Source organism: Electrophorus electricus, chromosome 3, assembly GCF_041902795.1.
Source record: "Electrophorus electricus isolate QZ-2024a chromosome 3, ASM4190279v1, whole genome shotgun sequence".
Taxonomy (NCBI): Eukaryota; Metazoa; Chordata; class Actinopteri; order Gymnotiformes; family Gymnotidae; genus Electrophorus; species Electrophorus electricus.
Genome location: NC_137499.1, coordinates 34264608 through 34396990, shown reverse-complemented (window position 1 = coordinate 34396990; position 132383 = coordinate 34264608). Strand labels below are relative to the sequence as shown.

At 45.8% G+C, this 132383-nt stretch overlaps 1 protein-coding gene and 2 long non-coding RNA genes across 5 annotated transcripts; all 3 read left to right on the top strand.

The window, feature by feature from the left end:
* The first annotated feature begins 11011 nt into the window (after positions 1-11011).
* spop (speckle type BTB/POZ protein) lies at positions 11012-73414 on the top strand. 3 transcript variants are annotated; one of them, XM_081711254.1, is made up of 11 exons: positions 11012-11108; positions 31265-31320; positions 43296-43617; positions 44156-44277; positions 44455-44606; positions 55011-55138; positions 61196-61373; positions 63038-63093; positions 69543-69665; positions 70435-70577; positions 72215-73414. In XM_081711254.1, exons 3-11 carry the CDS (start codon positions 43540-43542, stop codon positions 72357-72359), a joined length of 1125 nt encoding a protein of 374 aa, XP_081567380.1. In that variant the 5' UTR covers positions 11012-11108; positions 31265-31320; positions 43296-43539; the 3' UTR covers positions 72360-73414. The 3 variants fall into 3 exon arrangements, with proteins under 3 accessions (XP_081567380.1, XP_026853745.1, XP_035382911.1); XM_026997944.3 differs by having other exon boundaries at positions 31265-31460; XM_035527018.2 differs by lacking the exon at positions 31265-31320 and having other exon boundaries at positions 11020-11108.
* Positions 73415-81600: 8186 nt separating this feature from the next.
* On the top strand, positions 81601-83441 carry LOC145653814 (uncharacterized). The gene is made up of 2 exons (XR_014120000.1): positions 81601-81995; positions 82183-83441. It is a non-coding gene; the product is annotated as an uncharacterized LOC145653814 (long non-coding RNA).
* A 43371-nt stretch (positions 83442-126812) lies between these two features.
* Positions 126813-128351, top strand: LOC118241554 (uncharacterized). Its single transcript, XR_004776172.2, has 2 exons — positions 126813-127684; positions 127785-128351. It is a non-coding gene; the product is annotated as an uncharacterized LOC118241554 (long non-coding RNA).
* Positions 128352-132383: the final 4032 nt, after the last annotated feature.

The window sequence follows — 132383 nt, the reverse complement described above, 5'->3', positions numbered from 1 at the left end:
ATCTTAATGCAGCACCATCCCTAATTAAGGCTGTAATAGTGTGTTCCATGTTTTTCCATGACACCAATGTATGAATGCAGGCCATACAAGCAAGTAAACAAGCAGTAGTTATAGTGTGGCTAGGATGTGCTTCAAACTTATTTTCTGAGAGCAGAGAGAAAAAAAGAAAAAAGGGAAGTTATCCGAGCAGAGAAAAGAAACGCATAAAGAGGGAGGAAAAGGTGTCACAGTTTGAGTCTGAACCTAAAGTCAGATTTGAATATGAAATTTAACTTCCTGGCCTGTCTGCACTTCAAGGGCTGGAGTTATCAGACATGACCATGTCATTTAAACAATGACACACGCTCCACTCTTTAATTCGCTCTTGATAAGGACTCTGTAGATAAAAGCCTTTTATAAGCTGATGCTTTCTCATGTAGACAACCTTCTGTCTTTCGGAATACAACATTTACAATAACTTTGGACACGGTTCTCGTGGAGGGCAGGTGTGTGTTTCGGTCTGTAGGTAGTGTTTAGTTACATGGGCCACATGCTTTTTCAGTGCACAAAAATCAGAATAAGCTGCAAGAGATTCAGGCTTTGGGTTTATGCCTCCAGGTCATCATGACCTGGCCCAGCGTGCTCCTGTGTGTGTGTGTGTGTGTGTGTGTGTGTGTGTGTGTGTGTGTGTGTGTGTGTGTGTGTGTGTGTGTGTGTGTGTGTTCTACAGAGGACTTCTCTACAGAGGGAATGAGAGGATTGAAACTCTATTTTTTTTTAAGACATGAACGAATATGATCTAAGACCATCAAATCCATGCCTGCACTCCCTCTCTTTCTGTCTCTCTCTTTCTCTGTCTCTCTCTCGCTCTCTGTCTCTCTTTCTCCCCCTCTTCATCCCTCCCTCCCTCACATTTGTCTATTCAGTGCCTTTTTAATGACATATCCAGTATATATAGCTTTGCTCAGTATATTTGCATTCACATTGTGAGGAAACCTGTACCTGAACTGGGCTGTGGTGTTTTTGATGATGAGTTACAGATGAAGAGCCCTGGGTCTTTTATCTTGGGTCTGTGTTGTGCTGGAGCTGATGAAGGATTGCGACTGGGCTTTGGCTCAAATGTTAAGTGTCTTGTTCTGTTCTGCTGGCTAATGAAGAGAACTCCGACAGAACTGTCTCTTGGAAAGACAGACAGCGAGAGACGGAGAGCAAGAGAGAAAGACTGATTTAGGATGCACAAGTGTAAGCTGAAGTCCAATAGCTGTGTCTGGTTCTCTATCACAGAGGACTGGAATTTAATAACTAGAGTCTAACACTATAACACATAAGATTATGAGATATAACCAGCATATAAATATGTGGCTGGAAACGTCCAAAGGAAACATAGGAGTGAGTATAGAAACAAGGGACTGAAACAGGAAATTGAGAGAATGTAGAAAATAGAGAGGATAACACCAAGGCTGTCCCCGTGGTGATGGGGGCACTTGGGGCTCTGACTCCTAAGCTGAAGGAGGAGCTCCAACAGATCGCAGTCATGACAACATTGACCTCAGTCCTAAAAGCACAATCTTGGGAAATACTGCAATGCACCTTCAAACCAGGCCTGTGTGTGTGTGTGTGTGTGGGTGTGTGTGTGTATATATGTCTGTCTGGGTGTTTAGCTGTCTCTGTGTCTTTCACTGTAACACACACAAATGTGCATTAGAGAGCTTTTGTAGTCAGTGGTGATGCGTCGCACACACTGATTGGACCTTAATGAGGTTTAATTAAAAAGTCAATGACATCTTTAATGAGTGCAGTGTTGCGCTGCTTGTGTGATGGGGTATACTCTGAGATAATGGTTGCTGCACTGGCTAATGTGTGTGTGTGTGTGTGTGTGTGTGTGTGTGTGTGTGTGTGTTGGGAGAGGTCAAATCACTTGTCTAAGCCAGCTATGTGTTAGCAGACATGGCATCATATTTTTCAATCAGGTAATACAATTCTCAAAATAGTACACGATCTTATCAAAATCAAAACATTTTCCATATCAGTTCCTTTGTTATTTACATGGTTTTCAAAAGCAAATTATGAAATTATCTACTAATCTTTTATTTCTTTAAATAAAAACCCAGTTTTCCAGTTTATATGAGATATAGAAACAATCATATAAATTGCATAGATGACCTGCAACTACATATTCATTTATTTATTTGCATATAGCATTTCATACCCAAAGATATTTTAAAGGGCTTTGCATTAAAAAGGCAAAGAAAAGAGTGAGCAGTCAAATGATTTCAAAAGAAATTCAAAGTGATTAAAGGAGATTGAGGATAGAAATGAATGCAGCACCCTTTACCTTCTTGGTCAGCTTCAGCAGATTCAGTTTGGACTGCAGACCAAACTCAACACAGCATTAACACAGTCTCATAAGACCATAATCAACACAGCATTAACACAGTCTCATAAGACCATAATCAACACAGCATTAACACAGTCTCATAAGACCATAATCAACACAGCATTAACACAGTCTCATAAGACCATAATCAACACAGCATTAACACAGTCTCATAAGACCATAATCAACACAGCATTAACACAGTCTCATAAGACCATAATCAACACAGCATTAACACAGTCTCATAAGACCATAATCAACACAGCATTAACACAGTCTCATAAGACCATAATCAACACAGCATTAACACAGTCTCATAAGACCATAATCAACACAGCATTAACACAGTCTCATAAGACCATAATCAACACAGCATTAACACAGTCTCATAAGACCATAATCAACACAGCATTAACACAGTCTCATAAGACCATAATCAACACAGCATTAACACAGTCTCATAAGACCATAATCAACACAGCATTAACACAGTCTCAGAAGACCATACTCAACACAGCATTAACAAAGTCTCAGAAGACCATACTCAACACAGCATTAATACTGTCTCAGAAGACCATACTCAACACAGCATTAATACTGTCTCAGAAGACCATACTCAACACAGCATTTACAGTCTCAGAAGGCCATACTCAACACAGTATTAACAGTCACAGAAGACCATACTCAACACAGCATTTACAGTCTCAGAAGACCAAACTCAACACAGTATTAACAGTCACAGAAGACCATACTCAACACAGCGTTAACACAGTCGCAGAAGACCATACTCAACACAGCGTTAACACAGTCTCAGAAGGCCATACTCAACACAGCGTTAACACAGTCTCAGAAGGCCATACTCAACACAGCATTAACACAGTCTCAGAAGGCCATACTCAACACAGCATTAACACAGTTTTAGAAGGCCATGCTCAACACAGCGTTAACACAGTCTCAGAAGGCCATACTCAACACAGCGTTAACACAGTTTTAGAAGGTCATACTCAACACAGCGTTAACACAGTCTCAGAAGGCCATACTCAACACAGCGTTAACACAGTCTCAGAAGGCCATCCTCAACACAGCATTAACACAGTCTCAGAGGTACTTGGACACAGCAATGTTTCTGTTGTTGTTGTTGTTGTTGTTGTTGTTGTTGGCAGCAGTGGGCTACACACTTTCCCTGTACATCTAAACGTATATTTGCAAAGTAGTTGTTTCTACTAAAGCCACAGATGAGTAATAATTCCACACACACTGCATAAACTGTTTAAATGGTGCCGTTCTAGCAGTGTTAGGTAAAGCTACTGTTCTCCAAAGGCTCAGAATATCTCATTTATCTGCATCTTTCATCTTGGTTTTATGGCATGCACTTACTCACTGTTTCTCAGTGCTTCACACACTCACCTTAAATAATTATGTGGACGGTTCAGTATGGTTCTTCACTCATTATGTAAAGGAGAGTCGGTATTCTGTGTGGCACTGTAGACACCATTACCGTGCTGCAGTGTCCCATGTCGTCATTGCACGGACACGCATAGGAAGGCATGTGTGCGTAGCATGTGCAGGCCATCCCCTTGGCCCTTTTTCTGCAGCTCACCCACTCATCAAACAGTTGGAAGCAGCTCATACAACTCTCTTCATCCATTTCATGGATGCTCTTTGGCTCCTGTATGACTCGCCTTGCTGACACAGGATGCGCTTGTTACCTGTGCCTCCTAGTTAGCATGCCTTTACCCTGCATGTGTGTGTGCCTGCCTAAGAATCCTTTCTCCATATTGAGCAGACGCTGTCTTCTGGACTAAAATCAGTATTCCATCCAGTTATAAAGCAATTAGAATTCCGCCAGCAAACTGCTGGCAACAGGCTGCCTTCATCCAGATCCTTTCACTTCAAATATTTCACCCTTGCTTTTCATGTTTTGCTGGCTAATTAAAATATTAATAGCTGGCTCTTTTGACAGCATTTGCAGGCAGGAAACTCTGAAATAGCAAATAGGACACTCATACCCCGAGCACCAGAGTTATTGGCTTGGTTGTAGCAACACATTTTTCAATAAAGTGATGCTATGCTGCTAAGCATGACAGTGGTGAATGTCTGGGGCTGCTGGAGCTGGAGCTGTTGGGCCAGAGACTGGCACTCCTGGACCTGGAGCTGCTGGAGCTGTTGGGCCAGAGACTGGCACTGCTGGACCTGGACTGGCACTCCTGGACCTGGAGCTGCTGGAGCTGTTGGGCCAGAGACTGGCACTGCTGGACCTGGACTGGCACTCCTGGACCTGGAGCTGCTGGAGCTGTTGGGCCAGAGACTGGCACTCCTGGACCTGGAGCTGCTGGAGCTGTTGGGCCAGAGACTGGCACTCCTGGACCCGGAGCTGCTGGAGCTGTTGGGCCAGGGAATGGCACTCCTGGACCTGGAGCTGCTGGAGCTGTTGGGCCAGAGACTGGCACTGCTGGACCTGGACTGGCACTCCTGGACCTGGAGCTGCTGGAGCTGTTGGGCCAGGGAATGGCACTCCTGGACCTGGAGCTGCTGGAGCTGTTGGGCCAGGGAATGGCACTCCTGGACCTGGAGCTGCTGGAGCTGTTGGGCCAGGGAATGGCACTCCTGGACCTGGAACTGCTGGAGTTGTTGGGCCAGGGACTGGCACTCCTGGACCTGGAGCTGCTGGAGCTGAAGCTGTCAGGGCAGGGACTGGCACTTCTGGACTAGAAAAGTCTAGAATTGTTATTGTGAACAATTATGAATGATCTCTCACTTTGTATGTAAACCTTTTCAACTTACTGAAGTTCAGTTTTAGTAAGAGACTGTCCACAGGCTCTGAATAGTTTTTTGTTTCTGTGTTCTGGCCAGAAACAAGCGAGTGAGTACAACAAGAGCAAGCATAAATTCATAGGGAAAATGTGGGGCAATCTTCCAGAGGCTACCTCTAATTGGAGGGGAAGGGGTTTTGACAATGTGTGTGTGTAAGTAATAGTGAAGGTCAGCCCATTTGCTTGTGTGAAGACTCATTAAACAGCTATTTACTCTAATATTGTCCATTGTTTGGATCTATGTTGGCTTGAAATGCCTTTTCTTTGCTTCCCCCTTGCTGGAGAGCTCACACACACACACACACACACACACACACTCACACACACACACACACACACACACACACACACACACACACTCACACACACACACACACACACACGCAGGCGGAGAGTTGCTGCTCCTGCTCCTTTGCTCCGTTCTTGTTCCCTTGCTTTTCTTCTTTCTCTTTTTCCTTCTGTGTGTTCTGTGGGAAGTCTTGGACTTTAGGATGGGAATGGGGTGAGAGCAAGAGAGAGAACTCTTGGAATAGGTACACACCTTTCAAGCCATGGTTCTCCTCAAAAACACGGATAAAGAGAGGAAAATGGTTAGATAAAGGAAGAGAGAGGGAAAGACAGAACGGAGGTTGCAGTAGAAGAAGGGAGACACATATGCTAAGAGAAGCTTCCTAAGGGTCTCTTTCACAGGCTAGCAACTCCTCTGGCACACACGTTCGCACAAAACTCACAGTCGGCTAACGTACAGTGGGTGGGAGCTGGAGAACTGAACTTGTCAATGGTCTCTGTGTTTCTGGAGGTTTACAGGCCTATGCTTCAGACTCTTGTTGAGAGCGAAGGCATGTGTATATTTGTGTACTGGGATTGTGTACTGTGTGTTCTTGGCTGAACAGGTGTGTGTGTGTGTGTGTGTTTTTTTGTCTTCTAGTTCCTCTCTCTCATATCTGATGAGGGGCTCCCTTCTATCCCCTGACTAATTATTATGCAGATTTTCTCTGAACATTCATATCTCTGAGGAGCACTGGAAATCTTTCACATTACAGTGGTGTACACACACACACACACACACACACACACACACACACACACACACACACAGCATTACAAAATATCTGGCAACCTTCTGCCTTCTTCTGTCAGTGTCCTTTGAAAAGAACAGATCTGGATTTCGGATGTCATGCTAACATCTTGAGCCAAGGCTGATAAACTGCCTTGGCTATGGTGAATTTATCAATCACAAAAATATTAATCGTTTCGATATCTTCCGATCCTCTGCTGACGACTCCACGCAGTTGGGATTTACTGATATCTCTTTCCTGCCTCCATATCTCCTTCTCTTTTCGTAGTTGCTGCCCATGTTTTCTCCTTGAAATATTTTAGTTTCAGCGGCACTTGTGCAAACAGCGCGATCAGTAATGACCCCACCAGCATCTATTCACAAGGACCTATTTCAATTAATGATTCACATCACCTTGGCCTGTCTTATAGCACAGCAAGGAAATCATGTTTTCTTCACTCCTTGCGTATGTGCTTTTCCACCATACTGCTCTCGCGTTTAACACCACGTCCGTAAGCGCCAGAGGCTAAACTGAAGAAAAGTGAGCCGGCGATTATCGTGCGCTCGCGTGCAAATCTGTCCCATAGACCTGGCAATACCATACATGCTTGTAACACCTATACTCCACTGGGGGAATTTGCCCTCAGACTGCACATGCATTGGTGGTGGTAACCTTTCCTCTGCTCTTTAGAAATTTTGTCACTTCCTTTCCCCCCTACATTCCTTGAAGGGAAATGTGTTCCTAAATTGCAAGCTCAGAGGACAGAAAGAGAGAGACGTTGGTAGGATCAAAAACATCTGAGTAGATTATGGACTACATACTCTACATCAAAGGAATGGACTTGCAGTTCATGGGAAGGACTAACCCAAGAAGGGGGTGAGGTGCCTTTTCTTGGTTGTAATTAAGCCAATTCAAAAAACACAAATTAAGGACTGGCATTAACAAGCACTGTGCTTGTGTTAACTGTAATGGTGTAGGACCATGTGTAGTCTATAGGGTGGGTGTTTTTCCCAAAGTATAAGTGGAATTTCTTCTAAATGACAACTGATAATGCATCCATACAACTGATGATAATGCATCCATACAGCTGATAATGCATCCATACAGCTGATAATGCATCCATACAGCTGATAATGCATCCATACAACTGATAATGCATCCATACCACTGATAATGCATCCATACAACTGATAATGCATCCATACATTTGATAATGCATCCATACAGCTGACAATGCATCCATACAGCTGATAATGCATCCATACAACTGATAATGCATCCATACAGCTGATAACGCATCCATACAACTGATAATGCATCCATACAACTGATAATGCATCCATACAACTGATAATGCATCCATACAGTATCTCCTCAGAGATATGAAGTCGGATTCATTTTTGTCTGTCTCTTCACAGATGATGAAGCACCTCTGATCAAGCGTCCTGTTTCTATGGAAACTTCTACACACACACACACACACACACACACACACACACACACACACACACACACACACACATATATATATATATATATATATATAGAGAGAGAGAGAGAGAGAGAGAGAGAGAGAGAGAGATATCTGTGAATAGTGTGTAGTGCACACTATTGCTGAAGTGCATATTTAATTCTACCCCTTTTCTTCCTTTATTATACTCTTGATTATACAAGGCATGACAATTCAGTCATAGTGAACAAGGCGAACAAGCAGTCCAGGTAAACGGTAAACATAACTGAACTTTCGCATGTTTGCTATCAGAAGGGATGATTAAAAACAGCAGAACAAAACACAGATGGGAGTTTAGCCCACCAGACCACCTCGTTCCCAAGAAGATTAATTTCTTCGTTCTGTCTTTCCTTCATTTCTTCATCCTTCGCTTGCCATACCTTGTGTTGTCCCTGGCGTGTGTTCCCGTTACAGACTCCCTCCTTAATATGCAGGTAACTCAATTCCTCTCTCAACATGTCTCATTATTTTTCCAAATAGTAGTGAAGTGGTAAGTGATACTCGGACACACGGGGTGAATGGGGGTAGGCGAATGGCAGGTATATTAAAATATTTCACACATTCAGATGGTGGAATATTGTGAAACACATATTGTGTGTGTGTGTGTGTGTGTGTGTGTGTGCGTTGTGGGGGGGGGGTGAAGATATCCTGCTTTAATTATAGTTCTATTTTTCTTTCCCATGATCCCTGCAGAGTTTGGTCCTCCTGTCCACCACATGCTTATTTGTGTCTAATTCATTTAGAACCGCCGTGCTTCTGGCTTAGAGGTGAGCTCCGTGCCAATGCCACACTGCCAGGCTGGCATCGGCCCGACGGGAGGACAGGACACATCCAAATCTGTTGTCTTCTTCCAGCGAATCGCATCGTAATAGCGTGGCCGTAACCCAGAGCCGGTCTAATGGATTTCAGAGTGACGTTGAGTTGATTCTAGGCACCAACATGGGCATCTCGGTGAGGTAAATTGAGACTAATGCAAGGTTAGTTTCGAGTTAACCACCCAGAGCATGGCGTGTTCTCAGTAGCTTCGGTGTTTCACCGCCATCAACGACCATCGTGCAGCTACAGTGGCCAAAGCGTAATACCTACGCCATACGACAGTTAAGCCATTGGCTGACAGTGAAACGGACCAGACAACAAGGTGGAACAAGAAGGCAATAACTGGCATAGCATGTGTTGATGCAAGCTTTCTTTTTCTGCTGATCTAAACTCTTCAGCAACGACCCTCGTATGGCACCCAAAGAATGCTCGCAATGCAAAAGCACAAATGGTGATATTTATAACAAAAAAAGCCTCTCTTTAGTGGAGAAGCATATGGAGCATAGGAGCGTTGCTTTTGACCTGACGCGTTATAAATGAGCAGTCTACGCTTTAACCAGAAGACACACCCGCCTCTGGGGCTATAGTAGCACTCTTTTCTTAGCTAGGGAGTTTTGCGACTGCCAGCGCTGACTGATGATCTCCGGCGTGTTAGTTCTCAGATTTCACAGAACAGCAGCGCTCAAGTCAACGGCAAAGCTGTTCGCTGCTGTTGCTATAGGAAACGTAATGGATTTGTCCTGCAGCGGAACATGGAAACGATGCCTGAGAAAAACACCTTTAAAGCTTCAAAGACGTTACACCCAGTCACAGTCGAGCACAGCATTAGAGGGACATAGGGGTAGAATCATACCACGGAGACTACCAGGGAGCTGGCGTTATATGAAACAGAATGGCGTCGTACAAGTCCCCCATTAGAAAAAGCAGCTGCTAGGCTTAAATCAGAAGCCACTGCTTTAACAAGCTCTGTGCTTAATTGAGTTATGGGGTTACATTTCTGTAGCCATGCATAGCTTCACACCCCCACGCCGGCCCCGTTATCTTATTCCCCTTTTTCTTCCTTTCAACTTTTCAAATTTTACTTTCCCCCCACTGAGTGTTTTTTTTTTTTCATGAACTTGCTTTGGCTCTGATTCAGATCTCTCTGCAGATGCAAGGCTGGAAGAGGAACACAGAAGTCAGTCAGCCACACACACACACACACACACACACACACACACACACACAGAGAGGCATAGTGCAAAATTCTGGGGCCCCACCCTGAGCAGCAGGGTGGGGGCCCTTTTTAAACATTGTTAGAATTATTTTTTGAATTACAATCCCTTCCTTGGCCTCCCTCAGCATGAGCCTCCTCTCTTACACTGGTGCACACACACACACACACACACACACACACACACACACACACAAAATACAAGTAAATAAGTCTTTAAAACACTTTAATGACTTTTTAATCTTTTTATAGAAATATTTAAAATGCTGACTGCTTAGTTTTTTTCTGTAGGCCTAAAATGGCTCATCATGCCAATCTACAGAACTAATAGCTTCAACAGAAATAGAGATCAGTCATTTTGATTTTCATCTCATAAGATGAGACACCTTGAATCATCACATTTTTACTCTTTTGCGTGTCAATGATTGAAACTGAATGCACTACTCAGCAAAGGTTTGGAGACATGTAGATTTTCAAATGATTAATAAACACATTAAAAACTATTTAGGCTTATTTTGAGCAAAACAAAATCACACACAAAAATATTACTAACAGTAGTTTAAAAACAATTAAATGTGTTCATAATAAGACCCTTTTTAGTTGCTATAAGTGTTACATGCAATATCTTCATTAAGTCGGGTTTTTCAGACATTCTATAAAGATGCTTAAAATATTTACGTATGACTTAAAATAAGTAATTAAAATAAGTATTAAAATATTAAAATATTTTAAATAAAATATTTACTTAAAATAAGTACGTATTTTTAACAATAGTTTGAAAGAATAAAACTGTCAAATCAATGTTTAAGCAAAACCTACCCCTTCATACAAGACATTGATGAAGCTGAATGCTGCCAAATATATCCAAAGTATCGGGCCGTTTTAAATGATTATAACAAAACCTTTAAAGGTGAGCTATTTTTCTTACTTAACTTAAAACAAACTTTTCGAAAATACTAAGAACGAAAACTGCCAGTAACGTCTTTATGAGCAATATACATATTCCTACTATTGCGACCCATATTTCAGATTGTAAATAGTTCGCGGCCTGGTCTACAATATTGCACGTCAAAGATCTAATGTGCAGAGTAACATTTTTGCCAGGATCAGGATGTAAAACGGGCAGTTATTCTGTGGATTACACAAAGGATAAAACACGAAAATGTGAACTTGATCGGGTTTGTAAGGAGAACCGGCTGCGTTTTCTCCGGTGCGGGGAAACCTTTTCTTGCTCATGCTCGTGAATGCGTGCGCGTGGCCGATTTTCGTCATTCGTTTAACCCGGACGTGAAGACGCGCGACAGAAAAATATCCGATACGGTCGAAGAAAAGCTTCAAAAAGGTAAGTTTGAAAACAAAAACCTGTAGTACTAGATGCGACATATTTAGCTGTTTATTGAATCTTTTATTTCTCATCAAGTGTATGGGTGGAAGACAACGGTACGCCCGCGTGAGGACGTACTTTATGACTGTTACAGGCCACGGGGAATTTGTTCGGGGGCTAGTTGAAGCTAATGAACTCAGTAGCTAGCTTCTTGTTCCATGCTAGCTGGCTAGCTATCTCTGACAACTGTGTTGTGGTTCTTACACAACGCAAATTTGATCTAACGAATAAGATGACCGTTGGCATCTAATTTGATTAGTGTCGCCTTGTCGTCTTAAGAAGTGAACATGTTTCTGTGGTATGTTAACTAGTTTGAGCTTTGCGCAATTTGCGTGATAATCTGTTGCCGTTACTTGGCTAGCTGGCGTTAGCTAACTCTTTGCCTCCTTTAAAACTCTCCGTATTTGTTTAGCCGTCTGACCAAACTCAGCTAGCCTAGCAACCTCCTGGGTATTAGCCAGCTAACTGTAGCTAACTTGCTAGCTAACGTTAGCATTTTGGCTATATTTAAGTGGAGCGTTAGCATGCAGCTGGCAAACATTTACTTTAGTTTTAGAGAGATCTTGAATGAACTTATTTTGTTTCTGATATGCTTAGCTTGTTATCAAGAAATTCGGAGTTCCTGTACTATGGTTGTATAATTATAATCAATCTTTGATATACTATCGAGGAAGCTATTTTTGTTAAAAGGGCCTGCACGTCCGTAATAAAGCCTTTGCCAAAAAAAAAAGCCCTTGTCTGTGTAGATAGAATTGTCACAGCGCCTGCGCACTGACCTGCCTTCATATCCTGCTAAATAATGAGTTTTTTTTTTTCCTGCCTGCGCAGTGCAGCGCTGCAGGGGTGCTTGTTGCCAGAAAGTGAGCACCATTGAGATTGCGAGAAGATGGATTGTGTGGTTGCTGCATTGCAGAAATTGGGTCTGGGTAAGAAGTGAGCCTGAATGGGCTAGATATTAAGGGGCATGAGAGCCCTTATCCATATGGAGAAAGTAATGAAGAATGCATTTTGCTCATTTGCTTGTACTACTGGCTTGTTTTACTTGGGCACTTTGGTGTTGTAGCTTCTTTTCCACCTGCTTGGTGATGATGCAGGGTCGCTGTAGGAGACCCAGTCATTTGGTACAAGAGCACGCTTGCACACATTCACCTACTCGTTACACCTGTTTGTACCACCCATCCCCCATTCTCCATGCTCATTCACCTGAGGAGTAAGACTGTATTTTTTTTGCACCTGCTTGGGTATGAATGTTATGCATGGATGGCCTTTAAACAAATTGTGCACTTTTGTGTTAACCCAGGTGTTGGTAGAGGTGTGTGTGATTCAGTGGCTAGTATTTCTTTCTTGTTTTTTCAATCATGGTTTAGTAGGATTTACGTATACAAAGTTTCTTCTTTATCATCTAGAAGGGCAATTTTCTATCCTATTGTAAAAAGTTGGCAAGGCAGTTTCTATAGTTCTTGAAGACTGTCAAGTGCCAGTGCTTGCAGGACAAATATTGTGTGGTTTTGTGGGAAATGCTGTATAAGTTTTCCATGCCACTTTATAAATTACAGAACAGATAAAATAAACGGAGTAGATGGATAAATAGAAACTCCTGCAATTGCAGTTTGGAGTCAACTCCGGCAAGAATAGGGCCTGCGTATTAGGCCTGGATGGATTTTTCCTGATAGTGAATATTGCAAGATTGTTTGTTTATGAAGGCTAATATTGAAGCCATTATTGTGATATGCAAATAGCAGGATTAAGATGGAAACCTCCTGCTAGGCAGTATATTATCAGTTCATTGCCACTATGAATTCTTTTCATGAAAAGTAAGTAAATAAAATGGTGAAATCTTCCTTTTCAACATGCCACATTTTTGTCACTTGTAGAATTGTGATCCTAGCCATGCTTATGGCCTAAACATTACCCTAACCCAGGCTTCTACGGTAAGCTTTTTGTTATGGAGCACTGGACCGTACTGTGGACTCAAATTTCACACCCACCAGTTCCACCCAAATGTTACATTTTAAGCCGTTAGCAACATGCTGTGCCAAACTTGGCTGAAGTAGTTCATTGACATCTGAATCAGTCACACTATGATAAATACAAATGATGCACAGGAACTATTGAAGTATGACAGCAAGTGGTGGATGAGAATGGTATGTCGTTGTTGCGTGTCGGGAACTATACGACACAAGGTGGAACTAACTAACTCGCACTATTGTCCGTTCAGAATAAATGAAAAGAAATCTAGCCTTGTGCGTTTGTGGGCTTTTATTGCTTTTTTCCTGACATACTGAACTTGTACTGAGCAATGATGTCCAAGCTGTGGTGTGGACTGAACCATGACCTCTGTGCACTGTTGCACACTATTGTTTCCAATGGCAAGGCATTTTAATACTAATGGACACTGCATTAATGACGTATGTTTGCTTTGCTGTGGCAGCAGTGAAGTTGGTGGGGAATAAAGACGAAATGATGTATATAAAAAAACCCACAGCCACACCTGCAATCTAGTTTAGTGACTGAAATATTAAGTAAGCTAATATTAATCAACTAATGTTTGCGCATTCAAATAAGTTCATATTCATCTTAATTTAAACGATAGCTGTCTTTAGTTAGCCAAGCTAGACATTCAGTTAGCTGTCTAGTGAACTAAGTTGCAGGCCGGAGAGCTAACGTATTGCTGATCGCGTTGTTTAGCTAGTGTTCTTCATTTAGCGGGCGTGGATACTGCTGGGCATGCGCATTGGGCACGCAGGGCGCGCGCTAAGTCTCGCCGCGCCTTGTCGGAAGGGCAGTATCCGATTTTTCTAGAAGCGTGCACCGGCGCGCACGTCTGTGTTCACGGTTAATGAACGCTCGGTTAAACGGCGGAACGCTCGGGTCAAAAGCTCTCTCCGCGCGTGCTGCTCTATTAAAAATTCCACTCGCATTTAAAAAAAAACGAAGGCGCAAATGCGAGCGTTTCACTGGCGTTCTGCCACCCTGCCCAACGCTGTGTTCGCTGGGGGGTGGAATACGCGACTGCACAAACACCAGGCTTGTCCTTTCATTGTGCAATAGGTGTACCGTCATTAGCTCGGCCTTTGCTAGGTGCAGAAACTAAAAGAAAATCCAGCCAAGTTGTCCACGAGGTTTGTTATAAATAGGGAATTATGTAGATGTCATAGCCGTCATATGACCGGATCTGTTGATTTTATAGCTTCTTAATATTCATTACCCAGTTTTTGCGCTGCTCCGCAGGCAACTCAGCAGGCAAAAGAAATATATGATCCTTGATGAGAACTGTGGAACTTCTTTGTGGAAACACTTAAGATGTATTCTCACTCACAAGCTACTCTTGGACTTTCTACCAACCCACTTTAGGTGCATGCTGGTTCTTTGCATTGTTCTTTTGGAGTGCTTGGAAATGAGCTTTTTGGCTCCTTATAGCACCCTGCAGTTGAAGAATAACAATGACAGGATAACTTGTGTGTGTGTGTGTGTGTGTGTGTGTGTGTGTGTGAAGTTTGTATGCAATGATGGTGTCCTTTTTTAAATTTATGAGGTTATTGCAACAACAGACTTTTTTTGTAATCTTTATAACTGGTTAGCTCATTGGCAGATTTTGGTGTCGAGAATAACGTCATGGTTGTTCAAGTTAGCGGAAGAAACAAAGTGACTTGTTTGCACAGTAGAGTGAAACAGTCCATACATTAGCACAGTTCACACAGTTAGCACAACACACACAAACAGCATTTGTTTTTCTCTAGCTGCACTGATGCAGCTGGTCAGAAATAGTTATGCATATGAATGTAACAGGTCAGATGTTTCTGTTTAACTCTAGAATTGGTTACAATCTGCAGTCATGAGAGGAATGAGCAGTTTGGGAGGTGAGTCCTCTGCTCTCCCTCATGTTGAGAGCAGGAGGTAGTGCTGACGCAGGCCTAAGGTAGTGTAGTAGATAACAATATATAACGTATTAGTTTCTTATTATGAGTGCACAGGCACAAGGCGCCCTGCCTCCTGGCTCTCCATTAAATTAGCATGAGCAGGGCTTCATTTAGCTCCTTCACATTTACTTCAACTCGATGGCAGTTTAGATTTGTCTCATAATGCATAAGTGAATTATTCTTAAACCTAGCCTGGGCGAACTAGTGTTGGAGATTTGACCTTTATATATATATATATATATATATATATATATATATATATATATATATATATATATATATATATATATATAAAAATATAAAGGTCAAATCTCCAACACTAGTTCGCCCAGGCTAGGTTTAAGAATAATTCACTTATGCATTATGAGACAAATCTAAACTGACACACACACATATATATATATGTAAATAAAAAGCAGCGTAATTTAGTGTCGAGCACATTTAAATGTGTAAGCTGGGAAGTGTAGCTTTGTGAATTGTGACCAGGCAGTCTGTTTTTTGTACATCAGCACTGTCGTCGGCTGTTCTTAAGACCTGCACTTGTTGGAAATGTGGCATACTTTATTATGATCTGTAAACCAGTGGGGCTGGAGCACTGAACAGTGTGACTTTGAAGGCTACAAACCACGTGATGATTTTGATTGTGTGACAGTTGCTGAATATTTGCTGCAGTAATGGAACTGATGTACAACAGTGAGTATGTATTTAGACACCCATAGAAGATGAGGAATTACACTAATTATGGGTTTAATGTCAGAGAAACAAAATAATTTTTTGTGATTTTCAGAGCCAAAAACACAGCCACCGTCTGAAACACTAGGGTTAAAGTGGTGTTAAAAATAACGACTTTAACACGCTTGAGAAATTTTAAACATCTCAGATGAATATTAAACCTTGAGGCAACGCAGCATGGTAGAGTGTTGCTTCTACATTCCATAAACCTGCACAGCAATAAATGGTGGCATTCCAGCAAATGGCTCATTTTGGAGCACAAGCATGAATAGAGATTGCATATTAGTGCGCATCTACTGTATTTACAGTATGTGCATTGCTGTGCTTAGCTAAACATTTCTCAGTTCTTAAGAGTTGCTGGAACCTGTTCAGATAATGTAACTGGATAACTGCCTCAAATGCCTAAATCCCTCTCTCAGAAGAATCTATAGTTGATGAATGAAAGTACCTTTTATTTCCTTTTACATGTATGGCAATCTACACCTAGCGAGCTAACCAACATGGTATACCGATGTGCGGCGAAATAGCTAGCTTACTTTAATGACGGTACTGTTTTGAGTGAAATGTCCAGCTTTGGATGGGATGTCCTCTGGGTCAGGGCAGGTTTTGTAAAGACTGGAAGGGCATTGCTCTGATGACGCTGCTGTTCAGACTTTGTCAGTGTGGTGGTGGCGGCGGCATTTTAAAAAAAAGCTGTCTAGAAAGAGTTGAGCGAATGCTAAATGTCATGTTAACGTGGTACGTGTAACTGCTAATACTTGAGTGCCATGGGCTTAAAAATATTTTATCATATTTAGTTTCTAACGTAAAGTTTGATGATTATTTTTCCAGTTTTAGATTTGCAGTGTTACAAATGAGCTGCAAAGCTAATTAGCTTGTTTGAAACTGAATATTGGTGATTAATCAAACAACAGTAAATATTCACAGTTTAAATATCACTGATTCTGGAGATGAGAAGACGTATGGGGAAAGTGTGTGTGTGGAATGGCGCTTTTAAAATCTGTGGGTGAGAATAGGCTCATTTTTCATAGGCGATTGCTGGTGAGGAATACAGCCTGGATTGAATTAGTTTACACGGGGGGATGGAAATTGAAATATGGATTGGGGTCGCACAAATGCTTGTCTGTGCTTTCATATGTGAGATGAAATATCTTATTGCTCTCACATTTTGTATGTGCTTGTGTGCTTGTGAAACAGCATGTTTGAAGAACATTTAGCAGGTGACTGTGTATATTGGCATCTTTTTATGCATGCGTGTGATGGACTAAATTTTAGAATTCAGGTTTGTGAGTGGTGACTTTTATCACTTTATATGTGTGTCTGTTCTACATAGAATAGACAAGTGGTCTTGTCTATTGAACTTACTGATGTTATTGAATTTTTTAAGCTGTTTTTTGTTCTGACAGCGTTGTCCCAGTTACAAATTTCAATGTAACTTTTCTCTTAATGTACTTGATGCCATGGCACATTTTAAAGCTGCTTTTACAGTGATGAGCCACTCTGATCTGGGATCTCACTCGCTCTCACGCTCTCTCTCTCCTTATGTAACATGCTCACATGGACTTTTCTGTTTTCCTTTGCCCTGTGTTGTGATATCTTCATTAGTATTCAGGTAAATGTATATTGCTGACGATCATTGTCTTTATGGCTAGATGGCATTTAATTTGACTCTAACCGTGAGAGAGAGGACCAGAGTGTGGCTGTGCAAGAGAAGGGGGGAGAGATTTAGAGGACATGCTGATAAGTGGCATTTTAGTAGCTTTAACCATTTTGTGTGTGTGTCTGCATTTGCAACAGTAAAAGATTTTAGCAGATAACCAGAACAGATGGCATTTCAGTTTTAGATTTAACCTTTTTGGGTGGGGGGTGTGTGTGTGTGTGTAAAAGCCTTGGTGGCAGAGAGTTGAATGTCCAGTGACAGAGGTTCACTGTGCTCGGGTTTAGGCAATACTTAGCCATTAGATACTGACCTTTGGTGAGAGGAGTTCAGCTTGAAAGACACTGATGCGTTCTTTCCAGAGTCACGTTACCAGGTGAAAAAGTAATTGTACAAAAAGAGCAAGAGAGAGAGAGAGACGCACACTATTGTCTGATTGAAATCGATAGTTCATATGGTTGTGAAATTGGCTATCTTGTTTGAGGGAAGGAGCAGCTATGTGTTGGCTTGCGAATTCCCCACAATACTGAGTAAAAAAAGTAGCCCTGAATACCTTTACAGGCTTTGAGTGTTGTGTTTTCTCAACCATGTTCTGAATGCTTGTTCTCAGAAACCCTGGTTAAATAATTAATAATAGTAATAATAATAATAATAATAATAATAATAATAATAATAATAATGTTTCATAGTTAACCTTAACATGGGCGATTTGTGTTTTGTAGCAGCAGTATCACTGCAGAAGTGTTGCATCCCTGTGATGTGCAGGTGAACTGTCATATGTCATGCGGTGTCTGCACATACGTGGGCATGAAGGCTGCCTGCCTGCAATGACAGGACATCGGCAAGACTGGCCAGTAAAAACAAAAACCCTAAGCACTGCTTGGTGTGTGTGCGTGCGTGCGTTTTTATGCATTCCATGGTCTGCACAAGCTCCGTCTGTTTGGTATGGTTGCTCAGCGCTCGCTGCGTCACCGAGCACCCCCGCGGCGTCCTGAGTGCAGGACTGTTCACCTCTCTCCTCCATACTTCTGGTGGACTCCAGTGTGGAAAGTAAACTAATTGTGAGCAAACAAACTGTGATGGGCTGCACTTAACTGAAGGGGAGGGGTGTAGGAGCTCGTAGGAGTGACCAGTGTGGCTTCCGCACCACGCTGCAAGTGGGCTGCCTTCCAGGATCTCAGATGGGTTGTGACATTTTCAGAGGGTTTGCATTCCGAGATTCACCACTATAGCAGTGTACGGGTGGACAATTTGGCAAAAGTGTACTGTAATACTTTAGTAAGACTTTTTAATAAGACGTACCGTGATCTTTAGATTGATGCAGCAAAAAATTGGAACAACACACCAGTAAAACTGTAGTACCACATTTCAAGAAATAATATGAACACCTATGGAGAAGGACAGTTTTAATTTGTTTACAACAATGAAGTATTTAAGGAGAAAGGAGTGAAAATGGGCTGATAAATAAGCTACAGTCATAGGCTTAATTACCCCTCTGGTCTTCTGCTTGATAAAATGTGCTTGTAAATTGACGGTGTGACATGACTGATGTTTAAGGCTAATTGGTACATGTAGTAGCCAGTCTTCTATTGAGAAGTATATGCAGTATGCTTAGCGAAGTGCATTATAATGTGATTTTATTACGAGAACAATTGTCATGATATTGACCACTTCTGGAAGATTGTTTATGCGGGCAATCTGTATTCTGATTTTGTTGACTGCACAAATGATTTTCGCTGTTTGGATATAAATTAAGTGTTATTTATCTGAATGCCTGAGAGCAGGGATTTGTACTGAAGTGCGTTCTCACTTCTGTTTGTCTGTTGTAGTGTAACGTAAAGCTATGTTACCTCAGTGTGACGGTGCCTTTCTTCATCCGGCTGCGTTTGTTTTCCGTCAACGTGCAAACTAGAGCAAAAAACGTCGTATAATGGGGAGAGCATAATCCCCAAACCTCTGGAAAGGGTTTTAGGCGATGGGTGGGGTTACATTCAGCAAATGCACTTGAGCGAAGGATGGAAGAGAGAGGAAAACTAGATGTGTTGCAGGTGTTGGCGTTGAGTGTTGGGGATGTGGTGGGGCATATAGAGAGAGCTGAGTGACAGTCGCGGTCACGTGCTGCCACTCCGGGATGCCCCGCTGGCACACGGGTGAAATGCAAAGAGCGAAGGTGGCATTCCCATGCGAGAAACCCTCTGTGCCCACATTTCTGTTTCTTTTTAGGGTGGTTATTGAATTTCAGGATGCATTTTGAAAAATGAATTGCGAACTGTGTTTGAACGCCCTGTTAGATCCAGATTAGACTAGGATGCTCTCACTTCAGAAGGTGCACAGATGCAGCCGTTCTGCATGGGGCTTGATGGGTGCTTCATTCTTTCACTTGTGTAAATCAGCAGCAGAGGCTGGTTTCTGAACCCAGAGCCTAGAGAGAGCTTGACTGTTTGACTTGCAAAAACACGGTACACACAGAAAAGTCCTTTTGTGTTGGTGCATGTGGGTGCGTCCCTCTTCGTCTGTCTGTGTATGTTTAGTGGTCTGTGTCTGTCTGTCTGGTGGTCTGTGTCTGTGACTCCTCTTTCATACGCGCCTAGTGCTCCTTCACACTTGCTGTAAAATATCACTTGTTTCCCCACTTGTGTGGTAATGAGTTTGATGAATATTCATGAAGTGGGGCAGTTGCCAGCATATGGTTCTGTGTGAGAAAAGGAGAGTCTGATGTTTGGCGGATCCGTTTCATTTTGTGTGTGTATGCAATTGGAAAAAAAGAAGTCCTCTACTCCACTACAGGCCAAGTGATGGATCTGGAGATTGAGAGATTTGACGTCTTTATGCTGCTCTTGAGCCTAGGTGACAGCTATTGAGATTTAAAACTACTTGATAAATATAATGGTCCTCTCTGAGGGTCCCTTTAGAATTCACATTTTCTCACGTTTACGACCACATGAGAAGGAAAGTGTGTGGCTGTCAGCAGCTGGCAGGGTCAGGGGGCCACGGAGCATGCTCAGTGAGTCGATCAGAAACAGAAGTTTGCTGTTGACACGGTGTGATGGTGGGCGAGGTTGCTCATCTTCAGCGGGGCTGCGGAGGTGGCCTGTTTTGGAGCTGACTGGTCACTCATGGAGATTTGATATATATATTTTTATTTATTTATTTATTTTTTAAAACCCTGCACTGAGAAATGCCAGCTTATGACTCGACTCGTCTTTGTCGTTTAAAAGAAGAAACGCTCTCCCCCACTGTGTTTTACGCTGCACCCGCTGGAGCCCGTTACACATCATCCAGCGTGCCTTCCAGACGGCAGGAACTGTTTTCTGTAGCTGTGCATCTGGAGGGTCAACCTGGAGCAGCCGGAGACTGTGCACGGCTGCTGCGGCACTGATGCCAGCTACTCCACCTGCTCTACACAAACAGCAAATATGGGTCCGTAGTGCTTGTAGATCTGCACTCATGGAGAACCGGATGTCCTTGCACATGCATGCAAGCACCACTTTAAGCCTTTAAGATCATATCTAGAGTCTCCTTTCTCATGCTCGCATATCTTTTACACAACTGCACAAGACCAATGTACCAATATTGAATTCATCTGCACAGAGATGCTTGGCCTCTTCTATAAATTGTATCTTGTTTGCCCAGGTATGTTCTCTCTAATAGTGTTTATGTATATGTAAGTTGTGCTGCTGTGTTCTTGCCCTGTGTTGTGAGCGTTTATGCCGTAGTTGTCAGTATTTTGTTAGCTCAGTGTTGGCTCTGTACTCTATTGAGTGGTTTCCATCACACCAAAGCAAATTCTTGTAGCTGGCATGTACAGGCTAATAAAGTGACTGTGATTGAATCTTACATAGTAGAAAATAGTGAAGTTACAGAAAAATTCACAGCACTTACTAAATATGCCATAAGACTATTAACTAGAGAATAAGCCTTGGGTTTAAGAGAATAAACCATTGAAAAGAGGTCTGTTTTGCCAGTTCTCACTTAGGAATATGCACGTTAAAAGAAATCACACTTTATTGCTAAATATTTATTAATTTATAAAAAGTGTTGGTTTACTGGTGGGATTTTTCAATTATAGTTGTGTGTAAGCACAAATCTAAGCACAAAGGTTTGAGGCTTTGGCCTCAGTTCTTTGAATTATTAATCCATTTTTTTGGGGGGGGGGAATAACCAATAGCTGATGAGACGAGCCTTGGTGGTTGTGCGTCATCTCTGTGTGTGTCTGCGTACGCTGGCAGCATGGTCTGAGTTTGATGCCAGCCAGACTCCCACCCTCTAGTCCTGCCGTGCGTTTGTGGCGGGAGTGCAGCGGACTGCAGGCCATTAGCTGAGCCTCTGCGACGCGAGGTATTCTCTTTGCTAGCCGTAGGTCCACTCGAGCGACGTTCGCCTTGTTGTGTCTGAGGCGCGAGCGTAGCAATAAAACTCCTCCTGGATAGCCCTGCGTTTGAAACGCCACGCTGTGGAAGGCACTGGAGTCACCACCGCCATGTTCTACCAGCCCTAACTGAATGGGGTGGAGCTGCTCATCATGGCGCTCCCCGTCCTCCCTCTGTCTTATATTATGTTTAAAACATTTTTGCTAAGATATTTGCGCAGCCTTTTGTGGTTATGTAGAATAATGATTCAGATTACTTTCTGATATCCAAAAAGCTGGTGAATAAATGTATTTTTTAATAAACCCCTGAGGTATGTCATATTGCTGTGGATTCACAGAGCCAGTGTACTGCATGATACTCGAACGCAGTACTGTTATACTCGACCACTGTTATGATTCCAAATAGGCTAAATAATCCTCTTTTTATCTCAGTTTAATGCTAAATTCCTATAGTGTGCCCCTCTCTCTCTGTGTAGACCTCCTACTGTCATGATTTTAACAGCTTGTTAAGCCATCTGCACAACCTTTTGATCTCTTGCTGTCCACACATGGCATCCATGTGGAAGTGTATATGCATTGAGGTGTGTGTGTGTGTGTGTGTGTGTGTGCGGGCGACACCTTTTTCTGACAGCAGTTCACACATGGCTGAAGTAGAGTTATATGTTGTCAGTCAGTGGTGTTCAATTATTTTCGAACAAGACCACCTTTTGAATACACTGGCATATTAACGATGTCTTAAGCAGGCACCTTGTTGTTCACTTTACTATTTTATGGAGCAAACAGATCCACCTTCTTGAAGGCATATAATGCACTTTGCAGGTTGCAAGCAAGTTAAATCACTGCTACTGATGTGGCAGACATCATTGCTTGTTATGCAGTGATTCCTTTTGTTTTGGCTTTTCGAACAAATTTTTATAGTTTTCAGAAGCCATCATGCAATCAAGTATATGAACTTTGTAAAGCAGAGCTCAGGATTGACCTAAAATAGTTAAAAATAGGACAAGACAAATGGGTAATGGTTAGGATTCCTCAGCCCCACTAAAAGGCCTTTAAAATGGCCTTGGATGTGTGGAAGGTGTTCTGGTCTCATTAGCTCCAGTGCTTCATCAGCGATGTCTGTCTGACCAAGAGCAAAACCATCCTGCTACAGGTGGTGTTTACAGGTGCTGCTGTAGAAGGGGTTTATGAAGAATTCTAATTAATGTGACTTTAAAGGCACCAAAAGTCTGCTTTCTTTAAGCATGCCATAGGTGGTCCCGTCTCTCCAGCTGATTGCTTTGAATGTCCTCGCGTGACCCCGGCTATGTTTTCAAAAGCTCGATCCAAATTGCAAGTCTTTCATCATCCGCGTGCAGCTCGGCGCCTCGCCGGTGCACGCTTGTTCCACCACTTTACATCTCCACTGCCTTCAAAGTGCCTCCTGTTCTCTGGGGCGGGGGCTGCGTTCCCCTCCCCCTCTGCACGTCCGATCGCTTACTGATCGATCGGCGTGATCAAAGGTGGCCGAGAGGCGGCTGATGAATCGCTGGCTGGATAGCAGAGGTGCTTAAAAAGGGCCTGTTCTGTCTGGAGTGACTGAATGCCTTGTGATAGCCCCACGTGTGTGAATGTGTCCGTGCCCTTTCTGTATCTATAATGGCTCCCCTTTCCTTGGCAGTGGAATCAATGATCAGTGATAAAGTTAATGTCACCGTCTCCAGCCCTCATTCTGTTCTTCTCTTCCCCTCCTTCTCTCCCTCCTCTTCCCCCCCACTTGCCCATGTATCTTCTGTTTAAATGAGGTTTCCAGATAAAAATCTGTAATTTAGCCTCTGATTCCTTACTGTAGGGTTTGGGGGGAAGATTAGAGAGCTGAACTGAATTAGTTGCATGAGTTCTGCTCACGTGGCTCTAATAAGGCGTTGGATGTGACTAGTTGAAAGTACATGACTCATTTGCCACTAATGTTAATGCTTATGTTAATCTTTGCTCTACCAGTTTTGCCTGGTCAGTGCGTGCGTGTGTAAGTAGGACGAGAAGGCCACTGGTTCTCTGCTTGCGCTTGCTGTGACTTGCACATGTAGTTTGTTTATGTAGAGTGTGATGTCATCCGGTATGCAGAACTTTATGACTCAGCACATCCAAATTTTCCTTTGGAAGCTAATCTGGTGCCTGAGCTCTGTGCAGTGGGGATAGTTATGCACTCCATAGGAAATAATTTTGGCTTAATGTTTCCTTACTCTACTCTCTCTCTCTCTCTCTCTCTCGTGTGTGTGTGTGTGTGTGTGTGTGTGTGTGTGTGTACGTGTACGCGAGAGAGGAAAAATCTCCTATGGCAGACAGCAGAGCTGTTGATTGTGACAGTTATTCACTGCCGTTTAAACATGTTTGAGCTCTTGATGTGACGCCCTGGCATTTCTACTCCTAGGGACAGACCTTTTATTCACTCTCCCTCTTGCTCTCGCTCTTTTCATGTCCATCTTTGTCACTTACTGCCCTTTTAGTTAATTCATTCTTCTTTGTTCCTCCTGTTGTTGTCTTAATGTGTTTTTTCTCCAGTTCTTTTGCATGGGCAGGCACCTGCTTCTTTCTGCCATTGCTCCCTCCGTTTGGACGTTTGTCATTGTCTGTCTGAAACACATTGATGGTTATTAAGTTTAAGAAAAACTGTTTGCACATCCACAGGGCTGGTTTTAGTCAAAAATGTAGGCACATGAGAAAAATATGGAATCATCTTTTTTCAGCAGTTTTTCACAGCAAAAATCACTTTCAGAGCGCTAAAAAGGTGGGGCCAGGTTTTTGATCAGGGGTGAAGTGTCAGATTGAGTCCTAGACCATACATGGTATCTGTACATGTTATTAGGAGGCTGGAAGGGCGTTTAAATAAGACGGGCATGTTTAGTTCAATTCAAATAATGTGCTCAGAGGTTTAGATTCAGCCTTAAGTCAACTTCAGACACTACCAGAAACGTGTGATCCAAATAAAGTGTGTGTATTACAGGGGGTGGTGTGATTTTTAAAACATTTTTTTTATGTGCATCACAATAGTTCAATATTTGGTGGTTATTTAAATGTTGCTACACATTATAAACAATAATATACAATTCATATGTTCAGTACATCTAGCTAATAAACTTAGGGTGATGGTAAACATTCATTAAGCTCTGCTTCATGAACGATTTCTGATGAAACATTTTAAGAAACTCAGTGGTTTCATAGTATGAACTGATGTGTAGTATGAACATATGTTTGTAATGACTGTAATGGAAAACATTTCTGCTTATTTTAGCATGTCGCACAATGCCAAGATAATTAACGTGACGCAGCTGATATTTCATAAAACAAATGAGTGGATGATTTTTAAATTCAGAATAAACAGTTGTACTACAAATATATATTTTAAATCATAATGCTCAAAGCAGACTTCTTGTATTGTTCAGTGTCTATAGGCTTGACGGACGTGGCCATAAAACATTTCTTCAACCTCTTCCCTCCAGTACCAGCACTGGTTTCTGTGTGTACGTGTGCGTGCCCGAGGACTTTGCTCATTCATTATAGGGAATGTGACTGGCTTTCAGGAGCAGCTGAATGCACCACCCAGTAACTATTATTGTCCCCAACACTTTTCAAAGAAGTTCCACCCATGTCTGGATGTCTTTATTTACATGTAGAAACTCTATATTAGAATAAATTAATCACAAATAACCATTAATATAATAATAAGTGTTCTTGTATTTTATTTACAAAATCTGTCTAGTAAGATCTGACAACTTTTGTATCCCAAACTAGGGGTGTAATAAAATAAGAGTAATATTTAAGTGTATCATGTTTTGTGTAACAATTCTCAAACACAGTATCGATTTTGAATTAATAGTTTACACGCAGAAATGTGGCCTAGTTTGTGGTTCGCTTTGTTTTGTGTTTAAACCCCTGAGCAGTTAGCGAGCCAGATTGCAGTGTTGTAATCTTTCTGCAGGCTTTAGGCACCCCCACTTCAACATACATAATAAGAATGTAAGGGCACTGCTAAGCATTCATAAACCTAGCGAACTAGTAACATTACCCCCGAAGGCTGAATCCAAAAGCTGTAGACCAGCATCCGCGGCATGCAGAGTTGAAAGTGTGGGCTCGTTTTGGCTTCCACAATGAGGAAAACACTGAAACTTGACCATAGGCTGCTTGCAGCATAGGCCATGCCAGTGTCAAACATTTGGGGGAACACGGCAAATCTGAGAGCACACTCAGCAAGACCCTGTTTTGATGTACTGCTAATGGAAGAGCAAACGGCTAACGGTAACCAAGTGGATCCCTCTCAACTCGCTCTGGAACAAGTTCACACACCAAAGTTACCACTGACTTCAACGCCTGCAACCAAAATGGCGACCACTCAGACGTGCAGCCTTTTTCAGCACCATAGCCAGCCACCAGTTAAAACACAAACGAGACCTGTTCCAGCTACCAAAATGCAGGTTGAGCACAGGCCTTCCCGTGACAGGATTGGGGAAATTTTTAATCTTTTTTTTTTTTTTTTTAAACCACAACCAGCCATTTGTGAAGCGCTCCTTTCAGCAAAATGTCAGGAAGATAGGAAAGGATATCTTCACACTGAGCCAGGCTGACATCATGTGCCGAGGAAGTGTTCAAGGCTCTCAAGCCAATGAAGGATGCCACCTTGGTAATGTGAGAAGAGAACATGTCCACCCTGTCTGTCAGTACACCACTTAATGCCAGGCTTCTCGTGGACACAGGAAAGCCTACCTGGCACACAAGCAGTGAAGGACAAGGCTGAGAGAGAGAGAGAGAGAGAGAGACACACACAGAGAGAGACACAGACACACACACACACACAGAGAGAGAGAGAGAGAGAGAGACACACACGCACAGAGAGAGAGAGACACGCACAGAGAGAGAGAGACACGCACAGAGAGAGAGAGACACGCACAGAGAGAGAGACAGACACGCACAGAGAGAGAGACAGACACCAGCTTTTGATCCTGCCTTTAAGGACCTACCCTTTCTGTCTAAGGCTCAGACCAATGACTCCTCTGGTGGCTGCCATAAACAACAAAATGTAAGAAAATAAATTGGGCTATTTTCCTGCATTGCATACATTAAAGGTTATACGTGTATACATCTGATTAAATACAAAATATTTAGTTTTAATAGTTGGACTTGAATAATTATGTACAAAAATAAAAATATGCAGTAGGATGAATTTGGACTTGTAGTTTATTGTAAAACTAATATCAGTTCTGATCTGATGCTTGGATGTTTTTCACAAGTAAGATGAGGTAGACGGTCTGGTGGAGGAGGCTGATCACCTACTGATCTGTCAGGATGCCCCAGGTGCTGCATCCCCTGCCACCAACCACTACCAAAAACATTGCTGCATCAAAATCTGCCCCTGCTGCAGCTGAGAATATGAGCTTTGGAGAAGAAACCCCTTTACCACTCTCAGTCCTCTCTGTTGGGGGAAGGAACACGAGCGAGTGCCCTCAGCTGTCCACAGTAGCAGAGAGTTTTCTCCACCGCAGGAGACAGACACAGAAGTGTCCTGAAAGTTGGCCATGTTGACCAACTTGTCTTCATCCACAAAAACCTTAACACAAATAATAAGCACATACATACATACATACATACATACATACATCAGGAATCCTGCAAACACGTCTTTCATTGATGTAAGCAAATTGAATTCCTTTGTTCATATTGCAAAACTATTTTGATGTTGGATTTTGCAGGAACTGCATTTTCTTTTAGCTAATTACTTGACTGGGAAAGTAAAACCTGGCATACATTTACTGCAGCAAACTGTGAACCTTTAAAGCAGGATCTAAAATATATACTGTGTGTTTTAACACTGTGGTTTACAGGTTTTTTGAATTTCTTAATCGAAATTTTCTTAATTTTGTTTATAAAAAAAACAAGGTGCTATGATGTTGGATGTTACAAGGACTGTGTTAATTGCAAATGCAGATCCCACTATGTGGATCGCATACAAAGTATGCTATGACAGTTTTCTTAAACTGCGATTATTATTATTTTTTTAAAATCTAATTTTATCACCTTTGTTACGGTATTGGCAATATACTGGAATATATTGACCCTTAACCCTTATATCGTATCCCCAGGTCCTCAGGTCCTCAGGTCCTCGTATCCCACAGCCCTATCCCAAACCTTGCAAACATCTTTCAGTATGAGGAGTTCAGTCACACAGAATAGTTCACACCTACAGATGGAATATTTGCAGACTGGATAGAACCATACCTCACACCTAACATCACTTACCCTGGTTAGGGAAAAGATTCAAACACAGCATAGGAAGTCCAAAGTAGAAGCTTGAGAGAATTCACTATGGGTTCAGGTTTTTGATTTTGAATTTTGAACAATTATAAACCTGTACTGCCCTGATGTTGGTATCTTGTACAGTACTGTCCATTGGGCTGATCGACTCACGTTGTTGCCTTTTTAGATTTGTATTGTTACCTGGTTCAAATCAGTCATTGGAATTTTTGGAAGTTAAAGGAAATCACTGAATACAGAATGGCACATGAAGCTTGTTCAGTATGTGGATTTTAAAAAAAGAAGAAGAAAGTGGCCTGCAAGTCACTTTGCATGCTGTAATGAGGTGGCTTCCAGATCAGCAACATCTGGATGCTGTCAGGCTGCTGCAGTCGAGCAGCTGTGTTTGTTACAAACGCTCTTTAAAAGGAGGAAGGAAGGGCATTTTCTTCCTCCTGTTGCTGTTCTCCGTTCCGTTTGCAGAGTGCGCGGAGTCTTGCCAGCGAAAGCTCTCCCTCGAGGCCTAATCGCCGCAGAGTCCCATCAATCTGCTTCACGGTCAGTCATCAGGCGACACCGCCCAGCTCTGCCCGCGATGGCGCTAGTCAGTCACGTCTGGTTGTGACAAATGCCGCAGAGATGACCGGGCTCTCGGTGAAGTGCGCGAGCCGGTTCCTATGACCTGTTTAGCCTTTTCAGGCAGAGCAGCGTTTCTTAATGCAGTGCTCAGGCAGCCAGAGCCAGGTTCTGTGGAGCTCCATCAGTCCAGCCTGGCTCCGGTGACACCTGGGCGCAGTGTTCGGTGCTACTGATTGCTTGGCTCAGACGAGCATAAGCGCAAACCTTCTGGAGGTGGCCACGGACCGCACTGGGAAACAGTGAGGTGAAAGTAGAAAAGCAGCTTGCGCTACAGCTTGGTGGGTGTGGGGGTGGGTGGGGGTGGGTGTGACCTCCTCAAGAGTTACATGATTTTGACTTGTTTCGGGGTAATGACCCGAAGTACATTTGTTTAACATTTTCTGCCTTCATACCACTTCAGATTTCTTGAGCTGCATCCACATTTTGTGTACATTTTGCTGAGTCATCGCTGAGCCGTTGATGATTCAGCGCTAGTGTCAGTAATGTATACTTGCCCTGCATAACGCATCTCAGCTCTACTGGAGAAGACGCTTCCTTGACAGACAGCCAGAGATGACGAATTTGCTCTGTTCTTCACCCATGTGCATGTTCCTAGTTTCTGTGCATAAGAGCAATACCAAGAATATTATCAAACTTTCAGCACGTTGGGCTGAAAAACTACGGGTAAACTACGGGTTGGTTGTCCTATAATTATAATGGCTCACCACTGGAGATGCTCAGTTCTAGGAATAAGTAACTGATTTATTGTTTAATGGTAAAATTGCAGCGTTTACATGCATTGTCTCTAAACTGGTGGCTACCGCGCCTCTTACTCAAGGCCACATCTGTTAAACTCCCCCAACAGGGGGCCTGAGTCTTTCCCCACAGTTTACATAAACAACTATTCGGTGACAACTTGGCTGAGTTCACCCTGAGCGGTCTTGGCGGTTTTAATGGGTGACTCTTCAGTAAGTTGGCAGGGACTCGGTAAAATGAATTATTCGCTTGGTCCGATTGTGTCGGCTTCCCCCGTTAAGTCGACTAATTATCGGGCCAACCAATATTTCCGTTCAGCGTTTTCGGTGTTTGTGAGAAATGTGGGAATGAAGTAGTTCTGACTTGAGGAGAGGTAAGAACCTGCTGAGGTTGGACATCCCATCTAGCAAAAAGCACCACGCATCCGGTCATATAATTTCGTCACCCCCCCTTGCACCCACAACTTGAGATGAGGCTTGTTGTCCGTATAATTTTCCCACAGTAACCCCCCCCCCCCAATGCACCATTGTACTCTGGTCAAACGAACATAACTCGTGCATGCGGCTTGAACCCTTGCTGACGTCCCGTTTGCTTGGTCAGAGTGAGGTTTCTGTGCATGGGTGCAGGCACAGTGTTTGGGTCCCCGTGGCTGCATTAGTAGTTGGACTGTGTTGGGAGCGCGTGTGCGCTTAAAGGCCGTTTCCCCGTAGAAGCGCTGTGGCGATGACCACAGGTCGCATCTGTTCGCCGTCGCTTGCTTTTCCACTCCTGACGTGACTCTCCATGGCAACCACCTGTGTTGGGGACTCTCCGCGGTAATCTAGGTGGTAATCTGTGTGCATGTCCGCAGTGACGGTGGGAATGGAGGTAATCTTAACAGACGCCTTCTGCATGGAAGCAACAATATATGAACAATTCTAATGGTGACTGCATATTCACTGCTTGAGTTGATTTAGATGAGCTTTGTCGTAGTGTTCCTTCATAACGTTCATTACTGATGAATAGGAGAAACGTAAGAGCCTAGACCTTTCTTGAGGTTTGTTAATCCACCACTGATGCTTGCGTGCCCTTTCAACACTATTTAGTGACTCATACTAAACATTTTGTTTTATATAAAATAGCAAATATATTTTCTGTACTTTTTTTATTGAATGTTTTCAGGCTCTTTTTTTGAGCTCTTTCTTAAGTCATTGACTTCTTAGCTGTTATGTGTATGCAATTATGCAGCAGGTCATTTTTAGGTGAGCAATTAGTTGGATTTCCAGACATACTGCATGTAGGAGCAAAAACATGCAGAGATTGTGCTTTCCACAACATAACTCACCCTGATGGGACTACTGAGGAGAGACAGCAGACTGGAATTTCATTATTTAAAGATTTCACTAAATTTAAGCAAATTTATATGTATGGCAATTCTATAGAGTTGTGTTGTGATTTGTTGTTTTGAGAGAGCCATTTAAATTTAGTTTGATCTCTTTAAAGATTACTGTAGACCGTATAAAAGTTTGCAAAAATAATAAAATTATTTAAAGTTCAGCTTTTATTATTTTTTGATGTTCCAGTATTAAGCATGTTGTATATTATGTTCATTTAACAGTTGTGAGGAAGTTGCATTCTTGTTCATTTTCACACGGCCAATTTATAGCATATGAATATTGGCCCAAGTATCGGTGATGAGCGTCCCGGAGGTAAACGTGTCGGTGGACTCCTGCTGTTAACCCACTTGCACCGTGGAGAATGGCGCACACCGTGCCTCGACTCTTAGCGACACTCATCCCAACTCTGTCTGCTCTGCTTTCAGATTCCTGAGTGGACCAGAAGAGATGGGCAGATAGATCGTGACACTCTTCTGAGACAGTAAGGACAGGCAAGCACACCCGCCCACCCCCTCAGTGGGGAGAGAGACTGAGGAACGGTGAGAGGGGCGTAATACAGCTGGCTTGTGCCATGGCTACTCCTGTTTCACCAGATGCTTAATGGAGCTTGCGCTCATATAGGTAAGAACCATATGAGGGTGAATTAAACTAAAGGGGCATTGGGAGTGACCTTCTAGTGGGGCAGATTACAGGAGAAGAGACCCAGGCAGCTTGGAGCTTTCAGTTTAAAAAAAAAAAAAAAAAGCTTCAGAGGCTGTTCCGTCCCTTATTATCGTCAGAAATGCCACCCCTGTCTGTGAGCCTTCACGTCATTTACTGCCAGGAGTAAAATGATGAACTATAATGCACGCAGGGGCAACAGATCTGATGTGGCGTCACTTACTGAGGCAGGGCGAGGGAGGGAAGGACAACGCGTGGACAGATGGATAAAACGGGAGATGAGGGTCACAACTGGCTAATTGTCCTGTCATTAGCACTGTGTTCACACCTTTGATCAGCACTGCTATTGGTGGCCTCGCGCTCGGGCCTCCTGTATGCTCTTGTTCCGTTTCCCGCGATGTCTCTTTCTCCCGCACTCTCTCTCACTGTCTCTTTGCCGTCTCGCTGTTACGCTTTGCGTTAAACGGGGAATGGCAGCAATTTGAAGCTTCTAAGCATGTTGCAGTAACTTCAGAGGACATCCGCACAAACCCTTTGCTCCCTCCTACACCCAAAAATGGGAAAATTTTAGCATTTTTATAATCGCGCAGTTTGGTGGCACAGGCGCCGGAGGGAGACCCCACGTGAGGCCACCCGCTCTGAATGAAACGTTAACCAGCTGTCGTGCGGTCGGGCGTCACATCTGACGGTAACAGGACGGTAACGCAGGGGCCAGAGGACCTCACTATTGATCTGGAGCTCATGGGTTGGTGCCACCACCCCCTTGAACAAGGCTTTTAAACTCCACTCACGCCGCCCTTCTAACTGGGCAACGGCGGTCCCTCTGGACATGAGCGTTAGCCAAATGTGAACGTAGCGGCCTAATGCAGGGGAGTACAGCTTAAAGAGCACGTCCACCAGCACGAACGCACCCTGCGAAATGGGCCTCTGTGCCGACTGGTTCTGGACAGGTCTGAGAGTGAGCGATTAATGTTTTCAGCCCCTAGTGAAAACATTACAGATGACTTTATGCTTATGCTAAGTTGCCTCTCTGTCGCTTTATTCTTATTTGTATTGGCTAATTTGGGTCACAGTACGATGGCGTGTCATTGCGCCGTCGGTCTGTTCCACAGGTGAGCGGTAGGCTTTGTGTAGCTACAGCTTCATCAGCAAACCTTCATTAAGGAAGGTGTAGTTCGCTTAGTTCCATTACTGAGGTTCTGCAACCAAAATATCTAGGACACAACGAAAGCAGGGTGATAGTTGTGACACAGAGAAACCATGGTGTTGCCAGCCTTAGCTGAAACTTGGGCTCAGAGCGCTGGGGAGAAGTGACTGAGCTTAATTAAGTTGGGGAGCTGGAATCATAGAAGTGGAACACCTTTCTTCCACTTCGTCACCCATGTCCTTTCTCTGCTCTGCTTCCCATGTGATGAGTGATCGGGCAGCAGGTGGCTTAGAATGTGCCTGTCTTTAATGGCATCACCAGATTGTGTTAATCTGACTCAGTGCTGTGTTTTTTCTTCTTCTGGCTTTATTCATGTGTGAGGTGGTTTGCTTTCAAGTGTCAACTTTAAGCTCAGAGTTTGCTCAGAGCTGAGCTCCGAGTGACTCAGAGCTGGAGGCAGGAGCACTAGTGGAACTCAAACTTTTGGCTCCTTTTTGCAAGTTGGTTCGGAGCCCAAGGTCTTTGTGTCGGGGTGAGGTGCGCTTGTGTGGTTGCGTCCGTGTGTGTTTGTGTGCCAGTTGCATGTGGGTTTGTCTTTTGCTTTGAGAATTTAAGTTTTTTTGTGTGTTTGTGTGTGTATGCGTGTGTATACGTGTACGTGCATGTGTGTATCTGCTTGGCATTTAGAGTGATTTGGTTGGCGGGAGCAAAGATAGCAGTGTGTGTGCCCTGATACGCCCTGTAAAGAAGATCTGTAGCAGGGTGCTATGGAGCACTTAACCTCCTACCCGTCAAAGCTCACCCCGGGGAGGAGGGGGCCTGACCGCTAGCCCCCCCCCAACCGCCTACACAATACCCCTCCCGTACGAACAGTTGGCCGCCTCTACCAGGCAGTGTTTGTCAGTAATGTGTCATATTGCCTACGGTTCTAGTTCAGACGTTAGCTCTTCACTGTGCCATGGGACATTGCGCTGTTTTTTCCCTTGTTTCTCATTCCTTGTGTATTTTCTTGAAACTTAGCAATATTATATACTTGATTGGTAACGAATAAATGTTTATCCTGAAAACATTAGCCAACTGAATACTGTAATTCACAGGGGAGTTGGTTTTTAAACTTGAATGCTTCAACTAGCATTACTTTAATGACATTTCTCCAAGTAGTAGATGGAGTGCCTTTAGTAACGGCATAATGGCACCCAGTTGGAGTGGGTGTGCCCCTACCTGTTATCACCAGCCCTCGGTGTTTCTTCTCCCCTTCTAGAAAATGTTGCCGTTCTGTATTAACATCATGTTAAAACAATGTCCAGATGGCAGTGTGTGCGCAGGTGGAGAACCATCGGAGTGTTTTCTTAAATGCTGTAGGATATTGACTCACTGACCATTCCCGTAAATCCAAATCGGGTTTGTCTGTACGCACCCAAGTGAAGATATCAACACTCTGCCTCTCCTACCCTCCCCATGGGCCAGGTGCCAGGTCACCCTGCCTCTCCTACCCCAGCTCGGCCCACGGCCGCACACTAGGGGAAAGAGCAGGCGCCGCCGCCGCCAAATGGCAAACTTGAAGTTGCACGGCTTTGGGAGTAGTCTGGTGGGTGAGGGCCCCTTTCTGCTAAACAGTGAATAGATCGTTGGCCCAGACTTGTCTCCCCCGTCATAGCGTCTGTTTCCCCCGTCACCATGGTTTCGCGGCGGCTCGGTTTCCATGTTGCTTTAGCAGAGGGCTGTTTAGTCACAGTTATGATAACAAACAGTAGCTCACAGTACAACTGCCAGCAAGTTATGAATACACGTCCAAAACAGTGATGGAACGTGACCCTGCGGTTGGTTCTCAAAATGATGAATGAAGTCAGTGTTTTGAACGCAGAAGCCGTGGCCTGACCTCTGTGTTGTTAGAGATTCCTGCCAGTCTCCATTAACACTGCAGCGCTGCGCCGCTGATCTCGGACAAACCTGACTCCTGTTAGTAAACAAGTGCATTGCTGAGAGGTTAAACTGTATATAACGTACATTGTTTTATGAAGGCGAGCGGCAGACGTGCGTTTCGGAGGTGGCAGAAGTGCCGAGTTGGAGGAGCTGAGCTTATCGACAGGCTGCAGATGCTAATCTACCCACACATTCAGCCTGGCTGACGCTGCATAATCCACACTACACATCCACACCTCCCTCTCTTCTTCTCTTGTTTCCCTCCATCTCCCTGTCTGTCTCCTCCTCCTTCCTCCTTACCCCTCCCTACCACTCTCTCTCTCTCTCTCTCTCTCTCTCTCTCTCTCTCTCTCTCTCTCTCTCTCTCTCTCTCTCTCTCTCTCTCTCTCTCTCTCTCTCTCTCTCTCACTTTTTTGCTTTCTACTTTTCTCTCACGCGCGCTCCCTCTCGCTCTCGCTCAGATTGCACGGTCGAGCTTTGCCGTTGGCTTTTTAATGTTGACTTGTGTCCTCCAGGCTTTGTCAGCCATCAATGCACGGAGCACTGACGCAGCATATGTTTTCTAGGCGTCTCTGCATGTCTAATGTGTGCATACATCACCCAGGTCCAGGCTGCGTGTGCACTCTTTTTACCATTACTGTAATAAAAGAGGTTTTTAGGCCCGCCGAGCAGGCTTGATGTCCCCAGGCTCTGATTTCCTCCTCAGTACAGGGTGTGAGGGGCTTGAACAGGATGGGTGTCGAGTACATTGTGTCTGTGGGTGAGGCTGCATTCGTCTTCCCTTCTGCAGTGATTTATTAGTATGTTTTAAGCCAGTGTCCCTAACCGACTCCCACGCTCCCTGTTATCGAGTTTCCTGGGCTGTGGCACGATGTAGGTGCTGCCATTTTGGAGTTCAGAAATATCAAGGCATGTTGGCCTTGGCAGCAGCCCTCCCAAAGGACGGAGTGGCCCGGTGCGTCAGCCCTGGTCATGGCAGTAAATGGCACTATTGGCACGCTTGCCGTCTCAGGCCTGGAGTCTGGTGATGGGTCACCTCCAGAAATGCTGCCTTTGCTTTCTGACTCTTTTTAGCTAGTTGAGTTTTACAGATGACCTGCTTAGTGAAGCTCATGTTGCACTAATATTATTGTTATAGTTGTTGTTTAATTATGATTCGTAAAAATTGTAATTACTTTAAAAACAAGTTAAATGGTTTATTTGGCAACATTTAATGAAATAACTTCTTGCCAAGTTTTTGTTTTAAAGTACTGTTGTGTGCATGCGTTTGTGCAGATCTGTGTGTGTGTGTTCGGTCTATGTAGAGTCCAAATTAGATAATTGGAAGGAAGAAGAACTTTGGGGTTCAGTGGAATGTCGCAGCTGTCTGGAAGGAAATAGCAGACAGATACTATTGAACTTATTAACAGCACTACCTTTCCCCTGTTCACCGAAAAGAGCACATCATGTCTGCTATCTGACACACACTCTCTCTCTCTCTCTCTCTCTCTCATGCCCTCTCTCCCTTTCTCTTGTGCATTTCCTCACATCCCGACTCTTTCTCGCGTCTCACTCTCTTCTCATTATGCTCGCTCGCTCGCACGTTGTTTTGTTTCAGAGTGTAATATTCCTCGACACATCTCCCTCTTATCCCCTTCACAACACATTAAGAGTATGAAATCCCGCTCTGTCTGTTTTATTCATTCCTTCGTTCCTACATTATGAAGGGATGCTTAGTGTGCATTCACTGGCTTCCCTGGACCCGTGTTGTGGGAACTGGCTGGTGTCGGCAGCTCCCGCGAGAAAAGCGCTTGGTCCTAATTGGCCCTGCTGAAAGGGCTTCTGTGTTTTGGCCACTGGTTAGCTGATGTGACCTCGTCAGTGCGACTTTATAAGCGCGTATTCCTCTCCTTTCTTTTATTTCTGTCTTTGTTTCTTTGATTTGGTCTCTTCTTTTGTCTTTTTTTTCACCCCCCCCCCCTTTTATCTTTCTTTCTTTCTTCCTTTCATTCTTTCTCGCTTTGCTTCACTCTCCTCTCCTGGTGGTGTCGTCTAAACGTGAGACCGAGCGTTTCATCTGTGGGGGCGAGGACACGGGGCAAAAAGAAATGAATCGTAGTCATGCTTTGTTTTTCTGCCTTCTATGGGCTAGAGTTCCTGACGATTGTGATGCTCTTTGGTAATAACAGATCCCTTCGGAAGTCCACGGGGGATGAATAATTGATGTTACAAATGTGGTAACCTGGCAAAGGCAAACCGAAGGACATTTTAGAAGTGCCAAACATGCCCGTTTTTCGCCATCTCTCCCCTCACCCCCAACACCCCTTTCGCTGGTTGTGTTTGCCTTTTGGTTTGAACTGAAAGCACCCTAACGATCCGTCTGGGAGCAGGTCTTTTGCTGCTGCCGATGTGCCTCTGTTTTAACTCTGCGGCATTTATGCTGAAGCCGGCAATTGAAGTACACCAGCAAATTAGGGGAGGACCTGAGGGTGAGCCTTTGGGAAGCCCTAACTGGCTGTGTGTAGTGGATGAGCGGACACTAATTTCAGTCTGATGTAATGAAACCTTGCCTTTTTTAAATAAAAAGTTTAAACCTCTATCATATATTATGCAATCGGATAGAATTTTCAATATTGGCTTTCGTCAAATAATTATCCTGAATTCAGAATTCTTCTCGGTTACAAAAAGTATAGAGTTGGAAGCAATTTCTTTTCCAAATACACCTGTATTTGACAATGTTTTAATTTATAATAAACAAAAAAAGTGAAATTGAGGACAAAATACGGCGGCTTTACCCGTGAAATGTGAATTTGGTGATTGTACAGGAGCTGGACAGAAGTGAACAGAGCGCTGATGTCCGGTGTCAAAGCTCTGTCCCTGTTCCTCTCCACACTGCAGTCCAGGGAGAAGGGCGGATTAGCGGCATGTAAAAGATCTTTCATCCAATACTGCCGTAAAGCTATTATAGAATCCTTCCGCGAGAGAAGGGTGCCATACAGGAAGGTAGAGGGAGAAAATTGCTGCGAAATGTGATCCCGCGTGATAGACTGGAGGTATGGTGCATTTGCATTTTAATTAAAAACTGCATCATTATAGGCAGCGAGTTACGTGGCCCAACCCTCGCGCCCCACCCCTCACGCCCCCTCCGCTTGCTTCCGCCTCGGCCGATCCAACCCTCGTCGTCTTCTCCCCCTCCTGCTCTTTCTTCTCATTATAGCTCAGACCTGCGGGCCCTGCTGGTGCGAAAGCTGCAGATTATGGACATGGTGTTGTGACGGGCTGCGAGCCTGCACCGCTCCTGATACCCAACTACTGTCACCTTTCGCTACACCTGCTGGGTAGTAGGCTTCCTGTGGTGTGTGTGTGTGTGTGTGTGTGTGTGTGTGTGTGTGTGTGTGTGTGTGTGTGTCCTTTTGACATGACACGCAGTTTATCAGGAGCTGAGGAGGTGAGAACGTGGAAATCATTGTCTGCGAGCCCTTGTAAAAAGCCCGGGTGTGCGTTCGTGGACGAATGCCTGTACGTGCGTATTTCCATGTGTACACGTGCATGTAAGTGTGTTTTTGTGAACACGTGTGCGTGTTTGTACATGTGCTTGTATATTTTTGTGCTTTTGTTTACATGTTTGTACACGTGCCTGTGCATGTGCAATTGTGAACATGGGAGTGAAGAGTTTGAGGGGGTGTGCGTGTGTGTGTGTTTGTGGCTGCTGTTGGACATATGAAGGCCTGTGGTGTTGGTGTGTAGTTCATTTGTAATGAGGCTAGAGCAACGAGTGTGTGTGAGACAGTGAATGTGTGTTTAGGGGTGTTTGCACTGTTCAACTGTGCCTGCCCCCCCCCCCCCCATGTAACTCTGTGAGTGTGAGCAGTCTAATTGATCACACTGGAGCAGCATGCAAGGGCAAACTGTTGACAAAAACACCAAAGCTCCAGCACTGTGCCCTAATGAGAGGACTCTCAGGCAGAGAGGGTGAAGAGAAAGGCTCTCAGGAAACACCAGGCATGACTGACAGAATCAGGACAAAACGGAGCTTTTGGACATGTTGGCAGCTTTGTGTCTCTGACTGTGTTTGGTGGTGGGGGCTTGCAAAATTTAGGAGCCAGTCCTCTTTATACAACTCAAATATAGTTATCTCAAATGAATAATGGAATCGCCTGTTTTTAGCATTATTTGCACTTGGCTACAAAAAATGGCTCATTTAGAGCCAGACTGAATTAAGTAAAAGATTCCTTGGAGACAGTTTTTGAAGCCAGAGGCGTATAGAGTTATACCACAGTTTAATTCTGTTTGTGAAGTGTGGATGCCAGTGTTCTACAGCTGCTTAGGTGTCAGAACTGGAGTTTTCAGAAACTGACTTATCAATCCGTGTCAAACTGACCTTTCCTTCTTTGTGGAGTGTAGGCCTCATGCTGGTGCTGAGTGTAAAGTAGCAAACTGTCACGTTGGACTAGTGAACACTGACGGTGTCGTCTTCGTGTCTTGGTCACTGGTGAGTGAGAGGCTCGATTGTTTCCAGAAACACCATGATCACTTGAAACGAGCGTCAAGCCTGTGCTGAATTCTCTGCTGTCTTCATATCGGTTCACAGTGTTGTGGGCTGTGTACTGTGTTAAGTGCCATTGCCATAATCTCATTTCAAGATATGAAGCAGCAGTGCTGCTAATATTGCATATTACCAGTGGAAAAGATTCAATATGTTCAGCACATGCCCTGTGTGTGTGTGTGTGTGTGTGTGTGTGGGGGGGGGGGGGGGGGGGTGGTAACAGGCATCAATGCTCTCGAGTTTTCTCTTCCAATGTAGAGTTCTGAATTCTCTCAGCTGTGTCCCAGTGTTGGCTGGCAAAACCATAACGAGCAATTTAATCAAACTATAGTTGATAATTAACCAGATTTATTAATCCCTCAGAGACAGCTGGAGAAAGAGTGTGTGTGCATGCGGGCATGTAAATGGAGGACTTGAAGCAAGGGACTGGTTTGAAATCTTATTGCCTTTGTCACCATTGGACACAACTTGGCCAAAGTCGAGGTGCAGGTGTGTTGTCAGTTCAGTCAGTTAATGGTGCTGACATTTCCACAGCACTCGGCATGGGTGTACTGTGTTTGTGCTGTATTAGATTGTCCAGTTTCATGAGCTCCAGGTAGAATGTGCTGTTACTTGGTCATCTTAAGCCTCTCTTCCACTTTAGGGCCAAACAGTTTCTCCGGCCGCGTTAGACAGTTCTGGACTGCTCACGCTGGTTATGTCTGCTTTTTCCACAACAGTTGGGACCAGGAAGTCTTTGTGGTAGTGACAGATCCTCCTCGTAATTCTGTCCCTCAGCAACTCCAGTCACTGAATGCGTCTTGACCAGATAGCTGATTTGGAGTAGCTTGGACTGCTTTTAACTTTTTATTATTTATGCAAAACATTCAAAATATTAAAATGCCAAGCGTTGGCGACGGGAGAGAATGCAACAAGAAGTCTACCACCGTTCTGTGTAGAGGCAGTGGGTGAATCCCTGCATCAGTTACACAGCCCAGCCGAACGGCAGCGCTGAGCAAGGTTAGCATGACCGACGCTGCTGACAGTAAGTGTTTGCTACTACACCACGTTCACGTGGAAATTCTTTCAGGAGCGGATACCGACCGTACTCGGAGCAGTGTTCAACTGCACAGGGAAGGAGGTTTTTGTCATAGCTCACTGGCGTCCCGTACGTGCGCGATGTTTTCTCTAGCTTTCTTTCATCTCGTCCTTCACTGCCACACGGTCATCAGGAACACAACACAGGGCACTGTGACTGCTCAGTGGCCAGATGGGAACATTGATAAATGTGCTGATAAACCTGCTTGCTGGTGGAAGTCTTGTTTGTTCGGTCAGGCAATAAAGTTAGCAACCCCCCCCCCCCCCCAGCCACTTTGAATGCGCTACTGAATTATGGTGTTCAGAGGAATTTTTTTGGTGGGTTCCGTCCTGGCAGTTGCTGCTGCTTTGTGTCGTGTGCTGATAAAATGTTGTTTTGTTTTTACAGAGTGAGAGATGGAGAGCAGAACAAGCAGGCCGTTCATCGTGCCCTTTGATCCCGCTGTCCTTTATCCGTGCTCCTTCTCCGTCAGTCACAGAGGCTGAGGGAGCTGTGCAGGCTCGGGCCACGGCAGGGAAATCATTTATTTATTTGTTTGTTTGTTTGTTTGTTTGTTTGTTTGTTTTTTGAGAACCAAAAAGAAAAAAAAAACAGGCTAAGAAACACTTCCTGTCCTCCGCAGGAAGTAGCACAGTCTGGCGGGACAGTCTGCATTAGATTTTTAATTAATTAATTAATTTTTCTTTCACCCACTTTCAAGTCACAACTGCGAGACTTGAGGCCAGAGCTGGCATGTGTGGGAGTCTTCTCCTCCTCCTCCTCCTCCTCCTCTTCCTATCAATTAATGCATTATTTTGGTGGGCTAACGGCTGGCGTAATGAGTTCCTGAAGGGCTACATCTCCCCGCCTGGCAGCCGACTCCACCCCCGGTGCGCCGGACCCAGCTTGGCTCTCCTCGCCTGCCTGGAAGTGAAACGGCTCGTGTAACCTGCACGTGTGAAACCTGAGCGTGGAAGGACCCAAGAGGCCCCTGATTTCTCGTGGCAGCCTTGGACCTGGTTCAGGAGTAAAGTAGAGTTTGGTGGTTGTAGAGAGGAAGTGTGACGATGCCGGAGGGGTGTGGTTGGGTGGGAGAGATGAGCCTGCCTCCTGCCCCCTGTGTGTCTGTGTCATGCTGTATGTAGAAACGTGTCTAAGGATTGGAGGGAGTGTGTGTGTGTGCGCGCGCGCGAGTGTGTCAATATTTATCCTCGCCTTGTCTTGTGGATTATCACCCATTAATCACTCTCCTTCCCTGTGTGTGTGTGAGAGAGAGAGATGTATGAAGTGTCTGAATATGTCTGAAAAAGGCTTTTCGATTAGCACACTTTGCTTTCTCAGCTTAGACATGTTTTTGGCTTGGGCTGTAATCTGTTGTTGCAAACAGGGACATGGTGAGTGTGATTTATTTATTTTTTGGTTTTTCTGGTGGGGGAGTGCGTGTGTTTACCACAGTTCCACTGTCATCAGGGCCTATTTACAGAGTTGAAAGACTGTTCGCTGTTTTGTGAAGATTGTTTTGTTGCCACAAAGTGAGTTCCTGTTGATTAGTTGAAAGTAGAAAAAGACATGATACAAATACCATTGAAAATTAAGCTGAGAAAATCCATGGCAGGCGACACATGACTGCAGACATGCACATGCGCACGTTTGCACACACACAAATTAATTGCCAGGAAGTCTGAGGTAATTTGAATTGCAAATGGGCACCAACTTATTCCCCAACTTGACTGATTAATATTTTATTGTTTTACTGAGTGAAATGCCACCAGTGTTTTGCAGAAGATACAAATAGGACAAAGAAGCAGGAGAGTGAAAGATTGAGAAAAGGAGAGGGAGTGTGATTTGAAAATGAACTTCTCCAGGAAGCAAAAAGTTGTCCGTGTGTGAAGGTGGAGTTCTTCTCTTCTCCTGCCCGCTGCCATCTCTTCCTCCGCTTGTCCCGCCGTCCTCCGCTCCTTTCTGACCCGCCTCTCACCAGTTAACCGTCGTCCTCACCATTGATCGCAGCTCACCCAGCCTCACGGTCCTCTTCCTCCCTCGGGCTCGTCCTGTAGTCTTGTGAAGGCTCTGTCGGGCCACGATCCCTCCTCTCAATCAGACGCTAATTAAGGAATAAAGGGACAGCCTGTGCCTCGCTCCCCTGACCACCGGCGGAAAAGCAGAGTGGGGGAGCGCCGCGTGACAGGAGCAGGAAGAGGCGGGAGACGAGGAGGAGCTGAAGGGGTCACTTCAGGTTTTTGCCAGCGGGAGATGGAGAGGAGCAGAAACCTGTTACTATGTTGGAAAGTTTGGACCGGCACCAGTCCGTGACGGCCGGTTAATTAGCTTGCGTCCTGTTCAGTCTTTTTAAAGTGGCATATTCTCGGCCGTAAGTTGTGTTTACTTTCTCTGGGACTCACTCGCTGAAAGAACAACAGAATGACAGGAAAACATTGTTTACGGTACTCGACAAGGTTGCCAGTTCAAGCGCCACCACTGCCAGGTTGCCACTGTTGGGCCCCTGAGCAAGGACCTTAACCCTCAATTGCTCAAGTTGTATTCAGTCAGAATTGTAAGTCAGCTAAATGCTGTGAATGTCACATTGTCACCGTGTCATCACAGACATGTCTCAGTGTTGACCAGCACTGCTGTATCTGTTAAAGATGTACATGTTAACAGTGTGTCTGTTAATGAGGCATCTGTTAACTTCTATCAGTATGGCTGTGGACTGAAACATTCCTAGTCTGTGTGTATCGTAATGTGTGTTGTGTGCACAAATATACACACACACATACTGGTTCATTTAAGGTAGGATCATTGTGTTAACCCGCTAAGCATAGCGGATTGTAGCTAAGGCTGCTCATAATTGGTCTTGCTGAAGGAAATTGCAATGTTCAGAATCTTGTCACTAATCCCAGCACTCTGAGTCGTGAGCTGCATAATAGGAATTCGGGAAGCAAGCCGTTATGACCAGGATTCCTTTAAATGTCTGCCGTTAAATGTTTTTTTTTCAGGCGTCAGGATGCTGGTGCATGTGTGACTTCAAGCTTTTCCAGAGTTTCTTTACAGTACATCACAGATCCTTGGTACTAATTTTGCTAATGTGATACCTCTCTCTCTCTCTCTCTCTCTCTCTCTCTCTTCCCCCGCTCCCTTTCTCAGGTTCTGCTGGTGCTATCAGGGTTGGCTGAGTGCTCTTCTGCGTTCTCTCTCTGTTCTCTGGGCATCTCTACACTCCACTGTGTGCGTGGATCCTGGCGGCGGCTGTGCTGGTTTGGCACTGAGTTTGTGTGAGGGTGTGAGGAAGAAGACCTCTGTGTGTGTGTGTGTGTGTGTGTGTGTGTGTGGGTACGTCGTCTGCCGGCAGGTGTAGTGCCCCCCCCACCCTGCACGCTCAAAGCTGGCGATGTCCAGGGTCCCGAGTCCGCCCCCTCCCGCTGAGATGACCAGCGGCCCTGTGGCCGAAAGCTGGTGTTACACGCAGGTGAGTGTGTGTGTGTGTGTGCGTGCTTATATGTAGTCTTTTTGTGTGGTGTTTTGTTCGTGTGTGTGTGTGTGTGTGTGTGTGTGTGTGTGTGTGTGTGTGTGTGTGTGTGTGTGTGTGTAACAAAGTAAGTGTGCTCTTGCCAGGGTTATTTCATCAAAGAAGGATGATCAAAGAGATTTTTCCATGACCAAAAAGTGTGTGTGTGTGTGAGTGAGTGAGTGAGTGAACACTGGTCTTTATGTAGAGATGGGCACATTACACACCAGCTTCATGTAAGCAGAGAGGCCAAGCCTGATGAACATTTCCCACTATTGTCCTCCCCTCCCTCCCGTCTCTCCATCCCTCCTCAACTACTGCTTGTTCATTACCCCCAACCCTCTTTCTTCAGGGTGTATCGAGATGAAAGGCAGTTTTGATGTAGCCCGATTTTTGAAGTCTTAGCCACCATTTACCTATATATCAAAAGAAAATGAAAGAGAGAAGAAATAGATGTGTAAATGTGTGTGCGTGGCTCTTCTGTGTGTGTGCGCGTCAGATCAAAGTCGTCAAGTTCTCCTACATGTGGACCATCAATAACTTCAGCTTCTGTCGGGAAGAGATGGGTGAGGTCATCAAAAGCTCCACCTTCTCCTCAGGAGCCAACGACAAGCTCAAATGGTGAGGTGGAGTGTCAAGGATAATGAAAGACAATTTGCGTAATTATACTTCCACAAGGTCAAATTCTGCTCGACCCGACCCACTCTGACTCGAGCTGGTTTTCTGGCATCGGGTAACCGTTGTTGATTTTGCCCTTCCTCTCTCCTCCTCTTCGCTGCTCTGTCCACGCCCGCGCAGGTGTTTGCGGGTCAACCCAAAAGGACTGGACGAGGAGAGCAAAGACTACCTGTCTCTCTACCTGCTCCTGGTCAGTTGTCCCAAGAGTGAGGTGCGTGCCAAGTTCAAGTTCTCCATCCTCAACGCCAAGGGAGAGGAGACCAAAGCCATGGGTGAGCCTGCACACACACCGGCACCCCCTCCCCTCCCGCCACTCGGTGCGTTAGCCGCGTTTATTCCTCATCGCGTCATGGATGTGTGAATGGCTGCGAGCTCTGTGTAGCGGTCTGTAAACCAAATCCCCTCCGCTTCCATTTGGTTTTTAAGTGGCTAATATTGGAAAGTGAATGGCAGTTAAACACAAATTAATCACAGGCTTTTAGCCAGTGGACAAATAAAACTATGAACATAAAAGATTTCTGTGCAGAACCCCAGGGTTTGCACTCTTGGTTGTAAAATACCTGTTTTTCCAGCCCTGGCTTTTGAGTACAGTGGAGGAGGAATGGTAGTTCAGGTGAGATTAATGTGCTGTAACGTAAATTCTGATTTCTGTCTTATTTGTCCCTGTGCTGTTGCCACGGTGATATTCTGAAGTCCATAATAAACCACAGGCTAATTCATTTAACAGTAATTCAAAATAATCCATTGGTCTATATGGATAAATCTCATATCTGTGATTCAAAAATACACAGACAATTTATAGACTATAACTGTGGGTGTGTGTCTAAAAGAGAGAGAGAACAATGGTTTATCACATTTATGCAAAAGCATCACTGTTTGAAGGAACGTCCCCCCTGTAGTTTTTGATGTACGTAAGGGAAGAGTTGTGAGTGTTGGGCTTTAATTGGAGCTGAGTCTGTGTAGTTGGGGTCTCGGGGCCTTCTCGTTCTGATGAGCTACAGGGAAAGTGTGTGTTTAATTGGGGTACGCTGAGCCCAGGCTGAGCTGGCTTACAGTCTCACACACAGCGTGCTACTTTACCGGACCTGCAACTGGTGTTCCGTACAGCAGAAAGTGTTTACTGCACACAAGAGTGCCTGTCATTTCTGTAGGATTGTGTGCATGTGTGTTTGTGCATGCCTACTTCTGTGTGTGCGTGCGTGCCTGCATGTGTGTGAGTTGCAAGGTAATTCCTGTCCCTGCGGTGTGCATCGCTTGTGGAAGGGAAATCCACCAGGGAGTAAGATTCCTTCTCTGAAGACTGCTGGCTAGACGCTCCTCTCCTCTCATTCTCGCTCACACTTCCCTCACTCTCCCTCTCTTTCTTCTCTCTCTCTCTCACACACACACTTCCTTGTCTTATTTTTCAGTGCCTTTTCTCCATGTGTCCTACTAGCATTACATCATTGTCCTCTGTCTCTCTCTCCCTACACCTGGTAATCCAGGTTCGTGTGTTCGTTTAGACACAGCAGTAATAAGCCAATGAGGGGTGGCATTCATGGGATTTCAAGTATCCTTGAAAATTGCCAAGTGAACAAAAATGGGACAAAAATAATCTATAAAACACACTCACATTTTCTAGCACAAGCGCGCACACACACACACACACACACACACACACACAAATCGATACTGTTCCATTATCATGCAAAACCTTGCTATCCCATGGGCTTCCATGCTTGAATATAGTGAGTTGTGAGTTGAGGATTATTGGGTTGGGCCTAAACTGTCTGGCCACGGTGGAGCTGTAAGGGACTGCTAGCCATTGGCGCTACTTCATGTGCAGGAATGTTTGCGCTGCTCTGTACGCATCTGAGTGCCATATTGTGGATTAGGCGAGCGCTGTGGTCTTCAGACTTTTAAGTCCATATTTTGCCTGCAGTTGGCCATCTTTGTCTAGTGCCACTACTCTTAAAGTACTGAAGAGGGACTAGCCCAGACATGGAGGACTACAGGCTGCTCTGTGCTCTGTGATTGGCTGACAGTAATAGCATAGTTTTACACGTGCTCACATGCACATCTTTGCACCCTGAAGTGAAAGTTAGTTTAGGACTGGTTGTCCCATATAGATATCTAGCAATTAAATGTTCGATAAATGAGATGATGGCATTTAGCTAGAGACAGCCTGCCTGGGTACGCTAAGACTTTTCTACACAAATCCTTCCTTGTGATTTACCCGATGGTTACACCTCAGGTATAGCACGTGACGCCAGACAGTCTTTACTTTATCACCACCACCAGGTTGTGGTGTACTTTTGTTTTAGCTTTGTTTTTAAATGAAAACCAAGTGTGGTTAACCAGTAGCGGTGGTGCGTTCTGCTAGTGTCAGCACCTCCTCAAGCTGAAGCAGGAGGGCGTAGTGTATCTCCTCAGTGCTCCACCTCCACCTGTGCTCACTGTAACTCATATAATTATAGAACACCTCTCAGGACATCAGGTCTCCCAGGCTTAACCAGTGTTATAGCCACCTGGGAACATTGTTGTAATGGCCGTAGCTGGAGTCTGGAACAATTGTGTCTGCAGTTGATCTTTTGATTAAATACAAAAGTAGGTGTTTTAAAGATGAGACTGTAATTATATGTGGCAAATGTCTGTGCCTTTAGAGAGAGACAAACGCTTTTTAAAGGTTCAAGGATTTCATCATCCAAGATGCTGAAGAGCAAGATAATCTAAATGCATTCGTTTTCTAAAGGCTTTGACTAACTAAATATTGCTAAAGTAACGCGGTTTAACTGCGGGGAAGCTGTTAATAATATGCCCGCTCAGATAGCGCAACAGGCCTCGGTCTTGCCTATTCACTGAACTCTCCCTGATCACCGTGAGTCACAGCGGCGTCGTGTGTGTGCGCGCGCCTGAGTTATTAGAGAAGAGTGAGAGAAGCGAGTGCCTGCCCAAACTGTCTTCAAAGTTCGCGGAAGCGGAGGTGTGAGCTTCAGTCACGCACTTGTCTTCCTGAAGCATCCTGGGTGGGCGCGTGGCGGGAGGGGGGAGGGGCCGCAGAGCCGGAGATGAGAGGTTGAACAACCTCGCCTTTCATTTTCCCAAATTTCATATTTTCTGTCCGGTAATGGGCGAACCTCGGCCCCCGCATTGGTCCGCCCCCTCGCCAGGCTCTGCGCTCGCTCCCTTGCGCTCCCCTGGCGCTCCCCCCAGCACCTCCCCTGGGAGGCGCGGGGACCTGCGTGGCCCCTGCACACAAAATGAAGCCTGTGACAGCTCTGCCGTGAGATGGGAGCAGTTTTTAAGGGAGGGCGGCAGGCGCGAGGGAGAGGGATACAGAGAGGGAGAGGGAGAAAAATGGCAGCAAAAATTGCTCTGTCGGTTCTGGATCATTTAGAATCCAATTTAATCCTGGCCTCCTCTTGAAGGGGTGGGGGTGGGAGGAGAGAGAGAGAGAGAGAGGGAGAGACCAAGGGTTGAAAGGGAGTGAAATAAAAACAAAGTAAAGTGCTTTAATTAAGAGGGCTGTGTGTCAGAAGAGGCACGCGGCATCCAGCCTGTCTGAGACAGGTGTGGGTGGCTGTCCGGGTTTAAGCCAAGCGTGCCTGCTATTAGCACATGGGTGGAGGCATGAAGAGCTCCTCCATCGCTGCATTCCTCCGTCACATCGCATCACGAATGCAGAGATGGAACATCCTGTTGTGAAAGCTAAGCACGACGATCAGATCTATGACCTTGGGGGGGGGGCTTGCAGGCATTCTCCCCGGCCCACCTATGTCCACGTGTCCATATGGACACAACAGCGGCATGGCCCGGTCTCGGGGGGGCCCAGGGAGCAGCAGCCACGGCTGGGTCTGCTGGCTTGACTGGAACCTTTAAGTATAGGAGAATCTGAACAATTATTCAAAAACAACAACAAAAACAAACACTCCAAACCAAAACAAAAATGTCCACAAATCGAGCCCAAATCCAGGGATTTCAGCTCATCTCACTGGTTCAAAAAACACTATTTTTTCCCTTTCTTTTCTGTGAAATGTTTGCCTGCAAATGTATTCAGCAAAATTAATTCCTCTAGAGTTGCACAGGGAAAAGCACTGCACCCATGTTTGGGTACAGAACTGTTCTTGTGTGAATTATGGATGACTATTTTAACACTGTAACCAATTTGTGGCGTTTTTTCCCCTCTCGAATCATTATTTACCTATTAACTTGACAGCTGTTATTCTGGCAGTGCTGACTTCAGTTTCCTGTGTTCCTGTGCCTGGGAGACAGGAGGTGTGATTAAGGGTCGTTCATGAGCCCTGTACTCGAAGGCAGCTCGCCCATAATCAGCGATCTGCAAATAACATACGTAATGCACTTCCAGGAAGTAATGAATAGAAGACTGTGGATGGATCACAGCGTGAAATAGTTCCAGATGAGTTGTAAGATTGCGTGCGGTTGTGCTCTTAACAGGTTTTGCTCTAGGATGGAAATAACAGCACAACTGTGTGGCTGCATTAGATGTATGTTTGTATCTCTGAAGACAATTTTGCCGTCTCGTCCTCCTCTTCCTGTTGAAAGGCTATAGGAAGTAATTTTTTTATGCTGCCTCATACTTTAGAAGCGCACAGTTCTCACACACTCACTCACACACACACACACACGCACGCACACCCAACCCATGAAAACCACAGTTTTTAAAACCCGTTGAAAACATGCAGATTTGTTTCGGTGGAGAACCGTTGGAGTTTTCCTTTTAACTGCGGGCTGGATTGATGTGGCTGGGGAGCGGAGTATATTTCCAGCCTCAGCTCCACAGTCTGTCACTCGATCGATCCTGTCAGGTGGTTATTCAAATGAATGGGTGTGCTGCGGTTACGGCCTTGGTGCAGGGTTTATTGCCTGCCTGACGTGCTGGAGCCATAGAGCAGAGCAGGCTGCGCTTTGGCACGGAGATTTGCACACACTCTTCAGGCTTCGCCTCGAGATGACGTCACACCTTTTCTGGCTTTGCTTCTGGATGATGTCATGCCAAACCAGTGCTGCGCAATCTCTAGCAGACTCAGAAATTTAGACTGTCTCTTCTCAGGCCTCATAGTGGCAAATCCTTTTCAGCAGTGTGGTAGAGCTGTGCTCACGTCCTTCGTAGACAAAGCAAAGCTCAGACTGTGATCTTGGTGAGTTGATCCTGTGTCAAGACAGAGACCAGCAGTGGGGCAGGGGCGATACAGAGACCAGCAGTGGGGCAGGGGCGATACAGAGACCAGCAGTGGGGCAGGGTGAGATGGAGACCATAATGGGTTGGAATACTGAGTCAAGAATCAAGGAAGATGCAAGTTGAAAATGAATCTTAATAAATTGAATCATTTTTTTTTTTTGGGTGGGATTGGATGTGTGATTGATATATCCTCCGCAGAGGATATATGGTACGTGAATGAGATGCATAAACATCATGCCATACAAACAAAGAAAATGAACCTTTGCATGAGACGCTAGGCTTTCGTGGAGATGTCCACCGTATTTACAGTACCCAACAGTGCTGAAGTTGCTACACTTTAATAATGTGGTAAATCAAGATCAATAGCAATCATTAAAACATAATGATGGGTTAATGAGCTCATTTGTGGCAAGTAATGAAGGCTCATTATCACCACTGTTCTATCCACTGGTTATATGAGCATCCACGACGTGACATTGAGAACTGGACCCTGGCTCCTCCGGACAGCACACGGCATCCCGGCGCTGGGCGTGCGAGAGGCAAACTGAAAGGTGGTAGCGTGAGGACAGTCGTGATTACTGTGCCAAATATTTAACAGCAGAAAAAGCAGACACTCGCCTTCTCAGGAAACAGCAGCATGTTTTACGCTTCCCGCAGGTCTGGTGGCCATGGATCTACAGTGTAGAGAGGGCGACCAGTGTATTGTGTGGCCTATGGGCCGCTGTGCGTTATGACCTATTTGGCTGTTCTGATGACCGCTCAGTCGATTAGCAGAGTCTGGCCCTGCTTTCTGTGTGGAGCAGCAGTGCAGGGTGGAGGGCTTGTGTCAGGGTGCCGGGGGACTTGCGGTGTGAGGGTGTGGGTGCTGAGGGACGTGCTGTGTGTGTGTGTGGGTGCTGAGGGACGTGTTGTGTGGGTGTGTGTGCGCGTGCTGGGTGCAGGGCTTGTGTGAGGGTGCCGGCGGACTTGCGGTGTGAGGGTGTGGGTGCTGAGGGACGTGCCGTGTGTGTGGGTTCTGAGGGATGTGCCATGTGTGTGGGTGTGGGTGCTGAGGGACGTGCTGTGTGTGAGGGTGTGGGTGCTGAGGGACGTGCTGTGGGTGTGGGTGCGCGTGCTGGGGGATATTCTTTGTTTCTTTGTCCATTTGCCATATTGGACTCTATTAGGAGGCGGGAGGCTCTCTACTGTTTTGGCAGGTTTGTTCTCTCTGGCAGCGTGCCTCACCGCCTTTAACCTCACACGATACCCAGTGACTATATATACATACACACACAGACAGCCAGATTGATGCTGCTGGCGTGGAACCCCTAACCACTGTTTTCAGCTATTTGTACAGCTATGCAGGTGGAATACCATTAGTGAAGTCTTAACAAAGGTCTGAAAATGGACTCAATGGAGAAGGAAGTTGTTCCCAGACCTAGATCTAATTTCCCAGCCACTGATGACAACCGAACACATTTGGTTCGAGAGAGCTTACTAGAAAGAAATTGTGTTCAAGGGTTCCCTCAGTTCCCAAAGGCTTTAGACAGAAACCAAACAGGTGCCCTGGATATTTGTGAAAATGCCCAGGTGAGTTTGAAAGTGCTTGAAATTGAAATTGAATTCCAAGCCCCTTTGAATTTTAAGATATAAAATGAAACCTGAAGAATTCCAGATCCATCAGTTGTCTCTCGTTTCCCTGCCTTTAAAGAGTGGTTGAGCTTGCGCGTGCGTGCGTGCGTGTGTGTCACTGCCTTGATGCTGTGCTCCGGCTGCTGCTATGTGCTGTGCTGCATTTGTGAGAGGGCACGTGGACGTGACCTCTGCTGTCTGCTACTGTAGCACATGCCCAGCCAGTACACAGACTTCATCCCGGCTGATGGAGTAAGAGTTATCGGCGTATGTTTACTGTATTAGATTGTATTGATGTCTGTTGAGAGGATGTCGATAACCACACGCGTTTGTGCTGACACTTCACTCTGAGAGCCGCTCCTTGGTTAAGATTTGATTGTGTTCCTCGTGTTTTACAAGTAGAGTGCGGTGATCACGTCCGTACTTTTCATGTGTCTGCCCTGCCCTCCAGTACCCCACTGGGTTTGTCTGGTGAGCAGAGCCTAATGACAAGGGACAACGTCTCTCCCACACATACACACTCTCATATGCCCCAGGCCTTCTCACCCACATGTTTTTCTGAGTTTGGGCTAATGTGCTCTGCCCTTTTGACTCTGTGTTCGTGTGTGTGCTTTTTACGACCTTCTCCTTCTCTCTAACCCAGTCCCAGCACATTGTGCACTGAGACACTAAAGCCCAGAGTGAGGACCTGAATTTGGATGCGCTTTCTACACACACACACACACACACACATTCACTCCCCTTTTCTCACTCATCCTCAGACATTTCTTGCGTGCCTTTCAGTTTTTCTCATGTGGTCACACACATCTTCTGTCCGTCTCTGGTTCTGGTAGTTTTCCTGCAGGAACACTGATGTTCTGTTTGTGACCACATGGCGCTGACCCTGGTTGACTGGGTGGCATTGCGCTTCTCTAACCTTGGCTGGTCCCCTCTCACTCTCTGTGTATGTCCATTTTTTTGCACTGCTCCCCTGTGAAGTACTCTGTGTTCCTACCTTTTAACCACAGACACAGTGCTTTATTACACAGAAGGTAAATTCAAAGAAAAATTGGTCTTAACATATCAAGCAGCGTATGGCGATGGACCAAAATATATCACTGAGTTATTAGTCCCTTGAATGCTAAGACCGTGAGGTCTTCTAGCCAAGGATCTGGGTAGTCCCTAACGCTAAGCTAAAACAACAGCGTATCAATTGTGTGATTTGCAGCTTAAGCTCTCCAGTTTGAAAACAGGCTACCCTTAGACATGAGACTAACTGGGTGTAAGGAACCGTTCAAGAAAGACTAAAGGCATGTCTGTACACTTTAGCCTGAGTCTTGGTCTGTAGTGTTTGTGTGATACTGTTGTATTTTTTCTATTTAATTTTTAAAAAACTTTTTTATATATTTATTTTTATAGATATTTATTGTATATATTTATTATTTTTTATACATTTATTATTACAATAAATATACAATAAATGTTTTATTGTATTTTTTTTATTGTGCTGTTTTCTGTGAAGCACTCTGTAGCACAGCTGGGAAAAGTGCTATATAAATAAAGACTTAATTCCATGCGCGCGTGTGCGTGCAGCTGCTTGAGGATGGGGGTGACCGGGGGAGGCATGTGGACAGAATGAGAGTGGAGCACTCTGAGAGGGACATCTCCACCCTCCCAGGACCAGAGCGTTAGCAGAATCTGTCCATCTCTTCTCGTCACTCAGACCTTCTCCATGTAAAGCAGCTAAGGGACCGGAGGGCCAGGAAGTCTGGGCTCGTCTGGGCTCGTTTGGCCAGCCCCCATTTCATCCTCCGTTAATCACTTGGTAGCCTTGCCCCTGTTACCACGGAGAAATGTAAGCTCTGACGTCTGTTTTTCTGAGCGTCCCTTCCCGTGGTCGACGTGCTTACAGGGACACGCTACCAGGGAGGCTGAGCTCTGTGGCAGTAGAGTTGGCTGCTGCTCTCCCCAGCTCGCTCGTCTGCTCCACGGGCTTGCCCAGGCCCGGAGACCCAGAGCCTGGAAGGTCGAAGCCTCCAAGCTGCACACAGCGCTCCAAAGAATCCCGCAAGCACAGGACAGAAGGGTCCGGCTTCTCTCTGTTAACAGGGTTCATGCGCGACCACCGGTGGGTCCGCGCGGACGACGGCTTTCTGCCACCAGGGGGCGGCGGTGGGTTCCTCCACAAGTTCTGTCAAGTCCTTCGTCACATTCATACCACGTGGAGATGACGATGTTACTGCATCAACCCGTCGCATGCTCACGGTCCTCTCCGGGGGCTTGACTGACATTCTCATGAAGACGTGCTTGGGCGGCATCTCGCGGTTGTCCGTTTACACCTTGGCCGGCACCCAGAGCTGCTTAACGGAACCGTAGGCTGTGCCCGGCGGTAGCCAGACGGCTCCCATGCCCCCAGCTCAGCCCGCCAGCCTTCTATGCACAGTACTAATCACGCAGGTTGGCTCTCAGTCAAGGCAGCAGGTCTACGCCCCAGCGTGTGGGCGGCCCCAGCGTTCGGGCGGCCCTGCTCCGCTCTGCGGGGTCGCTTGGGCAGGGTCCACGGCCGCTTAGACGGTTTGGCTTGCACCTTGTCCTTCACACGCTCACTCCACGCTGCGCCGTGCCGACTGAAGTACACAGGGCTGACCCTGATTGGCTGGCTGCCAGGGTGACTTTGGCTTGCCTAACTTTGATTAGCCAGTTCCCAGGCCTGTCCCTAGTGAGGGCACAGATTCAGCTAAAAGCCCTGTGCTGACCCCTGGACACACTCAATAGGGGCTGCCTGACGCACACTCCTGCTCGCTATCCTCTTATACATATGCATCTCACTTATTCACTCCCTCTTTTGCTCGTTCCGATTCACCCACACGCATATACTCTCCCTCCCTCTCCTTCGCCTTCTCGCTCCCTGGCTCTCCCTCTCCACATGCTGTGAGTAAAAGGGGAAAAAAAAATTTGCCGTGGCGCGCCCAAGATTTGGTCGGCTTCACTTGATGCTCCGTCCGTCAAAATAAATGTATTCCTCTTGTTCCGATGTGGAAACCCGGAGCCGCAGTCCCGCTTCCCAGCGTCTGACTGGAGATCGTGGCGGGCGGGCGTCCGCAGCGCTGAAGAGTGACTGAGAAGGGTTTTGGAAATTGGCATGGAGACAGAGAGGTGTCTGCCAGCGGAGGCGTGTGTCCACGCGCACGCATACGGCGCGAAGGAGAGAGGGCCAGGATGAAGTGTTCCTCAGATCCTTCAGGTAGACGTCAGCGGTGTGGCTCCTGCTGTGATACTGATGCCCCCATCCTGGCTGCAGCAAACCTCTCATATTACCCGGCGTCAAAGTGGACCTTTCAAGGGTCGCGTGTTCTGTGGCTAAGGTCTTGAGACCTGGGTGGGTGGGTGTGTGCGTGTGTTTGTGTGTCTCTTCGTTGCGGTGTCATTTTTGAAACATTTTTTTCTTGCGGTTCAGAGTGAGCTGAGCTTGAGCTCTGTCTACTGCAGGCATGTAACTAGCGCATGTGCAGGTTTACGCTCATGCCCGACATTGCTATAAGCGTCAAATGTAAGTACTACACTAAGTCGTAGTCCCTTATGTACAGAGTCCCCTTTCCCATTCTTTGAACAGAAGAACCTCTGAAACGGAGAGAGATTTCTGAAGGTTTTCGTACTGTTCAAGGTGGGGAGATATGTGCAGAGATTAATGTTCTTTCCATTTTGTTTGCTGTAGAGAGCATCAGCACCCAACTTGGAGAAAGTCTTTATTTCACAAAAAAGTAAAAGTGTGTGTGTGTTTGTCAGAAGTGTCCCCCACCGAATGCTGTGTATGTCTCAAAACTAGTCCTGTGGTAACGGTCTCTAAATAAGTCTAAATAATGGAAGAGCATTCTGGCGTCACTCAAATGCTGTGTTTTGTGTGCAGAGAGCCAGCGAGCTTACCGGTTCGTTCAGGGCAAGGACTGGGGCTTCAAGAAGTTCATAAGGCGGGACTTCCTACTCGATGAGGCCAATGGGCTGCTGCCCGATGACAAGCTGACGCTCTTCTGTGAGGTAAGGTCCCCTCTGATTGGCTGCGTTATGGCCACAGATGCTCTCATTGATGGTATTTTCTAGCTGAATGCTATAAAGCTGGTAGAGATGCGGATTTGGAACCAGTTATTGAAGGTGGACCTTTAGCTTCTCTTGTAGAAGAACTAAGGTTATTTCCAAGGTTACATCTTGTTTGTTTGTTTTAGTTTTTTATTTATACATCATCAAAACTAGCCAATGAATTGTCATAGGTAAATAAGGCATATAAGTTGAAAGTATACGAAGTATGTTGCTCTTTGGTGTACAGAAAGCTAGCCGAGAGCTTGCGTCAGTAGGGTCCCATGTTCTCCTCTGGTGTTGTGCATGCCAGAATGGCCAGACTGGATCTCAGAACCTCCTCTCCTCTTCGCTCGTTTTCTGGAGTGCGTTCTGATGTGCAGGGAGCGCCCCATGCTAATGCAGTAACGCTAATGCTATGCAGTGATTAATGTTTAACACATGCACCACAGCACTGGCTGTTTCAAGCTAGCCTAATGAAGCCTGCAGGCTCGCGCCAGAAACCTCCCTCCCTCCCTCTCTCGCTTTTCTCACTCGTTTCTCCCTCCCCCCTTCCCCAGCCCCCTTTCACTCCCTCACATTGTTTCACTCCGTCACGCGGAGGAAGAAGGCAGGATTGAAGAGCGAGGGCTGGTTTCGAGGGTTTTGAGCCTGGGTTTGGCTACGTCATGGCCCCTCCTCCTGCCACGCGCGCAGGTTTACTTGTGCCGTGCTGCTGCCAGCCTGGCTCCGCCCCCTTCTAGATGGATTGCATCTGCTAGTGAATGTGAGCGAGAGAGAGAATTGGCAAGAAATGGTCCTCTCCGGTTTCTTTTACCAATCAGAAAGTCGCTGCTTCTCTGCCATTACGTATCCTGTGTTAATGTGTTAAACTGAAGCGCTGGGATTGCTCCCCCCCCTCCTCTCTCTCTCTTTCCTCACTTGGGTTTTGTTTCCTTGACTTGTACTAGTCTTTGGTCTTTTTGCTCCTTTCACAGTTGGTTTGCACCACAATGCCAAACTGCTTTAATCTCAGACGCAGGATGCACAGAACTAATCTCTGTCTCTCTCACCCTGTGCACTCCCACCCCAACACCTGACACACACACACACACACACACACACACACCCACCCCTTGGTGTCTGCATGCGCATGTGTGTAAGGGGGATAGAACGCCTCCTGCAGGTATTTAATGAGCAGAAAGTCCCCATTAAAAGTGCAGTGTTGGATGCCATTACAGGGAGAGTGAGTGTGATGCTCTCCTTTCTCATCTCCCTTCTCTACCACCTTCCCCCCTGTCCACTGGGAGGACTGGGAGGACTGGGAAGGGTTTGTGGAGCGCAGTGAGATGTTTGACTTGCTCCTGTCTTCCACCAGCTGCTTTCCCTTCTTCCTCATGCTTGGATCAGCTCTGTCCTCTGACTCACCTGTGCGTGCCTTCATCCATCTCCATCTGGACTGCATCCCTCTCTCTCTCTCTCTCTCTCTCTCTCTCTCTCTCTCTCTTCCCCCCCCCCCCTCGCTCTCCTTCCCTCTCTCCCTCTGTCTCCTTCACCTCACACTTCCTTCCTCTTGCCGTGTCCTGTGTGTGGGCCTCTTGTGGTTATTTGGCTTCTGCAGGGACATCGTGTATAGAAAACGATATCTATATCTGCTTGGTCTCTGTGCCTCTCTTCCCAATACTTGCTACCCCCCCCCCCCCTCTCTCTCTCTCTCCCTCTCCATATGTCTGTCTCTCTCTCTCTGACAACACCCATCTCTCATTCAGTATGGCCATATGCCACACGATGTCTCAGAGAACTACTACAGGTGTAACATCTGCTGCGCACACACACACCAACCACAAGCTTGCAGTAGTTAGTTGAGGGAGAATAGTGCTATACCTGCAGCATCTGCCATAACCACAGAGCAGAGAGACTAGAGGGGCACGCAGGATGAAGACCCACCCAAAGGCTTTAAAAAGTCTGTTCTGAACAGGACACAGTGCTGCCCAGTTCTTCACCCAGTTTCCCCATCAGACAAGACTCCCACTCCCACTGGTCACACTGTTCACCACTGCCCCCACCCTCACACGCCACGTGCAGGGTGAGGCGCTTCCTTCTCGGCTGCAGAGCTGCTTGTTCAGGAGGGGTGCTGGTGTTCGCGGCGTGGTGGTGGGGGGGACTCCCCGCTCACAGGCTCCGACTGCGTGCCTCCCGTCCTCTGCTCGACTGAAGCAGGCCACGCTGGCCCCCGGCTATCACTGTCTGTCTGTCTCATCCACATTCTGGGGGAAAGAAGCGCAGGATTTCAAACCCGACACGCCGAACACTTCGGCAGTGTTCTTTAATGTGATGTGTGTGTCTGCTGATATGGTGGTGGGGGTATGCAGGTTGCTGTTTTGTGGTGGTCAGGGCCAGACTTTGAACAGCTTGAGCGGAAATGAGGCGTAAAAGATCCCTCTGTGTGTACACGGAATAAGAATGGTGCTTTCTCCACATCACTGGTGGCTGTAATACCAGGAGCTCGCTCGCTCTCTCGCTCTTTTTTCCATTTCTCTCTCATTTTCTTTCTCTCTCTCTCTCTGTCTTTCTCTTTTTCACTCTTTATCACCCTCACTCATTTTCTTGATCTCTTTCTCTCTCTCTTGCTTGTTTTAACTCATTTTCACACGTTCTTGTTCTCTCTCTCAAATAGATGCCAGAGGTCATTGGTAAGGCAGTGGCATTATCACTTGTCTCAAGGCTATGATTCATTTTTTCCCGGCAGGTCTCGGGCAGACAGAGCCCGTGTGTCCTGGAGATGAAATGAAGCCTCTCCATGAGGCTTTGTTTTGAAACCACTGTCGCTTTTCTTTTACATGGTAGATCAAACACACGGTTCCATCCAAATGTTTTATACAGACACCTTTGACTAAAGCCCCATGTTGTTTTTTTGGTTGGTGGGAGTGTGTTAACCTTTATAACAAAACCTTTAATCATGTTTTGCAAAGAGATGCTTAGGTTGATTAGACACATTGTGGGGTGTGTGTGCGCGCACAAGCATGTTTGTGATTGTGATTGTTTTTTCAAACCCCTCATTACTTTTGATAGAAAGAAAAGGCATCTTCTGATGAGGCTAATTTGGTTAATTATGTAGTGGGTGCCTGTTTGCGCATGCATGTGTTTGTGCGTTCTGATCTGAACACTGTTTGTACAGCTAAATGAAACAGTAAAGAAATAAACACCAGCTCTCCCCAGACTTAATGATCATATCGGATTTGATTAGTGTTTTTTCTTCTGCCACTATTTCACGCCTGGCCACTCACTCCACATCCGTACGCCGGGCACGCAGGCGCCCTGGGAGAAAGGCCTTAATGACTGCACAAGGCTGCAGACTAGTGCGGGCTCTGTCTGCCCCTATGCAGGGCTTCTGGGAGAATGTGGCTGGCGGGGGAATGGTGGCTGTGTAATGGGAGGAGCCCTAACATGGCAGGTAGAGGAGCCCGTGCCCCAGTGAACTCACTCTGCTCTCACTGAGCCAGTGTTTGGACATGATGGCCCTCCAGGAGCACTTCTACACACACACACACACACACACACACACAATCACATGAGTCTAATCTACATATAGGAGTGTCTAGTCTGGGATGGTGGTAATCTATATATGGGAGCATCTTTAGTCTGGGCCTGTTAGTTATTTCTGCAGGAAAAGCAGGACATACTAACAGTCTGCTTGGCTGTTCTGGTTCCGCTGCTTCATGCGTGTGTGGTTTGTAAAGCTGTTTAAGCATGATCTTTGAGACTGTGATCTTAAATCATCAGTGAGCATCTAAAACATTACATTTGCTTGTACCCCAGCTACTCTGCAGGACTACATCATCTTTCCTCTATGGGTGGGCGTGTGTGTAACTTAGTCTCTTGGCTCTCAGCTTGGGTCGGTTAGTGGGTTATGTTATTAATTCTTTAACCGAGGCTGTTAGGTGGTTGTGGTTCAGTGGGTGTTGTATATGCTTGTATTGTTGCTGCAAAATGTGCACGCACACACACAGTCATGTTTGCCATTTATCTCGTCCTTTACTCAATTCTCACTTCATCCCTGCCTCTGCTTACTAGTGTGTGTGTGTGTGTGTGTGTGTGTGTGTGTGTGTGAAGGTAGGTAGGGGTGTGTGTGTGAAGGTAGGTAGGGGTGTGTGTGTGAAGGTAGGTAGGGGTGTGTGTGTGTGTGTGTGTGTGTGTGTGTGTGTGTGTGTGTGTGTGTGTGAAGGTAGGTAGGGGTGGGTGGGTGTGTTTCACAGACTGGTTCCCACAGCTGCTTTCATTAATCACACAGCAGGGGGGAGCTGAGTTGACTGACCACACTTGGGCGTGCGCACGCATGCGCGTACACGCACAAACCTGTATATTCTTAACATTCATCACTGCCTCATTAGTTGCTCATTATGTACAGTTTTTACATTCTCACACACGTGTGTACACACACACACACACACACACACACATGCATATGTCTTCCAGCTAGCCAACCTGGTACCTGCTGCAACAGTGCCGTTCAGATAAGAGCTGCCAGTTCTGTTGGGAGGTGCTCTGGCACTTTCCTGTGACAGCACAGTAGTGCACGATGTTCACTGGCTGATTCTGCTGGCTTTGGTCAGCTCCTGAAGGACACACTTCTCTTCCCAACTTTCTTTTCTATTCAGTATACCTCAGAACATCTTTCCAATCCTACCAGTGACACAGAATTCCAAGAAAAGAACAATAAAAAAAAAAAAATTGAACAGAATCTTTCCAAACTAGCATCATTTCAACATACGGAATTTCACCATATATAGAGCTCGTCACTTGTAAAAGGCAGAGTAGGAGTTACTTCTAATGAAATAAAGCCTGTTCAGTCCATGCCCTTCAATTCTCAGTAGAGTTCTCTTGACATCACTGATACTTGTACTCCTTTTAACAAACACTCCGCCCCACCCCTCCCTCCCCTCAGGTGAACATTTAGTCCTCCATTACGAACTTACAAGGGTCCTTGACATTTAATTTCCTGTTTGCAGTGCACTTTTCCCCTCTCCCTGTGTGTCCCTCTGCTTGTGCGCTCGCTCGCTCGCTCGCTCTCTCTCTCTCTCTCTCTCTCTCTCTCTCTCTCTCTCTCCTTTGCTTTGCGACTTCCCAGTTGTGAGTTCCATGTCACTCTCCTTGTGTGTCCCTCATTTTCCCGTAACGCCCTCTAGTGCGTGCGTGTGTTTAGCTGTAAAGTTTTCTCTCTTGTGGTCTCCTTTGTTGCCATGGCAAACCTTTGCATCCAGTATTTTGGCTATGCTAAGGCTGTCGTCATATAGGAGGCTCGTCCGCTACGAAGCGATCCGACTAAACTATTTATGTGAAATGCCCGGAGGACCAGACTTTAATTACAGCTGTGTATGTCACCACCACAAAACAAAACAAGCCTCTCACCTGCTGCCTCCAAAAGCTGCACCTGAATTGTGTTCTGTGTGCATGCAGCTGCCCGAGTGTGTGTGTGTGTGTGTGTGCGCGCGCCCGCCCTGTGGAGAGAGAAATTAATGTGCTTGCTGTCTGTGGGAACAGGTGGCAGAGTCAGCATGGTAACTTTCCACACATACTTGTGTATACACACACACACACACACACACACACACACACATTCTCAGACACACTCAACACAAACAAATGGAAGCAATTTGTGAGAATTAAGAGATAACTAGATGTCTGTCCTTGTTCGACAGACACTCGAGTGTCCCTCCTGAACACCTGTAGTTAAGAGCCTCAAGTCGATTCAGAACGTGGCTGTCATTTTGACTGAAGTCCGCTCTTCTGACTAGTTAAATTGGTGTGTGCCTTGCGTCCACGGCTGGAGCTCGGAGGCAGTCTTGAGCGAACGGCACTCTGGCATGAAGTGTTTACCTGTCCAGCAAGTCTGTGTCTGCTCCACACTGCAGCACAGAGCCCAGAACTAGAAGAGCTTTAATAATTGATGAGTAGGAGGGAGGATGGGTGCTGGTACAGTAACTGACAGGTGGGGTGGGTGTGTGTGGGTGGGTGTGTGTGTGTGTGCGTGTGCGCATGAAGGTGAGTGTTGTGCAGGACTCTGTGAACATCTCGGGGCAGAACACCATGAACATGGTGAAGGTTCCAGACTGCAGGCTGGCTGATGAGCTGGGCGGACTGTGGGAACACTCGCGCTTCACAGACTGCTCTCTCTGCGTGGCTGGCCAGGAGTTCCAGGCACACAAAGCCATCCTAGCAGGTAACTGACACACACACACACACACACACACACACACACACACACACAAACAAACAGGCAAACTTGGACAACAGCGCAGCATGGGATGTAAAAGTGCTGGCTCTATAATAACCACACTGTATACTAGTGCTATGTGTGATCTCCTTACTACATAGTCTAACATAATAGAATGTTGTGTATATTTGGTACTTAGTAAGCACACTGTGGGGGTTGGGCCTCAATTCATGGTCCAACCCCTGGTGTGTGATTGGATGCGCATGTAACCATAGCCCCTCCCCCCGAAGGCCACTGTTAGCCAATAAGAGCCTTGGCTCGCATCCCTGGTCAGAAGGAGGCCTGAGAGGAACCTGAGAGGTGCCATCTTAACACAAAAATCATGAATGGAATGTTTCCCGCTCACAAAAATAGACAATAGGGTGATGTTGGTATAATGCACTGTGTGTGTATGTACGTAGCTGGCAACATGCTGGTGACGTGTCGGGAATTTCATGTTTCTGAATCTGAGCTGCAGAAGGCCAGTGTGTAGAAGCACGTTATCTCTGTAGTAGAGTTGACTGTTCAGTAAAACTTTAATTAATGATGCAGCAGTTGTGTTAACTGACAATTTATTTGCCAAATTTAGTAAACATTGACAGAACTCTGCATCACGCTTCATATGCTTTGCTGTATCTGTAAATTGTCTTTTACGCTTATGGTACTTCATAGTACCTTACTGTCCTCATTATTATGTGGGGCTTATATGTGACTGTGTGTTAAATAGACTGTCAGGTCAGCATTTCAGTACACTGGGACTAAACTGTCCATTATTGGTTAGTATTCTGTAGAATGGCATTTAAGAGGATGATTGATATTAAGGGTTGTCCCCATTGCGGTGGAACACCGGTCCGTGTCTCAGAATTCGGGTCATAAAAATTGTTCACGCTCATGCTTTCTTCTGCGTACCTCCCTCCCTCCCACTTTCACTCTCACTCACTTCTCTCTCTGTCTCTCTCTCTCTCACACACACACAGCCGTGCGCTCTTTCCCTCCCTCCCTCCCTCCATCTCTCAGTCTGTCGCATGGCTGAGTTCTACTGCACCCGAGGCAGGGTAACTCGTTATCTCGCCGGATCGTCCCGCGGCTCGTTAATCGCAGAGGAGACGGGTCAGGCGACGTGAGCCGATTGAGCTGGAGCCGCGGGCGTGATTAGGGCGGCCCAGGCACCTACAGAATGTGTCAGACTTCACCCACCGTTCTGTAACTGTCGGAGCAGCCGACGTAGATGAGGGAGTGTAGGTGCCCCCCCCCCCCCTCGTACTGGACCAGGCTCTGCCCACTCCCATGTCCTGATGGTCTTGATTAAAACCCCAGCCAGATCCCGGGCCCGGTTTAGGCAGGCCTACTGAGGTGTAGTGCTGAAGTCTAAGATAAATTCAGAAAGATCCAGAAATGGTATGCCCTGAACCCTCCTTTCCTAATTGTACCTGTAAAACATTGATTTAATGTGCTGTATTACATTGAAGGATGTTAAAACTGCCCCAGCATTGTAAATCTTTAGTTTTAATGGTTTAAATGTTAAAATGTCAGAGTGGACAAAAGTTGTAAATTCGAAGTGCTGAAATGAAGGTTAGAAGTTGTTGCTTTGTGGTGCTGATGTTGATGTCTTCTAACTCTCTCCCCCCCAGCACGCTCTCCTGTTTTCAGTGCCATGTTTGAGCATGAAATGGAAGAAAGCAAAAAGGTGAGTCAGTGACTGTTTTCCTCTCTCTCCCTCTCTCTCTCCCTCTCTCTCCCCCACGCCCTTTCCTCTAGCTCTGATGTCTTGTCTGTCTTTTATTCTCTCATTAAACTTCAAAAAGGAGCACTAACGCTGCGATCCCGTTAGACGCAGTTGAACACAAAGCCCCCTCCAACTAGTTTGTGTGCGCCCACTCTAAGCTGCTTGATATTCTTAGATCAGGTGTTACTCTAATATCTCACCAATTAGTCATCCTGCGGTGAAGTGCATTAGTGATCTCATTACTGTCTCCAGTTCACGCTCCCCATCATTACACACCAGGAAGTAAAACGTGTGTGTGTGTGTGTGTGTGTGTGTGTGTGTGTGTGTGTGTGTGTGTGTGTGTGTGTGTGTGTGTGTGTTGGCAACAGAAGTGCTGTAGGGGGACTGATGTTGTTCTAAGCACACCCAATCCCCAGGCCTGGAGGTCTACTAAGATTGCGAGATTTGGTTTGAAGCTAATCTCTGCAGATTTGCAGATTATGACCGTCTCTCTCTCTCTCACACACACACACAATCCAGGTAACATGAGTTTCATGAAGTTAATAAAGTCTGCAGCGTAGAGGGCAGCTTGTAGAAGCTCTTCAGGGTGGTAAATGGTAGTGGGCAGTGGGAGCTCAGTGGTTAAGGTACTTGACTAGTAACCAGAAGGTTGCCAGGTCAAATCACACCACTGCCAGGTTGCCACTGTTGGGCCCTGATAGAGACCCTTAACCCTCAGTTGCTCAAGTGGTGTTCAGTCAGAATTGTAAGCCTCAGCTCAGTGTCGAAAATGTAAATGGTAGATCTCTGCAAGCCCAGCCGGACTCTCGCCGCCCCGTCCTCGGAAGAGACAGGAGAACGTTTCCAGAGCTGTCCACCAGCCGAACGGTTCACACGCAGCCTCCCACGGCTCTCGTGCTGCAGGCCTTGGTGGGTTTCAGCTTGCATTTTTATAGCCATGTGGATTGTCCACACCATAGCCGCCTGCCGATGATGTAAATCTCCTCAGCACATAAAGCACCGCATTCACTGACCAGCAATCCAGTCTGGTGATGTAGTGGGGTGGTAAATTCATAATCTCTAAAGGCACAATCGAATGCGCCACAGCCCATTTCTTTCCCAGCACCTGCGTAAATTCCCGTCCCGACATTCCCGGAGCCCGAGCTTTGCCGACACCAGTAGTGCTAGCGCAGTCTTTTCCGTATGGCAGCACACTTCCACGCAGGAGCGCTGCCTTCGCGTCTGCTCTTCCTCTGCTGCTGTCTCATCACTTCCTGCCTTTGACCCCCTGCTGCTTCACCCACCCCATATCTTTTTTGCCACATCCCTCTTTCCCTGAGTTTCATCATCCCCCCCCGCCCCCCAACCGCTTTATTATTATTATTTTTTTTTTTTGGGACAAAATGTGCTTGCATTTGGGATTCCTGCGCTTAACGATGGAGAAACATTTTGAGGACATTTCCTGTTTTTCATTAAGGAGATGCATGATGGTATCAGTTCTGTTGAGGCTTATGCAGATGTATGGACACTGTGCGCGCGTGTGTGCGTGCGTGGTCCGGGAGACTGATTACGTGTTAATGTATGAGATGTGATTGAGGGACAGTGATGTAAGTTCCAGGGAAGATGTACCCATTGTGTGACTGTGTCGGTAAAAGGACTAGACGTTCTTTTTTTTTTTTTTTCTGTGCTGCTGTGTTTGTGGACTGATGGAGGCCATGGGGCTGAACTGGAGTGCAAGTAATCACCCTCGTCAGGGAGAAGAGCGGGAACCCAGTGAAGGGAAGCAGAAGTGCCTCCTGGTCGACTACAAAAGTCACTAGCGCTTAGAAAATCACATCTGATGGTTTGGTGTGCGTGCACTTAAACCATGTAGCTGCTGATAAATGAGTGTCAGTATGAAGCCCTGCTTTGACCTTGATGTTCAGAGAGTCTATGATCTCAGTGTACATTTGTGGGATTTTTTTAATTCTTGGTTTTTTGCACGTCCCTTTTGTTTAATCTGTTTTTGTAGAAGGGTGTGTACGTGTGTGGGTGTGTACACGTTGGAGCTGTCATGCTGGTCTTGGAGATTGCAGGCTTCCAATGCGTCAAATGACCATTTTAACAGGCGTGACCTTGGCCACCCTGCGCGGGTCGCCGTAGCAACGATAAAGACAGGCTGTTTACTGGTTGACATGCGGAGCAGAAATAAAGCGCTGGCTATCAGCCTGTGCTACAGCGCACTCGGCAGTGTGGCCAGAGGGAGGAGATCGCCAGAGCAGGGGGCACCATGTAGGATTCATTCTAGAAAATCACCCTGGATGCCGGAAAATGGCTACAGTGTGGTGCTTAGTTTCATTTCTCGGTTTTAATACAGTACCAGTCAAAAAGTTCCTATTTCTTTTTTTCCCCCCATCTATTTATTTTTCACATTTTAGAATAATAACGAAGACATCAAAACTATGAAATGATGCGTTTGGAACTGTGCAGTGACAAAAATATTTAGAAACTATCTTTTCTAGATTTAGTTTTTCCCTTCTTTGGCGTTGCCTCCTCGTGCTGCTCTCCCAGGCTGTTAGGGCGAGTTCTTCCCAAGGCTGGAGGAAGCCCCTCGATCAGCTCCAGCACAGTGATGTGTGGCAGGGAGGTTCTCAATGAATGGCACTATTTGGGGAGAAATATTTAAAGAATTCTTTCTGTTGTGGAAATTTTCTTACAGGCAGCAACTTCACTTTATTTTTGTCTTGGAAACAAATGTAGGCATAACCCTTTAGAAGGAAATGTCTTAAAGGTTGTGGAAAACATACAGTCAGGTGAGTGTTCAGACTCCCAGCTTCTGGACATCCTTTGAAACGCTTGGCATCAGAGACAGTGGAGGACAGGCGACAGTGTGTGACTTCTGTGAAGGGTGTGTGTGCGAAAGCTGTGTGTGAGTAAGTGAGCATGGGTGTATGCACAAGGGAGCGTGTGTGTGTGTGTGTGTGTGTGTGAGCAACTGTCAGATTGTGTGTGTGTGTGTGTGTGTGTGTGTCTTGGTGAGGGAGATTGTGTGTGTTGTCTGTGTGTGAGAGAGGGTGTGTGGAACTGTGTGCGAGACAGAGAGCGCTTGTGCAGGCGTGCGTTTGTGTGCGCGCATGTGTGGGCCAGGACTCCCTGGCCTCTACTCTCGTCTCTCAAAGGCTTATGTATAGCAGCATGGCCCTGTGTTGTCTAGGGTTGTGGGCTGTGTAGCAGGTGCTGGTGTGTGTTTGTGTGTGGGTGTGGGTGTATGTGTATGTGGGGGTGTGGGTGTGTGTGTGTGTGTGTGTGCACGCACATCCGCTGAGCATACCAGGGGATGGAATGCAGGGTAACCTCACGTTTGTTCTGCCACCTCCAGAGGAATGACTTCTGCATCTACAATTGCAGCCAGCAGAGCAGTGATCTACAGCTCAAACCACAGCCTGTCCCACGGAACTCTGGGAGGTGTAGCCAATATGACGTGCACAGCCAAGAAGGCAGAATTACATTAGCTCAAAGAAACGCACAGCTGTCTCCCAATCCCACACGTTGGTTGATCCCAATACAAGGCTTGTTTTTCCACTGCATATTGTTTAATTGTAAATGCAATATTGGCCTTTGCAATATTGCAGAAGATTAAAATATTCAAATGAGTCCCCAACAATTCACAAGCCTGTTTTTTTGGACCCACTCTCAGAGGTTCCAGAGGATTGTTCTGTGGGTTATTTATTTATTTTGCTTTTTATTAGTTACCGAAGTTTTATAGAGAACAAACAACAGAGGGGGGAAAATAGTCAAAGACATCTGATTAATAATAAATGTCAGTAATGGTGTGCGTTAAATAAGAGTGTGCGGAGGGAACTTTAACTGTTGGCCTGGCCAGGCTGCAGAGATGTGTCCCCAGTCAGGGCTTGCCTCCTCATAAAAGCAGCAGTAGGAAACTTGGATCAACTGTTTATTGTCGCATTTGCTAAATCTGTGACTGTGTCCTGACAGTAGTACATGAGACGGATAATCAGGGCAACAATCAGGCTCTTCTGACTCCTCCTAGGTCTCCTAACGCCATTTACGAGAATTCACGCCATTTACGAAGCAACCAATCAGAGGCAGGAGGATTGTCTGATGCGGTGTTGATCGCCGCCTGTGCACGCACTCCCTCCCGCATGGCCGAGCGCTGTTGGTGAGCGGCTTCGGGGTTTTGCAAAAGCAGTGCGGGTGAACAGCCAGCACCAGCTCGCACACCAGAGACACGCAACGGTAAACAGAAGATGACGAACAAGATGGAAAGAGAAAATTAGCCAGAGCTCAAGATAAAAGGAGTAAACAACAGCAGCTTTTCACAGGTGGAAAGTACAGTACCTGAAATGACTGAGATTAGCTACCCGTCACGCTGAGACATGGCAATTACCCAGACTTGACTTATTGGTTTTTATTTGACTTTCCAAACAAACAAAAAAAAGAACCACAAAGCTAAGATGGTAATGATTAAAGTAACACTATAGTGTGTTTCTCATTTTCTGTGTTGCTTCAGTTAGGCTAATGTTAACTTGTTTCTAAGATAAGGCTACTGTTTAGTGTTGGATGTTGCTGAAAATATCTTTGAAATGGCCAGGCAGTTGTATGTATGGTGTTTGTACTGATATCTATGCGCTTCTGTGCTCTCACAGCTAAATGCTCTCATGAGTGGTTTACGGCATCTTTAGCATCATCCTGACCGTTTCTGTTATCAAACAAACATCTAAGCCCTGAAATACTGCTAGTTCTTTTACTGAATAAATATAGGTGTAGATTAATTTTCATATAGCAGAAAGGACTGTGGGCAATCAATTGAAAGGTTGTGGGTTTGAGTCCTGCGTCTTCCGCGCACCGTTGGGCCCTGGAGCAAGGCGTTTAACCCTCTGAGCTCCAGGGGCGCCGTATAGTGGCTGACTTAGCACTCTGACCCTGGTTTCCAAAGAAGCTGCAATACGCACAATACTGCACGTGTTGCCTCGTTCGGAGCGATGACGAGAAGCCGACTCTTATTATCTGAAGGCTTTTTAACTCTGCTTGTTTATTGGCCAGCAAATGTAGACATTTCACCGCATGCACAGCAGCCGTCTCCGTAGGGCACGGCTGCAGCACGGTGGAGGGGTGGGGGAGGGGCATGGTAGTTAAGTCCACTCTCCTCAATCTTCCCGACCGCAGCTTTAATGGGCATTCAATAGCGGCCCGAGCACATTATAATGCTTGTCGGCTTGGCGCGATCTTATAGACCCTTTGCTGAGAAGATGCTTCTCCAGCTGTCTCATTATTTAATTCTGTGAAGGACATTGATTGTTTTGCCTTCCAGTGTCTAAGAATGTGCTTTCTCCCAGTGGTCACACATCATCTAGCACAGAATTCATCTCGTGGAATCGCACACGTTGGGCTGCTCTCGGCTGGAGCGGCACGCATTATGCCGTTAATACTTGAGACTTCCTGGACAGGGGTCCTGTGCGCTCTAATAATGTGCAAAAGTACCTCTTTTTGGGTCACGTCTTCAGCATGCAGGCGTCTAATAACATCTGCTCCATATCCTGTGTGTGTTACACCTGTTTGCGTGCTTCTGGATGTTGGACGTTGAGAACTCTCTCCCATGTGCTCTATAACCACGTCACAGTCCCTTCGCCCACTCACTCTTACAGTTAGAAAGGCTGGTGCTTGTTAGTGTCTAAACCTGTCAAATATGAATGTCCTGATTTTAAATCGATAAGTCATTTGGAATTGCCCTTAAACCTTCATAGTGGGGTAAAACAATGTTGTTTTTTAAATCTAGCTACTATTTGTAAACAGCTGCCGGCTTAGAGGAATGTAATATTCCACATTGATAAATGATGCTTGGACATTTGAAATGCAGGTAGCTCATAGAGCATGTGTTCTATTCACAGGTTGCCAGATCTAATATGATTTTCCTCTCAGCTTTTAGGGGCTTGCTGGTGTGGTTGCGGTACCATGGTGGACCATGGTTACGTAGTTTTCTGATTGCATTACTCTGGTATTGACTGGTCGTGGCTGTTCTGTGGGCGTTTTCATGAATCACAACACTCCCATGATGCAGAAAATGTCTACCAGCCTTTCAGTCGCAAGACATCTAATGGCAGCAGGCAATACTGTCTGTAGCTGTAGCATCAGAGTGTAGAAGCTTGCCAGTATCGTGCGGGCCGGTTCTCCCCCCCCCCTCACAGATCCAGCTCTTCTCTTCAGTCCCCAGTCAGCTCACCTGTAGGTGTTACACGGGGCTTCACGTGGCTGAGAGACTCCTCTCTCTGCACGGGCAATGAAGTGTTGGAAATGACCCTTACAGTGTGTGTGGGAGGCACACAGTGAGGACTGGGTAGAGGGGGGCCCGTGTCAGAGACCCGCCGCCAGGCCGGAGGGCGTGTGGGAGCCGTGCCGAGGGGACTAACGTGGTGTGGGCGGTGTTTGTGCAGAACCGCGTGGAGATCAACGACGTGGAGCCGGAGGTGTTCAAGGAGATGATGTGTTTCATCTACACCGGCAAGGCCCCCAACCTGGACAAGATGGCCGACGACCTGCTTGCTGCTGCCGACAAGGTGAGCCAGTGGGACTTGAGACTTGAACCGTTCCAGCCGCCTCGATAACAGGCAAAAGTCATCAGTCTCCTTTAGCGTGTCGCGTAAGGGCTGGGCAGTCATCACGTTTGGGTTCGGTCCTGTGGCTGACGGAGACTTCCTGCTTTCTGAAACACCTGTCTGCTCTTGTTAGAACCCTTTAGACTGCTTGTCTGGAGGTTTTGGAGCCACCCGCCCATGTATTTTTCAGGGTTTCCTGTTCAGTGGAGCGCCTCATGTACTCGGTCTCCTAATTACACCTCCCTCAGCCTTTGCTCTCTGGCCTTGCCTCCCTGTGTAATGGGAGGTTATTCATAGTAATGCTTTGCCTTGCAGACTGTCTGCCACTCTGTAGTTCTCCATCACAGTCAGCCGTAATGGGCCGGTGCATGTGGCTTTAAGACGGCCGTCTCCCCTCTGTGTGTGTTTTTCGGTGGGGGGGTGGGCACTTCTCCCATAGCTCTTCACACCTTCTCTGCCTGGAGGAGGTGAGGTGGGTTTTTTTTTGGGGGGGGGGGCGGATCCACACGTACAGCTGTGCCTGCGTGTTTTTTTATGATGCTTTTAGTTTCTGTCTCCGTGTCCTACAAGTTACATTATTGCAGTACGCAGTAAATACAGAGGAAAAAGTAACCAGCTTGGCAAACAGTGAAGGAAGTAATGAAGGCACTGTGTGGTGCTAATTTAATGCTGATTTCTACAGTCCTCATTTTCTCTCCCCGACTCCCTCGTCCTGCCCCACTCTCTGCAGTATGCTCTGGAGCGTCTGAAGGTGATGTGCGAGGACGCTCTGTGCACCAGCCTGTCCGTGGAGAACGCTGCTGAGATCCTGATCCTGGCTGACCTGCACAGTGCCGACCAGCTTAAAACGCAGGCCGTGGACTTCATCAACTAGTGAGGGGACGCGTTCCCAACACAGCTCCCATCTCCCCTGCCACTCTCTCACACGAGAGAATCACAAGCAACATTTTACATGCTGACACAGTACTAAGGCTCCCAAAAGACCCTGCTTGCATGCCCTCTGCCTCGGTTAACGGCCTGCTCGCCAGTTATTAATATTTTCGCAACTGCGGTTCACCCCCCCGACCAGGGGGATTTGATAAATGTCTCCCTCAGCGCTTGGGTACCTAAATAATCCCCGTTAGCTAAAGTAGATGTGTTGGGGGTGTTTGGACCCCTGCACCGGCGTTGAGTTTTGGCTTTTACTTCCTTTCAGAGCTCACCGTGCATAGCTGAGCTTTTTCTTCCTTGTTATTAAATCATTTCTTCTCATCCCTTCCTTCTCCCTCTCCCTCCCTCCTGGAAAGGTCTTATGCCAGTTTTCTGGGCATCCCCAGGGTTCCACTAGCTTTATTGGGTGGTGTAATTTTGAGTTCATTTTCTCTGTGGCACTATATTGGTCTCTAAAACTGGGCTAGGGCTGTCTTGTCTGGTCGGTGGCTCTCTCTCTCTCTCTAATCCCCCCCCCCATCTCTCTCTCTCTCTCTCTCTCTCTCTCTCTCTCTCTCTCTCTCTCTCTCTCTCCCTCCCCCCCTTTTCCTCTCTTTTTCTCTCTCTCTGTTGTTCTTTCTTGCTTTCTTGCTGCTCAGCAATCACAACAATAACACAAGCCACAAAGAGAAATCAATAACTGCAATGGCAGGGGGGAAAAAGGGGCGGGAAAAAGAAGACAAAATCCCTTGCTGGAACGAGAGCGCACGCCACGCGTTGGAGCGTGCGGCCGGTCCACTCCTCCCCGGCCGACGGTCAGGCCTGCGCGCACACTCGGCCCTGACCAGTGCCCTTGGCCCCATCACTTTCTCCTTTAATTTGTTTACGAGCAGCCTGCTGTCTCTTGGGCCCCTTGCGGTGTAATAGTGGGCCTATCGATCTATGGAGGAACCGCTGAAGGGTTCGACTGTGGCCGGGGGCGGGCTGCTGGCTGTGGGCGAGGGAAGGGGCGTTCCTTCCAGCCTGCTCCCAGAGCCTTCCCGGACGACACGAAAAAAGGCTGCCCAGCTAACGGGCAGGAAATGACCCCAGCTCTCGGCCGTGGGCTGGCGAGGAGCGCGCGTTTGGTCTTCGAGGGGTGGGGCCCCACGTGCCTGTCGCCGCCATGGCAGAAACGCCTTGCAGGCATGTAGGAAGGAAAAACTGTTCACTGGACAGTGGCCACGTGGTGCCCTTTTGGGAAGTTCGGGGTGACGTTGGCACAAGCAGTGGCCATGTCCCAGAAGAAGGAGCCCTGCAGCCTGCCAACCCTGATTTCATAGTCCAGTTAATGCCAGCAGGCAGCAGTGTGGTGGGGTGAAGTAGAGGACACACACACACACACACACACACACACACACACACACACACACACACACACACACACACACACACACACACACACACAGGGTAAATGTCATTAAAGGCCATTGGTTGGTGTGCGTGATAGTGCAGTGTAGCCCCCTCAGGGTAATGGGAGAAAGGGAAGGAACATTGGAAGATCAGGTACGTTCTTTACAACCTTCTGTATATTTCAACCAGTCTCTCTCTCTCTCTCTCAGCCACGCGTCCGACGTCATGGAAACATCAGGCTGGAAGTCCATGGTGGCGTCCCACCCACACCTGGTGGCGGAGGCGTACCGTTCGCTGGCCTCCGCCCAGTGTCCCTTTCTGGGCCCGCCCCGCAAGCGCCTCAAACAGTCATAGTGCTCCCCCCCTTCCCCAGCCTGCCTTCTCACCCCCACAGGACTGCCCACACGAGGGCGCCATTCTTAAATTTCCGCCCTGACCCCTAAATATGACCCTCAGTAGGGACCATAGCCGACCCTTGACCCCAAGGTACTGTGTCCTGTAGTGTCCCTCCCTGTTCTCCTCCCAGCCTCCCCCTCCTCTGTGTGCTCTCCCCAACGCCCAGAGAGCCAGGGACCCCGCGAGAGCTCACCCGCGGAGGCAACGCAAGCTGCAGCTGGACGGCCAATTCCCCAGGCTCTCCCCCTCCTCGACACCCCACCACACTTTCCCCGCCTGGCCAGGATTATGCGAGCTTTTAGTGGGACCTGCCGACCGTGGTCAGGGGTTTGAGACGAAAGGGTGGACACATGGACAACAAAAGACATGCACCGATGCCTTTGGATAGACTGTTATATATGGACACACGACACAGGCTGGACGCGGTCCGCTCGATCCGCGGACGATGGGCTGTGACCTGTCTCGCTGTCCCCTGCTATGGATTCTCCTTCACTGTGTGTCTTTTTTTTTGTTCCCTTTTCCAGTGGCAGACAAGTGTTTCTGTCCCTTTCAGACACTGTCGGTGGGGAACCGTCGAGCTTTTAAACAGGTAGCTTGTCTCCTCATGACGACATCGGCGTTCTCTTCAGATGTTCGAGTAGGTCCTGTGTCTTGTTGACATTTTCCCCCTGGACTGCACAGTGTGCGGGGTTACCTGGAGACAGTGACGTCTGCAGAAGCGCTTTTTCGGTGACCTGCTACGTGGCCATTTTGGAGATCATGGAACTTCCTGTACGTCTCCTTTCGGAGTGCATGTGATTGGACAGATAGAGTGTTGAAAGCAGGGGGATGTGTAAATATAAGGCTTTATTTCTTTTGATGTTTGAGACTTTCTCCTCCTTGTAGCACTTGTGTATTTAAACCCAGGCTTTCTGTATGAAAACAAAAACTACAAAAAAAAAAATTCTCCAAATAAAGCTAGCTGTGCTGACGATGTTTGGGGCTGGACTCGTGCAGTGCAGTGATTCTCTGCGTTCCTGTACTTTCTTTTCTTGTCTTTTCACATGTGGCCTACGCTGTTGGTTGAACAGAGGTGTGGCTGAGAAAAAAAAAAAAAAAAGGGGAAAAAGTCTTTAAGGAAACAAGTCTAGTCAACAGTTAGCATAGCGGGAGCTGCTCTGTCTCTGGGTAAAGGCGGAGCAGTTATATCCAAAAACAAAATGACGAATCAGTGTGAAAAAAATAAAAGTCTTGGCCTCTGATTGGGCAGCTTAAATGACCCCTCTCTTCTTTTGCGCAGCAGCAGAGTGAGATAACGATGCGCTTGTTTGTGCCCTGGGAACCATTGCTTCTCGTTAAATGGTGCTCTTGACAGGTAAAAGTGTGGAACTGCCTGGCCCATGTGCTTACACAGCTTCCTGCCTTTACTCCGTCTGAAGAACCAAATGACATCGCCAGAGATCACCCGATTCCTCATAAACACACTAAGAACATAGAAACCTGTCTGTCGGTGGTCTAGCTCACAGAATGGGTGCAAGTAACTAGTTGGCTGTGCATTTATCATAAGAGTTCAGTTGAGTGAGACCGTCAGATAACGCAGAGACGATTAGCCATCGTTTTCCCAAATTAGAAATGAATCAAACGTGCCAAATTTAACAAAACCAAGAGACCATTTCTCAAGCTAAGAGTTTGACCTCAAATACAGGGGTTTTTGTACAGATAATCTCGCTATTCCTGGGAATCCGGCCTCTAAACGAAGGTGGGAAGCTTCAAGGAGAAGGCCTGGAATTCTGTGGCGTCTATGTTCCATGTCTGGTAGATAATTGGAGGAACCTCTGCCCGTGTACTGCCCTCCTCGAAAAATGTGAATGAATGTGGCATGTTAATAAGGGATGGGAGTTTGGGTGAACGTGTGTGTGTGTGTGTGTGTGTGTGTGTGTGTGTGAGAGAGAGAGAGAACACAAACAGGTGGGATGGCTTTGCAATCTGCTTTACTTCCATTTCTTTGGGAATACACTCAGTATTGTAATTGAGTTCCGTTTTCCTCTTTTAAATTCTATAAGATGTTTTGCTGTGTTAACAAGACTGAAAGGAAATGTAGTAATGAACACTAGGCCAGTGCTGATCCTGCATGTGCGGGCGTGGTGTTCTGACGCCCAGACCTCCGTGGCGGTGTGGAGTGAGTAATTTGTTTATCGATGTGAATGAATTTTGGCACCGAGCGTGGTCAGAGCTCTCCTGCTCGAGGCTTCGGCGCGCCACAGTTCACTAAAAACAAGTTTCCAGGAAAACAGAAGTTTCGGGCTGTGTGAATGCCGTCAATACGGCGTTGTCTGTCCTTTTCGGTTCATGTGGGTGTGTGTGAATTCGCGTGTGGGCGCGTTGGTCTGAGGCTGCGGCTTAGTCTGTGCTTGCTTGCACTCGTCATGGCGGCAATGAGCTGCAGATGGAGAGATGCTTTGGGAATTAGACTGGCTACAGAGCAGTTTCCACAAACGGAGGTGTGGGTCGGTCCATGCCTCTCCCTGGGCATGCACTGTCTCACCCCCCCTCTCCCTTGCTCTCCCTGCCTCTCACCATCATTCTTTGTCTCTTTATAGTGGTGTGACAGGTCAAAGCTGTAAAGAGCAGCGTAGCTCTGTGTCCCCGTCATTGCTTGTGAGAGCGGAGGGGCGGGGAGGGCTGGACGGAGGTGCACGGCGATTGATGGTTGCTGCTCGCGCCCGGTGGTGGCCGGAGACAGAGGAGGGGCGGCAAATTTAGAGGAGGGACAGTGTACTACTGCCAGGGAAAGGGCACAGCAGAATTGCCTCTGATATTCCTGACAAGACTATAAATACACACACGCGCCGCGCACACACACTCCTCGAATGTGCGCGCACACACTACAGTCCATGCTTGAATGTCTATCACTCATGTAGTATTTCCACATTACACACACACATCCCTATCTGAGAGACTCACACACACACACACACACACACACCCCTCCCTGTGATGAATGACTGATACCGAGGCCTTGAAATAAAAATGATGGGTGGATAGTCAGGTGAAAAAAAAGGGAGTGGAAGACTGATAGAAAGTGAAACAGACCGACAGAGAGGTAGACAAGACACCTGGGGAAAGATGGAGAGAGGTGTGTGTGTGTGTGTGTGTGTGTGTGTGTGTGTGTGTGTGTGTGTGTGTGTGTGTGTGGATGGTATTGTGTGGTACATCTTGCATGACTGATCCTTAATAAATATCAATGAAATACAATGACCGGATCAATCTTGACTTGCTAATGCAGTTGTCAGCCTTCAGTAAAAGGCTATTGTTTAAGCCAAGGCATGAGCAAATGACTCAACCTTTTCACGCCGGCTGTTTTAATGAAGCACGGAGACGCTCCTGTTCCATGGCAACTGTCCTTGCGTCTCACGTCCTTCGGGTGGAGAGGGGGATCGGGCGCCAGTGCGTTGTGTAAATCGCGCCGCGCGCCAAAGCGATGATCACCGCTGACGCGGCACCTCCGTGCTTGTGACAGACCGGTCTCCTGCAGCTGCGTCCCTGGAGCTCCGTCGCTGCTGCACAGCTGCTTGCGCCGACGTGGAGCGCGTATGCGAGGACCACTGAGCGTACCGGCGTGCCGCCTTTTGTATTGGTGCAGGATTCCTTGGGTCGAGCATGTTCTTAGCATCCAGAGGTTGCCTATTGTTCCAGGTCTGTCTTGCCTTCCTAAAAGAAGCGTTGGGTCTCCACGTGTCTCTCTGCTGTTAAAATGAATTTGGTCCCCCCCCCCAACAGGCTGCTTTGTCTGCTGTCAACACACCGAACGTTCCTCTCGAGTGGAACCAAACGTGCGCTCGTCGAGTATGCACGGCTTTTTCTTTTAAAAAAATGCATGCTTTTATGTTTCTGCTTAATTTGAGCAAAATGCAGAGGTGTGGTTTGCTTTGCTGTCTGCAGCAGTTCTCTGAAAGCAGCTTCACCCCCAGCCAACTGCTGCGGGAAGAGGAACTCAGACATGCACTGTAAGACAATTAAAACCAAACGGCCAAAAGGCGTGTGGGAGACCTTCCTGTCCTCTTCAGGGCTTCGGCGCTCTCCAGCTGTGCTCGTGCTCACTTAAACACGCTGTACCACACGCGCTCTCCCAAGCTCCTGTGTTTGTTGGGGCTGGTGTACAAGCAGGTGCTTTATCGAGGTGTCCTTTAAACCAGTGTCATTCTTTTTTTCTGACTTGCTCACACACATGCACTGAAACAGCAGGGAGCCCAGCTTTGTGTGTGTTGAAACAGCTCTGTATTCCCCCTGACTTTGGCGCAGGTGGTGTCGGACCGGCATGTGAGGCAGAAGAGGCTGCTGTGTGCAAGTTTTCCCCCTGTGAGCAGCTCCTCTGGCTCAGTCACAGAGCAGGAAAACGGGAGACTTGGCCCTAACGAAGCAACACTCATCATCTCCGACAACGGATGGAGGGGTGGGGGCCCATGCCCGTGCTCCTTTCTCCACTGTGTGTTTCTTCTGCGCACTCCTTGTGCGAGTGTGTGCAGGGGTGGGGTGTAATTTATTCTGCTTAGAGACGCTAGTGAAAGGTTTGTGTTTTTATTTCTGTCATTTCTGGCGTTTCCCAGGGTTGCCATCTCTCAAGGTTAGCAGTGCGGAGCACCCCTCCTCTCTCCTCACGGTACTCAGTAATGGGTAAAAGAGGGAGCGGTGTGTGCCACTGAGAATGAGCGAGAGCAGGGGAGCAAACAAGTGGCACAGAGTGAAACAAAAGATGGATCAGAAAGGCCAGCAGCAGCGTGGGGAGAGCGAGCCGGGCTGGGCTGAGGGACATCGGAGAGCAAACCGCATCCGTCGGATGTTAAACATGACCACTCTGCACAGCACGCTGGCCTGTCCCTTGTTAAGTAAAATGAAGTCAAGCCAGTCTTGAGCGAGAAGGTTTTCCACTGTAGCTGTCCCCTTCCTGTGTTAAAGGACCAGCAGCAGGCAAGGCCACACAACAGCAGAGTTCCGTCCAGCCAACACCCATTTCGAGTGTTTGTCCATTATGCGCCAAGGTCAGGCCTCCTCTGGGTCATTGAATATCACTGGGGCTTGAATGGGGAAAGCCAGCCAGCTATGTATTTATTTATTTATTTATTTATAATGTGTATGATGGAATATCATGACTGTTTTTTGTTGAAGATTTGACCCACCTATAATGTGGTATCCTATTCATCCAGACCTCAGAGAGGGTGCAGTGGCCTGCTCGTATTTAACCGGCCCTTTCTGTGTGTGGTTCCACTGTTTAGATGAGCATAAGTACTGGGACAAATCGATGCTGTAGGGTAGGAGTTAGTGATGATTTGCGAGGACGCACCGTCTGAGACATGCTGACAAAAGGCAATGGCCTTTGCATTTGGTCTTTAAAGAAGCGGCACAGCACACACAAACACAAACACACACACACACACACACACACACACACACACACGTGCCAGCATGGCTAACGTCGCATTGAAGCTGAGAGCTGAGCACGGGAGTTGCACAAAACACTGTACTGGCCCCCAGCAACAGAGGACAGAGGGGCTCAATGGGTGAAGTTTAGATTCAAAGGCAGCAATGTAGCTACAGTTGGCAAAAACCTGTACACGCATGCTAATGACTTTATAGCCTAGCAACAAAACCGTTCCTAAAAGAGGGATCAATACCAACTAAGTGATGAGGCCAAACTACAGACAAGGGAAATGTAAGGCTCTAAAAAGAATTATGCTAGCCATGCGTGGCTTTGGCTGTTTAGCATTAGCTAATGCTAAAACCTTAAGTAATATATTACATGTAGCTAATTTTCTAGAGATATTGTTAGTTACTTGGTTTATTTAATACAAAAACCACAATAATGTTAACGCTATTAGTTTGTTAGATGACCTGGTGAATAATGTGAGAGTAGAAGTTACAGGGTTCTGTTGTGTTCCACTCAGGTGAGCTCTCTTGGCAATGTTGTACTACGGGAAAATGTGCTTTACGTCCGTCTGTGATTTGCAAGCAGGCGTGCTTTGCCTTGTGTAGGTATGTATGTTGGTGTGCATGTGGCAGTCTCACTGCTAGAATGAGCAGACCTGACATCAGAGCTAACTGTTCAAACATGTATTGCACTACTGTGTTCTCCCAGGGTTCACTTGGAAGAAAAGGGGTGGAGGTTGAGCACTGGCTCGTTACAGTTTAAAGGAACAGCTGCTCAACCTAGACATGATGCACAGATTTGTTGGGACGGGATGAGAAGGCGCTGTGCTGCTTGACCCGTGTCTCTGGCGTAGGGGAGGGGCACGCAGGACAGGCACTGCGGTGGGGGCTTTTCGAGTTGAGGGGTCTGTAAATAAGAAATAAAAGTTAAAAATGGCCATGCCGCTTGTATCGTGGCCCGAGAATTTGGTGCTAAGCCTGCCATATACGGTTCATGAAAACCCCAGCCACTGTGTTAACATGTGTAAAGGGGGTTTAATGGGTCCCCTTTAAAGGACCATGTTGGAGTACAGAGCACACTGAAAAATTTAGATCCTATTTTGCAAGTCTGGTTGGGGTAGGCAGCTGTTGCATCACCTAATGTTTACGTGACTATGCAGAAGCAGCAGTGAGTGGAGTAATGGTGCATTCATTATATTGGGCAGTGGGCCTGTTCTTATAGGTCATGGTAATTTAATGTTTTAGTCATAAACTTAAGAACAAGTCAGAGTTTTGTAAATGACCAACAGTGGAAGCCATGAAAGTGACATGCTGTCCTTTACTGGCTGACACTACACGTGAGCTGTGGTGGGAGAGACAGCGCAGCTGCATTCGTGTAATCTCCCCATCTCTCTGCTCATCTCTCTCGCTTTTCTCGGAATGGTGCGGTGTCATGCCCTTTGATGAATGCTAATAGATGCTGGAAAAGCTCAGACAAAATGCATAAAGGCACGAGTTCCATTTATTTTTTGCACACTAACCAAACTGTCATAAATCTTCAATTAATCTTGTAGATTAATTAAGTCGTTAATGTTTAATTGAAACATAATGCAAAATCAAGCCTGCTAACGTCTATACCCCTAATGTAATTTAAAGAAGCATCACCTGTCAACTCTATTGTATTAGAGAATGGAAACCAACAATGGCAGCAGATTTGTAAAGTCCTGTAAGGTGTGAGGCATGGTCTCCATGAATCAGCCTTCTTCCAGTATGTCCCACAGATGCATGTTCTTCAAACCATTCCTGAACCATTTTTTGTAGTGTGGCTGAGTGCATTATCTTCCTGAAAGAGGCCACTGCTATTAGGGAATATCGTTACCTTGAAGGTTGTACTTAGTTTGCGGTAATGTTTATGTAAGTGGTATGTGTCAAAGTAACACGAGTGCTATAACCCAAGGTTTCTGAGCAGAATGTAGCCCAGACATCACACTGCCTGTGCTGGCTCGCCTTCTTCCCATAGTCCATGGTGTCATCTCTTCCCCAGGTGAGCAATGCCCACGCACCTGGCCATGCATGTGATATTAAAAGAAAACCTAATTCAGCTGACCTGCCTTTCTTCTATACTCTGCCTTTGACAAGGGCCAGATTGTGATGGCTATACGGCAGTGTTCTGGAGTAAAGTGGTCACATTCCAGAGAAATTGCCCCCTTGTCAATCCTGATGTTGAAAGAGGCGATTCTGTTCCCATCAAACAGCATTCATACAGGCCATCCCAGCCTGCGAAAAGCTTCTTTATATGGATAAAATAGGAGTGGGTAGGACTGGGCCCCAGTGGTGCTTGTCCCAAAGGTAGATGGTGATTTACGTTTTTGATTATTGAAAGTATCTAACTCTAGATCTGGTTTAATAAATGCTTTCCCCATCACAAGATTACAGGTTTGGATTGATTGGATGGGTAGAGCTCAGTACGTGACCAAGCAAGACCTTTTAAATGGGTACAGGCAGCTCTCTCTATCGGAGCAATCTCACATGATTCTAGCCTGTGTGATGCCATAAGCGTTACGTTGTGCCAGGGTTGAAAACTGACCCTGGTATTGATGATAACCATGATGCTTTAAAATAAAATGTTATGTTAATAAAACACATATGATAAAATTGTAAATAATCCAGCGCAAGTAAAATTTGGTTCATAATCTGACAAAGCAGGTGGCAGTATTGCTCATTAATGCCGGTTGCCGTGCACCATTAAAACAAAAAATACGACAGCGCTGTAACTAGCTAGCTAATTATGGATGTGCAGAGTGCCTAGTATTCGTATCTGTCTTTGCCGAGAGAACAAAATTATTCATTTGTATTTGAGTAAAAGGGCATCCAATTTGGAGAACGGTGTAGGGGTTGGGAGACAGCAAATAAGTGGTCAAAACTACATTGCTAACTATGGAAGTTAAAAAACAAAACAAAACTAGTAGACAACTGTGCTATTAATGGAGCTAAATAACTTGTTAGCGATCTATAGATTTTAGTGTCTGCAAGGAGGAGAGAGCCTGTCAGGCTTTGCAAATATTTCAGTCCTTGTCAAGTATAGATGCAATTCAATACTCATACAAAAGGTAGACCTACTTCTGCTGTGTCAAAAACGCAGTCCAAGTTACAGTGCTAACAGGCGAACGCTATCTTAATAATCGCTGTCGAATAAGATCTGCTGTATCTGTGTCTTCTAAGTTAGCTAATTCATATTTCCAGTTCATTTTTCTCCAGCCATGCAGCACACTGACTGAACAGAGAGCACAGCATGTAGGTGAACTGACTGGCTAGCTAATAACTACAATGCCAGAGCTAATGTAAGATGATCTCGTCCCTGAAAAACTTTGCTTGTCCAATAGGTAAACAAAAGTAACATTAATCTCACACATTGGGATTACAATAAATCCCAAACGTGTATCTAAAAGTCAAACTTGACATGGTCAACTCTTTAACTAAACCCACACAATTTGCATTTATAATTGATATTTGGACCAGTACTACTGGACATCCCTATATGATCTCAACGGTTCACGTCATCACACCAGAATTGAAAATGAAAGCTGCATGTCTGGATAGCACGTTTATTCTTAAGAACCGCACAAATGAAAACATTAAACAGGCATTTCAAATCTAACTGGAGTGGGGAATTGACCAGATAGCAGACATATTGGCAAGAGGATGATTGTCCCCCCCCCCCCCCCCCCCCTTTGCGTCTTGGCTCCTCTCAAGGTTTCTTCCTCATGCTCTGTAGTTTTCCTTTGCCACTGCCACCCTTGGCTTGCTGAGTGTGGGCTTGGACTTGGACATTTGTAAAGCTCCTTTGTGACATCTGTTGGGAAATTTGTAAAGCTCCTTTGTGACCTCTGTTGGGAAATTTGTAAAGCTCCTTTGTGACCTCTGTTGTAAAAAGCGCTATATAAATACATTTTGAATGTGTCACTACTGACATTGCCACCAATATGAGGGCTGCTGCTTTGAAACAATTGGAATCTTGCACCTGGAAAGGCTCTGAAGATTGACCAAGTGCATGGTGCTGTGAAGGCTCGCATGAGTGGTGTTCAACCATTTGACCCCTTACGGAAGAGACGGAGGGAGCTGGCGGAAAAAGCTGGTGGAACCAAGTCTCCCTCAATACACAATGGAGCCAGACATGACTAGATAAGGGTCCGCATGCGACACAATTTCCAAGTAAGTTTGAGTTCTGTGCGTAGAACTATTGTGAGTGTAAAAATAGACCTACTCAAGTTAAAAGGCAGTGACTGAATGTGCGATAAATATAAGAAAATATCCCAGATAAATCCAGAACGTTTCCTGATCTGCACACTGTTCATCGAGCCTGTTGTTCGGATTAGAAATTAGGATTTTTCTTTTTGAGACTTAGGCTAACGTTTACGGGCTTGTTGATCGGCTTTGGCCGTGGTGGTTACTCTCATGGGGAAGCCCCAGGCACCTTGTCCATCTCTACTCTTGAGAACACGTGTGAGGAGCCGAAGCCGCTCGGAGCTTTTGCCGATTCCCTGGCTGCAGAGGCCTGTCCTGCATCTGAGCAAGTCCATGCTGGCAGAAGATGACGAAAAGCAGCCTGATGAAGAGCATGAAATGTGCAATCCGCAAGGACTTGGAAGAGCAGTATGAAGATTTGGATATGGCTGCAGGTGATTGGGGTGGTGCCACAAGTTGGTACTTGTTCTCCAAGTGGAAAATCATGAAGTCCTCTAACTGGTGTAACCTGGATATCCATATATATATATATATTTTTTTTTAAATCCTTTATTTTGTTAATATTCTTAACCTTGCTCTTTGTGTTTTTATGCTTTGTGAGCTCCTGTAATAATGCAGTTTCCCTCATCTGCCCTATGCACTGGACCCAACATGGCTTGTGTACTGGACCTATGGTTCAACAGGTCACGCAGGAGTCCTCTGCCCAAGAAGGTCGCTCCCAGTTTCCTGCCCGAGCAGACCAGTGTCTTCAGCTCAAAGGCCTTCCTTGGTATTCTCAAAATGATAATGAGAAAACAGCAGCAGAAGGAACAATCAATAGACACAGAGAAGCTAAAACAGCAATCCTAGTTTATACATGGACATCCACGCCCGCCATTCCTGCGGACAAAGACCCTGCATTGGACAGCTAATGAAGAGAAGTTTCCAAGGTTGGCAAAGCTGGCACAGAAGCTTCTTTGTGTTCCTGCCACTAGTGTTGGATGTGAAAGGCTTTTCAGTTCTTTGGGGGACATTCATTGTTTCGCTCCAGCTTGAAACCTAATAAACTAAATGTGCTCGTCTTCCTACATAAAAATCTGCCATAGACAGAGAATGTGAAAAATGCAGAGAGGGAAAATGGTCAGTGGACATTTAAATCACATTATATCAGAGAGGTCGATTGTCAGCCTGTGGTTACGCGCACACACACACACACACACTCACACCATCTGTCCCCCAGCTCCTCACAAGTGGTTTTGTTTCAGTTGATATTGAATTAATGGCAGATGTTATAACTTGAGGATCTGTTGTTTGTCTGTTCTTCTGGTTGCCTTAGTGTAATTGTACTTTTCACGTGCTGTTGTACATTTATTGTTACGGATTCCAAAATTGTTACAGACTCTAGAAAAGACAATAAACAAATTTGAAGATGGATTTGATTGTTATTTAGTTAAATGTTCTTAGATATCATATTTGTATAGTGAAAATCTGATCTTTTGACAGCCCTGGTGTTCACTTGTATTGACAGCATTGTGATAGAGTGGCTCCAGGCAGGACTATATAGACCATCTCCACTAGTTAAAGATTGCAGGTTGCTCATTTGTTTGTGAATCTGGGAAAAATGTGAGATGGGAAAAGGTCAGGTGACGTACTTGGGTCATCAAGCTGGCCATGGTTCAGTGTTGCTGAGGCAACCTAAAGTTCAGGCTGTTGTGGATTTGCCTATCCCAAAAACCAGACAGAGCTGATGAGATTGGTGGTGATGTGTGGATTTTACCGAAGATGGGCAATTTTTACAAACTTGTTCTGAATTTTGCTGAGCCTTTCAAAACTTGTTACAGAAATTAGCCTGGTATGTTTGGAACGAGGCTTGTCGAGTGGCATTTGACAAACTAAAGGCTATACTGGCATGTGATCTGGTGCAATTGACACCGGATTTTAATGCCCATTTTAAGTTAATGGTGAATGCATGTGCGGTTGGGATTGGTGCAGTGCTACTCCATGCAGATGCATTAATTGATAAGACCATAAGATACTGTTCTGCAAAGATGATAAATTGCCATCATAAGGCTTATTCAAACGTTGAGAAGGAGGTCTTGGCAGTCTGACACTTTGAATTCTACATTTGTAGCTCATAACAGAGTTGTGGTTTACACAAATCATAATTCACCTACCTTCTTGTCAAAGTTCTGTACAGCTAAATGGAGAGTTTTCAGATGCAGGCTTGCATTGCAGTCTTATAATATTGTGGTGCATCATGTGGCAAGGAGGAACAATGTGAATACTGATGCATTGGCAAGGAGGCTCAGAGAGATGTGTAGGACGGAGTGACGTCATTTCAAGGTCCATCCTTCTTTGGGATTTGGATTCTGGCAAGTACGGGATGTCTTAAAGGGTTGGTAGGGAGGAAATTAGGACTTATTCTTTAATATCTAAAATTTGTATGCATTCAAGTTTTAAAAAAAAGTAGAAAAACTTGAATATGTAATGGAAGAAGGGCTGTTTTTAAGGGGCGAAGGATGTAAGGTAGAGACAGCTACTGACCGGTTACTGGGAATGCGGGGCTGGGTATGTAAGAGGTTGTGGTCTCTTTAAGGAGAGGAATTAAAAGCTCTTATGAGAGAGAAGAGAGGTGTATGAAAAGCTAGGGCAGCTCATTACCGATCACGGAGAAACCCTCTTTAGGAAAAAAGGTATTTTAATCCATTGAGCCACCACCATCGTAAAGATATGAAAGAAAATGTAAAAGGTAAAGGTTTCAAAAAACGGAACTGCCAAAGGGGGCTGAAGACGAGCAGAAGAAAAAGTGGGCAGATGGCAATTAATGCGCTAAATAATGCCGTTCCGATATGGCTCCCCTTTCTACGTCAAAAGGAGGAGGAGTCATTAGCATTACCCCCAAAGTCACTCCACCTACGACTTGAGAGCTCGTTTTGTGAATGTGCACCATGTTTTTTCTTGCACGTGCCAGACCCACTAACATTATGGTGAAGTTGAGAGCTAAGCACAGGGGCCTGCTGCTTATAGTCAATCAAAACCTGTGTGTGTTAACTGTTTGTGCCTAGCTTGTCTGTAACTTGGGTACACTTTGCTGTGTGTGTGTCTGTGTTGTTGCCAGAATGAGCAGAGAACTGACATCGGAGTTAATTCGGGGTCTGACTCTTGTTCAAACATATATGGGTGCAGCAATGTTTCTCCCAGAGCTTGAGTGGAAGAACGCGCTGGAGGACAAACGATTCATTATCATTTAAAGGAACAGGCACTCAAACTGGACGTCCGAACACAGCCGTTTTGACAGGATGACGACGTTCCCGTGCTGCTTGATCCTTGTGGAATTTTGGTCAAATCAAGTTGTACGTAGTTCATTAACACCCCAGGGAACTATGTTAATTTGTGTACAAGGGGTGTATTGGGCCCCATTTAAGCACCCATAGTGTTTATCTTGGGCTGCACTGCACTCTTGAAAGGTTGCATTCATATCGCTCTCATATTACATTCAAGTCTCATTATTCATTTCTGATTTTTTTGTTCAGATACGATTTGTCTGTTTTGGTAGTTCACATTCATAATTGGAAGTGAGCAGTATCTGTGGTGATAAATAATTGTTTGATATTTGTCAAGGGGAGATTACCCGCATCAGAACACTCCTTTTAAAAAGGTCGACTTGCCTCTGGCAACTGGCCCTAGTTAGCTGTGTAACAGTCTAGACCTTGTTTAATTTGAGGATCTTTTATTAAGGACTTGCTAGCTGTGCTAGCACAGGATAGGGCAAGTCATCAAGAGTCAGTAGTGGGGGAACAATAAGATCAAAACCATAAACTCTTATGCCCTGCCAGACATCAGATACCCAGCAGGGACTATAACTGGCCAGGAGAAGAATTGGAAGCTGCAGACATCGAGACTAGAAAGATCTCCAATCAGGCCGTGACGCACTAGCACCAACCCTTTCAAGACGGAGAGCACACAACAAGATGGCAACTACCAGCCCCCAGATTACAAGGTAGCCTAATATCTTTTGTACTATTTTGTTTGTCGGTTTCTGGGTTAGATTATTCATCTCAGTGACCTGGAATCTGCCAAAGAAGTCGTCATCCTGTACTAGTCACCTCATCAAGAACAAAGGAGAAGACAACCACAACATCCACCTCTAAAAAAAACGCATCCGGATAACTTACCCAAAGAACCAGAGGCCCAAACATCTCCAGGTTTATCAGAGCTCAGTGACATACTATCCATCCGCAGCCAACTAGCCAGATTCAATGCAAAATGACCTCTGGTCGAGGTCCTTCAAAAGGAATTCCAGGCGGTTCACAGAAATGTGAAGTTCAGCCGAGAGCAAATAATGGATTGTTGGCAAAAAAAAAAAACCTTCCCACTATCAGAAGAAAATGTACTAATGAAGAGAAAAGAGCCATTATTTCTGTGGACACAACCATTTCACTACGAGTTATACTGTGTATGACTATGTATGTGACAAATAAACCAAACTTGAAACTGCTGATGGACAAGCCTTCTGAGATAGATGTTATGCCTTGGTTATTCTAAAGTTTAATTTGCATTCTCAGCTCCTGCTTCTACTTTATCATCAATAAACCAGGCTCTTTTTCTGCTCATCCTTTTACTGTTTCTGTCCATCCGTCTATCTGTATGACTTGCTATCTCTCTCTTTTATTTTTATATCTTCCAATCCATCTGTCACCATATCTGATTTGCATTTCTACCTACCAATTATTTGCCCATATCTCTATCCTTAATTCCTACCTATTAATCTTTTTCCCTCCCTACCCTTCCCACATAAAGGCCTACATCATCATAGATAAACCAGTGATGATAGATAATGCAGTCACAGTTCATTATTACTATTAATCAAATGCACATTGCCATAACCTGTGCACTTAACACAACACATGTTTTGAATTTCTTGTTTTAGCATTACTTGTATCCCTTTTTGTTTCTTTGTAATATCACGCATTCTTCATATTCTTGGTGTATATATACAGTACCAGTCAAACTTCTCATTCAGAGGTTTTTTTGTTTTAGTTTTGGTTTCTTATTCTTTACAGTGTAGATTAATATTGAAGACATCGAAGTAGTAAACAAAGTGTAAAACAAGCTAGAATGTGTTTAATACTTTAGGTTCTTTAAAGTAGCAACCTTTTGCTTTGATTACAGCTTTTCATACTCTTGGCATACTCTTAATAACCTTCATGATGTGGTAACCTGGGATGGTTTTGCAATAGTCTTGAAGGACTTGCAAGAGGTGCTGAGCACTCTGTGGTCCAACTCAGCCCATATCCTCTCAGTTTGGGTTCGTGTCAGGTGATTGTGAAGGCCACGCCACCTGGAGGTGATTTTGGGCTCATTGTCTTGTTGAAAAACAAATGATGGTCACACTAAGCGCAAACCAGAAGGGACGGCAGGTCACGAAAGCTGTGGTAGCCGGGCTCATTAAGGGTGCTCTGAGTTTAGAGTACATTGCCAGCAGTGTCACCTGCAGGGCAGCCCCACACCACCACACCACCTCGATGCTTCATGGTGGAGTCACACGTAGAAACCATCCGCTCAACTTTGCTGCATCTCAAAACTCTCAAATTTCAACTCATCAGACCAAAGTACAGACTTTCATGCTCTAATGTTCCTCAGTGGTGGTTTCTTTGCAGGGGTTCGACCATGAAGGCCTGTTTCCTGCAGTCTTCTCTGAGCAGCTCATGTTGAGGTGAGTCTTCTACTTGAACTCTCTGAAACATTTATTTGACCTATAATCTGAGGAGCTGTTAATTTGTGGTTTCTTAGGCGGGTAACTCTAATGAACATCTTTGCGGCAGAGGTAAATGGACTTCCTTTCCTGGGATGGTCCTCATGCGATCCAGTTATAGACATAGTACACATACTGCAAAGGCTGAAAAGGCAACACTGCAAGAATACACACATTCAAAGCTGATCAACAGTTAAAAAGTGTACAAATTTTAAATAGCTAAAAATGTAATCTCTCACATTTCTAGCCTGGAACACTGACAAAATTGGCTCTCAGGATAAAAAATTAACTAAATACACATATATGTTTATTACACGAAACCAACGTATCAGTACTGGAACATAAACTGGATTCACTGCATTTTCTGTCCATCATAATTAACAACAAAGACTTGTTTACAAGGATCTGATATGCTTATTTATTATTTTCACTCATCATACCACTATTTCTGATCCAGAAGGATGATTGATCATCATAAACATCACCATCAATAACAATACAGCTGCCGTTGCAAATAAATAAATAAATAAATATATATATATATATATATATATATATATATATATATATATATATATATATATATATATATATATATATATATATATATAGCCAAAATACTGATGAGTCTCCTTTATTTCATAACCCCTTCAAAAATCTTTTACAACCTGTCTGGATCACCAGTCATAGTTGGAGGTGATTTTAATACAGTCCTTGATTCCAACAGATCAGCAAAAAAACTCAATGCACACAATTGACACTCCACAGATACAATAACACTTCATGAGATTTTGGTTTGGCTGGTGATTAAAACACTCAAACATCAAAGAATTCTCATTCTACTCAGAAGTCCACTGCTTATACTCGCACAGAAACTTCCCCCTAATTAGTAATTAATTTATCCTAGACATATCAGATACACAAATTCATCCTATTATTATTAGGGACCATGCCCGATATCTGGAAGGCATGAGCACAAATCAACTTTCAGACGCCATCGTAACACACAGTGAATTTGACGATTACATCAAAAAATATTATACATTATCTTTCACCATCTTTGTTGTGAGAGATGGGGAAAGCCATGCAAAGAGGAAAAATGTCATATTTGTCATATAAGAAACAGAAATAGAATTTCAATTAAAACAAAAAAATAAAATAATTAAAAACTATATTAGGTAATAACCCAGAACAAGAAGCACAAAATGAATTACGGAAATACAAGACAAACAATGTATTACAGAGACGTGACAATTTATTATACATGTCAAAGGTGAAGAACCCGAGAAGGGGGGAAGCAAACTCAAGTCTCCAACTTGTTTTAATGAACCATTGTGACGTGTGCGGGGAAGGGAGCGAGTTCCAAGTGCACGTTCGAGTGTCTGAGCACAGCAGTGAGCTAAAAAAGTAAAGAGAAACCAAAGCTCCGGCAGTTCAAGTCGCCGCGATGCAGCAGAGCAGTGGCAAACGTTCAGGTTCACAGCAGCTAGGGAAGGAACGCGCCTGTGGGCTTGAATAGAACCACACCTAAAGAAAGCTGACATAACGTTAATGACCGAAAATCGGTCATGCAAACACAGCAGGCTTATAAAGAGACGACGCAACAACATAACAACGCACGTGTGGCACAGTGAATTAGACTCACCATGCGGCACTTGTGTGAGGCATGGCATGCAATCAAAACACATCAGAAAAGCACAACAGAGAGCCCAACATAAACAAAAGGCTACGTGGACGCCAATGCCGCTAGACAGAGGCTGCTGGCAGGGAAGCGCTGTCTCAGAACCGCCCAGCAAAGCGCACGCCTCCTGGCATGCATAAAAACCCGTGACGGTGGTGAGGAGGTACAGCGGGTACCGTGAGACACCACACATCCCATGAGCACGGAGACCACCCTCTTCTCTGGACGGGGCCACCAATCATTGACTGGGCGTGGCGGCGTAGAGACCACGGCCTCTTTCCTCTACTGCGTACAGAGACATGGATAACTGAGCCTCCTTATGTTGACTGGCCGCAGAAACGGTGCTGTCTTGCGTCGATGTGACTCCCTCACGTCGACCAGCCAGTATGAACAGAGCACAGCTGGTCGACGTGTCCCTGGATGGCCCTCTAGACCAATCAGCCTGCCGACATTGCAGTCAGGCATGGACCAGTCAGCCCCTTTAAAGCAGGGTACATGGGGCCTAGCCCCCCCAAAAAACTTCAAGGGGGATCCCCATTCCTAGAACCAAGCCAGTTCCGGACACCAAGACCTCGGTCCTCCCGGCTATGGCTCTTCTCCCACAAGTAGCTTTCATGTCATGCCTTAGACGGGGAGGCGGAATGAAGCCCTGGTATGGGAGAGGCACTGACAAGTCTGGTGAGCTTTGGGGAGCATTGCCCCAACACAAGGCAGGCAAACGAGTCCACTGAGAGAGAAGGAGAGAGAGAGCTTTTACTTCTGACACTGGCTGTCAGAAGTAAAAACAAAAAGGAGAGCACTGCTTCCAAAAATGGTTGGTCATTCTGTCACCAGTGAGGAAGGAAGCAAGCAAGCGTGAGAATCCTGTTGAAGACTTTAACGAAACTGAACATAAGTGTGCATTAGCCACAGCTGAAGAAAGCCAACATAACATTGAAATACTTTTATTACTTTTCATTTTATGAAAAATTTGTTAGACTATGATTGATTGAAAACCTAGAATATAATGTACATTTTTCTTAACAACGGAAACATACCACTATTAACAATGGGACAGACATCTACACTAGAACATTCGGAAACAGACAGGGTTTATAAAGCTCTGAACTAAATGCCAAATAACCAAGCTCCAGGACCAGTAGGCCTTCCTGCAGAGTTCCATCAACATTACTGACCAATTCCATCAAACATTCTTAGCAGAGTAATAATGCAAGTCTGCCATTATAATTCATTGTTTTATTAAATGTAGATAGTCATCAACTACTGTATACAGACTACTCAACCAGATCCTAATGTTCATCCAATCAGAAATTACAGTAGTCACACTCGATGCAGAGAAATCCTTAGACAAGGTCAATTGGAAGTTTGAATTGCCACACTGCACAAATGTTTGACTTTGGAGAAACATTTTCAGTGGATTAGTGTTATATGCCTCACCCCTAGCCACAGTAAATACTAATGGCCTCCTATCACAAGGTTCCACAGAAGCACTAGACAAGGTTTTCCGCTCTTCCTCTTCCCATCATCAAAGCCATCGAACCATTAGCTGCTATGCACCAAAGCATAAACATTAGTGGAATTCAGGCACAAGACACAGAACATAAAATTAGTCTTAGAATCCAATCTGCTCAATAAGAGACCACACACATGATCAAAGGGTTTTCTAAGATCTCAGTCTACTCTATTAATTGGAATGAATCTATGATCCTTTAAAATAAAATGCAGTCCCTCCCACCACTAATCACATCACATACCTGGGTATCCATAATAATAGTCCACCCCCCTTCTACCTGGCTTGTACCTGCCTAGACTCAACTGTAACGAATTTGTATGGTAAAAACAAACCACCTAGAATCAAATTAACTACACTATAATACTCGAAGAATAAAAGAGACTTAGAAACCCTCAACTATTACCACTATCTTGACAACCAACCAACTCCAATAAATAGTAAACTGGATAAAGTCTAATCATGCAGACAAGCTGTGGATTGAAGCAGCACAAACATAATGCAAATATATTGAGGTTTCAGACTTGCCTTTAATCAGCCCGGTGTTTAAACACCACCACTGTTTCACCGGTCCGATAGCCGCTGCTCCAGCAGCGTGGTGGGTGTTCAACAAGTTCTCTTACATAAACTATACACATCCCAATTTGGAATGAAAAAAAAAAAAGAAGAAACTAAAATAAATTTATCCTGGCAAAGAAAAAGGTGTTACTCATCTAAAACACACATTTATTAATCCAACCTTATAATTCCCACAATTAATTCAGAAGTATGACATCAAGAATAACATTTCTGGAATTTCAACAAATCAGATCCCTCATGGGCACGAAAATGAAGACCACCCTCAGTAGAATCAGACTAAAGGAAACCCCTTAGAGACCACCGTCAGTGGAATCAGACTAAAGGAAACCCCTTAGAGACCAACGTCAGTGGAATCAGACTAAAGGAAACCCCTTAGAGACCACCGTCAGTGGAATCAGACTAAAGGAAACCCCTTAGAGACCACCGTCAGTGGAATCAGACTTCGTCAGCATTTTACCTTCACATACAATCCTACCCAAGATGCATAGAATAATATTCAAATGTAATACACCTGTATCCCTACCAACAACAAAATAGGAAAATGTATCCATCACTCCTGATCCCAGCTTCTGGATTCATGTCTGTGAAAATGTCTGTGACAACTACCACAATACTACAACTAATACAATAAGGTTATTCACAGAATTCACCATACCGGACATAAAATGTTCAAAATTGGATTTATCACTTCTGGAATTTGTAATCAGTACACACAAAGCACTCCAGTCAGTTCTACACACGCCATGTGCTTCTGGCAAACAATGATCATTCCCCTGCCCTGTGGCTACATACAGCTTTCCTGCTGTCACCGTCAAGCCGCCTGCTAGGAGATGCATTGCCAATCAATATGAGAAAGAAAGACACAAAAGCAAACATCCTGGAACTAGAAATCAAAAAATGCATTCAACATTCCCTACTGGAAGAACCTGTTAATAGGATGTATATCAATGGAAAAAATAACCTGCTTGGATAAAAAATAAAGCATTTGACCTAACCTTGACATCGTTCATCAATCATTTGCGGCAACAATACACAAATAAGAATTAGCATGAAATAAACACAGGTTTATCCTGAGAGCCATACTACATATCTACAAACACTCCCAGCCATTCGTACACAGTCTACTTCCCTTTGTATTCACACCATCTTTACTTGCACTGCACCACTCTCATTCATACACACACTACTCACACACAGATACATCCACCCAAACAAGTATCAGTATATATTATGATGTCAATTATCTTCAGTGCCATAATTATATTGTGATCTCAGATTTTTCATCTTTCTATCTCCTTCCTCCTCTTTTTCCCCTTCTCTCGTTTCCCATGTGTTTATTTCTGATTGATTGAGTGATTTTTAAATATCCCTCCATTTTTGTGGGTCGTGTATGTGTGTGTGTGTGTGTGTGTGTGTGTGTGTGTGTGATTTTTTATATTTATATATATATATATGGCTAGAAAAGGCAGGACTTAAAGGCAGCACAGTCACTAATCATGGCAGTACAAGATCAAGCACAAAGTACTAGCTCAGCTAAAGCAGGGCTGCATTGTTCCAGAGATACAAAGGAGACAGTCCAGCACTTAGTAGCAGGATGCATGATGCTGGCAGGGATAGCAGGCACTGAGACACCCAACCAAGTGGCTGGGATCATGTACAGATGAGCTAGACACCTCCAAGTCCAAATGCAAAACTGCAGAGACTGGTGGAGAACAAATCTAAGATCCTGTGGGAACTCCAGATCCAGACAGATAAACAAGTAGTGGTGAACCAACCAGACGCTGTGATCATGGAAAAGATGCAGTGATAATGGATGTGTTAGTCCCAAGTGGTGGAAACATCCAAAGGAAGAAATATGAAAAGTTGGGGAAAAAAATACCAAGAACTGAAGGAAGAAATAGAATCTGGAGGTTAACCCCACGGCTCTCCCAGTGCTAATGGAGACAGCAAGCGCTCTGACCCCTACGCTGGTGCAGTGGCTCTATCAGATCTCAAGAATGACATCAATCTCCGTTCAGAAAAGTGCAATCCTAAGAACAGAAAAAATGCTACACTGCACCCTCTGGAAGAAGCACAAGGAAGAAAGGGTGGGAAAGGAATGAAATATTATATATAATATAAAATATTGGATACAGCAAAGAAAAGTTGTTCTGCCAGTGTTCTCTTCCCTTTTTTCTTGCTTTGTATTATTCTTTTTTTTGTATTGTCTTGTTCTTTTCCCTGTTATGGATTCATAACGCGTTAAAAAGGATTCTAACGTTTCCTCCCTCTCACCATTTCCCCCTTTACCCCCCATCCTCTTACCTGAGAACACGTTCTTGCCCCCCACTGTGGGTCGGAGGGGTGTAATTGGCACTGCTGCTGTAGGGTTTTGTATTGAGAAGGGCTTTAATCTTTAATCTTGCTCAAAATGCAGAGTGAAGGCTGGAGGCAAGCAGGGATTTTTGAGTGTGTGTGTGTGTGTGCGTGTGTGTGTGTGTGTGTGTGTGTGCGCACGCACCTCTAACAAACTGCGGAAGATTTGCATCGTTTACTGTGTGAACTGCATAGGTTCCTTTATAATGGGGGAAGGACACAATCTGGTATCCGTGTGTAAATTTTAGTACAGTGCCCCCAACATGCTTGGAACTGAAGTGGTGCTGATAATTGTTCTAATCGCAGGCAGGTGGAACTTACTATGATCAGACAAATGCAAAAGAACAGTCCTAATTTGCAGCTTTTCTTATGCGTCCTGCATGTTACCTGTGTGGATAATAATGTTCCACCTGCAGACCCTCATGTTAGGTTAACATTAAGAAAAATGGAAAAGTAAATTGAAGGTGTGTAAGCGGTTACATATCCCCTTGAAGAAGGACTGTTCTGTTTAAAAGTCTATGCTGTAGAACATTTTGTTTTCTGAGTTTAAGGTGCAACTAAATGGGCAAGCTGTTTTAACAAGATGCTTTTCTCAAATTGATAAAAACCTGCTGTCACCTTGTAAAAGGTCAAGTTGGATCAATTTGTCTCGTTCATCGTCCATCTTGGCCTGTTGTCTGTGTGTGTGTGTGTGTGTGTGTGTGTGTGTGTGTGTGTGCTGGAGGTGGTGGCTTCACGCTTGCGCTGGCCAGCAGCGCACTGAGGGGCTTTGCATGTCTAGGTGCTCGTGCTGTGACGGACGGATGAGGCCACACAAGCCTCATGTTAATACCTGCAGGTGCCTTGGGCAGCCGGGCCTCTCTGCAGTGCTTAGAGTGGTGTGTAGAGGGGAGGAATGATCACTCACTCTAATGGGAGACATGCCTGATGCACGAGGCCGGCAGTTCTTCAGAAAGAGGCTTAATTGTGTCCTCCTGCATGTCTCACAAACACCCTCTCTCTTTTTCACTATCGCATGCGCGTACACACAGCGCACACACACGTGCACACCCCTACACCTCAGCCCAAAAGGTCACTGCCATGAAATAAATGTGTTTGTCATGTCACCTGAGCCGTTACCCGCCTCAGCTCTGCCTCTCTGTCTCTGTCTGCCCCGCTCCATGTCATCAGCCTGCACCACTTAGGATTGCACTGGTATGAGAATTTCACAGTGTGATCATATAACTGTTGCAGATAATACCAGGTTCACTGGTATATGGTATTTCACAATTATTATAATTATTATAATGAAAACAGAAGGGTTTTTTTTTGGTTGAACAAATGGTTTATTATAATTAACATTTGACACCTTTTTATGGATATCTAAAAAAAAAGAAAAAAAGAGAACTCCAATTTGCACAAAAAAAATTAGGAAAAAGAAGCAGTATCTTTAAAAAAAAATTCTTTGGAAAAATCAATAAATCAAACTGCACTTCCTTTTGAACAACATACATAGGTAAAAGTAGAGGGCCATTTTGTTACTGTTGTCCTGAGGTCAGATTATCAGAATCTGAATTATAAAGATCATAATTATAAACAGGACAATAAATTATGATGACGCATGATGGCTCAGATATCTAGGCTACTGTATTGGTGTTTAGTGCAGGCTTTATGCACTTTCTGCAGCCTGTGTATCGGTTTTCTGGCTTGCACCCATGTACAGTAAATGCCAGCTACGCTCCTGGTGCATTGCATCCATACCCATAATGAGCAAGTCTACATGGTAATATGATCTATTTTCATAACATTGTATGCCGTGACTCTGGTATATCTCTGCAGCCTTAGTGCCACCCCACACACACACCCAGATTCAGACTTAAGAAGACCTTGTTTAAAACATGCTCAAATGTATTTCTTAATTAAATATATTTAAGTATTAATTAGTATTAAGTATTAATTGTATTTCCTAATTAAAATGTTTAATGTCTTAAAAAAAAAGGTATATAAGTAACATTTGAAGCAGTCCTAGTAGGTGTAGTGTTGCTTTTCTGCCCGTCTCTGCACACACTGGAGAACACACTTCCCCTGGTGGTCCCTGGCTGTGTGTCAAGCCTAAAATCCATCTCATTAAAAAAAAATTCAAATTCCATCAAAGCTAATTCTGATGTTCTTTTTGTTTATGTATAAACACATCAGCACTTCCCCTTTCTGAAGTAATTTATATGCTGTTCAAAGTTTTCATTAAAATGGAAACTTTTTTTCTAGCACTCACTGTTTCCTCTTCAGTCTTTCAAATCCCCTGCCACTTGAGAATTTGGTTCAGTCACAGAACTCTCTCTCTCTCTCTCTCCACACTTTTTTTTCTCTCACTCTCTCGCTCTTTCTTCTCTCTTTTACCCCCCTCACATTCTGAATCCCAGTAAACACATGATGAAGCATTTTAAAAGCTCTATTAGCAGAGAGTCACAACTTGATGTAAAATAAATACAATATCCAATATGAATTTTAAAAATACTTTTACAATATTTGTTGAGTATCAGAAGTTTCAAATCCATTAAACTAATTCAGTTAAGAGTTTAATTGTTGACTAAACCTAATTATAGAGTCAGACAAGCTAACATTAAATTCAACAAAATCAGGGTTACGTAAACAAAAGGATATCCTCTCTTGTTTACAAACACACACACGCGAGCATATGCAAACACGACTCACTCATGCGTGTCGGCTCCAGCAAAGCAAATAAACGGATTCCTGCGGCTTTAATTACGTTTGCCGTCGCAGCAGCGTCGGTAAATCAGCTGGCCGTTTTCCTCCCCTCTGGGTGAGAGCCGGGCGCGTCTCCTCCTTCTCCACCAACAGGAGCGGCCGCGCGCCTCTGGGGTGCGGAGGAGAGCTCATCCTTTCCGTAGCCTCGGCGCAGACGTGCGCCAGGGAGCGAGGGGCTTTTGGCACCATCTATCCATCACATCCGCGTAGGCGCGTTACTCAAGCTAAAGCCGGCCCCCGAGCCCCGCGATGGCCTGCCTCACGGGCGTGACGGGAGCCCTGGATGGTGGGGCATAACCCCCCCCCCCTTCACAGTGACAAAACGTTGGTTTTCTTTTAAAACAACGGACAGGGAGCAGAGACTTTAACGCGTCACTCCAGCTACAATTTGGCTTCACCACCAGGGGAGCGACAGATGAACGGCGTGTGTGTGTGTGTTGGAGAAGAGGCATGCCAGTCCCTACAGTGCAGTTATGTAGATTCCATTTTCTTGTGTGCCCTGCACCGCAGAACCATCTCTGTTTGAGGCTCTTCTTCACACTCTCAGTGCAGCTAGAAATGAGGGGGTGCGGTTTCCACGGTCATGGTATAATGAAAGACATGGACATCCACTCCAGTCAGTAACTAGAGCAAAGTTGAACACAGCCAAAGTTCTTTCCTTAATGTTTCTTCAACCTGACATTCTTCCACAAACCTTTTTTTTGGGGGGGTGGGGTCAGTGTTCATTCCTAATGACAATAGATCAGTCAGCACAAGTTGATTTGGTTTTAACTCATGAACTTGTGTATTAACGTATTCGTGTTAACTGTAATCTCACTGCCTTGCAGTTTTATGGATGGAATGTGTCTGCCCGATGTGGCAGTGCAGAATGGTGGCGTGGGCTTATGTGTGTCTTTAGTGACCTGATTGCTTGTCTAGAGCAGACTGGCTCGGTCAGCCGGGTCTGTCTTGCAGGACTCGCCCCGAGCACTGTGAGGAAGCCTTTACTTGCGCTTGAGAGCAAGGCTGTTGTGCAGGGGTTACTGTAATTGTTGATTTGGTGTCGCTTGATTTGCAGGCGCGTGCCGGAGTGTGAGTGAGGGCGTTTGTGCTCGCCCTCCTGTTATTCTGTTAAAGGGTTCAGGTTGCTGGTGTGCGCTGTGCCTTTACGGACTGAGTGTGTATTTCCAGTCTTGGCGCGTGGCAGTAGGAATTCTCTACTCTCATAATATAATATTGAGGGGGGGGTGTGCATAGGTGTGGGTCTGTGTGTGAATGTGTGAATGTGTTTATGTTCTGTGTGTGTGAGAATGTGCGCATGTGTTTATACGTATACTTGGGTGTGTATGTGCATTTTTTGTGTGTGTGTGTGTGTGCATTTGTATATGCATATATCTACAAAAGTGTGTGCGTGTGTGAGTGTACGTGTATGAATTTGTGTGCGTTTGCTGCATGTGTGGGTGTGCGCACATGCAGCGTGCTTGAATGTCACCGCTCCCTGTCCCCTGTGGCTGCCTTGGCGGGGGACCTGCTGTCCCACGATGCACTGCTTCTCTGCTGCAGCCTGTAGTGATATTGGGGGGGAGTAAAAATCAAGATGGCAGTAAGCTGCTGCTATTTGCCCAGCCGTCTGCCATTACTGCGGCCCTGTTTGTTCGCCAAGTGCCAGACCGGGGGAAGGATATTAAAAGAGAAGCGTTTTGTAGGGGCCCCTCTCTCCACCCTTCCCCGGTTAACCGCGGCGGCGGCGTGTAAACAGAGAGGCACGAGAGAGGGATGATTTCACTGGAGGAAACGACCGTGGGAGGCAACAGAGAGGACAGAGGCAGGAGCTGTGGGTCACAGAGAAACAGAGAAAATTACTTTTGTGAAGATCGTGATGAAACAAAAGGAGAGAGAGGGAGAGAGAGAGGGAGAAAGAGGGAGAGAGCGGGAGCGGGAGAAAGAGAGAGAGGTGTTGTAGGAGTGATGGGAACCGTTCTGCAGATGGACACGGTGGACAATCCGCACGCCGGACCGGAGGTGTCCAGGAGCCGGATGGGTGGGTGGGGCCGGAGGAAGAGAACAGGTGGGAGGGCGAGGGGAGGAGCCTACCCGCGTTCATCTCGTCTCCACGTGAAGACGTGGAGGGTTAAGTGTTGCAACGACGTGGTCATGTGGGGAGCAGAGGCTGCGGACTGGAGCATGAGGAAAGAGCGGGATGGAGGGAGGAGATGAAGGCGGAGCTGGCACGGGAGAGGAGAGGAGCTGTTTATCAGCCGGACTTGGGCATGAAGGCACCCCCGCCTAGAGAGAAATTAGCTCCAGACTCTGGAATATGAGAGACTCTGGAATATGACAGGCGGATAAGAATGAGCCGCTGTGTGCTGAAGTGTGAAAGACAGAATGGAACTGCAGGGATCCATTTACACACTGACACGGACTGAATAGCATCATGATTGAAGCACAGTCCTGTAATACCAGTACTTTTGTGTTCAGTAGTAATAAAACATGGGTTGGGGTTATTACATATGTAGTATATCACTGTAATAACTTTCTAATGGAATGGTTAAAAATTACTATACTGATGTGGACGTTTTAGGCAAATGGTCATTTCATTAATTGAATTTGATTAATTCCATTAATTGAATTTAATGACTGAGGTATGTTTGTATGTGAGTGAATGAGTGAGTAATTGAAGTTTGTGCCATTATTTATCAGTTAGTAGTTAATCTCTCATTCTTATTATTTAGTTATTAATCTTGGGGCCAATTATGTAGTGAATTTTACAGTAACTTCACTGTAACTGATATGAAAGGTTTGCTGTAATGAGAATAACGCGTGAGAGTGTAGACCTGAGGGCCTAAGGGTGTGAGGGGTTGATTCCTCCCTAAATGGAACCACATGATCTCTGACTGCGTTTGTCTGGTCTTTACCCCCACCTGCCTGTCTGCCCGCTGGCCTGCAGAGCCACCCGGGTGTGGGCATCTGTGTGACAGCAGGCCTGGGCGAGGGACCTGTGTTGGAGATGGGAACGGAAGGGCTGCGTTCAGAAGGCCACGGACCAGCATGATCTCAGCTGGGCTTCAGCTCCTGTCTTGCCCTGGAAGGCGTCCCAGGAGAACCTAGCAGCTTCGAGTATGAAGCGCTTGGCTGGAAAAGCGGCACCACTGCAGCAGTTGCGTGGGTGTGCGTCGCTCAGGCGTGTCCAGAACTGTTCTGCCTCTCTGACCTTTGAGGATGTGTTCTTTTAAAAATGAATTTCTTAATTAATGAATGTCCTTAATTGTGGGTGAATTTTGGAGTATACTGTGGCGGCTACTTAATTTGCAGGTTTGTGTCGGGCGAAGTGAGAGGAACCAACATGGAGAGGGAGAGGTAGAAATCAGAGAGAGAGAGAGAGCGTGGTGGAGGGGGAGCGAGTGAGGGTACAGGGCGCCGTGTGACCCGGCCCGGCCCGGCTGGCCCGCCGCCCCGTTCTCCCGTGGCTGAAGGTCGCCTCTGGCGTCCAGGGCTAAAAGCTGTTCGGCCAGTCCCGTGCGCGCTAATAGAATTAGCGTGCCATCTGTTAGCGTGTGCTGCGCCAGCCCGGAACCCCTGCTAATTATGATACAATGTCACGCACAAACGCCAGACGTCTCCTTAATATTCTCCCAGCAAACGCACCAGGGAGGCCTGAGTGGATACCAATAACGGCAGGAAATATCGAGAGAGAGAGAGAGAGGGAGAGAGAGAGAGAGGGAATGGGAGAGAGGGAGGTGGTTATGAAAGGGAAGGAAGACGGGGAATGGAGGAAAAACAAATACGGAAGGAGCGAGAGAATAAGATGAAGGTGGAGGGGGGGGGGTGCAGGGAGACCGACAGATGGGGAGATGAAGAAAAGACGCCATTGCTGGAATGCGGGAGCGATAAACAAAGGAGCGGAGAAGAAGGGACAGCCAGCAAAGGCCCAAGGACTGACAGGGGCAGTAGAATGTGCAGGGGCAATAGAATATGCATTGGAGCCTGGGCCAATTTTGGCCTGTTCCAGGCAGCAGCAGGGGAAATGGAGAAGGATTTTTTGGTGGGGTGCTGCTGACAGCCGCACCCCTCCACTAGCCTAATCAAGCAGCATGTCTTGTAAGCATATATTTCACTCTAGCCCGCAAATATGTTTAGTGGCTTAGTCACGTTGCCAGGCGACAGTTGCTGGGGATGGCGGGTCTCTACGTGCAGCCCAGCGACAGTGCTGGTGCCAGCAATAAAAGCGTTTGAACAGCACGGGCTGCAGTCTGCTCCTCTGACCGCCACACACATGCGCTGGGGGCCACGGCACTTTTTCAAAACTGACTTACTGCGGGGGAATAAGTTCTTCTTCCGAACTTTCAGGACAGATTTTCCTCTCTTTCGCACTTTATTTAGCAGAGCTACTGCGTTTTAATTGGCCAGAAGCAGGAGCACGTTTTTGGGCGTGTTTTATTTCTGCTGCTTCGCGGCGGGCCCAAGGTCCAGTCCCGTGTCCCGATAAGGTGTGAAGAATCAAGGCATGCGATGTCTGTTGAAACATCTAGGAGCACCGTCGGCGTCGCCAGGGGCACGTAGCCGGTGACCCCCGGGGTTTGGGTGGAGGCAGCACCGTTTGTCTCATCGTGGTGCGCCGATGAAGGCGGAGCGCTCCTTCCGTCTCTCCAGCGAACCGCGGGAGCCGACTCCGCTCCCTGAGCGCTCGGCTGGGCGTCGAGGAGCCGGGCTGAAGAAGGTCGCCGCGTCCCGTCTCCTCTAATGTAGGATTCCCCTCGGCGTGCGCGTGAGAAAAGGTGGTTTCACATGGGAAATGATGTGCGATGGAGCGTCCACATGCTTTCGCTGGTTTTATGGATAAATTGGCCGAAATGTGAAAGTTGAATTTGTGCCACTTTGTTAAAGTCGTGTTCATCTGCATTTGGCGTACCAGCTCTCTTAAAGGCCCACGTGACATTTGCTGTTTGCTTGCTTGCTTAATCCTGTTTATTGTAATGTTTGTAGCACAACACAGCGTTCCCTGCAGTGCTGTCAGGGTGTCGGACGCTGACTTCTGACTGAACTGAACGTGATTAAACAGTGGAATTCCGCTGGAATGAAAAGTAGCAGCAAGTTTTATATATTCAAATTCCCCACCAGTCCTGCCCAGCCCCTCCCATCTCCACCTGTCTGAGTTTGCGTTGATTGGGCTATCCCCCTTGAGGCAGTGGGACTCTGACTGCATCCGAGGCCTTAGCCGTCTGTCAGATGCCTGTCTGTAATTTGTGATTACACCACAAGCGAAGTGGGTGGCAGAGATTAATTCAATCCAGCGCTTGAATCTGATTGCCTGCATTTGCATATTAATAAGAATTTCTGGATTTTTTTCTTGGTCCCATCCTTTTCTTCAGCAGGTGGGGAAGCAGAAGACAGATTTAAAAGTGAGTGTGGAAAAATGTGATATTTACAGCACTTGTGTCTGGTGATTTGAGGTCAGTATCTGCTTGTGCATGGATTTGCATAAATCTGCATATGGAATGAAGCTAGGTATGCGAAACTCTTTTAGTTGGACTCCTGTGTTCATTTACTCTCTTAAATTGTGTGTGTGTGTGTGTGTGTGTGTGTGTGTGTGTGTGTGTGAGAGAGAGCGACAGACACACACACACACACACAAAGAAGGAGGGGCCCTTAAAGGCAGCAGTGTGAGCCCTCCTTTAACAGATACAAGTGTAACAGTGTGATTAAACAGGAGTAAATAAAGACAAACTTGTGAGCTGCATTCAGTCTCTCTCTTCTAACCTAATCTGTGTGACTGGCTGGGAGTGGAGCAGTTGGTCATGTAGACCCCTGTCTTACACACACACACACACCACACACACACACACACACACACACAGCCTAGAGATGACTCGATGTGATACTACATAGTAGAATCAGGCAGATATCAGCAAAAACGTATGGAGCAGCTTTCGAGAGAAAAATCTATCAGGAAAAAGATGCAATACCATCAGAGTTCAGCCTCGAAATAGACGAAAAAGACCAGCAGTTATTTTCAGTAGCGCACCGCAGGTCATGTGATGACAGCTAAGTTTATTTAAGCAAGTGACATGATAACAGCTGGGTTAATTTGAGAACAATCTATACTCAGCTGTAGAGTTTAACTGTAGAGTTTTCTCCACATTACCAGTTGAAACTATTATGTTCAAATGATCATATCCATGCGCTCGCACACGTGATGATTGCCATTACTATCATGTTGATAAGCCAGCGTGGGGGAACATGTCTGCCTTCTAGTGAGAGCGTTTATACGGTCAAAGCAGAGTTCTAGTGCTCATCACCACCATGGAGCAATGACTCATAGTAATTAATGTTTATTAATCTGGTCTTTAAAAAAAAAAAAAAACGACGCTGTTTCCAGTCTGACTAAAGCAGAGGAAGTTCAGGTGAAAGGGCAGCAGAAACCTGACAGAAACTGAGCCGGAGAGGAGGAGTTCTTCCTCGGTTTCTGTCAGGTTTCTGACAGAACATGTAACGCACTCTCCCTCTCTAAATTCATAAAGTTCATTATGCTATTTTTCTATCTCTCTCTCTCTCTCTCTCACACACACACACACACACACCCTAATGTTTGCTCTGTCTCCAAGCTGCAGTAATACATGAGGCTCCTTAAAGAAGACTTTAGTTTGTAAACAAGGTCCTGTTTCCACTTCTCTCTTCTCCATTTCCTTTCTATCTCAGCCTACCCCCCATCTTTCTGTCTGTCTCTCTCCGTCTCCATCCTTCAGTCTGCCTGTGTGTGTGTGTGTGTGTGTGAGAGAGAGAGAGAATGATGGGTGGCTGTGTGGTGTAACCCTGCTCTGACACTGCCCTGCTTTACGAGGATCCTGTGCAAGGCTGTTAAGTGGCCAAGCTCTTTTGTAAAGGTTGTCTGCCTCTTAAATGCCTTAGACTTTATTGATGTCTCCTTCCTTCTCTCTCTCTCTCTCCCCTCCCTCTCTCCCAACAGAGGTATGTTGGATGGCCCTAATTTCAATTCAATTTTCAGGCACAAGTTGTTTATTAAGGAGCCAGACTGTGGAAGGAGGATATGAGGAGGGTTGCAGGGTGATATGATGAAGTAAATTAATGTTCTTACAGTGTTAAGCACACATACACGTGCACGCACAAACACCCCCCCCCCCCCCCCCCCCCCCCCACACACACACAGTGATGCTATTTAGCAAGCTGGTTGGCCGCAGTTGTAAACCAGTCTTGTTGCATGTTTACAAATCACCACGGTGATGAGAGCACCTGGGTGTTCACTGTCAGGCGGACGGTGAGGACACACTAGGGGATGGGGCTGTCACTCACGGCAATAGGGCGGGGAATAGGAGCCTCGCCACTCCCCCTCCACCGTAACCTCACTGAAGGACTTAAATAGCAGATGCAACCTTCAGAGGGCTGAGAGTGCCTGGGCAGCACCACACGGGCCTGTGTCAGAGCACAGCGGTGAGCACAGCTCAAGCTTGTCGCAGAGCTTATGGGATGTTTGAGTGCTGGCATGTTCATCATGTTTGCTTGTCATTTGTGGTTGAATACATATTAAAGCCGCACTGATGTTACCAGTCTGTTAGGTTGATATGGCGTCATGCGGCCTTTCCTGGTAGATGCTTAAGCCCAAGGAAAAATGAGGTGTGACGTGATAAAGCAGCATTCATTAGTATGTCTGCTCACTGGATCTCCAGCATTCCTCTCTCCTATTTGCTAATAGCTGCTAATTTTCACCCAGTAGGAGGAGGGCATGTTGGCCTAATATCCCCAAAGCTAGCAGGTTAGTTGTGGTGAGGTGATACTGGGCTCTGTTGGCCTACTGCTTGTTGATAAGAGTGGGATTCTAACATCTTCCTACTTTTCTACTACAGGTCTGTATTTATATATTTAAAAAATCTCTCTCTCTCTCATCCCTGCTTTCTAACTCTTCCTTTTTCATTCATTCTCCACTAACAGCCTGACAATTAAATCCTCTGCGGATCCCCCCCCCCCCCCCGTGTTTGTCTGTTGCCCTGAGTCTGACACACTCTTCAAAAATGAGACAAAACTGAAGGAAAACCGCTTCCAGACGAGTGAACGGGCGTAGACGGCTGCCCTGGCGTGGCGGCGGCTCCCCTCCGTGCTGTGTGGACAGAAATATCGATCGCTCCGCTCCGACTCCTTCTGTAGCCCCGCTCATTCATTCTTTGGTCAACGAATTACTTCGTTTGTAAATCCACTCGCAAATCTTTGTCTCTTAGATTTTCAATCCATCCCCCTGTCCCCGAACACCTTGTCTCCTGCCTGGACAGGTATCCATCCTTTGGCTAACAGCGTTTGTTCAGAACGTACGAGCCCCAGAGGTTCGGCCGTATTTACGGCGCGGCTTAATGTTGAAACGCTTTTAACTACCAGAGAATGACTTCAAAGCTGTAGTCACTCTGTATGTGCTGCTGATGAACTCCCCGCCTGGGAAATTCACAGTCGGAAAGATGAAGACTTAAACAAACCTTGACATGTGGTGGACTTCAATAGTCTGAGTCCACTGCTCAGAACGGAAGTGTTTTGTGGGGTTTTTCAGCAGTCGGGAGGACAATTTGGCTTCAGAGTGCCTCAGTGAGCTCCTTCAACATTGTTATGAACAGACAGAAGTCCTTCTGTCTGTTAAGATAAGATACTAGCAAAGACAATACTCAGAGGACAGTACTAGATGGATAAATCAAATCTTTGTCAAGTACAGGCAACAGGTATCCTCGGGTGTTAGGTGCATATACGTTAATATCTGAATAAAATAACTGACCATTTTAGATAATGAAGCAATTGAGGTGCAAATAGGATATTCAGATATATTTCATTTTCATGTGAGGAATTCTCAAATAGCTCAAGGAATCTTTATACTTTAAATATTATATTCTTGAATAAAAAGTAACTGTTCCTGGTAGTGGAAACAAGCCTTGGTATATACTTTCAGACAGAAAATATCAGAAGTCTTTGGGAACTTTTATTTTCTGTAAATGTTGCACAGTTTCAGTGGAAGGTAAAGAATTTGAAGGCTGTGTCCTCCCGTCAGCCAGCAGGCCCACAGTGCCTGTGGTGTCGCGCGGCTGTCTTCGTTCAGCGTTGCGTCCTGAGGGCCGTCACACCTCGGGGGCCCCAGGTGAGGACGCGCCCGGCGCACACGTGCCTCGCCTCACTTACGGTACGCCGGTGTAAACAAAATCGCTGATCCGCGCGACCGGCGAGCGCCCTGACGCTTGGCTCGCCTTTCCGCTGCCGACAGCAGTAATATTACGCGACGAGGTCCTCTCCAAACACGCCTCGCTCTTGAGAAACCTAGCGAGAGGTGGAACACCGGCGTATGAGGGATAGTGCTCTCTTTGACCACCCCCTAGCTCTGCGTGCATTGTTTGTATGCACCGGGGAGGGGGAATATGGGGCATGCAGAAGCCCTTTCTGCTGTATTTCATTTGCGAGGGGATTTGGACAGAAAGACGAGAGGGAGGAAAGCCTACAGCACCGCCTTCACTGCTCTGAACGGATCTCTCCATCTCTTCTTTGCTCCAGCTTTTATTTCCCTCTTGTTTCAAACCCAATTTTCCACCAAAACTCTGCTTGTCAGCATTTGTGTGCTGCCATCCTAGAGTACACACTCTGAGCACACACTCTGAGCCCAATTAAACTCCCGTGTTCCGCACACACACACACACACAATAGCACCCTCTCTATCTCAATCTCATTTAGTCTCCTTTCCACCTGACTGTGCATTTCTCTCTCTCTCTCTCTCTCTCTCTCTCTCTCTCCCTTTCTCTCACATTTTCTCCCTTTCTTGTGTTCTCTCCTCCCCACCACACACACACACACACACACACACACACACACACACACTCTCTCCTCCATGTGTGGATGGCCATCACAGATGCATCGCTCTATGCGCTAGGTCATACTGTTGTGATGTCTTTTGTTCTCATCTTTTTTTCGTTTCTTAAAGTGCTTCCTTCGTCCACACCTCCCTCAACACTATCGTCCCGCCGTTCATCTCACTTTGTTCTCTCTGCCTCCCTCCTCCCTCCGCGGAGCAGATGGAGGAGGTTGGAGGTAGACGGGTAACAGACGACTGTCTGTCCCTCCTGATCACACCGCTGCCGCCCCAGCTAGCTCTCGCCCCTCTCGCTCCACTCTGCACGGCTGCTTTTCTCAGTCTCCCACACACAAGCCACTCCTGTCCCCTTGTTGTTCCTCTCTTTCTCCTTCTCCCTCCCTCCCTCACTCTCCCTGTGAGTGTGTCTGTCCATGCTTATTCATCCCTTCACTCCCCCTCGTTTTCCCTCTCTCCCTCCCTGTCTCTCCCTCGTTCTCTCTCCCTCCCTGTCTCTCCCTCGTTCTCTCTCCCTCCCTGTCTCTCCCTCGTTCTCTCTCCCTCCCTGTCTCTCCCTCGTTCTCTCTCCCTCCCTGTCTCTCCCTCGTTCTTACTCTCTCCCTCCCTGTCTCTCCCTCGTTCTTACTCTCTCCCTCCCTGTCTCTCCCTCGTTCTTACTCTCTCCCTCCCTGTCTCTCCCTCGTTCTTCCTCTCTCCCTCCGTCTCTTCCTCTCCTGCTCTCTCCCTCTGTCTCTCTCCCTCGTTCTTCCTCTCTCCCTCCGTCTGTCTCTTCCTCTCCTGCTCTCTCCCTCCCTCTCTCCCCCTCGTTTTCCCTCTCTCTCCCTCCCTGTCTCTCCCTCGTTTTCCCTCTCTCCCTCTCTCTCTCCCTCGTTCTTCCTCTCTCCCTCCCTCCGTCTCTTCCTCTCCTGCTCTCTCCCTCCCTGTCTCTCCCTCGTTCTTCCTCTCTCCCTCCGTCTCTTCCTCTCCTGCTCTCTCCCTCCCTGTCTCTCCCTCGTTCTCCCTCTCTCCCTCCCTCCGTCTCTTCCTCTCCTGCTCTCTCCTTCCCTCTCTCCCCCTCGTTCTCCCTCTCTCCCTCCCTCCGTCTCTTCCTCTCCTGCTCTCTCCCTCCCTGTCTCTCCCTCGTTCTTCCTCTCCTGCTCTCTCCCTCTGTCTCTCTCCCTCGTTCTCCCTCTCTCCCTCCCGCCGTCTCTTCCTCTCCTGCTCTCTCCCTCCCTCTCTCCCCCTCGTTCTCCCTCTCTCCCTCCCTCCGTCTTCCTCTCCTGCTCTCTCCCTCCCTCTCTCCCCCTCGTTCTCCCTCTCTCCCTCCCTCCGTCTCTTCCTCTCCTGCTCTCTCCCTCGGTCTCATTCTCCCTGTCTTCATCTATCCCCCCCTGCTCTCCCTCTCTCTCCCAGGCATACCTCCAGTGGTGTGGTCCGTCTGGCCAGTAGCAGATGGTAGAGGAGATCAGGAGGAGACGTCCTCTAACCTGGACCCGCTCCAGACCTGGCAGCCCATTCCTTTCCAGCCCAGTGGTGCCTGGACAGGATTTTGTGTGTGTGTGTGTGTGTGTGTGTATGTGTGTGTGTGTGTGTGTGTGTGTGTGTGTGTGTGTGTGTGTGTGTGTGTATGTGTGTATGTGTGTGTATGTGTGTGTATGTGTGTGTATGTGTGTGTATGTGTGTATGTGTGTGTATGTGTGTATGTGTGTATGTGTGTATGTGTGTATGTGTGTATGTGTGTATGTGTGTATGTATGTGTGTGTGTGTATGTGTGTGTGTATGTGTGTGTGTGTGTGTGTGTGTGTGTGTGTGTGTGTGTGTGTGTGTGTGTGTGTGTATGTGTGTGTGTGCGCGTGTGTATGTGTGTGTGCGCGTGTGTGTGCGCGTGTGTGTGCGCGTGTGTGTGTGTGTATATATATATATATGTGTGTGTGTGTGTGTGTGTGTGTGTGTGTATACAGGTATGTACATGCGTGTTGCCTGTGTTTTGTAAATGAACTATTTCTATCGTTGGAGGTATGAATCTCTTGTTTATGTTTTCATGGCATCACTGAGTAATTGCACGTGTGTTGGAGAGTCTGCGGGTGTGTGCATTCGCACGTGCATGTGCGTGTTTGGGGTTCTATTTTTGTTGCGCTTGTATGATGACAGATGTACAATTTTGGATGAGAATGTTGTCATCCTATTGCCACTAATGTGTTTACTCCAGGAAACTGGGGTGGGTGGGTGGGAGTGTGTTTGCGCGTCCGTGAGTGTGTGTGCGCATGCAGTCCCCTGATATATTAAGAGATTGTCTTTCCTCTTCCCCTGAATTCATTCCGAGTTCTCAGTAGCATCTGAGCAGTGGTGTGAGCAGGTGTGGAGTGTTGTAGTGAGAGGTGCCATGTTCCGGACAGTAATGGTCAGATCCCATAACACACACTCTGTTTTCTTTTCCTGGTACTGAGATTGCATTCCCAGTAACAATGGGAACCTTTTTTTTTTTTGCCTATTGAAAATTTGGGTTGTTTGGATGGAGTCTTTATTGTACTGTTTACACAATATACAGTCATGCAAAAAAAAGTCCTCGAACTTGGCAGAAGTTTCAGCAAATATGACAGCAGTGACACAACTTCTATCTTTGTCCAGCATTTATCTGCAAATATGCACAGTTCTTATTTATATGAGCATTATTTTCGATTCTAATGATGAAACACAGCGCGTGACCAGGTTTGAGTGCACTTGACCCCTTTGATGCTTACAGGACTGTGTTGTTTGGAGATCAGCTCGCCTGGGATCTGCTAGTGCCGCTGTGAGCTGGAGAGTTAAAGTGGGTTTTAACTCGATGTCAGGAAAGCTGAAAGGTTATGTGCACATGTCCGCAGCATGTGGGACGCAGGAACAGGGAGGCCAGGACGTGCTGTTCACGATGTGTCGGGTGTTCCAGCGCTGTATAGTCAGTACTCACACCTGCTTCTACCTCTCTCTCTCCCCCCCACACACACACCCACACACACACACACACACACACACACACACACACACACACACACAAACTTCCTGTTGATACTTTTTGTCTTCAGTCCCCCCCCCCCACCTTTTTTTTCCCCTGAAAATTAATGTGGCGTGTTAAATTCTGCTATTAAATTCATAAGTGTAGAGAGAGAGCAGGAATGAGTGTGTGTGTGTGGTTAAAGGAGGGTGGGGGGAGAGTTTAATTCGCAGCCCTGGTAGGTTGTCTTCTTTCATTTCCTCTGTCTTGCTGCGTTCTAATAAGAGCTATTAAAGGCCTGAGTGATATTAAAGGTGGAGGTGTGTGTGTGTGTGTGTGTGTGTGTGTGTGCGCGCGCGCGCATGAGAGAGACAGATGGAGAAAGGGAGCCAGACGGGCATGTGTTGGGGTGTGTGGGGGGCAAGGAAGAGCCCCCTCTCCTCTGGAGAGGTGGGTGGGGTTTAAAATATTAGCCTTTACCCCACAACTCCCACCCCACCCTGACACCATGCTGAGGTAACCATCCAGTTTTAATGCTTCCACGCACGCACGCTCTGCTGTCTGCCCCTCCTGTTTTTCATCCCTTTTCTTTTGCTACCTAAGGTTTTTCCTTCCTCTCTCTCCATATTTCTCTCCCTCTTTCTCTCCTTCCCATTCTGTCGCTCTCCCTCTCTCCCTTGCTTTGTCTTTATCTCCTTGCCTGCCTCCTCCTCCCCCCCCCGTTCCTGAGAGATCGTAATTATGAATTTTTGTGCTAACACAGCCAGATCTCATTATGAGCTCCGCATTAATAAGTGTGCGTGCATGTGTGAATTTGCGTGCGTGCGAGAGCCAGTGTCTGTTGTTGCTTTCATACCGCATTCATATTTGAATGCGCTATGAAAGCTCACGAGTAAACACAGACACACTTATCCTTTTCCATATGTTTCTGTGATTGCGCTGTGGGTATCTGAAATGAGTCCAGATTAAAGAATGTTTGGCAGACATTTTGACTGTGTGCACATGTTTCAGTACAGTTGTGCTGCGAAGGGTTACTCTACACCACACTGAACTGTACACTCAGTGAACTGTGCACTAGACAAAGAACACTACAGTGCTCCTTAAAGCACTCCACACTTGAAAAAAGGGCACTACAACTCTAGACGAAGGGCACTACATCAGTGCTTAGGGAACTGCAGGCTAGACAGAGAGAACTGTGCAGCACTACGCTGCGGTTCCAGCTCTCTCTCTCTGCATCTGTCTTCTGCTGCCCCAGCAGTGTGGTCTCCTCTTTCGCTTGGTTCAGGTGCGCTGGAGCTGAAACAGCAGTGATGCAAAAATGCTTGCAGTGCCAAGGTCCCTGAGGCATGGGGTGGGAAACCCCTGACCTGGAGGTCTATGGAAGTGTGTGTGTGTGTGTGTGTGTGTGTGTGTGTGTGCGTGTGTTAAGACATCCGCAAGGGAAACATTGTCCCAGTTGAAGCTCAATATTTTAAGCCTCCGCCCAGCTATCTCCTGTCTTCACAGGGGCTTGCCGTTGCACACGTTCACTACACTAAACACACACACACACACACACACACACACACACACACACACACACACACACACACACCCTTCCACCTTTAATTGTGCTCTAATGAGCTTGAGAAGAGGGCACACGGTGAGAACGAGGGGGGGGGGGGGGCGTGGTGCTCTTGTTGAGTAGAGTGATGGGCAGGGCATGTGTTTGCGTGTGTAAGTGTGTGCTGAGACAGCAGGGCAGTATGTGTGTCATGAAAGATGCCCTGTGTGTGTGTGTGTGTGTGTGTGTTTGATGGTTCTAAGAGGGTAGGTGCAGGAAAGGAGAGTTTATTGGCCATTGTGGCCTGGACTGTTAGCAGAGTAATCTGGCCAGCTGGCTTCTCTCTCTTTCCTCTACACACACATGAAAATCACACACACACACACACACACACACACACACACACACACACACACACACGGTGCAGGTGGCTAAGAGGCGTAAGAACAGAGGAGAGGGTGAGAGCAATGCTTGTGATGACCTAAGTGTAGCGTGGCATACACACCAACAAACAGAGAAATACACACACACTGACAAATGCTACGGATTACACAGGCGTTTAAAAAGCAATAGGCAGCCTTTGTAAGATGCAGACACATTACACAATGATTACCATGCGCATCCCCACTGCACAGTTACTTTAGGTCTTTATGTTTTGTGAGAGAGTGTGTGTGTTTCTCTGTGTATGTGTTTCTGCCCACGTGTGTTTGTGTTTGCACATGTGAACATGGCTGTGTGTTTTGATTCATGAAGACTGGCAAGCAAGAAACTACACTTGTGTGTTTGGATTCAAGATACGTTGGCATATAAGGAGCCCTGTGCTGTGTGTGGGTGAGTGCACAGGGGTAATAATGGAGTGTGTGTGCGCGTGTGCATGGGTATTAATGTTGGCTGTTGAAGGGTCTTTGGCATGCGTGAGGCTGGGCTTGCCTTGGTGTCTAAATGAGAGAGGACATCACTCATTTCCAACCTCAAATTGCCTTGATCTCATCTGCGACCTTCTGTAAACAGCTTCACTCAGACAACCACCTGATCTCTCTCTCTCTCTCTCTCTCTCTCTCTCTCTCTCTCTCTCTCACACACCACCTCACACACCCCCACACAGTTTGTGTGGAGGCTGTCTAAGGACGTCAGTATTCAGTCTTCACAGGGTCATCCTGACAGTGTGTTCCAGTGTGCTGAGGTCTGCACTGTGAAGCTCAGCTTGGGGAAACGCTCTTTGTCCTGTGTGCTTTCTATCCAAACTTCTCACAATCTGCTTGCGTCTTTTTCCCATACAGTGTACCCCCCCTCCAAATCTCCCCCCCCCCCCCCCCAAAAAAAGCTCTCCAACTCTTTCCAGATACAAAAAAATACATTTTTCATTTTTCTGGTGTGTGTATAATTTCATTTGCCACAACCATACAACACGCACAGAGAACACAATTACATGTGGACTCGGGTATGCTCCAGTACCTCAACCACACAGTACCTCTGCTCAACTGTAGGTTCAACCTTGACTTTAATCTGTTTTTCTCTTTCAAATTCCACCTCTCTTTCACTCTGTCCTCCCAGTCTACCTCATTCATGTTCCTCTCTCCTGCGAGTGCGTGTATGCGTGCGCGAGTGCGTGTGTGTGTGTGTGTGTGTGTGTGTGTGTGTGTGTGTGTGTGAAGGTCAGCCGTGCCTATGGGACGGCTCTGCTCGTACAGTTTTATGACTTTTTAATGGGATAGCAATCATTCCAGCCTGCTGCAATCACAGCCAATTAGCAGCACCCGCTCGTTAACACCACTCCCAACACTATGCTAATTGGAGGTTAATTGGGTTTGATTGGATTTTTTCTTTTTTAAATATTTTGGAATATCAGCCTGTTGTGAGAGATGAGTACAGTCTTCAGACTGGGAAGGGAAGTGAGCAAGCTCTGTGAGATGGGGAGAGATCAGTCAGGTGTGTGTGTTGAGATGGGGAGAGATCAGCCAGGAGTGTGTTGAGATGGGGAGAGATCAGCCAGGAGTGTGTGTTGAAATGGAGAGAGATCAGCCAGGAGTGTGTGTTGAGATGGAGAGAGATCAGCCAGGAGCCAGATGTGTGTGTTCAGATGAGGCCATTTCCCTCTCTTGCTGGTATCCTACAGTGTATAGGCTCAACTCCACAGTAGAGCTGTAATGCAAAGCTGCTGGCTTCCAGCTTGTGTGTCAAGTAAATGTAAGTACGTGGGAAGTAAATGTTATTATAGTTTCATGGTTGTATTTAATTTCTCTTAAATAGCTTGAGTAAGTCCAAGAATTAAATTGAGCCGCTTGCGCCAATTTTGAACGATTTGTAACACGGCATGTAGAGTTAGGCATGTTGCTCCGATGTACACCTTTCCATACGAGCTCTGTTCTTAACCCCACCCCCTTCTGCTCAAATCGATGTTCCACATGTTGCACATGTTGCACACTCAGCTTGTATTTCAGTTGCGCATCTGTAGTGAACACTTACATAACAGCAGAGGCCTAATGTGGGCAGAGCAGAGGACTGTGGGAAATGGACTGAAGCAACGGACAAGGTGTGAGATCTCGGACAGGTTTAGGTGGAGATGCACAAAGGTTAGAGATTTAATTCTGTGGCTGTAGACTAGTGCTGTTTAATCTATTCATGACTGGAGGCGGAGAAATTCATTAGTGAGGGGGCGGGACACACTCGCAGGTCTTTGGAGAGAGCGATGAGATGAACGCAAACAGTGCAGCAACCTGTTCAAGAAAAGTTTTTGATGTGGATAAAGGTGTGTATGTGTGAGAGAAGAAAGCAGAGAGTGCAGTAAAGAAATGTATTTTCGTTACTATGTGTTATTTCATGGCTATGTGCATATGTCATTGATGGAGCTGGATTAGGCCTTGTTGCCGTGGTTATGAAGGAAGATTAGAGAAGGGGAGAGATTAATATCCTGCAGTGATGGCTACAACTCAAATTAATTTCCTTTTTATGAGCGTTTAAAATCCCAGCGCATGCCTAGTTGGATTGCTATCATGCATAAGCCCTCATCATTATAGAGGATTGGAACTTACCTCCCGGATCTACTGACATTCCTGCTATACTGGAATCTCTTCTGTAGACCCCAAAAACTGTTATATTTCCTTATATTTTCCCATGCTGTATCCCTGCTATATCCCCTATTCCCATCCTTGCATTTTGTACTACATGCCACAGTACAGTAGTGCCAATCACAGAATGCCCCACTGAGGCTACTCTTCTTAACTGTTGACAAACTGTTGACAAACTATACTCTCTGAGCAAACTACAGATAATTACTCATAGGCATCTGAAGAGTTTATACAGTGCTTATTTGTGATGAATACAGCCTTTATTGCACTAAACCCAGACAGGTTTATTACACACCATTATACCAGTGTGCATGCAACTCTATCATGCTGTGTCTGTAATTATCATTGCTTGCAGGCATAAGATGTTTGCAAATGTGTGACACGTTCCAGATGTCACTGATAAGGATACAGGTGGAGTGATGGCCTGCAACACACACACTAGTTCAAATAGGACGTTCTCCTACCGTGCATCTAGGACTTCAGATCGGATGAAGACTGGATGTGTTTTGAAGCTTTGGATTGGACAGGTTGCTTTTCCTGCTGTCATTGTTCTTCATTCATTTTGTGTGTGTGTGTGTGTGTGTGGGGAGGAGAGTGTTATGTTGCTGCAGGCCTTGTTTTGAAAGGCCAGGAATGAAAAGATGGCACATTTACAGATGCATTTAGATAACAAGGTTAGCATGAATTCACTTCATGTTCACTTGTGATTCTTCTCCAAACGGCTCAGCTGAATTGGAGCCGGTCCTGGCTGCAGTCGGTCTCTTGGCATCGCTGGGACCGTATACCAGAGATACCCGCCGCTCTGCCCCCACCCCGCCTCTTCCCACCGGCTTATGTTGCTGCCAGTGGCTGTTAGTGGGTGCGGAGGCGTGTCCCTCAGGCCCGTGCGGTGGTGCTGAGCACGCCTGCTCTCTCGCTGCGCCTCACGGCGGGCCCTCACAGCTGCTCCTCTGATAGGAGCTTCCCAGGGCCTTGGGGCCTCACTGCCCACTGCCGTCCTGCTCTGTTTACAGACTGAGGGCTTCCTAATCACAGAGCCAACCTGACTTCAAGATCCCTATACACAGAGGCATATACATACACACACACACACACACACACACACACAGACACGTGCAAGTCACATGTGTGTGTAAGCCTCCGTGGACTGCAGAAAGGATGTAAAGGTCAGGAGAACTGAGGCTGCCCTCACTGCTGTTCCATTTTTTTCTCGTTTGTAGTAATTTTCTGACCCCTTTGCCTCTGCCCTAAGCGCATGTGCTCAGGGTCAGTCCTCCGTTTCCATGTTTAATTAAAGCTTTGTTAATTATTTACGCCACCCTCATGGAAGACTTCCCCTCCCCCTCTCTTTCATTTTTTCTCTCTTTCACCCCCCTCCCCCCCCAAAGTGTTTGTCAGGATAAGAGTCTTTTAACTCAACAATAAAACAATTCTGTATGATATTCTGTGCCTCTCTTAATACTTTTATCATTTATGAGTTCCAAAGTAATAGCTTCCTAGAGACTAGTAAAAATTTATGTATGCTCCCCTGCCTAATTAAAACAAAACTGTTATTCATTTTTAAATTATAATTGTTTCATTTGCTAATTACATTTTATCAAAGTAATATATTGTGGTGGCTTGAAGTATTTCTCTCAATGTGGAATCTGATATCTTATGGGCTTGTTTCTTTATAGACTTCTGCATCATTCTTTATCAGTTCTAACATAGTCTGACTTCTGAATTTTGCCACGTTTCCTCTAAAAACCTCTCTCTCTCTCTATCTCACACACACACACACACACACACACACACACACACACAAACAAACACACACACACAAAAACCACACTTAGCGCTAAATGTGGCCCCATGCTGTTCCCCTGTTGCATGGAGAGGGGGCTCTTTTCAAATCTCTTTCCAGGCCCATCATTTGTAGCTGTGTGTGTGGGTGGGGGTGGGGGTGTGATTTGTATGGAATTCGGATCACTTATAGAAGCTCTGTTCATCGCATTCCCACATGCCTCTGGGGTTAGGCATGGGAGGAGGGTCAGGTTGTTAGAGACTCATTGATTGGACAAGACGTCCCGTTGCGTCTGAGAGCCAATCGATAAGGCAGCCAGTGCTGGCACGCGGGCCCCAGGGGTGAGGGTGGGGTGGTGGGGATGAAGAGAAGGGTATGGGAGTATTACCACACAGACTGGGGGAGCAGGATCGAGAACCCACAGGAGAGAAAATGCATCTGATCTTATTCCAGCACATCCCCAGGAGACCCCTTACCCCTCACACTCTACATTTAAACTCTTTGATTTACTTTTATCTCTCTCTCACCCACACACACACACACACACACACACACACACGCACACTTTTCCTTGTCTATTGCTCTGTCTGCAGAGAGAGGCGGTGTTTTAACAGCATACCTGTTTTCCAGTGGCCCTCCCAGTGTCTCCCAGTGTCTCCCTCTGTCTCCCAGTGTCTCCTTCAGCTTCTTCCCGCTGCACTGAAATTGCAGGTTCACACACACACACACACACACACACACACACACACACACACACAAAAAGTAATGACATTTTGCAGATGGGAAGAAAATTCGCATGTGGAATGCTTCAAACCTCTCATTGATTTCCGTTAAGAATGCAATCAAACTTTTCGTGATGTCTGATGCCCCTGTGAGAGAGGGAGTTTCTGCAAGGTGAAGAATTATTTAATTTGAAATATTGGCATTTCTCTCTCTTAGTGTCCGATTGCTTTGCTGTTCCATGATTGGCTGAGGTGCATGCATGCGCCTTTGCTGTTCCATGATTGGCTAAGGTGTTTGCGTGCGTCTTCACTGTTCCTGGATCAGCTGATGTCTATGCATACGTCTGTTCATTCCCTGCAAACAGCCTCCATCTAATACACCATATAGCATCAGTTTTGCATCTTGGCCCTAAAATGAAAAGAAAGCTTCAGCATTTGATGTTGAGGATTTCTAGCACTCCTGCATGCAGTTTCCTCTATCCCTCCTGCCCTATCCTGGCAGACGGACGACCTTTAGGAGCGCTCCCATCACGCCTATGCTCTCCTGCCACACCGCGGGAAACACTGGGAGCCCGTTCTGTTCTGTCAGCGCTACGTGCCCATCTGTTCTGCTGTCTTCTCAGAGAGACGCTTTGTCCGAGCTCCAGGTCCTGGCGGCGGCGTGGACGGAATATGCTCAGCGCTCGGCCGGCGTTCCCCGCGCCTGTGAACATCCGTCTCCTCGGCTTAGGAAAACGACTCGGAATCAATTGACTTTAAGCCATGAATCAACTCCCCGTATTAGGGGCGAATGGCGGGGAGGGGCGAATCGATGGCGATATTAGCCCTGAGTCGATGGCTCCCAGCCGTGAATCAGTGGCAGGCTCCGCTCCCGAGATGGCCGCCGGCGCTGTGAATCTCTCAGGAGCGGCAGGCGCGCGGCCCGTCTCAGGGCCAGGGCCTTCTCAGTCCAGGCAGCTGGCTGAGTTATGGGATGCGACAGTGGGTGGGAGGTAGGTGAGGAGGGGAGGAAGGGGTTTGGCAGTGAGGAAAATGTAACGCTTTGAGTGTGCGCCGGTGTGTCGAGCAAAGGCGGTTCCATGCGTGCACGCCGTATCTATCTGTCCCTTTCTTTTACGCTCTCTCCCCATCTCTCCCTTTATCTCCCTCCATCTCTCTCTCCACCTATGCCCCTCTCCCCCTTTCCATCTTTCTCTCAATCTTCATCTTTTTCTCTCCGTCTCCTTCACGCTCTCTCTCTCTCTCGATTTGGCCTGTCCATCACCATAGCGATGTGCACCAATAAAACCTGCATGTTTAGCTCTGTGCTTGGCCAATAAAACAAAATTAAAATATTAAATCTGCCCAGCCACCGGCGCTCGTAAATCCAGCTGTGTATTGCGCCCCTCTCATAAAGGCGGGGGCTGCGGGTGGGGATGGGGGGTGCAGCGCAGCAGGACAGCAGCCTGCCTTCGCTCTTCTCTGCGTCTCCGTCACAGCGGACTGAGGGGCCGTCCGCGCTGGGCAGCACGGATGCCACAGCCAGACAGCCCTGCCAGAGACGGCCCTGCGCCGCGATGCGCGTGTGAGCGAGCTGAAAGAACCAGCTGGAGCGGCTGCACACGTATTCTGCTAAAAGATTCAATCAGTGGGGCTTTACAGTGGCACGTCTGCTAAAAGGACCAATCAGAAAGACCCGTTGTGCTACAAGAGTCGGCTGGATGGGCTACCCAGCTACCCAGTTGGCTGACAGAACCAATCGGAGGGGCTGTGTGGTTATGCATTCTGCTAAAAGAACCGGGAGGGGAGGCTGCACATTTACCCAGAGTGCCCCAAAGAAGATGGCTAACATGTGCAAAGTACCATCAGTGCCCCTGTTGAGCTGAGACGTGAAGCTGCGTGTCATCTGACTGATGGTGCTTCACTAGTTTGACAGGCCTTTGTGCTTCACTGGGCTTCATTGTATCTTTTTCTCGCTGTCTCTATTGTTTTTGGCACATTTTTTTGCATTTGTTTCAACTGATTTCGTGAATGTTTTAAGACACCTTGGGGGTGCGTGCGTGTGTGTGTGTGTGTGTGTGTGTGTGTGTGGCTCTTCTGCATTTGACAGCAGGAATTCTGGCCAGTTAGTGCACAACAGGGTAGTCCACCTGATGGTGCTGGTGTGGTTTGGTGTGTGTGGTCTCTGGACCACTCCAACTGCCTCCGTGCAGCTGTCTAAGCCTCGCGTCTAATTGGCTGGCAGGTGGCCGTGGTTGCCGTGAGCCTGAGTTGCGGGGGGGGTGTGCAGAGAGAGAGAACACATCAACTCGGCTCACTTAAGGATCAAAGATGAGAGTCCCTCAAAGTCTGTGGATGATTGAAGACGCGCGCGCACACACACACACACACACCCCCCCCCCAGGTGGACTTGTCTCAGTGAATAATAATCTAGAATGTTCCTATATAACATAAAAACATGAATTCGGAGATTTCTGTACAATACTCATCCACACAGTTCATAAATGAATCTCTTGAATGTCATACACAACAGACTCATCCCCCTCTGACAGATATGCCCTTAATACCATAACACACCCTTTCATAAAAAAGAGATGCATAGAAACTTTCTGAAAGGATCACACCCACACCCACACCCAAACGCTATCTGTTTAGTATGCGTGGTGGTGTGGCAGTATGGCGCCCGTCCCTGAGAGACCAGTGGAGGATGGCAGCGCCTCCATATCTTTGCAGCTCCTCCTGGTCTTGTCATTCTTCTCCATCTTTCTCTCCCTCTCTCCTTTTTCGTCCATCACCAACTCTTTCTTCATCTCCTCCTTTCTTTCTGTCGTCTTCTTTCTCTGTATTCCTCTTTCTCATTTTGCTTCATCTCTCTCTCTCTCTCTCTCTCATATATATATATTTATATAAAATCTCCTTTTGCTACATCCCTCTCTCTCTCGATCTCTCTATTATCCCCACATCTTAACTCGCCCTTCTCATCAGCTCTTCTGTTTTTACCTGACAATCTGCCCACCCTTTCTCCCTGCCCCCCCCTCTCTGGTTAATTAGGAGAGAGGGAGCAGAGACACACTTGAGTAAGCTCACTATCAGATGATTAATTGCTAGAGGGAGAGAAAAGCTGCTCTGGGAGCCACTGCTGAAGGGAACACAAGGTTACTTATTCATTCTCTCTCCCTCCCCCCCCCCCTCTCTCTCTCTCAATACATTTCAATATATATTCAATTTGGACTGTTGACACTGTTCCCAGAACAGCTAACCGGGCTGTGTGAGAATAGAACCGAAGTAAAGGAGGGAAACGAGTCTGTTTACTTTGTTTGTTTGCTTGTGTTTTTGTTTACTTGTTTACCTCTCCCACTCTCAGCCTTTGTCTCACTTATCTCCTTTTCCATGCATAAGAGGGAATTTCTAAGCAGCAGTCGCACATCAGTGCAGCAGTGATGGAACAGCTCAAGGGGCATGTTCCTCTCTCAAAGATCAGGGCTGAGAGCTCCAGTCACCACACGGAAACGTGGTACGGTCGGATAGCGCCGTCTGGAATATGGGCACGTACAGTTGTAATCCAGGGATATTTATCTCTGGGCCTGCAGTTCTACAGCCTTGCCTCTACACGGTTCCATCACACCTGAGCTAATATTAAGATGTTACTGAAGACAGTAATTTAACTCATCACAGGCAATTGTCAACCCATCCATCTGAAAGAAGAGGGGAAATCCCCCCCCCCCCCCAAAGTAAAAAGATCATGAAGCTAATGTTGTAGAAATGTTATTAATAGAACAGAATGAATATCTTGTCCTTTTAAAATTCAGCTGTATTCAAATGGAGCCCTGTACAGCATCATCCTGCTTCTGATTGGCTGAACCAGTGCACCTCTGAGTTGCTGCTTAGAGTAACTATATATTTTGATCAACTATCAAACAGCAGGTCTTCTCCCTAATCCCTAATGCCTCTGGCAATAGTCGTTGTAGTTTAGAAGACAGTATATGAGAGCGATACCAGGCCTTCTCTCTCTCTTTCTCTCTCGTGCGCACTATATCACCCTGGTGAATTAATGAGTAATCAAACACTGTCGGTATACATTTCCTTGTTTTCGTATTCTGGCTAAAGCTTCCTTATCCCCTCGTCTGTGCTGTATTCTTCTGAGAGGAGACTTGCTGTTATCTGTCCTTGACATTTCCTCAAGCTGCTCCCCCCACGCCCCAGCTTGCATGATTTGGTGATATTGCTTGAATGTATTTCAACCGCTTTTCAAGAAAATGTCACCTGTGTTTTGCCTTGCTTTTTTCTAGCACTCAAACCCTGTTTCATTAACCGCGTGTGTGCATGTGTGTGTGTGTGTGTGTGTGTGTGTGTGTGTGTGTGTGTGTGTGTGTGTGTGTGTTCGTTCCTGTAATTCTGTTCTGAATGCCACTCCATAAACACTCTCGGAACGTCCGCCCCTGTTCAGGGAGAGAGATTTCCTTTAACACGCAGGCTGTTTGCCGCTTCCTTTCACCACTTTGAAGTTTCTCTTTACTGCTTCGTTTTTTGGTCTCTTCTTTTGCATTTTATGCCCCAATGTCTACATTGTCTTTCACCATCGCTCTTTTCTCTGGCCCTCTGTCTCTATATATGATGGATGGCCTACACGTGGGATGTGCTGCCTCTAATAGACGGACAGAATTGAGCCGTCGGGAAGTAAATGTTAAGAGCCTCGTAAAACACCCTGCCCTAATCCTCCCCTTCTCCCCTAATCCCTCCCTCCCTCCTCCGACCTCTGCCTTGCTTTCGCTCCACACATTACCTGCTTCCGGTGCGTCCAGGCTGCGTCTGTGCGTTTCTCCCAGTGGAGACCACTGTGTGCTGTTTTGCTGATTGTCTGGCTAACTGCGAGCATTACTCACAGAAGGAGTGCTTTTTGTTTGTTTTGCTGCACTTAAGAACTGAAGTCATCTTTCCCTCGCATGCTCTTTTTTTTTGCCTGTGTGTGTGAGAGAGAGAGAGAGAGAGAGAGAGAGAGAGAGAGAGAGAGAGAGAGAGAGAGAGAGAGAGAGAGAAAATAAGGCGTAATCATTGTGTAGTGCGCCTGCACATTTGCCAGTAAGGTAGAACATAGTCAAGATTAATGTGCCTTTAGTATATTAGATATATGCCTGTGCTTGTGCTAAAGTCAAACAATGTGTTGATGTAAAGAGATGTCAAGGCAAAGATTGTACTCTTTCTCTCCATTCCAGGGACAGGACGTTGGGGGTCCTGGCGGTGGCTCATATGTACTAGGTGATAGCACTGATAAGGTTTGGAGGCCTTCACTGATTGTGTGTGTGTGTGTGTGTGTGTGTGTGTGTGTGTGTGTGTGTGTGTGTGTGTGTGTGTGTGTGTGTGTGTGTGAGATGGATTTCCTCTACCTGAGTGTGCTGGCAAAGGCTTCTGCTGCTGCAGACTATTTTACTATTTAACATGTGATCACAGCTGTAATCCGCTGGGCTTCTCTCTCCTCCTGTCTCTGTCTCCACACTCGTTATTGGTCCATTTCCTTTCACATCCCAGGAGTCTCCAGTGCACTCTGGTGTTATGGTGTTATGCCCAGGTTGTCGCTGTATTAGCATGCGAAAGCCTCTGTGCTCCTGCGTCAGGGGGAAGGGTCAGAATGGCAGGTGGATGAAAATGGCACTTTCTGTCTTCATTTGGCTACGTTTCAAAGCTCCCGTGAGCTTGAGTGAGTGAGTGAATCCTTGTGAGCAGCTTGTTTGTGTACTGCCAACAGACACACAAAAACCATTAGAAAATCATCTCACTCTTGGACGGATGAAATTTTGCTGGCTGGGAAGATGTTTTTTTTTTTCCAGCATAGTATCCTGGTGAAAGCAGATGCCAGTAATTACTTTCTTCTTACACACGGACACACACTGCCACTGACTTCACAGCTCCTCATGGGTAACAAAATGTAACCCAATATTGGTGAGATTTCACATGCTAAAAGAGAAGAGTCTCTCACTCTCTCACTCTCTCTCTCTGCCCGCTTCTGTTGCACCAATGTCCTGTCTCACGTGTACCGTGTTAGTTTCTGCCTTTAGATGTGCACCTTCTGAGGGTTTTCTTAGATAAAGCTCAAAATGATGCTGACACTGGTAACAATGGCGTGGAACCCGTGACACGCAGTAGCTTTTCATGTCTTTTTGAATTCAAAGGTTCTGCTCCTGGATCAGTAAACTTGCAGGCGAGTCCTGTGTGCTGTGATCCAGTTGCGTCTGAGAAGGGGGTCCATACCACATGACTAAGGACTGTAAGGTTTGCATCGGATCACAGTCCCGGGCATGTTAACACCTCCCCCTACCCCAGGAGCGCCTGCTGGGAACAGCAAAATTCTTTACTCGGCATGATGGTTGGAAAAGGAGAGCCAGGCTGAGTGGAGGGTGCACGCTTATGTCAGGGTTCTAAGGTGCACGCGAAGGCTCAGTACGCCCCAGACGCTTGGCCTGGCCTTGGCCAGTTAGCCTGAGAAGGCAGCGTCTGAGGAGTCCTTGCTCATTTGGGAAGGAAAACAGTGATCTGGAAGGATGAGGAGCACAGACGAAGAACAAGGGAGTGAGGGAGAGACCAGCCGGAGAGGGCTTTCCACTCGGGAGATTTCAGTAACTGTTACAGAGGGGAGAGGGTATGGAGAGAAAAAGAGGAGAAAATGAAGATGTGTGTGTGTGTGTGTGTGTGTGTGTGTGTGTGTGTGTGTGTGAGAGCATGGGGTGGAGAGCCGGGGAGATTCAAGGTAGGGCAGAGGAGCCCATTTGGGGGTGCTGATAATGACACAATCTCTCTCTCTCTCTCTCTCTCTCTCATACTCAAATACTCTGGGGCTCTTTTTCTCTCTTCAGTGTACACACTAACCTACTCTTATCAGCAGTTCTTCTAGCCCTGTCTCAAACACATACACACACACACACACACACACACACACACACACACACACTCTCTCTCCCCATCCCTTAATCCCTCACACACACACACACACACACACACACACACACACACACACACACACACTTACACACATATGGAATGGAATGACAAAAGGCGTAAGGAAACATGGGCATGGTGATGTGAAAGTGTGTCATGTGGCCCCTGTCTGAAGGACAGCTTCCCAATAAATGTCACTTCTTGTCAGACAGCAAGGCCATCAGCCCCCTGGACTAAACGCTGCACTTTAATGTCAGAAAGAACACACACACACGCAGCGTGTGAGAATGAAGGTGGTTGCTGAAAAGAGAGAGTGAAGAGGTGGTGCATAAGGAAGAAAATAATGGGATGGGTTGTGTTGCTCTCTAGAAAGTGATAGACAGGGGAAAATGTTGAAATGAAATGTCAATAAATCCGAGAGAATGGGAGGTGAAGGAAAATGAAGAAGGATCCGATAATTATGTGGTGGTGACTTATCAAATCCCCGTGTTTGGTGTGTCCCCGGCTGCTGCAGACCTATCTGTGTCCCTCAGCTGTGGCTGTGAAACTCAGGTTAACGCAACACGGTTCAAATCATCACTGCTTTGGAATGCTGCGGAGTGTAGCACTTTCATCCTGTTAGTGGAATTCGTAGCATTCCCAGAGTTCCACAGCATTCCGGAACACACTGGAGTGTATTACCCGTGTGAAGGAATGTGCTCTATCTGTGGAATGGCTGAATCTCTTCAACCCCATCTGGGTTCATTAAAAGAGCTTTTTTGATGAGCCAAAGGGAAGATGTGCAGTGTTTTCTTCACGTGCGGTGTCGCATCCGCACTGCTCCGGGTGCTCCTGGGATCAGCGTTCCACTTGTGGGACGTCACTGCAAGTGTTTGCACATGTTGCATAATGAGAGTTATTTTCTAGCAACTTGTTTTGCCCTCCAAATGACATACTGGGACTGAGTGGGGATGGTTGTGATGCTTGTACATCTACTGTGGGTCATCTGAAGAACTCAAATATAAGTAGATTTTGACAATGATGGATATGTAAGCTGGCCTTACGCTGCTAAATGTAATCGCTGGTCTGTCTGATTGGCTGTGTTCCAAAAAAGAAAAGAAAAATTACTCGGGTGTAAATTAGACTTAAAGTAGCTGTTTCTATTACCATAATGAAATAAACCAGCAGTAGGAATGTAGACAAATGCATTTATTATGTACTCACTCTCACCATTACTGAAGTGGTTTAAAATGCTATTATGATGTGCCTGTAACTACGGCTGAAGGCAGCTATGAGACTGGAACCCAGGGCTGCCAAGGTGAAGGTGAGCTCTGACCACGGGCCCAAAAAGCCATCTCCCAGTGACGAGAGAGTGGCGGTCTGCGTCACGGTGCTTTTCTTTATTTCTTTTATTAATGTAATCCTCGTCCATCTGCCATTTACGCGGCATGGAGAAGTTTCGTTCTGCGAGCCTGATGACTATGAAAACATACAGTACAGCGTACACACACACACACACACCCAGGAGCCCTTTAGTGGAGTGAATAATTACTTTGCCAGAGGGCATAACTGTGATCCCTGACTGGTATTTAAAGTCCTGTCAGTGAATTTAAATCAGTCCCTTTGATTCACAACCTCTCACTGTTAAAATGGAGATATTCTTTTCTGTGCACCCAAATACAGAGAGAGAAGAGGAGGTATCTTATCCCTACTGCTGTCATCATGATTGACTTGTGATGCCTATTTTACGCTTGTATAACTTAAGGTGCATTGGGGACTGGATGTGAGATGATGCAGCTATCAATAGGTTCTGTCTGACAGGACTCAACACTGGCACAAGTGAAAAGGCTCTATGTATTGGAGAACAATAACTTAAGAGAACAGTATGTTATGTTATATGTAGCAAAACCCAAGTGATTTGCCAGATGTTATATTTCTCAACAATAGCCAAGTTGAACAGCCAACTTCAAAAGGGCATTTTTGTTGCAGTCCATAAGAGAGTGTACTGTGACGTCTTTTTGCTGGTATGTCTCATCCACTAGATTAGTCCAGCACTGGTAAAGCACTCTGTCATTCAGTCATTAGTTTAATTGTGTGAGTTCTGTAGGAGAGGATCCTAATTAAACCAGAATGATCCGTTTATTCAGCATCCCGCAGGGTGATTTCACTTTTTTTTTTGTTTAACAACCTCACTCTCTCTTCCCCATTAACATGGCATCTCTTGCTCTGTTAGTAGCGTTTTCCTTAATATATGTCTCTCATATATTAAGGACATTTATTCTCTCATTCTTCCTCGTTTACGGTTGCCACACGTTTTCTTTTTTTCTTCTTGCACACTCATTCATTCCTCCCTCTGTAACGCATTCTCTTCCTCTCTCCCCAGTAGCAGTCGGAGTGTGTACTGTATACTGGGTGAAAGTTTGTGCATCTCTATATAGCTTTCATGCCATCAACCCACCTGCCTATGCCGCTGCCCACCCCCCACTGTCATGGCAATCCTGAGGCGCCATTAAAATGCCTGCACATGGAATCACTTACAGTAAGTGTATGTCTTCCGTGACCATACACACACTTTGGCTGCAAAATAATACTACTGGAACGAGAAGGAGAAAAATATTCACATATATTTGAATCTGATGAGCAGCGCTATGGTAATACTCCGCCTCTGGACCTCTTCGGTTACCAGGTAACCGCTTCCCTAATTGGTTTTCATTGCCATGGCGTTGGTCTTTTCTCCTCATCCCTCTTCTTCTTTCCACATTCTCTTTTTTCTTACTCATTACAAAATATGTTTATTGCTCATGGTGTGATCTTTGATGGCTCAGAAGACATAAAGGTGAAACTCACTTAGATCTCACTTAAGGATTAAATAAAATTAAATTCCTTGGAAGAAACAGACAAAGGGAGATGCAATATTACACATATAAAGGAAGGCAAAACTGAGAATTGGGCTTGAGAAACATGAGACTAGGTAGAGTTCTTGTCTTGCTTTCATCTCTTTCAAGACTACATTTTTTGGTCAGTGGCGCAATGGCAGGCAAAGGTCACTCAGTGCAGTGTTACTGTTGTACTCCTGCTTTCTGGACACACTATAGGTAACAAAATGGAAATACAACATAATTAGAAGACTATGATATCTTATAGTGAGTACAACAGTACAATTTGCTGTTTTTCATTTATAGTGCACTGTTCCTTTCTATAGTATATGCCTGATAACGTTGCACAATTGCTAAAGTATATCGTATTATCTTTAGATTCTCTATTTAAAAAAACAACAACACAAATTAAGGAGTGTGGTTACTAATAAATTATTATGTTGCATGTGCATAGATTTAGTTAAGATATTTTTAGATTTTGAACAATTTAGATTGACCTGGGCATTGTAAAGCCAGTTAAAATATTTAACTTTTAGTGTTTGTTTAGTCATCATAAAAAGCAACTTGGGGATCTGAATATAGCCTGATGTGAAGACGAGAGCAGGCTCCTACCTTCTGTGCGCTATATTTCATTACCCAGCTAGGCTCTAGATACTGCACATTAGTCAACATAGCACACACAGCTTTCCGTTTTCTCTCAAATCAGAAAAATCATAAATATTAGCTACGTTTAAAGAAGTAAATGTTTCACCTCAAGAGATACTCTAAAGCAATGTTTGAGTGCTCAGAGGATTGTGGGAGCGAGCATGCTGCGAATTAAGCGAAGAGAGCGTCGGAAAGTTGAGCTTTCCTCGCCTTTATGCAAACGAGGAGCGGGGGTGTCGAGGGGAAACCTGTGATTGGTCAAGAGTGCATGACCGCAAAACGGCAGAACGTAGGCCCTATTTGAGCTCGTAAAGCTCGCCAAGACGTTATTGGCGTCGCATTTTGGGTGTAATACATACTCCTGATTTCCAATATGAAAAGAAAAGCCGGGCCAAGTGGTGAGAAACTATATTCATTTTTCGTTTTTAGCCATTGAGTTCCATTCATACCCATTCATTGAGGACGCGCTCATGGGCGCCCTCTGGCGTTTTGAAATCATTTTTTCGACGTAATGGGAGGAATATGAAATGGACAGGCTCCTCATAAACAGGCTCTGGTGTAAACGCCTTGACATTCGGAAGTACCGAAAATCCACGAGCATACTAAATTCACCCGGCTGCCAGTGTGTAGTGTTTAAAGGACACGCATATCACCACCTCTGTCTGTTCTTTCCGTCAGACCATCTCGACAAAAGTTCCTCTTTAGTGATCAGCAAGTTACCTTCTATCCAGCTCCATGATGCTTGGCTGTGTCAGTATGTATTTACATTGGGATTTCCTTCCTTTGTTTCTCATTTACTATGTGGGAAAGATGGTAGTACAAGATGTATGAAGACTGTGTTTCCTTGTCCGCAGTAGGTATGGAATCTATGACCTCCATTCCGGGCCATAATGATGCTTGTGTATCTACCACGATTAATTTTTCCAGTACACGAAAGATATCCGACTATACTATTCCCGCCAAATTCTCCAGTACTGCGTCCCGTCATTCGACGGTAGCTGAAAATCTGTCAAGTAGGTGGAACCTTCATACATTCATGTGACCCCATAGTATGGTTTGCATTTGTTGCATACTGGATAATATACTGCATACTACTATGGGGACCGATTTACTGTATATACTGAGTGCAGCATACAGTATACAGTATGTAACAGGTTGTTCTGAACGTAGCCTACTTTTTCATCTACCTAAATGTCTACATTAGCCTATGCAAAACATCATTGTTGTGTGTTGATGAAGGAGTACTGTCAACACGTCTATGTAAACATCTGTCGTGTTGCCTCCATGATGTCTGCGTGTCATGTACGTTTAGATATAACAATGTATTATGGAACAGTAACTTTATTATAAATATTCAAATGAAGTTTTAATACTTGTTTTGTATGGTAAATTGATTATGGAATAAAATTTGTTACATTTGCTATGGGGATGTTTTGACTGAACATCTGTGGTACTTCCTGGAATCATTCAGAGGATGACATTTGTTTCAAATTAGATTATTTTCAGACTATTAGAAAACTCTTCAAATTGGATGACCTTAGTAGCACTATTTAATTGTTCTTTAGTATATTATTCTTATAATTAGTGTGTGTGATATACACACACACACACACACACACACACACACATACATACATACATGCTACAGCAGAGAATGTGCAGCACTCAGGAAAACAAAAAATCAATGTTGCTCCTGTTCTGTAATTACTGCCCCACTTCAGAGCAGCTCTGGGACTCTGCTGCTCTGTTCACACAGCCTGTGTGAAAGTGCTGACCTGTTAACACGTACAAAAATGAAAAGCAACATTTTCCACATCACTCATGCCACACAGAGGTTGCATGCGAGAATCAGGCGTTCGTGCGCTATTTGATAGTTTAGTGAAATAGGCTAATTCAGTTTCAAACGCGGGTGCAATGTGTTATAACAGTTTTGTGAATGCACATGTTTATATCATCTCACTTGGGTGTAACAGGTGCTAAATCTAAATCTAAATATCTTAAGGATATTGTCATGACTTTGATTAACTTTTGACAGAATCCGTTCTTACCCTGAGATGTCACCTAAACCCAGAGAAATCCAGAAGTCACTGGCATCAATGTAACACAATTGTATAATTATAGAGAAACAGCCCAGTGCTTAGTCATGCATATAACTAAAAACTGCAAACTATGGACTTTGCGATAAGGCAAAAGTTTGTGTAGTTGTGCATTTTTTAAATGACAGTCTTGCTAAATGTCTTAAGATTTTCTGGGTGCCAAGGGAAATAAATCAGCAACTGAAAACTAACCAGCAAGCTTGTATGATCATGAAGGTCATTGGCAAAGTACAGCCTGATTCTTAATATAAACTCATATAAAATATTTTAATTTTTAAAAATTGTATTTCAAGTTATAACTTAATATAAAACCAACACTAGCCCAGACCATCACAGCAACAACATATGGGGAAAGCTCACAACTTTAACAGGATTGTACTTTGATTAGATGTAATGTCAACCTCTGAATAATCAGCAAGAGCATTAGGCTTTTACAGTATGCATCTACAAATGTTACATATATTAATATCGAAAAGCATATCTACAACTGTCGTTATAAAGCATAGGGTTACGCTACAGAAGTGTTTACGAAAACGTGAACCTACGGTACCTACCAGCTGGTTGTTCTATAGCTGAATTGTTTGCTATCTTGTATGTTAACTGCTCGCTTGCTAGCTGGCTGCTTTGGTCTGCCTCATTTTTCTATTACTTTGTAGGTAGACCAATGAACGGTGCCTTTGGAATATATTTTAATCAGACTATCACGTTTGTCTATCTGTTCAACAGATTTAACAGAATGCTGAATGATACGGGGAAATGGACGCTGTATCGCTGCTCAAAGAACCTATTTAGCTTTCCCAAGCTCAGCAGGAAAACATGTCGTCTTTTCTCTTCCGAGACCTTAAACCAGGTGGCGAGCACTGTAGTATCAGTTATTATACTAAATTAATTGGTGGTCATGAAATTTGTTAGATGATAGATCCAGCGAGGTTTTACACCACTCACAGACAGCTACTCAGAACAATCAGGATATTTCTTCTGTGAAGCTCTCACAACGAAGCAATACGTGCGTGTCGCTAAAAGGAATCCCAACATTGTTGGGTTGGGACATTGGTGCTCAACATTCTGTTACCAATTCAATCTTAAATACTGCTACAGCTAGCGCCTAAACAATTGAAATAACCTCTAAAGAGGAACAGCCCCTCAGCCATGTTCACTTCTAAATGTAAACATCATTTTAAAGAATCAGTGAATGATTCTGGACCATGCTGTGAGAGGAAGGTCTGCTGGGACCAAATGTTCACTAAAGGTAACAACATTAGCAGTATTTTAGTGACCTTATTGGGACATTGCCGAATGTCCAGCAAAGATTAAAGCGAACATTATTAAAAACAAGCCTTCACAAACATGAAAATTGGGGAATGTCCCAGGGGTTCAACTACCACCAATGCAGTATCCACATCACATCTGTAAACATCTGCATTATATTCTGATTAATTATAGACATAGAAGTGATTCTTTATCAGCCCGTGTAGCCAAAGAATCAGTTCCTCTGATTCAACAATTACAAATAAATTTTCTGTGAGTGCTGTTCAAACAGGCAGTGAATATGATATGATACTCTAGGCTACTTCAACATAAATATCTGGATGCAGGGTTCATCAAGCATCTCCCTGCCCCTGTAGATGTATAGATTTCTGTAGACATAGTGTGCAGTTTAATTTTTTGATTTAAAAAAAAAAAAACCCATTGGTTATCCTTAAAATGTAATCTCACAATATATGTTTCTTGTATATGTTGCAGTCGTCAATAAAGATGGGAGGGGAGCTTTTTCTAAAGTGACTAACCAAACAACTGACATTAAGAGCTATGTGCAGTTATGACACCATCCAAGACCCCTTTCAGTTTGCAGACAGAGCTCACAGGTCTGTAGACGATGTCATTAACTTGGCTCTGCATTGTATTCTGCAGCATGAGGATTGTTCTCACATTTGTTCCCATATTGTTTGTAGACTTCAATGTGGCTTTTAATAGTTATTCCCACAGAACAAAACAAGAATAAGTCAAGACACACCAGTCATCACTGGCACATCATCCTTCCTCAGGCCATAACCCTACCAAACAAGGTCCTATATCGCATCCCTCCTCTCTGACAAGTGGCATACATGCAATTTACTTCTTAACAGTAACAATCATAGAGTGTTTTGCACAGTCACTTATATTCAGATTAAACAACACTTAAATAAACATGGGCATGCACACAGCAGGTAGACATTAAGGTAGATAAATGAGTGAAGGCATAGACATATTTTTGGCCTGATTGCGACTTCGTATGACCCAGACCACTTCACGTTCGTGAAGCACTTCGAGTGTGCATTGCTATGTCAACCATGTCATTAGAGTCTTTTACTCCTACCCAACAGGCTGAACTAAAATCATCAAGGTCCTAAAAATCTTCCACTTGCTTTCTAGATTCAATCATTGCACTTTCTTAAAGGAATCCTACCTGAAGTAATCAAAACTCTATTAAATATAATAAACTCCTTCCTGAACATTGGCTATGTACCTAATCATTCAAATTAGCCATTATCAATCCACTGATCAAGAAAGCTAACCATGACCCACGTCAGCTGTCAAACTATAGATTGCAAACCTTCCTTTCATTTCTAAGATCCTTGAAAAAAGCTGTAGCTCAGGCGCTATGCTCATACCTGAATCAGAACCAGAGACATGAAGTCTTTAATTTAGGGTTTAGGCCATATCATAATACAGAGACCTTGCTGATTAAAACAGTTATTATTGGCTTCCAACCAGGGTTGTGTCCATTGACTTATATTGCTCGATTTGCAGCATTTCACAATACAGATCACAAAATTTTACTACATGGATTCGAATATTTTTTGGGAATAAGGGAATAGCTGTTTTCTGGTTTAAATCTTACTTAGCTGAGCATTACCAATTTGTGAACTTTACTTTAACAAAGTTAGTTTTGATGTCCTTCAATGATGTGTTCTAGGGTACCTGCTTTTTTCTTTATATGTGCTATCTCTAGGTAAAATTATTCATACACACTTTGCTAGATTCCCCTGTTATGCTAAATACACTCAATTATATGTCTTAGCCAAACAATAGGACAAATATCATCTTAATATTATTGAGGAACGTGTAAAGGACACCAGACACTGGATTTTGAGAAACCACTCACTAAATCTAACTTATTAGAGCTGAAACGTTTGATCATGTTACATCCATACCAAAGTAAAATTTGGTATGGATTATAAAATACATCTAATGGCCGATAAAGCACTGAAAAGACTTGCCCAACAGTACCTTAGCAGACTCTTGCTGCATTGTGATCTACCACATCTGCTCATTAGTACCTAGAAGAAGAAAATCTACAGCATGGGGCAGAGCCCT

Bases quoted from the DNA above. Each gene is read 5' to 3' on its own strand.
- spop (XM_081711254.1), top strand. From the start codon at position 43,540: ATGTCCAGGGTCCCGAGTCCGCCCCCTCCCGCTGAGATGACCAGCGGC. The intron at 61,374-63,037 runs GTAACTGACACA...TCTCCCCCCCAG, and splicing joins ACACAAAGCCATCCTAGCAG to CACGCTCTCCTGTTTTCAGT. The intron at 63,094-69,542 runs GTGAGTCAGTGA...GTGTTTGTGCAG, and splicing joins AAATGGAAGAAAGCAAAAAG to AACCGCGTGGAGATCAACGA.